Consider the following 128,165-nt stretch of genomic DNA (forward strand, 5'->3'; position numbering starts at 1 on the left):
TACCTTTGCTTACAAGGGAAGCCCTCTCAAAGAGAGTGCAATGACTTTCTGGTGAGACGTCCGTTTCACAGTTCCTGAATCAACAAAGTCTCCTTTTCTCTTCGATTTGTTGAGTCTCGGATCACTTTTCTTCCTCAACAATGGCGAAACGGAACTAGAAATCGAGAAAGAAGAGATCGGCATCACCACCAGTTTCACCTGAGCATACTCCTCGTTAGAGAAGAGGATGAAGCTGACCATACCTACCAAACTATTTTGAAAGATATATATTTTTTTTAATGCTTCTTTGCTCACTGTTGGTTCTAATTAATGATTTTGTTGATTAACACAACATACTATGATACACACATTAACAAGGAACCTCGTTTAAAACAAAAATAAAAATCATTAACCCCTTCCCCAAGCAACTGCAGGCATGTCCTTCAGGCACGGACGGATGTCTACTTTTGGTTTTTCCCACTTTTTTCCCATAAACCTTCTCCTATAAAAATTCCAACCAAACCCATAACTCAAATTCAAACCGGACGATATATAGGGATGGTTTTTGCTTTTTGTCTTCCTTTTTGTAAATCGAATTTTTATCACTTGATTGGTTTCTGCATTTTGTCTTCTTTTTAAGTTAGCCGTAGAGCCATTTCTTGAAGCAGAGCTCGTTTCTGTGAAGCGTTTATCACTTGATTGGTTTCTGCATTCTCTAGAACATCTGTGATTATAGCGGCTGCGTGACCCAATGGCTCCTCTGCGGCTCTCTTTAACATGAAAGCCTATTCCAAGTGAAAGTAAATGAGAAAAAAAAAAAGATCAGTCTACCTTAAGAGGAGTCAAGAAAAAGCAAAAAACCACAAGCTTTTTTACAATCTAGAGCAACTTTTAGTATAAAACTCGGTTTGAATCTAGAGGGAAGTGGAGTGAAAGACCTGGCCATGGTGCGATATGGTTAGGGTACATGGTTGTTGAAACCAAGGTTCTCCATCGATTTGCACAGGCAACGGCGCACAAAGTTGTATCTTGACAGATTGCCCCTGAGCTAACCTTCTGGCTCGAGATAACCCAACCTGAATATGTGGAAATAAACATTTGATGTTACGTTGACAAGTAAGATAGAATGCAAATAGAACCTGTAAGATGATAATAATTATACCTGAAGTTTCCCAAGGTGCCATGTTCCAGATATACTCACGACTTCTACTATCTTATCGTGCATAGATTGCGGGTCAAAGTTTTCATATGTTTCATCTTCATTCTGCCATAAATCCACACCTCCCATGTAACTCCCAATGTTTGCAACAAGTACTCCTTCCGCATCCTTCAGAGATTTAGTATAGAGACGTTATAGCAGTAATTATCATGCGCTATTGTGTAAGGTAGTATTCTGTGACTCACCTCAGGAACCTCGATGTCAACACCATCCACTTCAACTCTAACTTGCCACGGAAAATCTTCGAATGTTCTGTCCATTATACTCCTTGCACCTTCTCTAGCATAGAGGACTTTGTTCATAAACTGCATATCGAGAGCATACTAATGTCAGTTTCGCGGACTAAGTATAACAGTACACAGCTGATCTACAATGATGACAGTTGAACCATGATTCTGAAAGGTAGAAATACAGTCCTCCTGAGGTTATATTAAAATTTCATTGATTTAGTTACCTGGCTATAAAATCTCTCTGGGTTTTCCTCCCGTAAATTGTGAATATCAAGGGCGACCTTCGCATCACACCCAACTCCTGTTAAGATTCACAAAGTTCGCAAAAGTTTACAGGCTATGGGTTTCAGGACAGCAGTCAAAACATTTACAAGGATCAATACACAATGGGAGTGGTTCAACTAAACCTCAAGCATGACGTTATTAAAAGAGCCTATATCCTTACAAGTTTTGAGGATATAAATTTAAAGCAAAGCTTTGAAAATTTGCACCTAGAGCTTTCGAATTTAACTGACCTATATAATTGTTCATATATTTCGGCGACTGAAGTTGCTTTCCTTGTTGATTCAGAATCGATACTTTCCAACGATCAAGGACAGTGACTGCAGCATGCTCTATGTTCTGTAATACTGTACATAAGCCTCCTTGTCTCTCAACAGAACCCAAACCACCACCCCAATTCAATACTCGGGCTAGATCATTCCCGGTTCCAGCAGGCAGGATAGCAACCGCAGGAGGAGAGACAAAATTCTGTTTGTCTATGGCATCCAATACCCAACCAGCAGTGCCATCTCCACCACAAACAAGAACTCTAAAGTGAGGAACCTTCCTGAAGAGAAAGAGTCCCACTTCTGGTCCCTGCACTGAACTCAATTCACACACCTACACGAAATAGCTCCATCAATAAGCTTAAAGACTAACAATTAAAAAATCATTGAAAAAGTCCAAAGATAAGCCTGTGACAAGTTTTCAAGGCAGCATACTCTACCTGCACGGGATTGAGAAGAAGATGAAGGCGCTGACGAAGGGAATCACCTCGTTGAGCACCACTCTTTTTATTAATGAAAACCAACAATGGTCTTGCATCTGAAGGCAAATCCGCTAGCTCATACTTAAGTTTCGACCTTAGTGCTTGATATTCATCCTTCTGACCAAAAGACTCGCTTCTCTTCACACTAGGCTTCTTTTCCAGCCTGCCATTGCTGTCGCTGTCCCCGTGAGAGGATCCCCCATTCATAAGGCTGCTAGAATTTTCCAGCATGGCATGGGTGCCATTAAGCGCTGGACTTGTATCAGCTGTGCTTTCCGTTGATTCATCGCAATTGCTACCACTATTACCTGAGTCAACTGAAGTTTCATTGGCTTGCTTGTATTTTTTGCTTTTACTCCTGATACTGGCACGGACGGTTGATGCAAGTTCGTTTGCACCATGCGTGATTGTGCTCAAAAATCCTCCAGAGGGATTTCGTGTCAATTCCTTAACGTAAAGTGGGCACAAAATTAACCTTCTAAGCGGGCCTAGGTCACAAATGTCACCTGTTTCATTTGATAAACTACTGTGACAATCAACATGCACAAGACGTTGGCACCACAAGCAGCACCATATAGGAGAACCCCCAAGAAAGGAGCTACTACATGGCTCGTCACAGTAGCTACAAAATGAGGACTCATCAGGCTGATCAGCACCTTCTGTCCACCGCACTGCCCACTGGTGCACCACATGCTCATATCCAGTCATGGAGACACACTTGCAATCTTTAGGCGCACTTGAAGAACAACTAAAATGGGCTGCTGCTCCACAGATCGTGCACTTGTGGATAACACTGTCTGAAGCCACAATTGTCTGAGATGGTGACATCGACTTCAAGCATACACAACAGTTCAAGTTCTTCGAACGAGATATAGATTCGAGGTCCCAGCTATGTGGGGCAACAGGAATCTTATGCCGTGCCTTTGGATTTTTCTTTGACCTGGCTATGGCTTTTGTCCAACTTAAGTTGATATTTCTTCGCCATTGAAAAGCAGTGTAGGCTATGGTCAGAATACCAACAAGGGCAGCAACAAAACAAGAGAACATTAAACCGCGAGACTCAACCGTTTCGACTGGATTCTTGCTGTTCCAACTAGGAAAGAACATCCCCAGTTCTCCATCGTCCTCCATTTATTAATGTTGCAACTCCACACGTGTGGCAATCCCTGAAGTTCGAGCCAATGAGAAGCCCCACAAGATTCTTGGCTTCGTCAGGTCCAGACACAGGAAATCAAATATACTTCCTCAAAGTCCATATCCCCATCATCCATCGATCCTGGATAGGCTATGAACAACTTATGTCGAAGACTACAATCACACTTCAGCTATAGAAGACTAAATTTTCTGCCCTGTCCAGAAAAAGTACCTGTCACCAAACCAACACAATCGTTTTCGTAAGAGAGCAAAATAAAACATGGCATCACAGACTTCCACAAATAAGGTTCTGAACAATATAAAAAGAAGGAAAAAAAATAGACTACTCGAAATATGAATGTTTGGTCATTCAAATTTTGCTCAGATTCAAACTTTATTAATTGTAATTGACTCAGATTCAGACTTCAATCGAACAGAAAGACTTTCCACGCTTTAACTATTTATTAATCTTAATCATGCTAAGACAACACCTTCCGAAAATCAGCTCAAGTTCGTAAAAATTATTCATGTTTGATACATATTCTGCTCCTCATTCCGCATACTATAAAGAGGGGAGACAAAAAAAAAAAAAAAACTTTGAGCTTGCATTTAGAAAACAAAAAAATCGAACTCAAGTTAAAAACAAACTCGGATCACAACAATCCAAAATCTCGCATAAAGAAAAAAGGGAAGGCATAAACTACTGATTTCTATTAATCCAATGGAAATCAAACAGAGATTTTAATCTAGAATAAGAAGAACACGAGGCCAAAAGGGGGAAAAACGTCAGGAAACCCTAACCTCCAGAAGCGAGAAAGGAGAAGAGGTGATGATCAGATGAAAACCGTAGAGAACGAGCAAGCAACGCGAAAAGCGAAGGGAGAGGAAACCACAATCGACGCACCAAGCACGAAGCTTTTACTCCAACAAAATTCCCAAATCCAAAATTTTTTGAAAAGCAGAGATGCTCTCGAGTTTTTATATTTTAATCTTCCTTTGATTTATTCGCTCGGACTAATATATATTTTCTCCTGATTTTTCTTTAAAAAAGGGAAAAAAAGGAATTGAAAGAGAAAGATTCTGGGCGAAAAAGAGGGTTAATCTATCGTATCCGAATTACACGGCTGGGCCACGTAGGATAGATGCATCTCGAATTTAGGGTGGCCACGTGTCGGAGAACAGGTTTCCGTCGGCAAAGGGGTCGGCCCATTTATTGTCATGACACGATTTGAAAATTAGTTCAGTATGTATTGACATTGACCCACTCCACACAGAAAGGAAACAAGATTGATTGATGTCGTTTTCGTTTCTACTACATTAAGTTGGATTATTTTTATATCATGTGTTTTTTTCTTGGGTAAAATTTCATATCTTGTGTTGTTTCATAATATTCTTATATGTCTGTTTTTGTAACGTTATGACATGAGTTGCTAATTTTCAACAGCACAAAGATAGTACTAGATACTTGCACTTGTTTAGGTTGACGTTATAACTTGAGTCAAAAAATTTCTAAACAGAATAAAGATAGTACTAGATACTTGCAACTTGCAAGTTGCACTTGTCTTTAGATTGACGTGGTATATGTAGTTTTATTTATATTATAGCACATCTCAACTGTTTTTAGAATGAGTAGAAAGTAAATTTACTATAAAATTTTGTTTCACATTTTAGGTGGTTATAATATAGAAAAATACTATAAAAGTATATCTATCAATAGACAATACATTATGTGGATAATTAACGTAACTTTAAACTAAATAGTTGAAAAGAGAAATCTATACTATATAAAAGGAGCTATTTGAGGCTCTTTAACCTAACCACATCAGCTTTTTAAAACTTTCATGAAAAAACGCCACGTCATCTGCTTCTCCTCTCGTGAAAATGATTTTCATCAACCAATTGATAGAAACTCTACGTTATTCTATTACAATTAATCTCACCTCTTCCCCTTCTCATCCTCAGTACTCATATGAAACGTACTACTTTAGAACCAGTATCCTCCCCACTACCTCTTCAGTTTCAACCTCTTCTCATCTCCCATGCCTTCCCGATCACTCATTTTTAACACCCATCAACTCAACTTAATCTCTAGATTGATCCAATTTGTTTATCACACTTTATCTCTAAATACGATTGTCACTTCCAAAATCTGTGTCTAATCTATGTAATGAAATCCTTTTTTCTCATGTACAGGGATCACTACAATTTGAGGAGCATCATCACGCAACAAGGCCTTATATAGATACTGACCAAATCAGAAGCAGAGCTGAACGCAAGAGATCTTTCGGTAAGGGTCACTGCATAAGCGAGAGACAGAAACGAGACAACAAGACATGTTCTCAAGCGAGTGTTTAGCATCTATGAGGAAAAGCAAAAGAAAAATGCAGGTCATACTCTTCTTTTGATTTTGATGGGTACTTAATATGTTCCGAGTGATCTATACACATACTGGAATTACAGGTCAAAAGTATTATTGGCAGGGCACCAACTTGTAGATAGTTGAGCACAAAACATGTTTATTTTACTCCTTATTTAATAGTTACGCATGCCAGCTATGTAATCAGAGGATGAAAAAAAATATCATGTGTTGAGAGATGAGATAGTCACCTATTTGGCTCAGCTGTTAGATACCCCTCATGCTATAGAGGTAGAAGAATAAGAGGAACCCAACTCTCTTTTATATGCCACTGCCTATAAGACAATATTTTCTAATTGATAAACAGCTATTTTTTGTGGCAAATGTAAGGACATTTCTTTTACTTGAACAAGCTTTCATTAATTTTCTCTCCAGGTATGGTTCTTTTCTATGTGAATTTACGCATGTAAATATGAATATGTGAGTCTCTGTATATTTTGCCTGCCATATTCAGCCTCTCATGAATCATTTCCATTTTTTTAAGGCAGCACTCTTGAGTCTTCAACAAACATATGGAGAAGCAAGAATGTCTCATTTACTCGCCATAGCTCCTATGTGATAACCTAGGTACTATTAAGATATTTAGATTACCACGAGCTTATATATCAAGATATCATTTCATTTATGGTTTGTTGTTGTCTCAATTTATAACATTAATGTACTATTCAACTTCTCATTACATATAAAACTCTTTTCTCGAATTTCTTTGATCTGTTTCTGTTGAATCTCACAAGTGTTCAAAAACGGCTGCAATGAATGAGGAAATTTATTGTCGACGTGGTGGACTCATCAAGGATAAAGTAAGAGTAATTATTGATTCTTCTTGCTCATTATATGTCTTAAGAGAATATTCATTTTCATTATGATCAATGTTCTCAAAGACATAAAGTTGGAATAAAAATGAATTTTAAGCGGGATTTAGGAGCACTACCTTCTTTTTAAAATTAAGGATCTTCAAGTTCAATGCTTATAATTCTACCAAAATTCAACAATGAATGAAAAATCATCGGTGAGAGTACGCAAGTTGTTGCACATGTTTCTCAAAAGAATTCTGGAATTAGAGAGATGAGGTCGATGGCTTCTTTTGATATTCAATATCTCAGGTTTGAGTGTGATGATATTTCCTTGCTGCCTAAACATAGGATTTTGGGGGCAGATAGTGCCAGAAATTGAGCAGAGAAGAAGCTGTTTAAGACTGTCTTGAAGAAAGAAACCAATCTCTGCTTAGCCGCTGATGTTGGAACTGTCGCTCAATTGCTTAATATCGTCGATAAGGGTTGAAACATTAATATTCGATTCTTGGTATTAAAATTTGAAGACTTTCATTTGATTTCTATTTTTGTGACGTCTTCCAAATGTTTGTGTTGATGAAGGTGAGACCAGAGGTTTGTCTCTTGAAGACTCAAGTTGATATTCCTCCTGATTTCACCTCTGACTTTAGCTCCAAAATCCGTGTGGTAATTACTTCTATTAATATGCTCACTCGCATCACCGCAAATCTGTTTCTTTGAATGATTTTATGTGGTCTGTTTGTGATATATTAATATGCTCACTTCTATTAATTGTTCTGTTTATGATATACTTAAGATGGAATGAACGAAAGATTGAGGAACCATTACCACAATCAGGCATTAAAAAATGTGGCGAGAAGACAGTGAAAAATCAAGTGGTTGAGTTGGTGGTAGATCGAGATGATGGTTGTAGAAACACTCAACTGAACGACTTGAGGTTTGGGGCTCTCAGTTATCAAGCAACCAGAACATCTAATCTTTTGAATGAATTTTTGTGCATTTATATCTTCTTAGACTTAGGCTTTTACATACAAACCCTAGCGATATGTTCTTGCTTGCTAATTGACCTACTAATGTAAAATTAGGCGTTTGATTCCTCAGTATATATACTGCATGCCTCTGATTCGGTTTGGATAGAAGACCATTGTCTGATAGAATATTCTCACAAATATAGTCGAATTATATTGGTTTTTAGTTCTGTTCTATATTGAACGAAATGCAATTAGGATTTAGATATTGTTTTAACTATTGTTCGTTGCTGGCTGAACGACTATAAGACTGAGGTAGTGCAACATGAGTCTTCCTTTTAAAACGTATATACAAAATGTATGCAACAATTTAATAAAATTACCCCTATATCTACAAAATAATACCATTTAGAATAATATAAATAAAATTATTGACAAAAGCAAAATTACCAACAAAAAATAATACAATAACCAAACTAAAGACAGACATTACATATAAAAAACACTAAATACCAAACACGTATTGAACCAAAAAAAAATTAATTCTACTTTAAAACATACAAAAAAAAATATACCAAACAAAAACATAAATAAAAAAATCTCAACAACATTTATGTATAGAATTTTACTAAAAAAAAACAAACATAGTAGTTTCATACATATATTTTTAAATTATAAAAATATAGAACAAATCCGCGCGTAGCGCGGACAATCTCTAGTAAAGATAAAATCATAAAAACTTACACATCGAGAAATTATAAGGATAAAAGAGATAATTAGAACTAAAACGAGGCATTGAAATAAAGAAAAAAAAAAAGGAATTGACGTTCACTTAACTTATACACAGCTTTCGAAGCTATAAAGCATTTGTCGTCACTCTCAAATCATTTCATTTCTTCCTTCTTCCGCATCTTCTCGTATGTCTCGGTTTTTAACGTCAAACATTTCGATGTTAGGCCATCTCCAACGCGGTATCATTCACGGTACGTCAGTTGGTCCGAAGGGCTAGAATGCAATTAAAAAATACTTTGGACCGAATTATTTGGACGTACTATCTCTTCCGGATGAGACCGACGAGCCCGTCTCAAGCCAGTATCGTTGATGATGTGGCGGAAGGTGAGTGGCTGGAATGGAAAGGAAAGTGGTGCGTATTTTCATTATTTTTTTGTCCGTCTCGTTTTGTTTTCGAGAGAGAAAACGAGTGGTTTTCCCTGAGTATTTTTCTGTCACCGATGAATCGGTTTACCGGCGATTTTGACTGGTGAGACGACGAAGCTGATTCATCGGAACGTCGCGACGAACAAGGTAAAGATTCCCGATCTCGTAGAACATTTGGCATAAATTTGGAGGAACCACTCTTTGAAATTAAGTTTGTATGTTTTTAAAAATTTTAAAAAGTTGTATTTCAATATATCATGTATTCCTATATTAATCACATTTTATGTCATGTATTTATGTAATTTTATTTTCGTATTTTTAAAAATATTAAAAAAATAATCAAAATAATAATATTTTAATCAAAACAACCTTTAAATTAGATATCAGAGTTGGAGGGGTACAAAACATGGAGTCCTTCCTAACTAAAAAATAAATGTTAAACAAAATTAAAAATTGATAAGATATCCAAATTGGGTATGAGCATTGGTGATGCTCTTAGAAAAGAGTGGGAGAAAAACCGATATAGATGAAATGCACTTTTTTATAACTTTTTTCTGTTTACTGTCTTTTCGACGTAGTTTTATTAATATTATGCTGTTTACTATAGAAATAAAAATAAAATAAAAACGTATAAATAACAAGAAATCACTTTACCAAGGTAACTACAAGAAGATTGGTATTACGAAAAATGGGTCTAACATAATTACATAAGTAAGCGGCCTTGCTTGTTTCATTGTCACTAGTACAACAGTGACCATAACGGACAACAGTGTCGCGTACTCGCGCAGTATACAATTATGTTAATTTTATCAAAAAATTTAAATCACTAAAATATAAATAATAGTATAAACGGATAAAAAAATGTATCAAAATAAAAAGTATAGAATTAAAAGAATTTTTTTCTTTTCTTTTTGAGGAAAAAAACTTTAGTTTATGTAATTGTTTACTATTCCTGTAAAAACAACATCGTTAATAAACATACGGAAAGGATAAATGTAGTATATATCTTAAAAGTATGTCCCTTAAAATACAGTAATGTATTACAAAGATTTGCCAAATCTAGTATCTACTATCTAGTAATATAGAGATCGTATACGTCAGCTTTCCCGTAAATTACTAAGCTCATGTAGATCAAGGCATGTAAGTAGTGAGCCACGGATCTCGAGGTTCGGAAAAAAACAATCGGACGGTTCTAAACTCAACTGACATAAACGAAATGATGACGAAGAAAAAGATTTAGACATTTCGCCGTCGGCTTTTGATATCAAATCTGTTTTCCCTACGAAAATAATATATATAATCAACAAAGAACCATCAAAAAACAAACATTCCTTCTCTCCACTCCACAGAGAACCTCTCCAATGGCTTCTCCAAACTCTCCCGACCATCTTTCACCGGCGAGAAACGACGGCGCTTCTGACGTCATCGTTAGACGAACCCTAAACCCAACCGCACCTTTCTTTTTTCCTAGAAACCTTTCCCTTCATCGTTTCTACTTCTCGCCACCGCCGATTTATTTCATATCGGAAACTAATCTCCCTCCTCCTCCTTCGATCTTTTTGTATTATCCTCTTAACATAAACCCTAATCCGTTTGTGTATGTGCAAGAAATGCCTCATCTTTACCTTGAAAATCCCAGCCAAGAGCTGTCTTCTTCTCCGACCACTAGAAAAGGGGTTTTTGGCCGGAGAGGAGGTAACGGACATTGTAAGAAGGTGACGTGGAAGAGAAAGATCCATCATCAAGTTGAATCTATCGGCGATCACCTCACAACTGTCATGCTTCGTAATATACCAAACAAATACACGTACGCACATTTTACATGGTTTCATACCAGCCTAAGTTGATTTTTAGGCTGCAGCAAAGTTATGATGGTGGATGTATAGCGATGCTTCTAATTACTGTATTTGCAGGAGAGATATGATGATTGAGTTCTTGGATGAGCATTGTGAAGTAGAAAACAAAAAGAAGAAAGATGAAGAGTTTCCAGTCTCTGCCTATGATTTCCTATATCTTCCCATCGATTTCATGTAAGTCTTTTTAATCATTATTAACTTTGTTATTATCCGTTAGTTATTTAATTTCTTTGATTTATGTAGATATATACATCTACTACATATATATATATATATATATATGTGTGTGTATGTGTGTGTTTGTGTTCGTATATGCAAGAAGACAACGAAATGATGCTCCAAATCTCGGAAATTGATATTATTAACTCTTTAACTTTTAGATATAACAATGTGACAACTCATTTTATTAGCAACTTTAAACTAAATAACTGGTACGAAATTGAACAGGAGTAAAATGAACAAAGGGTATGCTTTTGTGAACTTCACAAATGCTGAAGCAGTGTCCAAGTTTAAGGCTGCTTGCAACCACAAGGCATGGTGTCATTTCGGCTCAAAAAAAGTACTTGAAGTTGCTCATGCTAGGCTTCAGGCTAGTTCTCTACTCATTCCTCTCCATATATTCACTATAATGTGTATTATTTTATATCGATCTAATTATAACAAATGTGTGTAGGGAAAAGATGAGCTGGTAAAACATTTTGAACAAATGACATATCCAGTTGAGGCATACAGTGCGGTGTGTTTCAGCCCAGCTCGTAGCGGACCGAAGAATACAGTTGAAACCATCATGGTCGGTAAATGCACCGAGCCAATGATACGGGTTTAATTGTTTCGTATATCACGTTTATATATGTAGGATTTTGAATGTGTGTGTGATGGGAGAACATCGAACTAGGAGTAGTAGGTGAAGTAAAGGGAAAAGAAAAGACTCAGACACCGAACCAAATCCAAGTAAAACGCTGAAATGTTTAGTTTTGGATTTGGTTTTTGATGTGTGTGAGTTTTGACTTTTTCTTTAGTGTTTAGATGGAGTGTCTGCATGTTTCTCTTTAGCCTATGTATGTCGTTGAACTGTCGATGTTTAATTTTATATAATGTTGTTTTTCTCTTGCGTGTTGATGATTATTCTAAAATTCAGAAAATTGGTTGAATTTGTTAGTGCAAAATCAAGCTATGAGAGAAGAAAAATAGGTCTTGTTTACAACGGAATCTTATTTGCATCGATTAACATTCTAAATAAATCTTAAGCCACGAGCTCTTAACTTGGAGGGTGATCGCATGAAAAAAAAATATTTAAGAGGAAACAGAAAAATGACCTCACTGATATTGGCGGTTGATATTAAGACTATCCTTTTCTTTTGTCAACGGTCGATACTTAAGATATTAGAGCATCATTATCCTTTCGTTTCTTACTGCAGTTTCCTACCCAATTAATTAAAAAAATAAATTAGTAGAAAAATCGGTTCTTATTTGGGATCAAGAGGAACTGTTTCTTGTTGTTACGTGTCATGTTCGCATTGGTTAAAAAAAAATAGAGGAAATGAAATCTTCTCTTTCTTCTCTTCGACTAGATTTCTTTGGACAAACCCATTTTCACACTAATTAAAGCCAGTGCTTCTCTTCTTCTTCTTCTTCTTCTTTGTTTCTGCTTCTGATTTGCGTCTTCTTCTTTTTGCTTCTCATCTGCTTCTTCTTCTTCGTTTCTGCTTCTTCTTCTTTCTGATTCTCATCTGCTTCTTCTTCTCTTCTTTCTTACCATCCGATCACACCATTTCGTCTACTCTGCTTCTTCTACTTCTAAACGTTGGCTCTTCTCCTTCTTTCTGCTTCTTTTCTTTGTTTCTGCTCTTTCTCTACACATCTGTTTCTTCATCTTAGCTTTCTTCTTTCTTTCATCTTTATTAAGAAAAAAAACAATTCTTAAAAAATTTATTAAGGGTTTTACCAATGTACAAGTAAAAACAATAGATTTTTTAAGCAGGTTTTTTAATCTATGTTTAATAATAAAAAACACTTAAGAAACTCATTAGAAGTTTCAGTGATAATAATGCTCTTAGGACTTTTGGGAACCAACGGAAAAAGTTGAATTATTTGAACTCATCCCACTTTCTGGTATAAGTTGTATTAAACACATACTACAGAATCTTGCACAGGAATCTACTTTTTGTGAGGGAGTTTGCAGTTTGGACATTCTTTGTTTATTTGTTTTTTTTTTTTTGTTTGGTATTGTACATGACAGTTTTTCAATAGGTTTAGATTGACAAAAATCTTCGCTTATAGGAGAATGGACTGAGAAGAAGTGACTAAAAGGTAGTTTTCTTTTTCTATTTCTTTTTTCTTTTCTCTCAACCTCTATCTTTTCTTTCAATTCTATTTATTTTCCATGAACAATTTTCTTTGTTCACATTCTTTTTTCTTTTCTCCTTTTCCAATCCTTTTTTTGTTCTTATTTCTTACTATTTTTTTGAGAGAATATGTAGTAGATAACTAAATTTTGTATCAAAATTGGCAAAAATGCCTGAATTATTCAGAGAACATACGAAATTGGTATTCATTTATCGGGCACCAAGAAAAGAGGAGCAGAAGAGATATATCGTTAAAGACCAAAACAAACCAAAAATTAGAGTGACAAGTGATCTGTTCAAGCCATTTGTTCTGTCTGGTCACGTGCTTCTAGAGAGCGGCTGTGATCCTTCCAGCCACTTGGTCAAGATCCCTCTGTCCACTAGAAGTGATTTTCCTCCCCCTGGTTACATAACAAACCCATTATTTTATACATCAGCATTACCGGAAGAAAGAAAATTAGTCGATGGACTTGATTTGTATGTCTAAACACATCGCAAACGGGCTAGTGCTGCACCTAAAATGATTCTTTGTATTTAAACTGTAAGAAATGTGGATCAGATTGCCGAATCTATCTATCTAAAACTTGCTTATCACTTGCAACTTTACACAACATTACACGAGAAAGAAAATCTATGTGTACCAACTTCGCAGGTTTGTGCATATTCCTTATACAGGAAAAGTAGATGACAGGGGTTTTCTTTCTACAACAATTTTTTCCCTTTTTTTACAACATTGTTTTAAATCAACCTTTACGCCATGAATGATGATAATCTGTCTATATATTAAAGAAAGGAAACTACTGATACTAACCCTTTAGTGTCGAGGTCGACAATGTTCATAGTCTGGAGTTGTTGAAGAATGTGACGAGCAACACCGCCACTGCTTTTGCAGAAATGAGGCGGGCGGCTTCCGTTCCTCTTACTTCCTCCATATATTCTCCGGAATGCACCAACTCCAAGACCGCCTCTCAAGTATATTTTTCTTGCCATTGAAGCTAAAATAAAAATGGTATTCATCTCAGAAAAGATACACTACAAAGCCTTACAAAAAAATTCGACTGTATAAAGTCACTATGGGCATCCACATATATCGAAGATTTGATCGTAAACATTACCGGCTCTAATGTAGTACCAGTCAGGATCATATGGGGCAAGCTCTTTCAAAACACCAGTCTTGACGATGTCTGTCCATGGAGGCAACTCAATCTACATGAATGGAACCATATTTAGGGGCTAGTAGTCACAAAATGGAGTAAACCAGCAAATAGCTTCAGTGTTAGCCAATATTCTGTGCTGACCTAACATGACCCATTTACTTACTTATTGTCTCAGTTACGAAAAAAAAAAAAGCGATCACTAAAATTTTCTTGCACAATACTACAAAAGGAGTCATCTAATCGAAGTTTCGTTCAAAATTGGAAATCAATCTCAGCCAAATAACGCGAATTCAATGGAGATCATCAAATTCAGATTGAAGCAGCATTCTAATCCTTAACATCAACGAATTGCATAGACTATAGTGTACACTGACGAATTTCGTATACGAATCTACGAATGCGTGGTTGATGCATAGAATCACTCATTGTGAGTATTACCTTGCCGGAGCGCTTAAGGTGGGCGGCGTAAGCCTTGACGAACTCGTGTGGCGAGACATCCTTCACCGTTCTTCCTGTCGCCATTTGTTTCCTCCTCCTGCTATGGCGTCGGCGAGATTTTGACTGAGAGAGGAATTGAGAAGATGGACACAATTAGGTTTTTCAGAAGTTTTACTGGCCCAAATTTACTAGCCCATGTTCTGGCCTGCTATTTGTAACTTAACTTTTTCCGAATTTACCGTTAAATAATTCGTATCAGTAATAAAACTCAGTAAAAATCTTATGAGCTAATTGTAAAAAGAAGCTTATTCTTGTGGCTTATGAGATGAATAGGTAAAGGTCTTAGCAAAAATCAGTGAAAGTCGTAAGAGATAAAGCAGTAAAACTCTCATGATACAATGTTAATAGAAGTCTTATGAGATAATTATTTCTCTTATTATCATTCGAAATGAACTAGTATATATTGCAATTTAATAATGTTGAAACGTGCCGATACGGTGTCGTGTTGATGTTTAGGTGGGTTTGGTATATAATGGTCCTCCGTCCTGGCCCCCACTACAACAACTATAGTCTAACCTTCTTCCTGGAGAAGAGAGTTCTGTTCTACGAGCCATCTGCTTCGGATCCGAGCCTCGCGTTGGCTCCCGGACCCGAGCCTCGGATTTGCTCCTGCGTCCGCCGTTGAAAATTTTCGCACTGCTTTCGATCACTTTATCTCTCTCTTCTCTCTCTCTTGCCCTGCTTTCGTTAACCCTTGAATTCGAAAACCCAGACGCAGTCTTAGAAATTGAGGCTGGAGAAGAAAGGCTCCCATCTGCTACACGGCTAGACGTGATACAAGTGTAAGTTCACATCTCTTTTTTCCTTTTTAGAAACCCTAGTGTGTTTTTTTTTTTTGTTTTTGTTGTTTTAATGTCCTCAATGGAAATGATACTTACCTAATTCTACGAGTAAATTCCTCGTTTGAGGTTGAACTCCTCGTTGTGGTAGTGCTTATGCTAACCAAAGCTTCGATTTGGTGTGAAATTGTGTTGAGGAATCTCGAGTGGATTCGCGAGATTTCTAAGAAATTCTGTACATTTTTCAAAATTAGCTTTGATTTTCAGCTGTCATGAAAGCTTTGTTTTTGTATAAAGATCTTGTTGACATGTACTGAAAATGAGCACTCTAGTTTAGTGGAGTAGGAGCACATTGAGTGTGTTATAGTTTCAGAATTTGATCGGAGCTTGGGCTTTGGTTAAGTGGTCCTTAGACGTCAGTGTACTATTTCATTTATCTCTTTAAGGAAACAATGCTGATTCAAGTTTCTTGTAACCTGAGGGCGTTGCATCAATAATCGAGTTTTAAAGTCTCACATTCTGGTCTGAGGATTCTCCTGCGTGAAGATTTATTAAACTTGCCCAATAGTTTTCATTTGAAAGGGCATTTATTTTAGCTTTCTTGTCAACCGATGGTATCTTCTGATTTTTTATCTGTTTTTTTTTTTTGTTTTGTTTAACAGGACATCTTGAGGATTCCGAGCATGTTAGTTGGAGGTAGCTCATGACTTCTCGGGTGAAAAGGTGTTGAAAATGTTCCTTTTTACATTTCGAACTTTATATCAATGGAAACACAGTCTTGAACTCTTTCCCGTTTCTTTTCTAGGTCCAGATATTTTAGGATAATTTATAGGAGCTGAATCTATGCCTGGAAACGAATTTGGAGAGAGAATCCACAATTTCTTTGGACAGGAAGGCCTATCTCAAGACCAGCATCAGTCTCAGGTTGTTGACGGAAGCTGGTCCAGTTTTAGTAATGGTTTAGTTGGAAACCAGAGGCAGATAGACCCATCCCATATCACCAATCTGAAGAGTTATAGCACACAACAATCTGGTATGGATTTTGTTTCCTTATAACGTGGAATTCTGCAACTTATCCTGTATATGTCTGTTCATTCATAGCTTCTAGCTAATTATATTGGATGTTGCTCTAGTTTTAAACGTAGATTCCTTGCTTATTCCAGTTGATCCTGAGAGAGGGCAATCTTCAAATTCACAGCAGGGTTTGACTTTTACGCAGCAGCCTATAAGGTCTGAGTACTCCAGAAGTCTATTGCAAGATAACCAGCAACTCACAAATGGTTACATGCATGGTCAGGCAATGCCGAATGGGGCAAATGTTTTGGGAGTGGATGTAGAATCTAGTAGGGATAAGTTATCAGCGAAAGGATATTCTCCAGACCTTCATAAAATTCCTATGAGGTTTGAGATGGGAGAATCTCCGGTTAATTATGATTTCTTTGGTGGTCAACAACAGTTAAACAGCCAGCTCCCTGGCATGCTCCAGCCTTTTCCAAGGCAGCAGATGACATTCAATGATATGCAACTGCTAAAACAGCAAGTTACGGTTAAGCAAATGCATGAATATCGAATGCAACAACAGCTTGAGTCCCGGCAGCTCAATTCTTTGCATTCAAATGCAGTCAATGGAAGTCGCTCAAGTGATAATCAATCACATCCGTTGATCAATGGCATCCCTATTCAGGATGCGTCTAGTGCTTGTTGGCAGCCTGATCTTATGACAGGAAATACAAACTGGATGCACGGGCAGGTGAACTTATTGGCACAACAATTTGAACCTTCCTTATACGGTATGCCTGTTGGTGGGGCAAATGCACCTCAAAATGCCTTTTCTTCCGTTCAGATGAACATGTTAGCTGCACAGCATGGTTCTGCAAACAGGAGTTCCTCTCTCACCAATCAGTCAACTTCATTTCTTAATCAAGGCGATGTACATGATAGTCATATGCTCCCTAGATCCACATACCAGGAGAAAGTGTTGTTCTCCCATTCATCAGTTCCAGGTGCAAATAATAGGCCCAACTTTGGAAGTTTCCAGGATGATGATTCCCGTGAGAGGAACATGTCAGTGCAGGAGAAATTTGGTAAGATTGAGGGTTCTGGTCCATCAGAGAAGTCATTTATGAGCGTGCCTGATAATGTAACTGCATTACAGAATTCAACAGCATTAGATCCAACAGAAGAAAAGATTTTGTTTGGTTCGGATGACAATTTGTGGGAGGCATTTGGAAACAGTACGGATATGAGCTTGACTGGAAATCTGATCTCCAGCAGTTCTGACCTTTATGATGCTTGCCCCTCTTTGCAAAGTGGGAGTTGGAGTGCTCTTATGCAGTCTGCTGTAGCAGAATCATCCAGTGATAACGCAGCCTTTGGTAGTAGGGGCCAGGATTTGGGTGTCAAGGCTTCAAATGCACAGAGCGAGAGAATCCACAGTGATTCCACTCGGACATCTGCTCAACATTCAATGTCTCAATGTAGTCAGATGGCTGGAAATATTTTTCATTCTTCAAGTTCTGGGATCGATAGAAAGAATAATTCGTGTGCTATTCAAAAAAATGAGGGCCTTGAAGATAGATTTGGTATTTGGAAGGCTGCTTCTAATCCAAATTTAGCTGCTATGACTGAACAGAAGAATCATTTTACACAAAATCTACAAATGAAAAAGGCAAGCTATGGACTTGGCATTCCCGGTACAGTAAATAATTCTAGTGCTTCTAGGGATGTCCCGGGAAATATTCAACAACACTTGAATAATAAGTCTGTGGAGAAAGCTATCCCTCAACTGAATTCTAGAGATGGCAGTCAAATTCTTGAGTCATATGCGAGTAATAATGCTGGTAAAGCCATGGCTGAATCGAACGAAATGGAGAATTCTGGAAAGGAGAACTCAAAAGACAGTTTTCGATTGAAAATCTCACAACAGTCTTTTACACGTGGGTTAAAAGATGATACTCAGGTAAATGCCCGTGATTCGTCTATGTTGCCTGGTGGGAAAGAAACACAATCTGTTCATGTTGGTAGTAGGCCGTCGATAAGTCGTAAATTTCAGTATCATCCCATGGGTAATATTGGTGTCACTGATGAGCCTCGTCGAGAAAACGTTTCTCATCTGTCTACCACATTGGAGCAGGTTTCTGCAGGGTATTTCGGGCAGTCAAAGTCTCTTGGTCAGCCACCTATGAACATGCGAAATGACAGGGTACTTTTTTATCTGTTGCTTAATGATTATGCGGTGTTTTAGAAATCTGAATAATTCTTCTTGGCTCCATTATGGTAGGGACATGTTTCACAAAACGACTTGAATTGCACAAATGAGAGTTTCAAAGGCATGGGCTCAGGGAATTCACCTAGTACATCTGCTTCAGCAGACAGGAGTGTTGATAATCAAGTGAAAAGTGCTTCGTCAAGGTATTCGTTCGTTGGGTTGATAAGGTTTTGTTAATAATTCACCCTTTGATCGCGTTTGTGAAGTTATATAGTTAGTATGATTTTTTATAGATAGTTTGTCAAGCAACTGACATAGTTACCTAATCATGTCACCTTAAACTCAATGTTCTCATTAAGTTTCATTCCCTTATTGCTTGCAATTCGTGCTAGTAATTGCTTTTCTGAAATATATTTCCCTGTGCAGGCAGACTATGCTTGAGCTTCTTCACAAGGTGGACCAGTCGCAGGAGCATTCCTTGGAAGCAAATGTTTCTGGGATTCCTGAAACAAAGATTTCTGCAGACTATGGTGGTCAATTTCGTCATAGTCAGTCATCTGCTTCTCAGGGGTTTAGTCTACAGCTGGCTCCGCCATCTCAACCAGTCCTATCACCTGATAACGTGCAGTTTTCTATGAATTCTATGCAGCCATTGAATTCACTTCATACCGTCCCTGAAAAGGGAGGAACAAGTCAATCAAGGTTTGCTCCATGGGCAAAACAATCTTTTCCGCAACAATCCACTTATCCAGGAGAATCCAACATGACTTCTGGTTTTCCATATGCCAGAGGGTATCACCAAAATCAACTGATGCCTGGTGCTACCCGACAATCAGCTTCCAACCAATTAGTCAGTTCATCTTCTGAGTTGTCTACCCCTCAAGTGAAAGAAAGAGAGGAAAGCAGTGACTTTGGTCAACGTGGACATTCATCACAAACACCTTCCCTGCCAAATCCTACAACCCACAACAACAAAGGAGATTCAGCTGAAGGATTTCCTATGCTGTCTGCTTCTCAGCTTCCAGTTGCATCCAGCTCGCCTCAGCAGAGTTCCTCTTTTGGCATGATGTCTGGCTCGCAAATGGGTATTTCAGCTCCGCAACATCGGTTTTGGAACCAGCCATCGAAACCCCAGCCTGATATTTCACGGCCGCATCCATTTCCCAACAACCACGTAGAAGGGAGCTTCTCAAGGCAGGAGAAGAAAAATCAATTATCCTCCCAAAATGGAGGAGACATGTCATTAAGTGGGAGGGGCATGGTGAATATGCCTGGTTTACAGAGTAAAGATATGGGTGCCAAACAAACATCTGATATTGATTCGGTGTTCTCCAAAATGGTGCAGAGCAACCATGAAACCTTTGATCGCTCTCTTCCTTCAAACAACCTTCCAAAAGATAACTGCGTCACGGTGAGCATATGGCTGCTAGTGGGGACGGTGACGCACCCAAGATGACTGTGAAGAGAGTTGAAGAGAGTGCTGTTCATCTTCAGAAGGTAGCTTCCAAAGGGGAGCAACAGTCACCTTCACGATCTGATGGCTTAGTTGGAGATAAATTGAATGAGAAGGAACCAGCGAACCACATGCTGCATTTTGTCCAAAATGTTTCTCAGGGTTTCTCCTATAAGAATCATTCAGCCTCGGCTGGAGCAGATCATCAACAAATCAGTCCTCAGATGGCTCCATCCTGGTATAGTCAGTATGGGACTTTCAAGAATGGACTGGTGCAACCCGTGAATGATACAGGGAGATTCACCCCCTTGAAGAAAGGAGAACAATCTTCTAATGCTGGGACTTCGGTTGATGGTACACATTCTGTTCAATCGTCGAAGCAATTTAAAATGCAGCAGATGCCAGGCTCCGCACCAGGAGCGGAAACTCGCTTATCTGAGTCATTGCCTCTTGGTGCTACTGACAAACTTCTTGTGAAATCGAAGAAGCGCAAAACCCCCACATCAGAACTTCTATCTTGGAATAAAGAAGTCGTGCAGGAATCTCAGAGGCTTAAGACTCTCAGGTGTGTAGCTTATAAGCACTGATATTCCTAAACCTGCTCATATCGATTACCGTATTAAACTTTCTATATTCATTACAGTGAGGCCGAGGTTGATTGGGTTAGAGCGACTAATCGATTTGCTGAAAAAGTGAGTATCCTCACTACATGTTTTCTCGCCGGTTTTTTTTGTACAATGTTGTTAAATACGTTGATGGCTTATGTTCTTACAGGTGGAATTTGAGACTTTACTTGAGGATGGCCCACCAATCAGAACAAAGAGAAGGCTTATATATACAAGACAGCTCATGCAACAACTATTTCGTCCGCCTCCTGGGAGGGTGATATCTTTGGTTGCTAGCTCAAATTATGAGTTGGTTGCATATACTGCCGCAAGAGCTGCACTAGGAGATGCATGTAGCTCCACTTCTACCGACAGGAGTGAGCGCTTTATGCCCCTGACCAAATCAAACCCGTAAGGATATGTTCTGTTTATCCCTAAAATACTGGAGACTTTCTAGAGTTCGAGGTTGTGTATTGACACAAACTGACCCACTCTTGTGTAGGCTGTCTGAGAGAACGAAAACAGAAACAATCAGTGACCAGTACATCTCCAAAGCTGCTGAAAATTTCATTAGTAGAACACGAAAGCTAGAGACTGACTTTGCGGGGTAAAAAACCATAGCTCTCTTGTAATTGATTCTAGTTCTAAATGGGTACTCGTTTTGGTGGCTTGATCTCATTAACATCTGGTTTTTCTTGCAGACTAGAAAATGGAACTACAATTGCCGACTTGAGCGTCGAAGTCCAGGATCTAGAGAAGTTTGCAGTGATCAATCGTTTTGCGAAGTTTCACCCAACATCCTCGTCTATGGACCGGACCGGGAGTTCATTTAGGTTAAACCCACAAAGATATGTTACCATAGCTCCAATGCCTCAGAATATACCAGACAGGGTACAATGTCTCTCCCTCTAACTATTGATTGATGAATCCATATAATTCTGTTTTTGGCCAATCTTCCCCATTCATTGTTTTATGCATCTCGTGCCCCAAATCTTTCTATATTCTTTTCTATTTTTGGGTGGGGTATGAGTGAGTTGGTCAGAATCCTGAGAACAGTGAAGGCTTCTATTGTCAAGAAGCCGGAGAGTTCCTACTCGACATGTAGCGTTAATGTATGCATCATCACGAATATTGTAAGTCAAATCCATATGTATACTTAGTAAAGAAGAATTACCCATGACAAGTCCCAGAAGGTAATTCCTCCAACAAACAAAGCATAGCAGTAATAGGTGTCAGTTTTCTGTTTTCACACAGCTAAGATTCTAATGATCTCTCTCTCTCTTTCTCTCTCTCAAGTCGTTGAGTGCTTTGTAGAACCAGTCATGCTTTAAACTCACTGAAACTTGACCAGAAGCTGCACTGAGGAATAGTAATCAAACTTTAGAAGGTGACTCTAATTTCTTCCCCGACCATCGCTAATATCTCATCCATCCTGTAACATATATGCAACACGGGCTCATCAGAACTCATTCTTTGCCCAGAAGATTGGAACTCGGGAATGACAATGGTTAAATTGTTAACATTTACCTATGTGTGTCAATGTTTACCTCTGCAAGCCAAGTTGTCAAGTACATCTGTATAGCAAAGAAACCTAAGTCTTATAAGATTATGTTAACAAAAGCTTTTTCCTGTGACGAATCAAATCCCACATACCTGCAAAATTTCTGCGGTTGGCTGGTTGGTCTGTGATACAAAAGAAATAACGAGATTATCTTCTTTCAGTCTAGGGAGAATTGGCTCAGCTACTTCTATGGAATATAACGAACAGTTGGAGAGATCATCAAATTCCCCGTTGTAAAGTTCAGCTGACCAACTGAGCTTGACCGGTTGAGGAACTTCTTCACAGCTTAAAGAGGCCAGTTCCATTATGAGTAATCTCTGTTAATAGTTTTGTAGATCAGAATTGCAAATATAATCAGAGGCTAATCTAGAGCCTAAGATATATGCAGAATGAATGCCTACCTTTAGCATTATTTCGCGTTTGAACATATCCACAAGCTCCTCGGCCATCGCCTCTGTGATCATATCAACATTGCAAGTACCAAACTTTACAACCACAACAAACATAATAGGAGAATCAAGTAGTCAATCACTATAGAAGTTTTGTTTTTGATCTTACCAAATGCAGAGACATTCCAAAAATTAAACACATGGATCCCACCGCAATCTCCAGCATCATTTGAATCTTCGTTAGAGCCGGAAAACTGAATAAGTGACCCGCTACTCGTCTTCATATAACATCTCAGAGATCTACTTGCATTTACCATCTCAACAACAACAGCTACCTGCATTATTCTAAAGATTTGTTTATAGATTCCAAATCACAACAGGCTAAACATTCCAATCCTAGATGATCAGAATAGGACCACACTCACCATTTCCTTGTACGACGACAAAAGCTTGATTCGATAAGAACTCTGGACATAGAAAGAGAGACATTGGTAAGAATGAGAATGAATAGAAGACCAAAAGAGTTTTGAAATAAAAAATTTCACCTGTTGCATAAACAGCTTCTTCAATGCTTTCTTTTTGATATCAAACATGTCACATAACACACCAAATTCCATCATTGGGATATACCTATTGCCATGAAACACACAAAATAGTATGAATCAAGCACCACTCGAATTGAAACCAAATTCCAAAAAGATTGATTTAACACATTCTAAAGCAGGAAGGAGACAACACAAAACAGAGTCATAGACAAAATAAAAATTAAGTTTCCACACTTTTGGGACAGATATGAATTGACGAGCGAAGTAGCGTGAGCTCTTCCTCCAGAACAAGCGGCGACCCATTGTTGCCGACAAGTTGATAGTTTTGACCACTGGTTCCTAAGATTCCGCTGAGCAGCCGGTCTCCATAGCCTCATCGACGATGATGAACTCGCCGGAGATGGAGATGGAGATGAAGAAGCCAGCAATCGCGAAGAAGACGCCGGAGATGGAGAGGCAGATGGAGGAAACTGTGAGATGCTCATCGTAATCCAAAAAGGCGACACGAATCGAGCTTCTTGAGCTAAAGCTATATTCAGAAAACTACTCAGAGCTGCACGACGGGTACGATGCCGGAAGTTGAACGGCGTAAAGACGCCGGCGACACCTTCTTTTGTATTCCCAACTTATAGGGCTTGTGAAGAAGAAGGATGCACAGGTTACAATTGTAATTTGAAAGCTCGATTATTTAAAATTAACTGCTGTAATAATTATTTATTTACTTGTTAGTTATATAGAAATCCCTCGAGAACAATTACAGTAGATCACATTTTCACCATCGGAAGTTTAGAGAGAGAGAGAGAGAGGATGTCTCACAGTCATGGGAACGCATCGTCGGCGAACGATCCACGGCAACCTTTGGCGGCGAAACCTTACACTCCGCGGCCTGTTGCGCCGGAGGATCTTCCCGTTGACTACTCCGGATTCATCGCCGTGATCCTCGGCGTCTCTGGCGTTATGTTCAGGGTAAATTACATCAAATCTTATCTCTCTTGATCCTTGGTCGCCAGTAGAAAATCGTAGAAACTCTCACTCCGGGTGTTAATTCTTAAGATTTGGCGAGTTAGATCGTCGGATTTCATAGTTTAAGTCTCTGATTCATCAACAGAAATCTGTAACTCGTGTTTTTTCTGGTTTTTGACAATTGGATCTTTTCAAACTCACTAGTAATTGTGGAGTGTTGATTTGGCTGCTTAGTTTCGCAATTGGGCAGATTCCAACTCCTCAAAGTCTAATTGGACCATAAAAAACTGTGATTGTATCAATATTATAGTCTATAGATAAATTAGATCTTAAAGAGATAATGAGCTCGAGATGGCCATTTGTTACTTGGAGTCTAATGGTTGAAAATGAAAGAAAACTGTGGATTATTGTTGCATCAATCACACTCATTTTTCTTTGTTTGTGTCTCAGTACAAGATTTGCTCGTGGCTTGCAATAATTTTCTGTGCTCAGTCTCTGGCCAATATGAGGAACTTGGAGAATGATTTGAAGCAGGTCTCCATGGCTATGATGTATGTTCCATCTCACTCATTAAGATTTCTTGTCTTGTCTTTTCATCAACTAAGAGAGGTGACCATTGCGAAATACTAGTTTCTGTTAAAATCCCTGAAGTTCGAAGAAGATGGATCAGCAATCTTTTATGGAACCATGGAAGATAGATTTGAGTTGATTAGATGATATGCTTGTGGCAAAAAGATGATTACTCCCAGAGATTGTTTATACTTGTCATGGTGTGGATTGTTGATGTTGACTCCAGTTTTCTTGTATTGAAACAGGTTTGCTATAATGGGATTGGTCACAAACTACTTAGGTCCTAATAGACCGGCGGCAAAGAAATAATCCTGCTTTTTTATGACAACTTGTTTTGGTTCTTGTTTCCAGACCTTCAAGTTATAATTTTTATCAAGAGATTGCGCCATTGGAGCTAGTGTTTTTTAATTTTGGTGAAACTTTTGTGTTCCTACTCTCCAAGTTCATGTTCAGAAGAGATTCTCATTTCAGATACAAAGAATCTGAATTCCGACTTTTCTGTTTGATCTCCATTAATTTTGACCCCAGTTAAGAAACCGAATGACTGGACTAGGATCATAGTTGATAGGATCAGACGGAAGATTAAAATAAAATTTGATGTTGAAATTCTTGCAACAAATAAAATGGCTGATTCTACAGAGTACTCAATGACTTGAGAGAGAAGAATCGTAGCTTTGTCAAAACATAATTATTGCCATTTACTGTTTTTGTACCTGGTCAGATTTCTTCTTCTTTACTAGGTAGTATACAGATGGATCTGACTTACAATGTTCGTGATGATAATGCATACATTAATGTACATGTCTACTAGAAAATCTCCAGTTTCTTGACAATGGAGGCATTCACTATATAAGCCTTCTCTTTGATCTGATTGGTGGATCCAAACCAGATGGCTCGTAAAGAACCATCTTTGAACGGCGGACGCAGGAGCAAACACGAGGCTAGGGTCCGGGAGCGAGGCTCGGATCCGAAGCAGATGATGGCTCGTTAAACAGAACTCTCTTCTGCAGAAAGAAGGTTAGACTTGAGTTGGTGTGGTATTTTAGAAAATAAAAAAGAATTTTAGGGGTTTTATGGTCACTTTACTTTCTTATAGGAAAAAAGAAAGTTACAAATTTTAAGCAACTCGTATATAAGTTTAGGGCATAAATTCGAGCTGAGCTACTCAGTCTGTCTTATACATCTCTTTGATATCTTTGTTTCTGATCATTCCAAGAGGCCGAGAGATGGAGAAGCCGGAATTGAAGTTGCACAATACGATGACCCAAATGAAGGAAGTTTTAAAGCCAATCAATCCCGGCAAGATCGGAATGTATGTCTGCGGTATTACCGCGTACGATTTCAGCCATCTCGGCCACGCTCGTGCCTCGGTCTCCTTTGACATCCTTTATAGGTCTCTTTCTTTCCTCTAACAAAGATTTCAAATTTTGTCGGTTTCGCGCTAGGATTGTCGCCGAATAGAATTTCTTAAGACCGCCTGGGTAGAAATTGGGTGACTTCTGTCTCAAGTACGATATTTGAAACCATTTAATCTTTCTAGTATTGTACTGGTTATGCAGATACCTGAGGCACTTGGGTTATGAAGTTACTTATGTCCGAAATTTTACAGATGTTGATGACAAGGTTCAGTGATTTGCAGATTGTGCTATTCTCTTTTCTCTTTTTCTGCTCATCTCTCTGTTGGCATTTTTTCCCCGTGTTGGTTCAAAACACTCTAAAATCTGAATACTGGACCTGTGCAGGTAATCAAAAAAGCTCGCAAGGATGGGGTGGACCCGTTAGATTTGAGTAATCGTTTTTGCGAGGAGTATCTTGTAGATATGGGTGCTCTTCAGTGCCTCCTTCCTACCCACCAGCCTCGTGTCAGTGACCATATGGATCACATAATAAAGATGATACAAAAGGTCTGCTGTCTTCTCTCTTCTTCTTTGGTTTCCTTCAATACTCTTGGTTACAAGATGTGATATGAAGATGAAGCTATAGTTCTCAGTAAGGTCTATGATCCATGTGCTCCCTTGTTGCAGATCATTGAGAAAGATTGTGGGTATCCAGTGGGTGGTGGTGATGTGTTCTTCTCGGTCGATAAGTCACCAAACTACGGTCAACTATCTGGCCAGCTCTTGGATCATACTCGAGCTGGTGAGCGTATTGCTGTTGATCCAAGGAAGCGTAATCCTGCTGACTTTGCTCTATGGAAGGTTTCACCATTACAATCTCTCTTTCTTTCTTTTTTTTGAACTTTTCTCTCTGCCTGTGGAGTTGATGCTGATATGTGTAAGCAGGCTGCTAAACCCGGTGAACCAAGTTGGGAGAGCCCTTGGGGTCCAGGAAGACCAGGATGGCACATCGAGTGCAGCGCAATGAGTGCCCGTTACCTGTCTCCAAGATTTGACATCCATGGTGGTGGCGCAGATCTGAAATTCCCTCACCATGAAAATGAGATCGCCCAGACTTGTGCTGCTTGCGAAGATGGTCGTGTGAACTACTGGCTGCACAATGGGCATGTCACTAACAACAACGTGAAGATGGGGAAATCACTGGATAACTTTTTTACTATTAGAGAAGTATGTTTCTTATTTGTTCTAATATCATAAATTGAGTCCTCTTTGGGTGTGTGTGTTTTCTCATGGGTAATTCAGAATTGTTGGATCTGTGTAGATCACGGCCAAGTATCATCCACTGGCCCTGAGATACTTCTTGATGAGTGCACACTACCGCTCTCCCCTGAACTATTCCAGGCCACAGCTAGAGAGGTCGTCTGACTCTTTATATTATGTGTATCAGGTACTGTGCTCCACAAACTTTTATTACCCTTCTTGGTTGCAATGTTTCTAATTCTATAACTCCTGTTAAACTTTGTTTTATTTTAGACATTACAAGAGCTTGTTGAAGCTCTTTCTCCATATCAGGAAGAACTAAAAGATGACAATGGAAAGGCTGAAGAGACCGCAGAAGCCAAAGACACGATCGAGAAAGTAAAGACCGAGTTTGAAACGAAAATGTCAGACGACTTGAACACATCTGCTATACTCACTGGCGCGTTGCAAGACGCGATGAAATTCATTAACGTTTCAATCATCAAGCTCAAGAAAATGCAGAAGAAGCAGCGGATGTCGGTGCTTGTGTCACTTGTGGAGGTCGAGAAAGCAGTTAGGAAAATTCTTGATGTGCTGGGTTTGCTCACTGCTCTGAGCTATGCAGAGTTTTTGAAAGAAATGAAAGAAAAGGCATTGGTAAGGGCAGGAATAGGAGAAGAAGAGGTCTTGCAGAGGATTGAAGAAAGGAGAATTGCAAGAAAGAACAAAGACTTTCAAAGAAGCGACCAGATTAGAGAGGAGTTGGCAGTTAAAGGAGTCTCCCTCATGGATATTCCTGGGAAAGACACTGTCTGGAGGCCCTGCCTCCCTTGTAGCTCTCAGCCTAAATCCGACGCCTAACATTGGTTATGACACCAAAACGAATATAACATAGCATCGTTTTTTTTTTTAACATTCGTAACATAGCATTTTCCATAATTCTCTTCATTAGACCAGCTAATGTTCCAAAACTTCAAAGTCAAAACAGAATTAAAATATTCCATTCCATCGATTCTAGCCAGCGATCTCTGCGTATATGTGCATACATATACATTAATTAGCACATAATTGTTTCACAAAAAAAAAGCCTAAAAAAACAAAGCATAACGTGGCAGACATGGTGGTACGTAATGGTTTTGGCTACTCTCAGAGGCAGAACAGTTATAATACATTGTTTATGGATGAAATGTGGGAATTTCCGTTTCGGTTCCCATGTAAACCGAAATATTATATTATATGGGAATGCATTCCAGTTACGGAACGAAAATTCGAGATGGTGATAGGGTGGTGAATTGTGCCAATCCTGCTAAAAGTATACAGTGACTTTAACACCAAATAAATAAATAACAGGCCCAAAAGGCCCAAGAAGCCAACAATTCAAAAGTCCGGGTTCTGTTACAAGTGTCAATACGACAGTCCAGACTCGAGACCGAAAGAGTGATTTCCAAGTTTCTGGAGAGAGAATTAAATTCTAAGTTCAGAAAGCTTTTTCCAAGAGAGAAAATCGTGGCTAGAGAGATAGAGATGGAGAAGCCAGAATTGATATTAAACAACACGATGACTCAAATCGTATTGTGCAAAACCAGATATCAAAGAGATGTATAAGGTAGACTAAGCAGCTCAGCTCGAATTGTGCCCTAAACTATATATGAGTTGCTTAACATTTGTAACTTTCTTTTTTCCTATAAGAAAGTGACCACAAACTCAAGTCTAACCTTCTTTCTGCAGAAGAGAGTTCTGTTCAACGAGCCATCATCTGCTTCGGATCCGAGCCTCACATTTACTCCCGGACCCGAGCGTTGTTGACTTGTTGTCATGTGGCCCAGTGACAGACCAATAACCAACTACATGTCTACACGACACCGTACGAGTGCGTTTAAATCGCTATCGCTCATCAATCATTTATTTAGATATATGTCGGATAGTATGTCCAAAAATATAAAAAAATATATCTTTATGTTATAGTCAGAAAATATCTTCTTTGGCAAACTCTGGAATCTTTCCTTGGATTACAGTAAACTGTGGATTATCTTTTATATCATACTAGCGGCTGATTTTTATATTGTATTTATTGACAGACAAAACTCTACAATATCAATTTTTTTCATTAGATTTTGTATTTCAATTTTTTATATATTTATAATTTTTAATAATTTTATATTAAATATTTAAAAAATAATCAAATAATATATCAATTAAAAATTCAAATCAAATTTAATTTATAGATATCTTTATATTTATGCATGTTTATGATTTTAAAACATATACAATTCTTGATTGTTGCATTCAGGAAAAAAAATATATGTAATAGGCAATTAATTATTTAGAATTATCTCAATTCCCTAACATATTTTCAAAATATATTCATAATTTCTTTTTTTTCTACACCCATTTCCCTTTCCATCTCTCTCTCTCCTTCACCATCTCCCTCTCCCTCTCCTTCTCCATCTCCCTCTCACTATCTTTTTACCTCTCACTCTCATTTTTCCTCTCAAGTTCCCTCTCTCATCAATGCAACATGTTGAACCACACACAACATATTGGACCGGTTGAAATTTATATCTTTCTCAGGTTTTTCTTTTTTCTAATCACTCTCAATGTCACATCTCTAACCTGAGCTCTGTATAATTTTTTAAGGGAAACTTCACCCATTTTATGTTTCAAAGATTAGGTTGAACATGATAACATTTTGTGATACCACAATTTGTTTCACAAATATGCATTCTCACGTCTCTATATTATTATTTAAGTAGTCATTTTATTTTGTAAATTATTATATAATATTCTATTACAAATAACAAAAATAATTAAAAAAGAAAAAAATATAATTGTCACTTAAGTTTTTTGAAACTCGTGCAAATATTCCTAACCCGTCTATATGCATTTTAATTTTATAATATATTATTCTAATTTTCTTTAAATTTATGTCTTTTGTTATATTCTAGTGTTTTATATCGGTTTTAAAACGAATTTAGATTAAAAAAAACGAATTTAGATATTTTTAGATATTAAAAAAATTGGATCCGAGAATTTGTTTTTCTAATTTTGACAAAACTGGATCCAAATCTGGTTATCTTAAAATTTTATGTTTTACTATACATATCTATTGAATCATATAAATAAAGTAAATAATTTAAAATAATAATGATTAAGTGCATTAATATATAAACTATTATTTATAAAGACTGTCTTTTCATATTCTTGATATATTAATGGATGATAGTTACTATGAGTATTAAAATATAATAACACAAAATATAATAAATTATAAATTAATATGAATTGATTATGTGTCAAAATTTTAGAGTTTGAAAAAAATGATGTAGCATCGAGAAGAGAAAACATTTTAGATATTAGATCACTGTGACATTTCTTTAAGTTATGATTGCAGATAGTTTATATTTTCAGTGCTTCCCTGTTAGCGCCACGGGAGTTAACTTACTTAAGAAGAGAGTCTAGTGTGGATTTTTGTACTGAGCAATTTCCCTTAACTGAAGTATACAAATGGATTTACTTTTGACTTACAATATTTGTGATAATGCATACAGTAATGCTACATATTTAGTAGGAAATCTCCGACCTTTTAACAACGGAGGTCTTTCAACTGTTCTAAGGATTCCGGCCAACTAAACTCCTAGTCCAACCCACCCAAAAATAGATAAAGATTTGGGGCAAGATATATATATATGAAAGCAATGATGGGGTAAGATTGGCCAAAAAACTGAATCATATGGATTCATCAATTAATAGTTAGAGGGAGAGACATTGTACCCTGTCTGGAATATTCCGAGGCATTGGAGCTATGGTAACATATCTTTGTGAGTTTAACCTAAGTGAACTCACGGCCCGGTCCGTAGATGTAGATGATGGGTGGAACCTCGCAAAACGATTGATCACTGCAAATTTCTCTAGATCCTCGACTTCGACTCTCAGGTCTGCAATTTTAGTTCCATTTTCTAGCCTGCAAGAAGGACCAGATACTCATGAGATCAACACAGCCCAGATAAGCACCCATTTAAAGCTAAAAAAATCATATGAAAGAGCTAATGGTCTTTGGTCTTTACCCTGCAAAGTCCGTCTCTAGCTTCCGTGTTCTACTAATGAAATCTTCAGCAGCTTTGGAAATGTACTGGTCACTGATTTTTTCAGTTTTCGTTCTCTCAGACAGCCTACACAAGAGTGGAAAGATTTGTGTCAATACAAAACCTAGGCTCCAGCATTTCGGGGATAAACAGAAAACATTCTTACGGGGTTGAATTGTTTGGGGGCGAAATGTGTTCACTCCTGTCGGTAGAAGTGGAGCTACATGCAACTCCTATTGCAGCCCTTGCAGTAGTATACGCAACGAACTCATAATTCGAGCTAGCAACCAAAGATATCACCCTCGCAGGAGGGGGCCGAAATAGTTGTTCCATAAGTTGTGTCGTATATATAAGCCTTCTCTTTGATCTGATTGGTGGGCCATCCTCAAGTAAAGTCTCAAATTCCACCTGTGAGAACATAAGCCATCAACGTTTTCAACAACAATGTACAAAGAGACAGGCATGAAAACATGTAATGAGGAAACTCACCTTTTCAGCAAATCGATTAGTTGCTCTTGCCCAATCAACCTCGGCCTCACTATAAAGAATATAGATAGTTAACAACGGTAATGATTATAAAAGAGAAAAAGAAGAAAAAAAAAAAGAGAGTAATATTATCGCTCAAGAGGCACACACCCAAAAGTCTTAAGCCTCTGAGGACCTTGCATAACTTCTCTATTCCAAGATAGAAGTCCTGATGTGGCGGTTTTGCGCTTCTTTGGTTTATCAACCATCAGAAGTTTGTCATTTTCACCATGAGGCAATGACTCAGATGAGGGAGTCTCTGCTCCTGGTTTGGTGCCTGACATTTTCTGCATATCAGATTGCTTCGAAGATTGAACAGAATGTGTACCATCAACCAAACTCCCAACATTAGAAGATTGTTCAACTATCTTCAAGGGGGTGAATCTCCCTGTATCATTAACGGGTTGGACCAGTGCATTCTTGAAAGTCCCATATTGACTATACCAGGATGGAGCCATCTGAGGACTGATTTGTTGATTATCTGCTCCAGCCGAGGCTAAAGGATTCTTCTTGGAGAAACTCTGAGAAACTGTTTGGCCAAAATGCAGCATGTGGTTCACTGGTTCCTTGTGATTTAATCCATCTCTAACTAAACCATCAGATCTCGAAGGTGATTGCTGCTCCCCTTTGGAAGGTACCTTTTGAAGATCAACACTATCCTCAACTCTTTTCACAGTCATCTTGGGAGCATCACACTCCCCACTTGCAGCCTTATGCTCATCGTGACGCAAGTTATCCTTGGGAAGGTTATTTGAAGGAAGAGAACGACCAAAGGTTTGATGATTGCTCTGAACCATTTTGGAGAACATCGAAGTAACACCAATTGTTTGCTTTTCACCCATATCTTTACCCTGTGACTCATGCATATTCACCTTGTCCCTCCCATTGAATACCACGTCTCCTCCATTATGGGAGGATAATTGATTTGTCTTCTCCTGCCTTGAGATGCTCCCTTCTACGTGGTTGTTGGGAAATGGATGCGGACGTAAAATATCAGGCTGAGGTTTCGATGGCTGGTTCCAAAATCGATGTTGCGGAGCTGAAATACCGGTTTGCGAGTCAGACATCATACCAAAAGAGGAACTGTGCTGAGGCGAGCTGGCTGCAACTGGAGGGTGAGAACCAGACAGAGAAGGAAATCCTTTATCGTTGTGGGTTGTTTGATTTAGCATGGAAGGTGCTTGTACTGAATGTCCACGTTGATCAATGTCACTGCATTCATCTCTTTCTTTCACTTGAGGGGTAGAAAACTCCGAAGATGAACTGACTAAATTGTTAGAAGATGAACTGACTAAATGGTTAGAAGCGGAATTTCGGGTTGCAACAGGCAACAGTTGATTTTGATGATGGCCTCCGAAATAAGGGAAACCAGAAGTAATGTTGCTTTCCTCTGGGATACCAGGAGATGATCGTTGATAAGTGGAATGCGGAAGAAAAGACTGATTAGATGCCCATGGAGCAAACCTTGATTGACTTGTTCCTCCTTTTTCAGGGGCAGTATAAAGTGAATTCAATGGATGCAAAGAATTCCGAGAAAACTGCACATTATCAGGAGAGGGAGCTAGTTGAGATGGGGGTGCCAGCTGTAGACTAAACCCCTGAGAAGCAGATGAAGGACTCTTCCGAAATTGACCACCATACTCTGCAGAGGTCCTCGCTTCAGGAATCCTAGAAACATTTGTTTCCATTGAGTGCTGCTGCGACTGGTCCACTTTGTGAAGAAGCTCAAGCCTGCACAGATTTTTTTTTTTTTTTCAGAAACGCAATTGCAAGGAATTAGGGAATACTAGCTAGTTGACAAATTAATGAGAAGATTGAGTTTATGGTGACATAGTTAGGCAACTCTGTCAATTATTTGACAAATTATCTATAAAAGGGTCACACTAACTAAATAACTTAACAAACATGTTCAAAGAGTGAATAGTTTAATCAACAATAATTGAAAAAACCTTTCAACCCAAGGAATAAGTACCTTGACGAAGCACTCTTCACTTGATTGTCAGCTGAAGCAGATGTACTAGGCGAGTTTGCTGAACCCGTGTTTTTAAAAGCCTCATTTGTACAATTCAAGTCATTTTGTGAAACATGTCCCTACCATAATGAAACCAAAAAGAATGTTGAGAAGAATTCAGATTCCTAAACCACCACATAATCAAAAAATTAAAGGATAAAATTTTACCTTGTCAATTCCAATGTTCATAGCTGGCTGACCAAGAGACGTTGACTGCCCAAAATGAGAAACTTTTTCCCGACGAGGCTCATCAGTGACATCAATATTACCCATGGGATGATACTGAAATTTGCGAGGTATGGACGGCCTAACACCAACATGACCAGATTGTGTTTCTTTCCCACCAGGTAACATAGACATATCACGAGCGTTTACCATTCCATTTGATCCAGCATTATTACTCGCATATGACTCAAGAATCTGACTGCCGTCTCTAGATTTCAGTTGAGGGATAGCCTTCTCCACGGAGTTATTATTCAAACGCTGTTGGATATTTTCCTTGACATCCCTAGAAACGTTAGAAACATTTTCTGCACCAGTAATGCCAAATCCATAGCTTGCCCTTTGCATTGGTAGATTTTGTGTGAAATGATTATTCTGTTCCTTCAGAGCAGCTCGATTTGGATTAGAAGCAACTTTCCATATACCAAGTCTATCTTCAATGCCCTCACTCGTTCGAATAGAACTCGAATACCCATCAATACCAGAACTTGAAGAATGAAACATATTTCCAGCCATTTGACTGCGTTGAGCCATCGCCTTCTCCAACAGGTCATGATCTGAACCTTTATGTCCTCTGTTGTGCAAATGTTGAACAGCTGTCTGAGTGGAATCACTGTGGACTCTCTCACTTAGTGTATTTGAAACCTCGACACCCGACTCCTGGGCCTTATTACCGATATGAGAATTTGCATGTGGGGCAGTATTGTTGTTAGCCCATCCAGATTGTTGTTTACTACCCCATTCATGTACGCCTGCGTCATCGCTGGAAGTTTCTGCTACCGCAGATTGCATAAGAGCACTCCAACTCCCACTTTGCAAAGAGGGGCATGCATCATAAAGGTCAGAATTGCTGGACATAAGATTTCCTGTCAAGCTCATATCAGTGCTGTTTCCAAACGCCTCCCACAAATGGTCATCCGAACCAAACAAAATCTTTTCTTCTGTTGGATCTAATGTAGTCGACTTCTGCAACGCAGTTGTATTTTCAGGCACTTTAAAATATGACTTTTCTGATGGACCAGAACCCTCCATATGACCAAATTTCTCCTGCACTGAAATGTTCCTCTTGCGGGAATCATCTTGCTGGAAACTTTCAAAATTGGGCCTATTATTTGAGCCTGGAACTGATGTTTGGGAGAACAACAGTTTCTCCTGGTACGTGGATCTAGGGAGCATATGACTATCCTGTACATCACCTTGATTCACAAATGAATTTGGCTGATTGGTGAGAGAGGATCCATCTTGCGCAGGTAATCTGTTCATCTGAACGGAAGAAAAAGCATGCTGAGGTACATTTGCCCCACCAAGAGGCATACCGTATAAGGAAGGTTCAAATTGTTGTGCCAATAAGTTCGCCTGCCCGTGCTCAGGGGTAATCATGAGCCCACTTGATGAACCTTGAACAACTGGCGAAATACCGAGATGCATCCAGTTTGTATTTCCTGTCATAAGGTCAGGCTGCCAACAATTATTAGACCCATCCTGGAGAGGGATCCCATTAATCAAAGGATGTGATTGATTATCACTTGAGCGACTTCCACTAACAGCATTTGAATTCAAAGAACTGAGCTGCCGGGCCTCTAGCTGTTGCTTTTGCAGCTGTTGTTGCATTTGATACTCATGCATTTGCTTGACCATAACTTGCTGCTTTAGTAGTTGCATATCATTGAACGTCATCTGCTGCCTTGGAAAAGGCTGGAGGATGCCAGGGAGCTGGCTGTTTAATTGTTGTTGACCACCAAAGAAATCATAATTAACCGGAGATTGTCCCATCTCAAACCTCATAGGGCTTTTATGAAGGTCTGGAGTGAATTCTCTCGCTGATAATTTATCCCTACTAGATCCCGCATCCATTCCCAAAAAATTTGCCTCATTTGGCATTCCCTGCCCATGCATGTAACCATTTGTGGGGTTCTGTTGCAAAGAACTTCTTGAGTACTCCGGCCTTATAGGCTGCTGATGCTTTGAATTTGAAGATTGCCCTCTCTCAGGATCGCCTGGAGTAAGCAAGAAAGCTACGTTTAAAACTAGAGCAACATCCAATTTAATCAGATAAAAGCTATGAATGAAACATACATATAGAGCAAAAGCTGCTGAATTCCCCACTATAAAAAAATAAAATCCATACCAGATTGTTGTGTGCTATAACTCTTCAGATTGGTGATAAGGGATGGGTCTATCTGCCTCTGGTTTCCAACTAAACCATTACTAAAACTGGACCAGCTTCCGTCAACAACCTGAGACTGATGCTGGTCTTGAGATAGGCCGTCCTGTCCAAAGAAATTGTGGATCCTCTCTCCAAATTCGTTTCCAGGCATAGCTTCAGCTCCTATGAATAATTTTTAAATATCTGGGCCCCGAAAAGAAACAGAAAAGAGTTCAAGATTGCATCCCCATTGATCTAAAACAATTGTTGTTTCTGCAAACAGGAAACAAAAGCGCGTCAAATGGAAGCGAGACTTTAAACTCGAAGATTGATGCGACGTCCTCAGGTTACAACGAAACCTGAGTCAACATTGCTTCCTTAGATAGAAACCCGCACACCGGCGTCTAAGGACCAGTAAGCCGAACCTTTAAGCTCCAATCAACATCTGAAACTATGACACACTCAATGTGCTCCTAATCCAGTAAACTCAAGAGCTCATTTTCAGTAACTGTCATCAAGATCTTAAGACAAAAGCCAGCAGAAGTCGCATTTCATCGCCATAGACCCTTTATACCGCTATAAATTAAGCTAATGTTGAAAATCTAAAGGATTTCTAGGAAATCTCGCGAGCCCACTCGAGATCAAAACTGCCGCAATACAATTTCACACCAAATCGAAGCTCTGCTTAGCATGAACATAACCATAACCGAGAATTTAACCTCAAACGAGAGCCTCCCAGACTTTAATCCTACCGACGCGCTCCAAAAATTGGTTCTATATCATTTTTCTCATACTAAGCAGAATTAGGGTTTCCACAACGAGAGAGAGATGGTAAACTTACACACTTCTGGCACGTCTACAGCAAATTGAAGCCCTGAAAAAAACTTTCTTCTCCGACCTCAATATCTAAGAATACGTTAGGGTTTTCGAATCCAAGAATTAACAATACCAGGAGAGAGGGAGAGAGAGATAAGTGATCGAAAGCAGTAGGAAATTTTTCAACGGCGGACGCAGGAGCAAATCCGAGGCTCGGGTCCAAAGCAGTTGGCTCGTGTTATCAAACACTCTTTTGCAGACAGAAGGTTAGACTTGAGTTGTTGTAGTGTGTGCCAGTTATGGCGGACCATTATAGTAAACGTTAAAACGGCACCGTGTGATGCGTTGCCGCTTAATTAAATCAAAAAATAAAGCACACTTTATGAACCGTTTCGTGAATTATGTAATTGAACGTTTTGACATTTTCGATAATTTATTGCCATTATTAACAAACAGTTTTGAATAGTTTTTTTTTTTGAAATAAAACAGTTTTGGATAGTTAATGGGAAAAAAAGGTCTTTCTTGGAACACTAATAAACCGAATGTTCTTTTTTTTAATATATACTCTCTCTGTTCAGAATTATTTGATGTTTAAGGTTTTTGCACACAGTTTAAGGATTCATTTAATTTTTATTTTTTCTATATTAAAAATATTATTTATAATTCATTTAAATATCATTCAGCCAATAAGAATACAATCTGCAGAATATAAAAGGTCAAAAACTATAAAAATTCATTAAATTTTGCATTGAAAAGTGAGAACATCAAATAATTCTAAAAAAAAAACATTCTAAAACATCAAATAATTCTGAACAGAGAGAGTATTGTTCTTTATTTATTTCAATTTTATATACTCTTAGCATTTTACAATAAAGATAAATCTTTCTATAATCTATTTTTTAATTTGAAAATCAGCTTATATATATAATATATATATATTATATATATATATAATTCGTTTATATCAAATATATAATATAACTATTCAAAGCATTAATATAATTTTTAACATGTATGGTATAATTATATAACAAATTGTTTATTGTTTCATACTTGTAATCTCTTTTTAATGTATGAAATAATTTGTTAAATTGTTTTTAGCCGTAATATATGGCCTAGTATGGAAATTAAGTTAAAAATTATAACTCTAGGCATAGGAAGATAAACTAAAATGGACATAATTGAACCTGACACTGAAATCAATCAAGAAAATTTAACAACGATTGCCGCCATGCATTGAACTGTAAGTGCTTTAACAAACCATATAAGGTACGATGGCCAAGACGGTTAGAAAAGTTGCCCACATCATAAAAATTGTTGCCAAAACTTGGCCTATATGATACTAATTAAAATTGCTTAATTATTAGTATCTAATATTGTTTAATTAGAACTGAAGCAGCGTCCAAACCGAACAAAACTTAAAATTTTAAATTGAATTGAAATAAAATCTCGTTAAGCATTTTTTTCCCCAAAAAATAAATTTCTGGAATCCATATAATAACCAAGCCGAGCCGGATCGATCAAAACAAAAGGAGAAACAGATATTTCCATGCCTAGGGTCCATACTCGTAGTGTGATGGTCATAAATAGATCTTTCTCTGTAGTCGAGTACGTAGTAGTAGTTGTTTTTGTTGGGACCAAAAAGAAATATAGTTACTATTTCTTAAAGAGTTTAATTGACTACGAATTGATATGCATATTTATTGTTTTTGTGGGTTTGTTAAATGTGAAGGGAGTACCTTTTTTGTTCTGTTTTCGTTGCACAAAAAATAAAAATATTGTCAAAGAGTTCTTTAGGAAATCAAATGCGGTCTATATTCCAGGAACGTGGCCTTGGGATTAACCCAAAAAAATCATCCGTCTCCGTCACTTGCTTGGGATTTGGAACAGCGACGCGAATTCTGCGGTTGCGTTTGGCAAATGGCAATTAAAAAATAATACTAAAATGTTCTGTCAAACGGACACCAATGCAAGGAGGCAAAAACGTACCGTATGCACAAAAATATTGTTGAATTTACATACATATATATATATATTTGTTTAATAATTTAAAGAAAAAAAGTAAATATGGGAAATATTTTGATCTAAGCAATGTTATAAAATATAAATTGAACTTATTTGATTGATATAACGAATATGCTAGGTTGGTTGATTATGAACACATTGCATGATGTAGTAAATTAATTCTCATGAAAACCTCGAGCCCCCATCTCAAGGAAAAAACAAAACTCCTAAAGACAAAATAAATAAAGGAAGTGCTATAAAGAGAAGAATTCTGAACTACTAACGAAAATTGATCTCCTAGCTAGTGGCCATAACATATATCATCACCCAACATTATGAACCACATAACTTACCTACCATTCACGTACGAGTACTCCCCAGCTACCACGATAGACGAGTAATATATGGTCTAGAGTTTGTTTTTGTTAAAACATCAATATACGGTCCAGACTTAATTTCCGAATGATTAGCTAGTATTCAAAATCACTAAGCACAGAAGTGACTTTTGCGTTCTAAAGGATTATAAGTATACTGTAATAATTAACTCACTTATTTATCATCTCTAATTTCGTTGAATCTTGTTGAAATCTTGTGGTTAGGAACGTCCGTACTTAAGGGATCTTCTCAGTTCATACCCTGCATTCATGACATAAATGACATCAAACATAAAAATAAAAAAATAACACTGAAAAAAGTTTATGTACACTTTAACGTGTTACCGTTTATGTATCATAAAAAAAACAAAAATAAATTGTTAACGTGTCGGTTAGAGTGTCTTAGGATTAACGAAAAAAAAATATTTGTTCTAAATACGAAGAAAATGTGTTTTAGGACTATATTTTTAGTGTCAATTTCGTAAATGAATATTACGTTTAACCAACTCATATATAATGTCACACATTTATTAGTTTTGCTTAGTTTTCTCATTCTTATTTGTTTCTGTATATTCCCAAAAGGCCAAAACCATACGTATAGCTACTTCAGGAAAAAAAAAATAGTTTGACTCAAAGGTAAAGTAAAAAATTAGAAATCTCTATATCAATAACAAGGGTTCGTGTACGATGTAATCTATATATATTTAATCTAATTACTTTGCCAATTATAACGAGAGTAAAATATCAGTATAGAATCCCAGCAATTGTTACTTTACACGCGCTCATGTAACGCATGAGCATTTTGTTGATTATTTAATTTGAAATTTCACCCAAAAAAAAAAGAAAAAAAAAACAAATCAGTAGACTGTAGTTTTCGGAAAGTATCGCCCACGCCCCTTTTCGTAAGGGAATATACTATTTTTAATCGAGCCCATGGTCAAATATTAGGCCAGGAGTATAATTTAGTATATACAGTATTTATAATTGATATGTTCTAACTTATATATATTAGTGGTTTTCTTAACAAAAAAAAAAGTGTTCTTATTTGTATTTTCAGCTTACGTTTTACAAACGACTCTAGGAGATATTTAGCTACCTTTCAGAGTTTATCAATCAAATCTTACGAACCAGAAAGCTCACCTACCATTCGAGCCACGTCCAACTTTTTCTACATAAATAAATGCAATGATAAATTATCTCTGCATATTCGTATGTTTTTTAATTTTGAGGTCGTGGTGGGGATCCATTTACGTGGGCCAGTATATAGTCTTAGTACATTGGTACTTTGTCTCTATGTCACAGGGGTTCGACCCCGTTCCTTTTGTGTGAGATGAAAGAAAAAAAGAGTACAATAATCTGTGTAATATTACCCTATAACAAATAAAGGTATTACTTTATTATAACCGTAACTCGTAAGCCACGTAAATGGATTATCTAGATAAAGAAGAACAATCATTTCTTGGCTTTGATGGTGTGATCTTCAATATTTAGATAGTATTAGCTTTTTTCTTTCAACGTATATATTTCGATTGTGTAACTATTTTTTTTTATAAGTTAATATTACGTTTTTTTCAATATAATTAAGTATTTTCCTAGCTGAATAGGCCAATAATATGAAGGCTTGGTGGTTAGATGATAACCTAGATTTTAAGACGTACGTAAATTTAGAGAAGTTTGGTTCGATTTCCGCTTATAATTTGCTTCTTTATTAATAAGGTCTCTGCATTGTACCTATTGGAGGATTTTTATTTTACCAAAAAAAACAAGTCTGCACTTTTTTAGATGAAACAGGATTACGGGATGAGGGATCACCGCTAATATGGTGTTTAATCTCTTCCAGTATAAATATTTAACATGATATGTTGCATACCCACAAAATTTGGTCATTTATCCCAACTACGCATGAAATTAAAAAAATACATATATAAAGGTTTTAGTACTACTATCTGCATAGACTTGTATCTAAGAAGAAACAACCTTCTTTTCAGGGATAAATGACCAAATTTTGTGGTTTTTGTTACAAAAAAAACAACCTTCTTTTCATATAAAACAAAACACTGAAAGAAGTTTTTGCTCACGTCATATGTGTTAATGTGTACATATGTACGTGTATGCTTATGTAATTGTATATATATACAATACATATGCATATATATAAATAAGATATATATACCTTGCTAATCAAGACTAACCAATTCTATCTGAATTAAAAACTAAAATCAGTAACTTTGGGTATCTAGTTTTGATTATTCGAAACATATTTAATTAGCCTGAACTAGAAGCCTAGAAGTTAAAAACCCTGCTTCGAACCAAAAACTGTTCCATATATATATATACTAGTGTGTGATCCGCGCTACGCGCAGACGTTTACCATTGTTTTTATATTACGATTCTTCTCTATTATATTATACACATGTTTTTTCCTTTTTTATAGTTTTATATATGGGAGACTTATGTCTCTTATAAAAGGTGTTATTCGGATGTTTTTTTTTAATAATTTTTTGGTTAATGTTATGGAAGTGCTATATTTATTCTTGTTAATTTATTTTTGTTTATGAAGTATTTGTTTTTTTCGTTTTTTTAATTTGTAATTGTGAAAGCACTTTCTCCGTTAGTATATTTTGTATAAAACCTTGAGTCAAAAGAATTACAAAATGTCTATATTGAAATCGGGTTTGGATGGTTAGTATGAAAGTTTTTTTTTAGTCTGTAATTTTTTTATTATTTTATATTGGCTCATTTTCCAGCTATATTTATTTGTTCGTTCGATGTTTATGAAATCTCATTTTGATTATACAAAGCTGTGTCCGTTTCTAGCCCTTCATAATTGTAGGTATTAATCGATAGCTCTCTCAAATGTTGGCAAAACTCTTCTATTGTTGATAGAGGGTGCTTCAATTGAAAGAGGGTGATTGAAATTTTGGTCGGACCAACCTTTTGTTCATACCCATTCCTTTGGTCTCTAATTGAGTCATTTTTTTCATCCTCCTTCTCTTTCTTCCTTGGGTGATTCAGTGACGTTTATTTCGGTATTGTCCACTCTTGCAGTGCTTTTTTCCAGAATCGGTGCCGGTCTAACCCCTTCCCATGATTTCTTAGATATACCTCTATTCGTCATCATATTGGGGAGCTGATCAGTTTCTCAGCTTTGGAATGGGTTTTTTGGGTGTGCCGTTGGTGACTCCAATTTGGCGTGGATTTCATGGATCCTTTTTGGGATTGGTAGAAAAGTCCAGCGTTTATGGTTAAGCTGAGCTGAGTTTTTTTCTGGAAAATATTACTTCTGTCGAAAAATCTGTTTATGCAATTCTCTTTTGATGGTGATTCCGTGATTGTTGTCGTTCATATGGTTTGTTTAATTTTAGTTTCTGGTAGTGTGATATTTGATTTATTTAAAGTGTCTCATCATTTGCCGTAACTGAAGAAACCGGACAAACTAAAAGTTTTTTAAAAAAATAATTGCATAGATGGCTGCTGAGGTGGCTGTTGAGGTGGCAGCACCAGAAGAGAGAAAAGCTATCTTTATATATATAGATATATTTTTCTAAAACCAAATTATTAAACCAGATATTACTGTATATGAGAATTAGTAGTCTTTGATCAGTAAATATTTTTCTAAAACCAAATTATACCTAACCGAGACATGCATAGATTTGAGAAAAAAAAAGCACCTTTATTTATAGCTTATGTTTGTTATTTCTCATTTCTCAATTACCATTCATTCAAACCAATTACTAGTCTTAGAAAAAAAGCACCTTTATATACATATATATGAGACGAATTACTAGTCTTAGAACTATTTTTTAAAAACCAATTTATACCTAACCGACTACCGAGACATGCATGGAACTGAGAAAAAAAAAAAAAACCCTTTATTTATAGCTTATGTTTGTTATTCCTCATTTCTCACTTACCATTCAAACCCAACACTATGACCACTCTATTCATCACAATCCTTCTCGCTACTTTCATCTTTCTCCTTGTCCTCCTCTTCTCTCTCCGCCGCAACCACCGTCTCCCACCAGGCCCAAACCCATGGCCCATCATCGGAAACCTCCCTCACATGGGACATAAACCCCATCAAACCCTAGCCGCCATGGTAACCACATACGGCCCAATCCTCTACCTGCGCTTAGGGTTCGCCGACGTCGTGGTCGCTGCCTCTAAATCCGTGGCCGAACAGTTCTTGAAAATCCACGATGCCAATTTCGCTAGCCGACCACCTAACTCCGGAGCCAAACACATGGCGTATAACTATCAAGATCTTGTCTTTGCGCCTTACGGACAACGATGGAGAATGTTGAGGAAGATTAGTTCTGTTCATCTATTTTCTGCTAAAGCCCTTGAAGATTTCAAACATGTTCGACAGGTAAAATTAGTTATAAACGTTATTCTCATTTCCTAACGCTCTAGCTCACCTGTGGATTTTTAATCATGTCGTTAATTTCTATATTTATAGTAAATTTATTTATATAATTATAAATAACTATGGTACTAACTTTGGTATTTAAGAAAAAATCTTCGTAGAGAAGTATAAAGTTTCTTTTTGATTTGATTTTAATAAAATCAATGTAAACGAATAAGTATTAAAGTATGCATATAAAATCAATGTTTAGCAAAAACAAAGAAAAAAAAACGAGTAAGTACGCATATATTATATACGGGAAAAATAGGCATAAGTGCAACTGTGCAATAGTGTCATTGACGTATATGTATTGTACGATGTAACTCTGATGACATCCATGTAAACTTGAAAATTTATAAACTGCAAGGAAAACTTACTTTAGTAAATCATGTATGGACCACATTTTTTCTTAAATAAGGTGTATCACAAGTTTTCCAAATTTAGAATATGTGGGGCTTATTATGGGAAATTTTTGTTTTTCTTCTGCATTTCGTTCTAAAATATGCTGAGTAAAATACACGATGGTAGTGTGTTAAAATCATGTTCTGTTCGTTTTAATAATTTTGATAGAATTTTAATAGTAATTTTATTTCTTATTGGATTTTAACATATTTGAAACTGCTTTTCAGCTAAAAATAAAATAAAAAACTAAAATATGAATTAAACCATGTTATTTTAGTTCCACTTGAATATTTTTAACTTAGTGGTTATTTCCAATCATATTTTTTTAAAAGTGTCCAATTATATTTGGATCTAGATCAATTAAAATCTATAAACTAATAACTAATAACTGCACAAGGTGTAACTAACAAAAAATATATGATATAATATATTTTATAACTCTTGATACGAGTTTTAGATTGATTTCATTTCAGTGATAACTATGTTGAAGGACAAAAAAGATTTATAATTGTGTTTAAAGAAGTAAAACTGAATTTTACCAGGAAGAGGTTGGAACGCTCATGCGCGAGCTATCGCGTGCTGGCACGAAGCCCGTGAACTTAGGCCAGTTGGTGAACATGTGTGTAATCAACGCGCTTGGAAGAGAGATGATCGGACGGCGATTGTTCGGTGCCGGAGCCGATCACAAAGCTGAGGAGTTTCGATCGATGGTGACGGAGATGATGTCTCTCGCCGGAGTATTCAACATCGGAGATTTCGTGCCGGCACTTGATTGTTTAGATTTACAAGGCGTCGCTGGTAAAATGAAACGGCTACACAAGAGATTCGACGCTTTTCTATCGTCGATTTTGGAAGAGCACGAGATGATGAACGGTCAAGATCAAAAGCACACAGATATGCTTAGCACTTTAATCTCGCTTAAAGGAACTGATTTTGACGGTGACGGAGGAAGCCTAACGGATATCGAAATTAAAGCCTTGCTATTGGTTCGTATTTATTAATTTCTTAATATCGTTCATGTAGTGGCGAAACATTTTATTTGATCTTTTTGTTTCCTTAAATACAGAACATGTTTTCGGCTGGAACTGACACGTCAGCAAGTACTGTCGACTGGGCCATAGCTGAGCTGATCCGACACCCGGATATAATGACCCGTGCCCAAGAAGAACTTGATACCGTTGTGGGGCGTGAGAGGCCCATTAACGAGTCGGACCTTTCTCAGCTTCCTTACCTTCAGGTACCGTTCAATCAAACCGGGAATTCGAAATGGTTTGGTTAATGATCAATAGAGCTAATCTTGTTGAAACCGGTTTTGGTTTTAAACAGGCGGTTGTCAAAGAGAATTTCAGGCTGCATCCACCAACACCACTCTCGTTACCACACATCGCATCAGAGAGCTGTGAGATCAACGGCTATCATATCCCGAAAGGATCGACTCTTTTGACAAATATATGGGCCATAGCCCGTGACCCGGATCAATGGTCCGACCCGTTATCGTTTCGACCCGAGAGATTTTTACCCGGTGGAGAAAAATTCGGCGTCGATGTGAAAGGAAGCGATTTCGAGCTTATACCGTTCGGAGCCGGGAGGAGGATTTGTGCCGGTCTGAGTTTAGGGTTACGGACGATTCAGTTACTGACGGCGACGCTGGTTCACGGATTCGATTGGGAATTGGCCGGAGGAATTACTCCGGAGAAGCTGAATATGGAGGAGGCTTATGGGATTACTCTGCAAAGAGCGGTTCCTTTAGTGGTGCATCCTAAGCCAAGGTTGGCCCCGGGTATTTACGGACTCGGGTCGGGTTAAATTCAAGTTTGCTTGCCGGACAATGTAGGTCTTGCACAGAGGAAGTTAAAATGTTTTTTTCTTTTTTTTTTTTGTTAAAATGGAAAGTTAAAAGCTTGCCATAAAATAAAGTTTCAAATGGCGTAATTTGGTCCGGAGTAAGCTTAATATAAGAAGGTGTAGCACCAAATTTTGTAGATTAAAAGGTTGTGATTTGTTGTATACCCTAGATAAGGCGATGTTGTCTGCGTCGTCGATCCGATTCCGAGGAAGAAGACGATGGCTCTCGAAACCCAATCCGCAGACCCGACCCGTGATTGCTGTATTTTCCATACGACGACGTTTCGTCCATATAATATGATAATTTGTCATTTTGATCGTGTGTATTTTTCATTTTTTACTGTACAGCATGTTGTATTAAGAGTGTAATAAAAACCTTTTCCTTACAATACCGTATGCATTTAAGCCTCTACATTTTTTCTGCAAGCAAAATCAGACTTTTCCATCTTTAATATTTAAGGTGGAACACCACCACAGCCTGCAATTCTGCAACACATGTTACATGACACATTCACTTTGGCATTTTCCAATAAGTTATAAATAGTAAGTTTTTGTAGACAATTGAAAATTATAAATAGTAATTGTTGTCTCCCTTTGTTATTAAATAATGAAGACCGTTGCTCTAAAGGTCTACAAATATGTATATTCATGTATATACTGTACAGTTGGCTATATCTCTTTACTTATTATTATTTTATTTTTTTTGTCGAAATTTCTCATTGATTCCCATTCCTTTTTGTTTTAGTAGAGATCATAAAGGTTTGTTATAATTTTAAATTTCAAAAATATGTACTTACAAGTTCACACAGAGAGCTACAATAATGAAAAAGCTGACTCAAGAAGGGCTAGAGAAGAAAACAAGAGTCACGGAACAAAGTAGTCACTCTCAATCTCAATACAGTACACACTTGTGTCTGCTTGCATCACTCTCTCTCACTCTCTCTCTCTTTTCTTCTTCCTCTCTACAATATCAGAATAGAAAATATCTCTCTATCTTTCCCTTTTTCCATCTATCTATCTCTCTTTGACATTTGTGTTTCTGAACTCCATCCATGGCTGCTCTGGTTCTCTATCTTCTGAGTCTCCTCATGGCTGGCCATTGTAGTAAGAATTACTCTCGCTCTTCACTTACATCCCTTATCTCTTATTTTTAAATGTGTCTATTGATGGGAACTCAATTTCAATCAAACCCTTTCGGTTCCTAGCTCATCACTGTCCTCTTGTTTATATAATTGGTCTCTCTCTTTCTCTCTCCCTCTTAGCTTTCATGTTCTTTCTGGCTCTCCAGTTTAAAACTAATATTAGAACTTATCCTAAAAGTCGGTAATGTCCTTGAACTCATATCACATTTGCCAGAAATCTTGCCTGACGAAGAAACTATCTTACTTGACTCTCTTTTGCAAATCTTGTTGGTGACTAGCAAAGTTTGAAACCCCTCAAAACAAGATTTTCTAAAATCTTCTTGGCTTCACTTACAGTTTTCTTTTGGTAGGTGCCACATGGTGTGTGTGCAAAACAGGACTGAGTGACTCAGTGCTACAAAAGACACTAGACTATGCTTGTGGGAATGGAGCGGACTGTAACCCAACTCACCCAAAGGGTTCTTGCTTCAACCCTGACAATGTTAGGGCTCACTGTAACTATGCTGTCAATAGCTTCTTTCAAAAGAAAGGTCAGGCTTCTGAGTCTTGTAATTTCACTGGTACTGCAACTCCTACCACCACTGATCCCAGTAAGTTCTCGAGATCTGATACTTTTTATATTTTTTTAGTCAAAGAACGTTAAAGGTCTTTTTTGGTTACTCATTAATATTAAAAATTAGAGAGTATACGAAAGAATCAAGTAGAGACTAGATTTTAGTAAAGTCTGAAGGTTTGATTTGATTACAGTAGATTAAGATCGTTTCTTTCTTGACAATTTTTCGTGTGTGAACTTTTTTGTCACAGGTTATTCAGGGTGTCCATTCCCTTCTAGTGCAAGGTAAGGTTCCTTGCTTTCTACATATATATTCTCTTGCTGACTTTATCTAGAAATTGAAGAAGAGCCAAACAAATTATATCTCCTGTGTTTACTACTACGCTTTGAAGTTGGATTAAATTATAATTCTTATTTTTTGCAAAGAGAAAAAGTAAACGCACTGGTTGATCAGGGTCAAAAAGTGCACAGTTACTTTTTGTATTCTTTTAAGGTAACCTAGCTTTAGATCACATCCATAATCAATTCAATTGCTTATAAAGTTTCTAGGGTGATTATAAATTTTTGACCCATACTTAGTGTTTTGACTTGTGTCTCTTTGCAGGAATTTTATTGTGTTGCTTAAATATGGTCAACTCACCTTTATTTGAGGCACTTTTTAATAATTTTCCCTCTTTCAAAACCGCATTAATGATGAAGATAAACAATAACAAGTTTACTAATTTAGTACTAAATTAGTGTTTCAAACGCTAAATAGCCTTCTGTATGCATTTGCATAACAATTTAAAATTAATTTTTGTTTCAAATCGTAACCGATGTGTGTTCGCTTGAATAGAAAAAAAAAATGCATATGAAATGTAAATGCAAACAAAAGAATCGAGGCCTAACAGTTAAAGATTTTTGATTAAACAGTGGCTCTGGAGGAAGCAGCACCACCGTGACGCCAGGCAAAAGCAGTCCAAAAGGAAGCAACACTATCACCACATTTCCTGGCGGAAACAGTCCATACACTGGCACACCAACCACCGGATTATTAGGAGGCAATGTCACTGATGCTACCGGAACCGGGTTTAACCCGGATTACTCAACCGAAAACAGCGGTTTTGCGCTCCTTAAGTCCAACACCTTCTTCCTCTTCTTGTCTTCTGTCTTGATGATGATGCTCTGAAGATGATGGATGTCTTTCCCTAGTTTACTGTTTTAAAGCCAAAAGTTATGTACTTCTAGTTCAATTCGGATTTCGGTTCATGCTTTTTAATTTTTCGGTTTGTAGGAAAACAATTAACAATGTAAAACCAAATCGCCTTGGTACGAATTCGGTTTCGGTTCAATATCTTTGATCTTTAGCAACAAATTAAATTTAAGTATGAAACTTTATTATTTTGGTTTTGGTTGTAATTCGGTTTTAAGTAATTGAAAACCCGTTTATATACTAAACTATATTGGTTTAATTCGAGCTTGTCTGGTTTAGTACGGTTTGGTTTGTGGAGTACTTGGTGGAACAGAACACTCTTGGTCGTTTAGAGTGTCCCCTCTGTGGAAAATCTAAAGAATCGGAAGAGGATTTTATTTTATATACGAGAGTTGGACTTGGGGAGAAAACTGCTTCAAGAAGACGATCTCCTTCTTCTCCTTTTTCCGCTCTTCTAATATCTAAATTTCTTTTCGACGCCATTTGAAGATCCTTTTTTTTATGTAAAGAATCGATGAAGAGCAGAGACAATAATCCATCAGTAAGATCTGATTTCTTTTATCTCCAAGATTCGAGAACTGGGACAAAATTAAGTCTTGCGGTAAAAGGGAATTATAAGAAAAAACACACACAAGAAACTATCGTTAGGTCTTCTCTAAATGATTTCTCCTCTGATCGTCTTTAAGAATCCATTAATTAGCATTTGGAACTGTTTGATTGTTTCACCAAAGATCTCTGCCTAGAAGAATCTGGAACTGTTTTATTGTTTTAGTAAAGAAGAATCATATTTGATTAGCTCATCATATCATTTTTTTCTTGTTTTAATCATTGATTCACGAGATTCTAAAGGTTTTTGCTGGTCAGATAATTCTTGATCATCATCTTTTCTATATTAAAATTAATTGATTGGTTTGTGATCTGCTGATTTTATTCAATCTTGTTACCTAGGAGCCTTGTCACATATGTGGGGATATCGGCGTTGAGAAATTTATAATGACTTGTTTCAATTGCAGAGAAGTCAGAGAGCATATGTACGTAAGATAACTCTCATTTCTTGTATTTGTGTAGAGTAAACTTTTATACATAAAAAGATATGTAATATTCTGGTTCCATTTTTTTCAACGGATCGTTCGCTTATGTAAATTCAGTTATTGCGCAAAGATCTCTTTACGATCTGTCCCAGACATGTGGCTATGTCAAGTGTGCAGATCCCCAAGTCGTGCATTACACATATCGAATCTTGTTGACAACGATATCAAGGATTTAGCAACCGATTATTTGATGTCGAATGATGTATCACCAAGAAAGAAACGCAAACCGCAGTTTCTGGCTTTTCCTTCTCCAAAGAGAAAACCACGGACTCCTCGGTTTCCGGGTAAAATCACAAAATTTGGTTCAATCTGGTTATGATCTTGTGCCTGTGTTCCATATTGTAATTTTTATTTTTTTTTTGTTAGTAGAGGATATTGAAGATATTAACCGTCGTTAAGGACCTCAAAGCTCATACCCTTGTGTATTTCGTCGGATTGATTGAGACATTGTTAACTTCTCCTGAGCTTCTTTGTTTCAGTATTTAGGGTTCTTAGAGTTTCATTTTCCTTGGGTTTCAAGTTACTTACCGGCTTATTAAGGTTGGGCTTCATTGTCTTGTGACAGTCCTCTCATTGACATTCTTTCTTTCTTACTCTGCGTCCCACTTGGAACTCACTCTTTTGAGTAATTGAGTTGGTTTTCTTGTTTTATTCTTATCATATTTAAATGTTTAAAATATACTCAAATTTTGTATTTTTTGGTTGGTTAAACTCGAAATTTGTATCTGGTTCAACATTTCTTTTGTGAGCTCCCATAATGATATTGCAGAAAATGTTGATTTACTCTTGAATGCTGGTTTTACATTGCTCATCAAAATGCTGATTTATTTTGTCATGAAAAATTCCGGCGCAATTACATTTTGCGGGTTTTATAATTTGAATGATGAGATTTAATGAAAAATGCATACGGCTGAAAATATGATAGGTTGATTAGATCTATTATAATGTACTTAAAAAGTTTAGTTGGCAGTTTTGCGATAATTTTATAGTAATAATGGATTTTGCAATCACAATTTTTTTCTCTAAAAAAAGATAAACTAACTTCTTATTTAGATTTAAAAATTTTATATATAAGAGCTTAATAACCTTCCATATTTTTCTCTCTATATATATATATAACAGTTTAACTTTTTTTTTGGCTAAGTAACATTTTAATACATTTTTAGTTAATGTTAAAATAAATATCTAAAATGATTTAATAATTTTTTGCTTAATTAATGCATTTTTAGTTTTTATTAACCCAGCAATTATGTACACATAATTTGTATGCTGTCAATAAGTAGTTCTTTGAATCTCGTCTAAAAAACAATCCATTACTTGTTTCATAATTTACTGCATAGTTTAATGCTAATGACACATGCCATAAATGTAAGAATCCTATTATGGGGTTCATCTGATTAAAATAATATATAATTTTTTTTTTCGTTTTTGTAATAAATTTAGTTTATGGTTGAAGTTCCAATAGTAAATTCGTTTATGGGATTCATCCGTAATATTATATTAATAATTATTTTTTTTGGAATTTTTTTATAAATAAAATAAAACATCACTTATTTAAAAAAAGAATACAATATATTACAAACTATAAAAAAAACTGATGAATTTTTGGGCAAAAATTTTGTTCCTTCCCCAAAATTGACGCGAAAATTCCTCCTCTCACGCTTCGCCACATGTCTGGGATGCGGGTTCATCAACCTCTTCTGGACGGACCGATCCATCGACTTTGAGCCTTTTTTCTTTTTTTTTAAATCTATTTCGTCTGTGAACTTGAGCCAAATCCGTCCAACGGACCATTATTGGACCTGGTCTAAGACATGTGTCGATCCGCTGCCATTTACTTAATTCACTTATGAACCCTTTTTTTCTTGGCACACTTGTTATATAAACCTATGATTGGCGTAGAGCTGGTCAATATATTTGTTACATCCTGTTCTGGTCAAACTTGTATATGCTATGGTGATTTCAATACGCCATATATATACTGTTGTTCATTGACTTTTTTTTTTTTGTAATTTATTGCGTAAACTAACGACATCTGAATCAATTTTTGCGAATATGTCATAGTGTCTTCGTCGCATCACATAGATGCCCTAATGTCATGATTATCGGAGAAAAAAACACTTGAGCCATGATAAAAGATATGATCATTTTATTTCTTGTATCTTTGTTTCAGTGGATCATTCTCTTGTATGTGCCTCAGCTATCGCAACAAGGATTGGTTGACAATACATTTCAGACATGTGTTTATGTCGCGTAAAAAACCTTCGTTGGTTCTTTAGTGTCGAATGATACATCTCCAAGCAAGAAACAAAGAACCACATATTATTTTTGTTTGGCTTCTTTGCAGTAGTTGTTTCTTGCTTGGTGATGCATCATTCGACACTAAATAACCAACGAATTTACTTCTCTTACATTCCCAACAACAAAATTAGACACCTCATGTAGATTAATTCATGACTAATTTTGGCTCACAACCACATTTTTTTGGCTTTTGATTGAGACATTAGTGTTAACTTCTCCTAAGTTTCTTTGCTTCAGTGAATAATTGAAGCTTTTCTCCTCATTCCATCATACAGCATAGACGAATGAATTTATTCTTCATCGTTTTCATTCTTATTTATCATTCTAAGAGAGTTATACATATTTTTTATTTTTATTTCTTACATTATGAATTATCTGTTATCTTATTATATAATTTATTAATCGGAAGTACTAGTTCTAGTAGTAACCCTTGGCAGCTCGTAAGGCTTCTTCACTGACTTGCCGGCCTATCGCCATTTTCGAAACAAAGAAGACAATTTTCTTTCTTGGAAGTTTAATCCTCCAGATTATCCATTGCTGTACTCTCAAAGCTCCAAATTCTTTTTTTCATTCTCGGTTTCTTTTGATCAATGCCCATCACCTTGTCTTTGACGGAAAATCGAAGCCTTTTTCTGGGCTTCTCCGATGTGTATTGCTCAGTACTTCGATTTTCGGCATGAAATGGTAAATTAGGGTTTTTGGCCATTGCCTTCAAACGGGATCGAATTAACCGAGACCCGTTTGCAACAGTCTCGGGTTTCTGAGGTTGAGAATTAAACCTCGCTCTTGAATTGGATTTTTCGCCTTCGGGACTGTTCTGTGATATTAAACCTATGTGTGTAGCTTTTATGCTTAGTTCTAGCTTCGTTCTTCGGGTTGGTACTGAAAAATCGAAAGCCTGAGTCTTTGTTTCTAAAGCTTGGAGTGAGTTCGTTCGATTTTTGATTTGATGGAAATATTTTCGATGAGGTCTAATGTCTGTGGAGTTGGATTGGAGAGAAACCAAGTGCTCTCATGATTGTTGAGGACAAAGAGAGAAGAAAATGGATCTATGGTTAATCGCAGCCACTGCTGCTACAGGATACATAACCAAGCATCTGCAAAATGTATCAAGAGGCAAAAGAAACTTCCCCGAGTCTTCTTCTGAAGATTTGACTAACGTGAAGCCAGAGTCTCCCAGATGCTCGGCTAGTAAATTGGAAAGAGCCAAGAAACGAAACGAAGAAAACATTGGGGATTGCCTAAATGTGGGAAATTTATATGTATCCGAATGTGGAAATGTATATGGAGTGGAAGCAGCTTCGGGTAATGAGGAAATTTGTTCAGATTCTTTTGGGAACAGAGCATTTCTTAGGAGAAAGCAGCGGTATACAAGTCTGATCAAACCTTTTTCTATGGAGAAGAACAGTGTAATGTCTCGGTCACATAGAGAGAAAATCTTCATGGAGATGCGTAGCCCGTTTCCATCACCTTGTGGTTCACTTTCGAGGCCATTGGTTGTTACTGATGGTACAAAAGTAATTAGCAAGAACTCAGGAGATTGTATTTGCCAGCGAGTCCCGAATTGTGGAATTCCTCAGCTAAGGAAGTTGGAATCTTCGGGTCTTTATGCTAAGAGGAGAGTTGGGAATGCGAGTAGAAGATCTGATAGTGGGATTGGTAAACTTCATGCTACCTTTTTATAGATTTGTTTATACTGACTAAAGAGAAGACTTCACATGTTAAGCTGGATTTCTGTTTTTTTTTTCAGGATCAAATGATGCAGCATTGCTGCTATGCGTTGGGATTTCGATTGGGATAATGTCATCGTTTGTAGCAAACCAAACGGAAGTAAACAACGCCAAAGCAGAGTTAAAGCAGACAGAGAATTTGGTAAAGGGTTTAGAAGATGAGCTGAAGGCGAATGACTCATTGACAGTGAAAGTTGATTTACACAATGGTGAGAAACAGTGTGATGAAAAGGCAGCAGAGAAATCGGAATCTATTAGTAAAATTGAAGCAGAGCTTGAAGCTGAACTTGAAAGGCTGGAGATGAACATGAAGTCCTCCAACATTGAGACAAGACTCTCAGATGTCTTTGAGGTGAGTTCTGTACTTTTACTTATTCTATTTGCGTTGCTTTCACTCAATCATTTGTCTCATTTTAGTCGATCATGTTCATTCATTCTATAAGTTGTCCCACGTTAGTAAAGAACCAGGTTTCTTCATTTATGAAAATTGAGCATTGCATTTACTTGTGATATCAAAATCCGGTAAGCAATTACTTGAAGCTGATATTTGATCAGTTGGTAAACTGTTTCTCAATTCTGCAGCTGGAACCGGATTTTGAAGTAGAATTTGCGCAGGGCGAGCTGAGAGATGATCGGGTTGAAAGGCAGCATAATGACACCGAATCCAACCAGGAACTTAGTGGAAATGCGACACCTGAGTCAGGAAACTATACAGTCTCACCTCGTGAGTTAAGCTTGCGTCTGCACGGAGTTATCAACTCACGTTACGAGAAACGGATAAAAGAACTTGAGGTCGCCTTACAAGAGAGCCAGAGGAAATTGGAGCAGTTAGTCATGGAATCAGAGGATAATAAGAAACCATCGTCAAGGATTTGGAAAAGCCATGAAGTGATGAATCACAAGAGAGACTCAAACCGTCCAGTTACTGTAGCTCATATAGCGAAGAAGCATCATCCTGCAGAGATCCAACCTCTGGTTATGAATTTAGCAGGGGAAGCACTTGATGCATTCAATGACTCATACGAGGAACTGATGGATATAAACGATTATTCGGAAGAAGACGATTTACCATATGAGATGCAGGAGACTGAGCGGCAAGAAGAGTTGTCTTTCACAAGCAAAAGCTCACCTTGGAGCCATAAAGATTACATAAAGGGTTCCTCAAGAACTTCAGAGGACGTGAATTTCTTCAGGCTGCAAGATCTTCTTGGTCTGAGCGACGACGAAGAAGAAGAAGATAGAGAGTTTGAGTTTGAGATGGAGCAGCAACTGATAAAGCAAATTGTTGAGAAAACAAAACAAGGGTCTTCTGCTGTGTTTAATGCCCAGAAGATGCTATATCTCATGGAAGAAATAGAAAAGAATCCATAAAAAAAAGCATCAGCTCAAGTTCTCATTGTTTCTGAGACTTGTTTTGTCAGCTCCAAACAAGCTGAACACAAAAGAAAAACTGTTTTGTCAAACTCAATGTATATACCTCAATTTGCCAGAGTAATTGTATTGTATATCTGCGTAATTAAGCTAAACTTTAAGTACAAATTTTTGCAAACAAGCACTTGTGGTAAAAGAAGTGAAACCTTCTAGCTGCTTCAGAGGTTTTAAAAAGAAGGCGCCAAAAAAATAGGAAACAGGAGGCGAGACGAGAAGAAGCGGTGAAGTTTTGAAAATAAGAGAAGAAAAACCGGCGGGAATAATCAACCAAAATATCTAATAGATCCCGCGCAAGGCGTTCCGTATACAAAACCATTTTGCTTCCTTAATCATTCCTGTATTCTTCTCACACAGATTAGGTTTTCTTCGAGAGAAATAGAGATTAGATGGAGAACTCAGTGACCCAAAATGGTATTGCGACGGTATTGTCGAATCAATCCACTGATTCGTCCTCGGTTCGACCTGAGATCGTCGTTCAAGTCGTGGATCTTAAACCTGTTGGAAATCGATATACGTAAGTTTCTTACCTTGCTTTAGGGATCGGTCTCGGTTTTACTTTGATTATTGTCGTCTATCAATTCATCACCCGAGTTTGAGATCGATTTGCTGATTTTTGTTTCCTTGATATATTTTTGATATGCTCAGAATTAGAGTTCCGATTCTGGTTATAGATTAGGGTTTCCCTGTTTGAGATCTGGGTTTTTGTTAGCGTCTTGCCAAGTCTTAATTTTCTGTAGATTTGAATATAATACAGAGTTTTGTTCAGGGCGCGTGATTTGTGCGTTATATCGAATTTATTAGTTCAATGAAATGTCTTGATATGTGATGTTGTCAATTTGTTGCTCAGGTTTAATGCTAATGACGGAAAGATGAAGATTAAAGCAATGCTACCTGCGACTTTTAGATCTGATATAATCTCTGGAAAGATCCAGAATCTGGGTCTGATTCGTCTCCTTGATTATACCGCCAACGATATTCCAGGCAAATCAGAAGAAAAGTAATAGTCTCTTCTGCTTCTTTGATGATCAGAGCCTTGTTATGAATACATAATTAATCTTTTGTCTTGTCCATCTCTTTCCTTCAGATATTTGCTTGTAACAAAATGCGAGGCTGTTGCTCCTCCACTTGACGCTGAGATTAAGGCGGAGATTAAAGCATCCACCGGCATAATGTTGAAATCGAAGCAGGAGTTTGTTGCGAAATCAGCTTCACAGATAATCAATGAGCAGAGGGCAAAGTAGGCAAATCTTTCTTTAACATCTTTGATTCACATTCTTTGTTCAAGTTGTTATGAATTTTGCTTAAACAACCTCTATGGTTTTTCTAGTGCTGCGCCAGCTGCAAGAATGGCTATAACCAGGAGGGTTCATCCGCTTGTTTCCTTAAATCCTTACCAAGGAAGCTGGACCATTAAAGTCCGCGTCACGAACAAAGCAGTCATGAGAACTTACAAAAATGCTAGAGGAGAAGGATGCGTCTTTAATGTAGAACTAACTGATGAGGAAGTAAGGCTGCTTTGACAAACTCTATAGCTCTCATTACTGTCTTACACTCTATGTGGTGATTGATTTTCTTTATCGATTGAAAATCCAGGGAACACAGATTCAGGCAACGATGTTTAACGCAGCTGCAAGGAAGTTTTATGACACATTCCAGATGGGAAAGGTCTATTATATATCGAGGGGATCACTTAAGCTTGCCAATAAGCAGTTCAAGACGGTTCAGAATGATTATGAGATGACTCTCAATGAAAATTCAGAGGTTGAAGAAGCTAGGAGCGAAGAAATGTTTATCCCTGAAACAAAATTCAACTTTGTACCTATTGATGAGTTGGGTGCATACGTGAATCAGAAGGAGCTTATTGGTAAGAGTCAGTTCGTCTATAGTACTCTTCTTGTTTGTAAATACTGGTTTAGGATTATAATTAGCCACATGAATGTTATTTCATATTCAGATGTTATTGGCGTTGTCCAAAGTGTTTCTCCGACGATGAGCATTAGGAGGAAGAATGACAATGAGATGATCCCAAAGAGGGATATCACTTTAGCTGATGAGACGAAGAAAACTGTTGTGGTGTCCCTCTGGAACGACCTAGCAACTGGCTTAGGGCAAGAACTGCTAGATATGGCTGATAACTATCCTATTATCGCAATTAAGTCTCTCAAAGTTGGAGATTTTCAAGGTAAATCTTAAATGTTATTTTAAGTGAAAATAGACACTTTTGTCAAATTGGGTGCTGATAGAAACCGATTTTTCTAGGTGTGTCATTGTCCACTGTCAGCAGGAGTAATGTGGTGATAAATCCTGATTCTCCAGAAGCTGCAAAGTTGAAATCTTGGTATGATTCTGAAGGTAAAGAGACATCTATGTCTACTATTGGCTCTGGTATTAGCTCTTCTGCCAATAATGGATCAAGATCCATGTACTCGGACAGAGTCTGTCTTTCTCACTTCACAAGCAATCCGTCTTTAGGCGAGGAAAAGGTACTTAACAAACACTTGCAAAATTTAAGAACTGCGAGAAAGGAAAGTTGGTTTATGTGGTCTTGTATTTGTATCGCAGCCTGTATTTTTCAGTACTAGAGCTTACATAAGCTTCATCAAGCCAGACCAGACAATGTGGTACCGTGCGTGCAAGACCTGTAACAAGAAAGTGACTGAAGCAATGGACTCTGGTTATTGGTGTGAAGGTTGTCAGAAAAAGGATGAAGAGTGCAGTTTAAGGTGAGATGATACTGAGATTCATAAAATTTTCATTCAAGAATAGAGATTGGATCTCGTCTGGTTTAATTGTGTACTTAATGGTGTTGATTAGGTATATAATGGCGGTGAAAGCCTCTGATTCAACCGGTGAAGCCTGGTGTTTTGCATTCAACGACGAAGCAGAAAAGATTATTGGATGTACAGCTGATGAACTCAATAAACTAAAATCATCAGAGGTAAGAAAACTAAAACCATTTAGAAGACTTAGATCATTCCTAACTCTTAAATTGTATAATGTTTTTTTTTTTTTTGGTTTCTCCAGGAAGGTGAAGCGAATGAGTTTCAGACAAAACTGAAAGAAGCTACTTGGTCATCTCATCTCTTCCGCGTTAGTGTTTCTAAACAAGAGTATAACAGCGAGAAGAGACAGCGGATAACTGTAAAAGGTGTTTCTCCGATTGATTTTGCTGCTGAAACAAGATTATTGCTCCAAGACATTTCCAAGAACAAGACATCTCAGTAATTCTAACCTTAACATGTTTTGTAGAAGCTTTTGCTAAAACCTAAAAGTCCCAAGCTTTGTATCATAAGTATTTCTACGGCCAGCTAAACTAGTGTCTTTGGGAACAAAATAGTAGCATTTTTTTTAATTATTAAAATGAAGAAAATGAAAAGTTCCAAGGATTCTACAAAACTTTCTAAGAGAAGAAATAAACTAGCTAAAGAAGGCAAAGAAAAAGAGCCAATTCCATTGGAGAATCACTGAAGCTTAGGCAAAGGAGAGCTCAATTCCTGGAAATTGTGTAGACTGCCAGTAAAATCAGTGAACAAGCCATCAACACCAATCTTGTTGATCCAATAATCATACTCCAAATACGCATCTTGATAAAACCCGAAATGCAGAAACTGGTTCTCGTTACGGTATGTGTAAGGATGGACCTAGCAAGTAGCAACAACATTATTCAAAGTGAAGCTTAGAGAAACAAATCAATGATTATTAGCTAGAGACATTAAGTTTGAGTCCTCCTATCCACAAACCTGAAGATTACGAGAATGCGCTCTTGCAACCAAATCCGTTGGTGTCATGAGACGGTTATTGTTCACAGGAACAATTGTGTCTTTCCATGGACCAATTCCAACCACATATGGTTTGATGTAATCCAAATATTCGTCTGATGTAATCTCCGCGTATGTCTGCATTCACACTCATTAATCTTAAGATATTAAGCAATTTTGATTGATTTAGAAAACGTAAACAAGAAACGAAGATAGTAATGTAAAAAGACCTTATTAGTGTCTTGGGTTAGAATAGTGACATCATCGATCAAGAACACTTTTGGTGAGTCTATCAAGTTTGAAATGTAAACTAGCGAAGTTGCAGCAAAAGACTGAATAAATATTGGCTGTTTTAGCCAATCTTCAGACATATATGAGCCTTTGTATCCGTATTTCTCCAAAGTTTCCACAATTTTATCCTCGAATTTCTTTCCATTAGCCCATTTCACCTTGCAGAAGTTTTCAAAAAAACCAATTCAACAACCTCTCCAATTGTTATCATCAATGACTTGAAAGTTAAAGTTTTGATATGGTTTTTTGGAATTGGATTACGATTTGCTTACTTGCTGGTTGATGAAAACCGGGTTCTTGATCTCTGGATATATCCCAACAACTCTAGGTGCATCCAGTGCTATCGAAATATACTCGTCGAAAGTAATAATCGGGAATTTACCTGATTATATCAAAATTGTCTTTTATAATTCAATTGCACATAAGAAGATTTCAAAGTATATACAGAAGAGAAAATATGTTACCATTGTACTGTTGATCCCTGAAAGGATACCTCTGCTTAGCCCCAAGTGTTTTCAGCTCGTCGAGAGTAAAATCAACTATTCAAGGAATGTTCATCAATCTCATTGTTAATCTCATCAATCTCTCTTTTTTTTTTTTTTGTAGTGTATTTAAAGTTACCAGTGAAGAAGCCGGTTAAGTTCATCCCTTGGACTTCATAAGTTCTCTTACGGTCTGCAAACTCCTTGTGGTCCGCAACATCGGTTGTATCATCGAGATTAACGTCGTGATGACATATAAGAACACCGTCTTTTGAAGATAGAATATCTGCTTCTATGAAATCTGCGCCCTCTTCAATGGCCCTCTGCAAGAAATCAAAAAATCCAAGATATAAGAATCTTGATGAAACCGGACCGAATTAGTGTAAAGGTAGAAAATTTTATATAACTCCAATACCATATATGAAGGAGCAGTTTCTTCAGGGAACTCTCCGTTTGATCCTCTGTGTGCAACGTTGAATGGACGAGAAGTCTGAAGCGGTTTCTTGGTTCCATCTTTTGCTTCACTTGGGAGACGATACAATGGCCTTGAGGCACAATCAGCAATCAACAATGACAGTAAAAGCAATGGTAGAAGACCTGACAAAAAAACATATCAAGATTGCTTAAACGAAGAATCAGACTTTAGAATCTTTAAACATAGAAGCAATCCGAGCTTAACCAAAAAGGTGAGAACTTTGAATTCTAATCTGGCAAATCTTACTCAAAAGAGACAAAAAAAAAAAAAAAAAAAAAACAGAAACAATGAAAGCAACAACAAAAATACTCAAAAGGTTTTCTGTCTTAATTATGATGATGGAGATTTGAGACTTACACTTCAAACCCATGACTGAATTGTGCTTAAGAGTTCCTCCAAATACCATCAACTGTCTAACTCTCTCGATGTATAACGAGCACTGTGTATATATACGACTCGTAAAAGATTATCTAAAGAACAAATAAAAGATATTGCCAGAAAAAAACGTAACAAACCCATCAGCAATATAAGAATATTCCACTGAGAGATATGCATAATTTATCAGTATGCCAATTTGGAGATAAACTCTTCTTTCGTTTGCAGCTTATCGTCGTTTGAGAGAATATTCTATTCACTTGGAATTTACATTATAAATCCTGGTTGAATCAATAGTTTGACGTAGTTTTTATTTCCATTTACATTTTAATGTGAACAAAGATATCATTAAACAGATATCAGAATCTTGATGATAAGATGACAACCAAAACTGGTTGTGAATGAAAAAATAAAATTCTTTAGCATATCAGAAAATCCCAGTCACTGAATAGTTGTATCACATTGGTGAATCAGAAACAAGACCATCAATTTTTGAGAGTGAGAGAAGAGACACTGAAGAAATACATCAATTGAGAAAGTGTAATAAACTAAAGAGAGGCTTTCTCCATTTTTATCAGATTTCTTCAGACTGCCATGAGATCACCATAGCTACGCATGAGGAACACTCCTCCTGCAAACACCCCAAGTGCTCGCAAAAGTTTCTGCACCAGCCAAAAACAAAAGTATTCGTGTTAGAGTGAGACAGATTTCGATGGTATGACTCAATCAGAAAGTTATGTAAAAACAACAAAGTCAAGCATCAGAAGAACGAGAACCAAACATTTCAAGGAATGGACTTCTGATTGATAAATCCTAATTTCTCTGAGAGACGATTCCTTGAAATGTTTGGTTCTCGTTCTTCTGATGCTTGACTTTGTTATTTTTACATAACTACGTCAAACTATTGATTCAAGCAGCGGGAAACTTTGATTTGGCGAAACATACAAAGAATCAAATTCTACACTCAACTGATTCCATTCAGGCTAAAACGAAGCAGAGAAAAAACTAAACCGAGATTCACAATCGCTGTAAGAGAATCGCGAATAGAGAAAGCCCATGATCTCGAAGACATACAAGAGAATCGACTCGGATACTCAATTCAGAACCAATCCGTAATCAAGCGAAGGATAGACCGATAGAGAGAGAGAGAAAAGAGAAATTACCATGTTAGCGGCCCATTTTTGTTCATCGTGGACCTCAGAGTGCCACAAAGCTTTCAGCTTGTCGAATGAAACAGCATTGCTCACCATTGTTGCGTGCTAAAATCGGAACTTTGATCGTAAGCAAGAAAAAAATGAGCTAGGGTTTTAAGGATCGAAAATTAGTCGGTCATTTCAAAGCATCTCTATTAACCGGAAGGGAATAGGGTTTAGTAAATTACGGAAGTAACCTTGACTAATACTAACTCTCTCTTTTTGGTAAAAAATGGTGTGATTTGGAGTGATTTCATCCAAACAAAACCCCGAGAAAATAAAACCATCCATGGACGAACACGTGTACAACACAATCCTAGCAATATCAAAACTTGTCATCTACACTCTCGATCTCATTCCTCCACTGAAGAAAAAAAACTAAAGCTTCGACAAAACCAGAGAAAGAGATAGAGAGAGAGGAGAGAGAGAATTACAAAATGGCGGCTAAATCAATCTGTTCATCTTTATCAGTGCATTCCATGGTAAACAAGAAGCCTTCTCGTTCTCCAACAAGAACAATAACCTCAAAGAAGGTAAAACACAACTGAAATTTTGATTTCATCTCTTTATATATATATATATATATATTTCCTGAAGCTAATTGAAAATTCTGCTTCACAGGGCACATCGACTCCACGGGTTAAGCTACTGACAAGAGTTGAGCAGCTCAAGCTTTTGACCAAAGCCGAAAAAGCCGGACTTTTGTCCTTGGCTGACAAATCAGGTTTCTCTCTGGCGACCATTGAGCGTCTTGGATTACTCACTAAAGCAGAGGAATTCGGCGTTTTGTCTGCCGCCACCAACCCCGAAACGCCTGGGACGTTATTCACCCTGAGCCTCGGTTTGCTCCTTCTTGGACCAGTTTTTGTCTACTTGGTTCCTGAAGATTATCCTTGGGAAGTGGTGGTTCAGCTCGTGGTGGCTCTGGTCTCTGTTCTTGGTGGCTCTGCTGCTTTTGCTGCTTCTGGTTTTGTCTCCAATTTGCAGAAATCTGATTAGTCCGCTTTTTGTTGGTATTGATAAACCGGTCGGTTTTTGTATCAGATTTACTCGTGTATGTACGACCTAGCAAGAGACTTTTCTGCTTTCAAGATATAACTTTATAATGAAATTCTCATGTGTATTTGATCTTATAGATCGTTTCAACTCATTTCACTATTTCTATGTAAATGGTTTCATATACACAATCCAAGAGAAACGTTTTGCATTCAATAAGTTCACCATTAATGAATCCCTTTTCTCATTACTCATTAGGCTCCAATGAAATAAGTAACATTTGTTTGGATCACATAATTGTCGAGATATCATAGATTTACAGAAAGACAGTGATAATGTAGTGGATCACTAATTCAAACCTGTAGTCGACAAAAAGGAGTAATTTAAATGGATTTAGCAAATAACTTTTTGGGCCTATTTTTCAATTCGGTTCGTAGTCTCAAAACCGGTAATCATTTATCCATGAGGATGGAGTTTCGGTTAAGAATTGAACCAAACCAGTATCCGAATCGAATTCGAAACCACTCAGACCGGTTTTATAATCCTTCGGTTTTGGAGTTCCGCTTCCGCATTTCCTTGGCCAAATCTATCTTTCTCGAAGCGAAGGTCTCTCATCAATGGCGAAATCAGTGGCGACGGCGACTTCCTCGCTTGTGCAAAACCTTAGGAAATACATAAAGAAACCATGGGAGATCACCGGACCTTGCGCTCACCCGGAGTACCTGGAAGCTGTTCCGAAGGCGACGGAGTATCGTATCCGATGCCCCGCCACGGTTGATGAAGAGGCGATCGTGCCGTGCTCGGATCCAGAGACGGTGTACAACATCGTATACCACGGCAGAGATCAGCGCCGAAACCGCCCGCAGATCCGGCGTTATGTGTTGAAGAAGGACGACGTGGTTCAGATGATGAATGAGAAGAAGACGTTCGAGGAGTCGGACTTCCCTAGAGTTTACTTGACAACCACTGTCGAGGAGGATGAGAACGCGCGTGGCGGAGGCTACGAGTAACAATCAGGTGACGAATTTCGATTTCTGGTTCTAGGGTCAACGAGATTATGAAAAATTTGATGTTTATGTTGTTCGGATTCGTTTGATTTATCGAAGAATGAGCTGGATATAGTCCAGTTTATGTTCTAAGATTGGACCTTGAGGGTTCGTGTATAAATATAAGCCTGCCAAAGATAAGTATTCGTTAAGGAATTCTAGATTATAGATGGTTCGAGTTATATTTTCTCGATTAGCAATTGAATGTTTAATTAGCTTGTGTTATATGGCCAAGTGCAGCATTGGCTTCTCGTTGCTTTCTAAAGTTGTACACTTTCTTACCAAGTTCTTCCCCAGTGACTGTATGACTTTCCGAAATTACCCGAGTGAAAATCGTGGCCATAATAAGTTAGTGGACTCGTCCATTTATTTGGATTATTGGGAGATCATATTTATCTAAAATGGTCAAGATTAGGATGATTTTGATTGATCAGTTGAAAACTAGATCACTGAAATCTGCGAGGAGATGTTTGGATCCTGCGCAATTAGCTGGAATAGATTTAGAGGTTGAGCTGGGTTGAACATGTTTTTTTTTTGGTTGATATAGTGCATTGCGGCATTAGTGGTATGGTTTTTGTAGGTTTTCATCTAGTTATCACCGCTGCTTCAGTTTTTCAGAGAGCCTACTAGATGAATTTTGTGATGCTCAATTAGTTTAGTTGCGAGTTGCGACAGTGCAGATGGTTTCTGGAATATTTTTGTAGCAGTATCAAGAGATGAGTAGTTTGGAATTGTGAGTTACCTGTTGTAATAGATTTGACCAGTTAGATCATGTCTCTCGGTTTGTGCTTTAGCCTACAATATAATACTGCTGCAACAGTTTAGTAATCCAAATATCTATGTTTGGAATCATCTTGTATCAACTTCACTGCCGAAACACAAGGAATTCCATTTAAATGACTACTATTTATCTGGGTTAATTTCCATTTCTCCAGACTGAATACTTTTTTTTTTCCTTCTTTGTAGGTTTTTTCGAATCCCTGTCTTTCTCCAGTAATCTGCTGATGGGCAAAGGACTGCGTTTGATATTTCTCTACCGACAAAAGATTCTCCTTGGTTTGCATTATCTAATAAGATCTCTAGTAGCTTAATGTACTACAAAACACTTTATTTTCCTTCACAAGAACCAGATTGCTGTTCAATCACATTTCCCTATGTTTACGCATATAACAAGATATACATATTATATGATGAACTCATGATTGTTTCAAGTCTGTAGTTTTATTAGAAATGGTTGCCAGTGTAACACAGAGAGAAACAAGTCTGTGTACTTGAGGACCCACCGTAATGTATCAGTTATTAAAATTTTAAAAAGAAAAAGGGGAAGAAGAAGCAGAAACTGTGAAAAGCCATTATGCCACCAAACTCTCTGTCTCCAAGAATGCATGTATGTGTGTGTTTGTGATTTTTTATGAATTTACCCCAAACTACTGTGACTTTCACCTCTTTTGTTTCTGTCTCTTGCAAGGAAATGTCACTATCTCTCTCTCTCGGCATGTGCCTTTTGCATTCACTGCCGTACAGACAGAGAACGACGGCTCAGGATTAAAGAAAAAGAGTACTGCGTTTTGCAATTTTGGTCCAAAATGTGTCTCTGTGAGATGCATTATTCATTAGATATCAGAGATAATGATCCGGTTTAAAATGGTAAAGATAAAGACGGTTTAGTTGAAGTGGGTTGTGCTTTTGATAGAAGTGAAATCAAGGCGTTATAGTGGAGATCATTAGTGATGATTACTTGGAGTTTTGTATCAAAAAAAAAATGTCAAGATTCAAAAGAAACATATAAAATATTGGAATCGTTCGTTCTCAATTTTAGGAAAAAAGAGAGGCTAAAATGGATTTCTTATATATACTCGATCGCCTTAAATTATATCCACACGGATGTACTCTAAAGTAAATTAATTCATTAATTGATACATTAGCCTACCGTCATTCTTCTGACCAGTATATCAATATTCGTCCGGAGTTCTTATGAAATTAGCTAAAAATCTCACTGCCATGCATTGCACATAGTGGACCAGTATATATACTCTTTAATTTGGTCCATCCTCTATCTAAGATCACCCTTTCTAGCTGTCAATCTAAATGACTATTATTACATCTACAAGCATATATATCATGCATTATAGAATTAGTTGGGATAATCAAAAGCAAACCCTGATTTCTACAAGTTTATGGTCTTAACATCAAACTACGTTATATCTTAACTATGACTTCAAATGAAAACAAGAAATAAAGAAAATGAAGAGATAATTAACGTGTAATGAAAATTTAATTTTCTAATCAAGTATTTTATCAACTACTCCATGTATCTATTAGGAGTAAAGGTGAAACCATAGCATCTTTGATTCCGTCAACACATTTCGATAAGAGTGTCTATACAATACATACATAAATTGCTCCTTTTTGAATCCTTGTCTATAAATTCTTTTCATATCCAACTAAAACCCTAGAGATTGGAGTATATATAAATATATATTATATATTATTTCATTTCTTGCTCAGCCTCGACCATATATTATACACGTTTACTTTTGTAGAAAACGAGAGAAATAACTTTCAATTTGTTCATCACCAAGATTCTCTTATCCTTCTCTCCAGCTGATTTGAAGGAGAATTCATTCCATCTGTTTAAATCCGGCGAATTCAAGCTTACGGTTTTTTCGGTGTAAGGTGTATATCATCTTCTTAGTTTTTCTTTGCAATAATTTAATTTGAAATCTTTAATACCTCTTTTGAATCCTAAAATATTTGGATCGTTTCAGTTGTATATATATCTATCTTGATTTGGATCGATCACTTGAGAACTTTTTATATCATACAAAATATGTAGCAAATGAAATTTATGTGAAAGTCGAATAATCTACTAAAAGCTTTTTCATACTTTCTTGATCTAATGATCTTAACCAGTTATTGGCTGCTTACTTTTGAAGGTTCTTTCATTTCATGTGATTAAGATCTCACAGTTGTTTCTTTCTGTTGTTTTTGTTAACAGATCGAACATATACTAAATATAATCAACGAAGATGAGCTTGACCTCGAGAGAGGACATGGGAATAAAACAAGAAGACAATGATCATACTCAAGCGACTTCTTTGTCATGGTTGAGGCAAAACCCGAGGATCGTGCGAGTCTCGAGAAAATTTGGAGGGAAAGACAGACACAGCAAAGTGTGCACAGTTCGTGGTCTTCGAGACAGGAGAATAAGATTGTCGGCGATGACAGCGATCCAGGTCTACGACCTTCAAGATCGGTTAGGGCTAAGTCAGCCTAGCAAAGTCATTGATTGGCTCTTAGAAGCTGCCAAACACGACGTCGATTTGCTTCCTCCTTTGCAATTCATACCTAGTCTCTCCGCCGGCGCCGGAAAATCTTTTCCCGGGATATTCGAAAGTTTCGATCTTGGAAGCTCCTCTTTGAGAACTGATACGACCCAGAGAGAAAGTTTGGATCTTGAGAGAAGTAAATTGGTTAAATTCGATGAGAGCAGTAATCTTGATCATCGTTTTTTCTCCAACTCAAGGCAAAGCAACAAGCTTTGTTTCCCTACTTTGTCGGCGTATAACAGCAGCAGCAGCTCTTATCACTACAACAACCTCGGACATATCCAACAGTACTCGCTACTTGACCAATCTGGTAACGTTACTGTCACATTGTCCAATAATAATGATCTGAATCCACAGGGGATGGAAACTATGAGCTCTATAATTCCGAGGTACCCTTCGTTTCTCGGTGGTGATCAACTTCAACTCTTTAGTTCAAACTCGAACTCGTCGAAGCAAATAGATTAATCATGTCGAGTAATTCCAGCTTGGTTTCATAAGTTTATATGATATATGAGTTTGAATCTTGAGACGGACGTAGAGAGATTTCTATGGTTTAGTGGTTATAATTGTTGGATCGAGTGTATTTGTAATAAGATAGATAGTGTTTTCTTTTTGTTCTAAGCATTATCGACGTCCGATCCGATTCGTGGAATGATATACTCTACATGCGATCGAAGTTGGTGGAATATCTACTTGTAATTTTGTATTTTTGGTATTGTTTGGGAAATATGAAATGCTTTGTGTGAGAGAGAACAACTGCGTTTATTGTAGCGATAATAGATGTTAGAGATATGTCTGATCGAAGTGCACACCTATACATGTTTGACAAAACAAAAACATCACACATGACCTCGTTGCATGCCAAACCCTAGCTTGTTCATGTGTCCACAAGGACCACAACCAGTCAACCACATATGCATGTGTATATACACACTATGGAGTTAACAAATTTTAGAAAGAAAAAACTATAATGCATGTTTTATGTATATGACGAATGAGCATATAAAGCCAACCGAATCGAACATATATACTTTTTGTTGTTCCTGTTCACTTCAGTTCAACATATATATCACGTAACCAAATCCACTGCAAATTAATTTTCAAGATTACACGACAGTTAAAATACTTTTATCCCGATAGAAATATCTTGCTACAAATCCCGATAGAAATATTAGAGTTGTCAATGACTTGTTGTGGTATTTAACCGGTTGGATTAATCTATTGGGACTTGTTGGGATTGAAGAATGAAAATGAGAAAAAGATGAAGCAGTTTATATGCAGCAACTGAATTTGCAGTCAAGCACTGATCCCTATTTATCTTCTTTTAAGTGTATATCGCTCTTTTTTCTTTTCTCTTTTGTCTCCTCTCTCTCTCTCTCTCTCTCTCTCTCAAACTTTGGTTCCCTTTGGTTTTAGTACAATTTCATCTTACAAGTTTGTAAATTTCATATCTTACAAATTTGACTACGAACAGCAAATTGAATATAAATGGTCCATACGACTATAAACTTTACTTTCCTCACCGGCATGCTTCAAACTTAGGAGAGGAAAAAAAAAAGAAACAAAAAAAGTCACACATTTTTCATTTTCACATTATTCACTCACTCACTAGGCATGCAAATTCTTCTTCTTTTTCTTCCTTTCCCCCCCCCCCCCCCAACCTATCTTATCTTTCTTGATTTTGCTTTCCACAAAATCAAAACAATTTTAAATTTATCAAATATAGTTGAATATTTTGAAGATTAAAAAAAACCAGTTGTAAATACATATGTAGAAAATGCACGCACTCACTTGTTCAAGTACCCTCAGAAGACTTGATGAATGAATTACTTCGATTTTAACATATTTTACTAAATACTGTACTAAATTTCATGCTACCAATTACCCATTAATCCTGTTTATATTAGAACCAAAAGATTATATTATCCTAACCGTATTTATTAATATTTTCATTTCAATATGTTTTGGTAAGAAATCGGACGCAAAAAAAAAGCATATGGCTCAAGATGTTTCATTACAGGATGTCATATAATTGGTGAACTTTAATTAATTTAAAACAGACAGCAATTAATCAATATTAAATTATGTCAAAAATAATGGAGATGCGGGGAATCGAACCCCGTGCCTCTCGCATGCGAAGCGAGCGCTCTACCATATGAGCTACATCCCCTTTTTGTGAGTTAATGTTGCTAATGTTTTCTTGATTATAATTCTAGAACGAGAATATCCGCCGTTGGTTCACATGGGCCACATATACGTACGAATGTCTCATATATTCCAATCAACTTTTATATTCCTTAGGTGTATCGGCGTCAGTGCACATGCGCCGCACAGGATAACTTTCTGATGTTAAAAGACGTAGGTACCCTTATATTTTGTTTACAATATTTAATTATTTATTCTGGCAGCTAAAGGAGTTGTCTTTAGCTGGACAAGGACGGCATGTCGGAAAATTCCGTGTGTGTTCATACATCATACCAAACTGAACGGGGTCAAACATTTAGTTTCGGTTTACAGATAAAAACTGTTTGCAAATACTACGATTCTCGGTTCAATTCAGTTCTGAATATTAAACCGACCGGGTTGGAAAAATTAAAATCCCTAGATTTAGATTACCTGATTACCACTCTCCTCTTCTCTCCTCACATTGTCGTCGAGCCCGAGCCAGATCCGTTTATCCTCCACTTCCTCTCGATTCTGTCTCACTCAGTTTCTCGCTTGCCCCTCGAGAATCGAATCTCCGTCTTCTCAAGTCTTCTTCTCGCTTTCTCAGAATCGAAGTCGTGTTCTTCTTCGTCCGTGGTCTAAACCGAAGCCAAACTTAGTGTATATCGCACTATACGATGAACGATCTTCTTAAGGTGAGATTCTTCTTTTGCAACTGTTTCTTCTTTTTCCCCTTTCAGACATTTAGGGTTTTGTTGAGTTTGAATTTGGTTGATCATCGAATGTGGGTGCTTTGAGAATTTTTACTCATGAGGTCTCAATCTTATTTGCTTATGTAATGTATTATAAATGCCGTGCAGTCCATTTTCATTGTCATTGAAATTCAATTCGTATAGTTTGACCATCCTATAATTTCACATTGAGCAGAACCTGAATGCTGTATGGATCTTTTTTTTTCTTTATGTGAATATTTGAATACATTAGATTATTTGATCTAAATTTAGCATATCCTGCTCTTCATCATGTAAACTCGAAGGGTATGCTTGTGATGGTTTATGGTAATCGATTATTGTGTCGAATTTTGTTGAATTGTAGGGTTCGTTTGAGCTTCCTCGAGGCCAATCTTCTAGAGAAGGGGATGTCGAACTAGGGGAACAAGGAGGAGATCAAGGATTAGAAGAGTTCTTCAAAAAGGTAATCTTGAAAGAAAAGTAAAAAAGAGTGTTGTTATTGCCCTACCAATTACTCTAGCTAACTGTTGCCTCTTTGTCCTCTTAGGTTCAAGAGATTGACAAACAATATGAAAAGCTCAATAAGCTTCTAAAGAAACTTCAGGTATAACCTGATTACTATTTTTCTAACCTTACGCTATCAGCTGTCTGCTAATCTCTTTTGATATGTGGTACTATATATAGCATTAATGTGAACACTGCATCAGATTAAGAGCAAGAACTTTTGGTTACAAAGATTGTTCGCTTTCCCTTTAAAGGTTTATGATTCTGTGGCTTCTCATTTGTATTACCGTTGTAAACCCTATAGGCTGCCCATGAGGAGTCGAAGGCTGTGACCAAAGCTCCTGCCATGAAGGGTAAATTTGTTTTTTTTTGTTCATCTTATGGTCATGCATGTTCATGTTCATGCAGAACTATTTCACGCCAGTGAAAGTAATCTCTGATATCTTTTAGGGTTTATTGATAAAAACACTAAGGTTCGATGATTATCAGGGTTTGCTTGCACTAGTAGTGGATAGAATGAACTTTAACAAAAGCTTGTCTTCCGCTGGAACTAAGAACCAAGCACTAGATGAATTAAAGCATTCAGTCTGAGAATTTGAGTTAGACAGTTTTATATTTCGCAAAAAGTCTGGATATTTCTTAGACGACAACGATAGAGCATAACTTAGATGAACTTCAAGCAGCCACGATTCTTGGTTTTCATGCGCATGAAACTTAACCGTTATGATCGGTGTTAATGGATTGCCATAACCTTATTTATAGTTTGCTCCTTATGTTATGGACAGCAATAAAGAAGAAAATGGAAAAGGACGTTGATGAAGTTGGAAGTATTGCCCGTTTCATAAAGGGGAAACTAGAGGAGTTGGACAGAGAGGTAGAATCACTAGCTCTTTGTCTTGTAATCTTACAGTTGTTGATTTGATCTCTTTCTTTTATATGAATATTTATTTCAAATATTGTAGAACTTGGCCAATAGACAAAAACCTGGGTGTGCGAAAGGATCTGGTGTGGATAGATCAAGAACAGCAACGACTCTGTGAGTATTAATACATTTCAATCAGACACCTATATTTCTGGGGTAGGGTTGAGTTGTATCTAGTGACAGATGCTGTTAATATTATCAAAGGTTTTGTTTCGGTTTTATTTCCTTAAATTCATCTTGTTCATTCTAAAGATTTTCCACGGCCATACTACTCTGGAAACTTTAATAATGGACATTCATCTTGAACACGTTAGTATCAGGCTTTGCTTCTCCATCCTCTTGCGTCGAGGTTTATCTGCTAAAGAAGAAAATATTTGACCTGAAATGTTTAGAATTTGGTTTCTATTGCAAACAGGGTGGTGTTTTTTCAGTCATCAGTTTTTAATGTAAACTTTCTTTAGTATGACCTTTATTCTTTTTGTGCAACAGTTCTTTAAAGAAGAAGTTGAAAGACAAGATGGCTGAGTTTCAGGTGCGTTAGGAAGAAATAATGATGACTCTTCAAATAATATGGAAACTGTTATTTTCTCAAATTAAGATTGTGTGACTTGTTCTAGGTTCTACGAGAGAACATCCAACAAGAGTATCGCGAGGTTGTTGAGAGGCGTGTTTTTACTGGTATGTAAGTTGATGCTATGTGATTGCTTTGGATTTTCCTTTCTCAATTATCTTTTGTCTTATTATTTTTGTGTGTTTTAAATGAACTAGTAACTGGACAGCGAGCGGACGAAGATGTAAGTAAAGTAGACTCTTTGTTTTATTGTGGTCTCAGAAGTTTGAATAAAACTCATGCCTTACCGTTTGTTGATTTTCAGACAATTGATGAATTAATTGAAACTGGAGACAGCGAACAGATCTTCCAGAAAGCAATTCAGGAGCAAGGAAGAGGACAGGTTTGAGCTTTTCCATTTATTTGAGAAACACTTGCGCTGGACATTTTGATATTATATAGTGTGTTAAAATGTATTCAAAACATTCCAAGATTTGAACATGCAATTTATTTCTCTCCCAGGTAATGGATACCTTAGCAGAAATTCAAGAACGTCATGATGCTGTCAGAGACTTAGAAAAGAAACTTCTTGACTTGCAACAGGTAATGTATGTTTGATTTCATATTCTCTTAAATAATGAATATCGTTGAACCCAGCTTCAGGCAATCTCTTAAACGATGGATATTCTCTTTTTGTTTGTTTGATGATTGATATTTTATTGGACCCTTTTTTGCAGATTTTCTTGGATATGGCAGTTTTGGTTGATGCACAAGGAGAAATGCTTGACAACATAGAATCTCAGGTATATATATATATTTTTTTTTGGTTGTGTGCTTCAATTGGATTACATATGAAGCTGTTGGCAGATTTAAATTAAAAAGAGTAACAACCTCACAAAAGTTTGGATTGACCTTAAAGTTCATACACTCCTAGGGCATTGAAATAGTAAATGATGATTGACTTGTTTGGCAATTTTAGGTTTCAAGTGCAGTAGATCACGTGCAATCAGGAAACACGGCTCTTCAAAGAGCAAAGAGCTTGCAGAAGAACTCAAGAAAATGGATGTGTATTGCAATCATCATCCTCCTCATTGTTGTTGCAGTGATCGTTGTTGGTGTTCTCAAGCCTTGGCAAAACAAGAATGCTTGAAGAAACGAAGAAGAATGTGTAAAAAAATACATCCGTCCATATGTACGGCTTTGATTGAGTGAGTGTTTTGTTTACGAAATGTGTGAAGTTTGTGTTTTTACCAAGGGACGGGAAAAAACAAAAACAGAAACAAAAGTCTATATTCTTTTAATTGGATCAAACAAACCAATTTCTCTATTGCATACTTGTTTAATTTCAAGTGGACTCGCGAAGGAAGGAATAAATTTCATAAAATAGCACTAAAATAGCATTAATTTTATGGTCGTCGCATTACTAAAAATAGCACTAAAATAGCATAACAATCGCCACAATACTAAAATAACACTAAAGTATCACTTAAATAGCATTAAATTTTATGGTCATCACATTACAAAAATAGCACTAAAATATCACTAAAGTAGCACTAAATTTTATGGTCGTCACATTACAAAAATAGCACACAAATATCACTAAAATAGCATTAAAATATAAGGTCGTCACATCACAAAAATAGCACTAAGTATCACTAAAGTAGCACTAAATTTTACGGTCGTCACATTACAAAAATAGCACTAAAATATCACTAAAATAGCACTGAAATATAAGGTCGTCACATTACAAAAATAGCACTAAATTTTATGGTCGTCATCGTCACATTACTAGAAATAGCACTATTGACCGAGTAAGATACTTTGTTCTCTTGCATCTTAAGTATTGAATTATATCTGACTGAAAATGACGAAAAGAAAGCCAAAGCTTTTTTGATAGGCATAATTAATAAAGGAAGCACCTGTGAAAAACATGTTTCAAACCGATATATACAGTACTAAGATTTACATTCACTTTGTTTATTTTTCTTTAAAATCGAAAATTAAACTAGAAAACACTAATAATTTTCACATTCAGTTCCAAAGGTCCGTCAAGTGATTTCAGTTCTTTGGCCAGATTGCGATCTCAGTGTAACCATCTTCCATGGCACAAGCCCTGAACATACCGGTGGTGTTAAACGGCATTGCGACTTCACCATTGGCCGAGACAGCAACGAGTCCACAGGTTCCTCTGGGTCCGGATTGGTCAACGGCATAAGCTGCAGCCTCGGTCAAAGACAAGCCTTTATACTCCATGAGTGCAGCAACGTCTCTAGCCACGGTTCCACGGATAATCTCTTCTCCTTTACCCGTGGCTGAGACGGCACAAAGGTGGTTAGCGTATGTTCCTGCACCAATCACCGGTGTATCCCCGATTCTGCCAACCATTTTGTTGACATAACCGCCCGTTGATGTAGCTGAAGCCAGATTTCCGGAGCTGTCCACGGCTACACATCCGACCGTTCCTATTTGACTGTCACCACAATTTTCCGCTTCTTTCGTGGTGGGGTTTGTGTAATCCAACTGTATTTTGAAGAATCCAAAGCGTTTTTACAAACACAACACGGAAAAAAGGGAGCTTGAATAGGTCTCTCAAGAAGACAAACACAAACCTCAAATAACATATTTTTACCTGGACTCGATTAAACTCTTTGGCCTGTTTTAGCCTTGCAATGTTTTGAGGAGTTATGAAATGGCTCGATTCGACCGTCTCAATGCCCTAGAAAACCAAAACAATCTAGAGAAAGCTTTAGCAGAAAACATGAGTAGAAATCAAAGAAGGGAAAAAAAGTAGGATCACTTGACACTGACGTGAGCTCTAGCGAAAGCTTCTGCAGCATCGAAGGCAAGATAGATGTGAGGAGTTTTTTCCATGACGAGTCGAGCTAAGGAGATGGGATTGAGGACAGTGGTCAAGCCTGAGACCGCTCCACATCTTTTCGTTTTCCCGTCCATAATGGAAGCTTCCATTTCAACAGTGCCTTGCGTTGTTAACACTGATCCTTTACCCGCATTGAAGTCTGGGTGGTTCTCTAATTCACGAACCTGAACAACAACATAGGTATAATTAACCAAAAGAGTGATAACTCAGAAATCAAAATTTCATAAGAGTGATCAATCATTCATAGAAGCAAAAATCCTAAAAAATTGATAACTCAGAAATCAGAATTTTCAAGCTTGAGTGTAGTGATGACTCGAAACGCATACCCATTGGTTTCTTTGAGACTATTTCCATATAAAAATAGATAATTAAATGGATTATTCTAGAAATTGTGATCGTCTTGATTTTGAAAATTTGGGATTACTTTTAGAAATTTTCCTAAGATGGATTGTTACAAACGAAATGATGAAATGAATCACAAAGAATCCGATCGATCGAGAGAGAAAGAGAGAGAGGCGTACGACGAGTTCGGCGACGTCCAAGGGAGGCTTGCCGGATTTGAGGGCGGAAACGCCGAGATCGAGACAGTAACGAAGAGCGTTCTCGCGAGGGATACGCCGCTCGTCCGGAAGGTCAATCGGAATATCTCCGGCTCCGCCGTGTAGCGCTATCGCCCACCCAACCATCGCTAGTCGCCGGAGAATCTCTTAAAATGGTTTACTCGCCACATCCAAACAGATGATTAGAATCTTTTATCTTCTTTTTCTTTCTCCGTTTTTTCACTGTAGAATCTTTTCAGATGTAAATAAAATGAAAAGATAACTTATTTTTAGGGCTATTTTGAGAAAATTATTGAAACATTTCTAGATAACTTATTTCGTTTCTGAGAAAATTTAGTTTTAGGGCTATTTTGAGAAAATTTCGTTTTTAGGACTATTTTTGAGAAAATATTTAATTTTCAGGGCTATTTTCGAGAAATTTCGTTTTTAGGGCTATTTTTGAGAAATGTTTTTCAGGGCTATTTTTGAGAAATTTTCGTTTTAGGGCTATTTTTAAGAAATTTTAATTTTTTAAGGCTATTTTTGAGAAAAATTAATTTCTAGGGCTATTTTTGAGAAAATATATTTTTTTCAGGGCTATTTTTGAGAAAAAGTTTCGTTTTAGGGCTAGTTTTAAGAAATTTTAATTTTTTAAGGCTATTTTTGAGAAAAATTAATTTCTAGGGCTATTTTTGAGAAAATTAAAACCAAACTTTTTTTTATTGGCATAATTAATAAAGAACACCTAAGAAAAATCTGTTTCAAACAGATATATACGAAGATTTACTTTCACTTCGTTTAGTTTTCTTTTAAATCGAAAATCAAACCAGAACACTAATAATTTTTACATTCAGTTCCAAAGGTCCGTCTAGTGATTTCAGTTCTTTGGCCAGATTGCGATCTCAGTATAACCATATTACATGGCACAAGCCCAGAACATACCGGTGGTGTTAAACGGTATTAAAGAGATAGCAACGTTAATTCAATTAAGTAACGTCTTCTGCTTTTTCTGCAAGTAGCAGTTTCTCTATCAAATCTATTTAACCTTGAAGTAAAAAATCAGCTACATTTCTTTTGTAGTAAGAATGAAAAAAGTTTAGCTACTCAACAAGTCCACTCACGTTTACAGTGTTTGAGAAGGTCTCATCATTGTAAAGCTTTGCTTCAAGTTCCATCTTGAAAATGTGATTTTTCCGCTTCCAAAACGCCCTAAAATCATCATATTTAATATATGATCACTCTTTTATGTATTAAAATAACCAAAAGTTGGTAATCAATAATAAATATTAAAAAAAAGTGAGAAAGTTATGTAGTTTTTTTTTAACCTTAATGATCATGATTGCTGCATCCTTATGTATGAGCTCGTTGTGGCAAGCAAAACTCTGAGCGCAACTTGGGCAACCGGTTTCAGCCGAGCAGCAGCAAGACGTTAAGAGATCAAGGGAACTTTCTAAAAGCTCAGTGAAGAAAGGACGGATCTGCGTGCCAACAAATAATTTAGTATTCAGAAATTACTATGATGTATTATCCAAAATTCAACACACAGAAAACAACTCTCACATTTTTCAAAATGGAGTTTCTTTCCATTTACCTGCGCGGATATGCCGGTTCCTCCAGGATGACGATCGTATAGTAAGATTCTTGCCGGAAAATAGCTTGTTTCATTCGGATTTGCACATTCCGGAGCTAAGTCTGAATAGTTACAACGCACGTATCTAGCCAGAGAAAGCACCATCAAGAAAATAACCAAAAAAAAACAATGTTTAAAGAAGTTTTACAATCTGCAACGTCGAGGAAGAAAGAAAAAAAGATAGAAAATGCATAGTAGTACGTACAGTGGAACAACATGGAGAAGAGCGTGACAGGCGGCGTGTAAACCAGCGTGGAAGTTATCTTTCTCCACTGCTGATTTTACCGACTCTGGGACTTGAATCCACACAGCCTATGACAGCGGAAACAGAAAACGTGTAAGTGTGTGTGTGTATGTGTACAAGTTCCCAATCCGGCTTAACCGATTCAGAAACCAAATCAATTTCATAAACCGTAAAGTCCAAAAACAGGAAACCGGATAGGGAACCCCTTTTTATGTGTGTGAGGCTGCAGGTTGAAGAGAAACCTGTGATTGGTAAGAGTAACTTGGGAGTGAGAGATCAACGACATCAGATGCTACATTTGTTTTTTTCCGGATACGGTAAAATCCAAACCATTTTGTTGTCACCGTACAGGTATGAGCTTGTGCTGTTGTCTTATCAAGTTGATTCTTAGCAGCCTTGAAAGCATAAGCCTGAAACATGAACACGGTAATGAAATAAGAACTATAAACCACAAGAGAAGGGAACCACAGTTAAGGTTAAGCCCAAGAGTACTTACAGTTTTACCACCAGTTACATGGATATTAGTGAAATCCCGAGGCCGCGTGTAGTAATCCACGTTTGCTAATTTACACAAAGCTATCTTTTCTTTTGTATCCAAACTCGTGACCAGATAGGTCCTTCCTTGGTTCATGTAAATAGCTCCTTCATAGACCTGGAAAAAGGCTTTGCTTTCCTCTATTTCTTCGAGGACATCCTTACTTCTTTCTTCCATGACTCTGTATCTTTCTGTCTCTATCGCCCGGATAGAGACTCTCTGCGTAGGCTTTTTCTGAGGAAAAAGTCGTCAAGCAAAGGTTTTTTAAGGCAAGGAAAAACTTGGTTTTCGGGTTGTAAATTTGAGTATAATGCCGGATATACCTCTCGACCAATATAGTTCCATATTCTAGCAGAAGAATCACGGGAAGGATCAAAACTTAAGACTCCTCTCTTCTTGAGCAATTCGACAGTGTTGCTTAGGCCAGAACCAAAGTGTTTTCCATCGTACTGCAAACTCAATGGGTGCTCAAGAGCAGCGCAGGCCAAATGCTGCTCAAGTACCTGCAAGAAGCAAAGTAGCAAAGTACGTCAGTATTGGTCACAGTGCTAGAGTCTAAACAAGAATAGAATTTTACGATCACAGATTAATAACCTGTTGATTTTGAGAATCAGTATGGCAACACTCAATTGGGCTACGGAAGAGCTTGTTGGGGAATTTCATGAAGTATTGGTCAAGAGGACCGTCAAAGGCAACATATACGGCAAGAGAGGGCCTTTCTCGTCTTCCAGACCGACCCGCTTGCTGCCAAAGACTGAAACTCAGAAGAGATCAGAGTCATTGAAAGCTATGCTATAACTTATTATAGAATCTTCAGTTTTAAAAGGGAAAAGTACAAAAGACTGATTTACCTGGCAATACTTCCTGGAAAACCTAAATGCAAAGTTACGTCTATGTGACCGACGTCAATCCCCAACTCAAGTGCGTTTGTTGCAGCAATACCACAAAGCTTTCCACCGAATAAGTCACTCTCTATTTTCCTCCGATCCTGTAAATTATTAATCTGGTTTAAAAAATATCCATCTACAACCATTAAAGTTCAGACACATAAAAAGGATATTTACCTCGGCAATGTAACCTCCACGATATGAAGATATGGCTTCAACAAGGTGAGGAGCAGTCTTAGCGAGAATTTCACGCCTACAGCATATTTGGCAAATCTTTAACTACATCAACATTTTTCTAGTCAAAGAACTAAATTGTAGATTGAAAATTCGTCCGATTGAAAAATCAGGGCTCTTTTTGGAAAAAAAATTAGTTTTAGTGCTATTTTTGAGAAAATTTAGTTTTAGTGCTATTTTGAGAAAAAATAGTTTTAGTGCTATTTTTGAGAAATATTAGTTTTTAAGGGCTATTTTTGAGAAAATTTAGTTTTTTAGAGGCTATTTTTGAAAACTTGTGAAAATTTTCTCAACATTTTTATAGTCAAAGAATCAAAGCCTAGAGTGAAAATTTAATCAGCGAGTTAAAAGAGGACGTACGTAAAACACAAAACAAGTTCGCAAAATTTGCGAGACCGACAGAAAGCAATGCAACGTAAGCCATGCTGAACCATCTCTGCAAAAAGGTGTGAGACTTCAGAAGCTGGGCTGAGAAGAAATGAAATATATATCTAATGTTAGCTATGACCATAAAATTTTGATTTCTAGCAAAACACAAAAAAAAAAAAAAAGCAAATGGCCAGAAATACCTTGATGTATCCGCAGCATCTCCATTACCACTCATCACTTTCGAACTATCTTCAGATTTCTGTAATACAACAGATAAAAAACAAACAAGAAGTAATTAAAGTCTCAGAATTAGTTCAAATAAATCTAGAATACTGAACCATACACTTCTTGGGTAGATTGTGGGATTCCACAGGACGAAAAGCTTTTGAGAGGAAGGACTTCCATCATTTTCTATCAGCTCGAGCTCAGATAGGTTTGCAAGCTCCTGCATCATCACCAAGCCATGTGTTGATCCCGTAGCATGGATTTAAATAAGCGGATATATATCCAGATAATCATGAGTACTCTAGGCCTACCATGCAATGTTCTCGAGGATTTGCAGAAGTTGCAGTACAAAATATGAATGATGGATTGGCGCCATATACTGGAAATTAAGATGTGCTTGGTCAACTAAAAGTCTATATATACAAAATATGTAACGGAGACTACTGTTTTGACCATGGGATCATCCGTATTGTTACCGTGAGAGCACAGGCGGCGTAGTCTTCTCAGTATAAGGGCCGTGTGGCAGCCAAATGCTCCCTTGTAAGTATGGGCTTCATCGATTACAATGTACTTAAGGTTTGATAAAATCCGGCTGAATTGTCCATGGGGAGGCAAGATTGACATATGTAACATATCAGGATTTGTGATCAGCTACAGTCATATAGTTCAATAACTCTAGTTAGTGAAATATGTACTTTAGGGCTATTTTTAGAAAATTTAATTTTAGGGCTATTTTTGAGAAAAATTAGGTGTTAGGGCTATTTGTGATAAAATTTAATTTTTAAGGCTATTTTTGAGAAAATTTAGTTTTAGGGCTATTTTTTAGAAAATTGAAGCCAACCTTTTTTTGATAGGCATATTTAAAAAAACCACCAGTCTACCGTTATTCCTCAGCCTTGTTATATCCTTATTAGATTTAAGTTAAAAATCACTAATTCTGTTGGAAAAGAAAGAAAGTACGAAATTACCAGTCTCCCGTTATTCCTCAGCCTTGTTCTCTCCTTTTGAGGAGTATCACCATCATACACCCCTATATGTATGCTAGCTTCATATCCTTTTATTAAATCAGACAACGCTCTAAATTGATCCTGCGCTAAGGCCTGTACAAGCAAAAAGTAAATCTCTTTCTATTCTAGGAATATCCAAAATTATTGAAATTCAAAACAGAAAAAGTTTTAGAAAAGAGACAAGCTGAGTAAACCTTGGTTGGAAATAAGTACAAGGCACACGCATCCGTATCTTTGGTCAATTCCTCAAAGACTGGCACGTTATAGCAAAGAGATTTTCCACTGGAAGTCATAGTTGCAACCACAACATTCTTCCCAGACAAGGCTGCTGAAATCGATGAAGCCTGATTATAAAAAAAAAAGGGTTTAAGGTATCAAGCCAAAGATTGAAATTCATCGACACAGACATACATTACAAGACAAGGTACCTGATGGCTGTATAATGTATTGATTCCAATTCGTTTCAAGGCAGACTTCGTGAATTCTGAGAGCTCGTCTGGTATTTCGACGTAGACAGCTTTTCTAGCATTGATATCTTCAACGTGAACTATCTGCAACAGAACAGAAAAGAATTAAAGTTCTTTAACGAAAGGAGAGCAAAGTAAAAGAGTGAGACGGAGACTAAAGTACCTGTCCTTTAGATCCAAAACCATTCCTGAGATGTTCAACCATCTCCGCTGGTAGCAACGAATTTTTGTCCTGTTAATTAAATAAAAACATTTAAAAACTATACGAATGCTAAAACACTGAATGTTGTTGCATATGATGCAGTAAGAAGATGTCCAAAAGGGACAAAACCAAAATCATACATAAAAAGGTATTCATTCAGGAACTATAAATCTAGAACAGGTGTATTTCGAAAAGTCTATTTCAATTGAAACTAGAGCATAACGGAATAATTACAGCGTCAACATTGGAACATACGCTTACATGACACAAAGTCCGGGATGAATGAGAGCCAGAGTGAGGAAAACTGTCTTTTCCAGCCTGTCTAGCTTCGTTTCCACCAACACCTTTACCTTCCCTGGCGAATATAAGCATGTCCTCCAAGGAAACAGAAATTCCCTTCTTACATCGACTTTTTACCTACACAGAAATATACTTCAGACAAACATAATACTACAGCCAAAGTAATGGAATACCGCCTAAGCTGTGACTTTGATAGGTTTGGAGTAATAAACATACCAGTAGCGATTTGATGGACCCCCACAATTCAGCCTTAAAAGAAGTCTCCCGCTTTTTCATAAAGCTAAAGACCTTTGCAAGTGGAGTTTTTTTCAGACCTATTTAACCATTATTTGAAACAAAAGCTAACAGTTATTAGTCGTAACAGATAACTCACAAGTCACAACCGCTCGGATAAAGAAAGTAAGTATATTCATCTGAAACTGTACCTGGTTTTCCGTATTTTTCACCTCCATCTTTCTCCAGAAAATCAGCTATAACTATAGCATTGTCATAGTTCAAAGACTCAAAGTCATCAGCGATAACCTTTACTACCTACAAAATCCACTGTGGTTACACTACATACCAAAAAAAAAAATATATATCACTGAATAAGTAGGAGTATCTAGATATATCGAAAAATCACCTTGGGGCATATAATTGAGAGATTCTTTACGTCCTCTATACTGACACGAACTCCAGACATTGCTAACCGGGCAAGCGATTCCTCCAAGCGGGTAAAGTATAATCTTTCACCAAGTGATTCAATAAGAGATGAAAAAAGATTCAGAAAAACGAATGTCTCCATTGACAATTTCAACCAATCTGGACAAGAACAGGAATAGCTACTTGTTTCCCTTGACATCAAACACTTTGCAAAACCTGGGGATGTCAAGCAATTCCTAGACTTTAAAACCTCAGCAAGCTTTTCTTTGTTCTGTCCCTTAAATCCATCACAATCAGACTCCAAAACACCCTTTAAGAATTCAACTGGACACGTTCCTTGATCCCGTTTCCGTTTCACCCCAACAGATTGATTCTCAGGTCGATTCAAGGTTGAAGATTCTCGAATCATTGCAGAATACAAGGAATTTGAGTAGCTTGAACTCAAGGAAGGCTCTGATAAATCAGGTTTTGAGGTCTGTGGACGTTCCTTCTTAACAAAAGGAACCAAAACCAAGAATTCGCCGCCATTAATGGCAGTGGTAGCCACTCTACTGTTCAAACTCAATTTGGTACCCTAACCAAAACAAAAATCGTTAGATGGTAAGGATAAGAGAGCACAATTCGTCCCGTGAAGTGCTAATTTTAAAAAACGAAACTCGAAATCGGTGAATGAGAAACAAGAAATTCGAAATTTCAAAAGATGAATGTGAAATCGTTTTAAAACAAAGACACGGCCTGAGACATGTAGAAATACAAAAAGCCCAACAGAAAAGCTATAACGAGTCGAGCGTAGAGCATAAGCATTACCTTGAAATAAAGATGGAAATTGGGAGAGGAAGAAGCGGGAGGGAAAGAGGATTGTAAGGCAATCTTGAGTTCGTGAATCGTCGCGTCCGAGGAAATCGGAACGATAGTCGATTCCCCGGAGAGTGTACGGACGGATATCGCAACAGTGTCTCCGCCGCAGCGACTCATGTCCGTCATCGTCGTCGAATTTAGTTTTGTTGTCGAAGAAAAGGGTTTTATAAGTCGATTTTAAACTTTCGATATGAGATGACACGACGTCGTACTGATTCGCTTTGGCGCGGAATTTGACACGGATGATTTCTTCGGCACGTGCGAATTATATACGAAATACGAAATACGAATACGATTTGAGTTTATAACAAAAGTTGGTTAAACATGAATATTAAGGATGTCACTTGACCCTTAGGCATGATCAATATGATTAGTATTTAAAGGCTAGTGATTGCAAGTAGGCTCGAGCTTTAGCAGCAATGGCCAGAGATTCCTCATCTTCTCGTTCCTTTGCGGTAGTCACAGCTGCAACATATGCTAATCTTGCTTCTTCCATTTTCCGTAGTTCACTTTCATCTACATCGTCCTGTTTATAACGTATTTGCAAAAGGCATTAGATATGACCCCTAAATTAAAATGAAGAAAGAGAGGAGATGATTGTCGTGGTTTCTTGACTTACGAGATATGGAAGATGATCAAATTCATATGGGGTTGCGTCATAATCCCTGTCGAGTTTCTTGGACTCTGTTTTCGCCAAAGTTTCAAATACCCGTGCGAATGAAGAGATTTCTCCTTCAACAGCATTTAGCTGTTCTTGAAGCTTGATTGCCCTCGTTCCTGTTGTCTTTGCTTCCCATTGAGTCTTCTCAAGAGCGGCTTGCTTATCTGCAAGTTTGATCTAGTGAAGATAGCGAAAAGAAGCTATTAACATCTGAAGATGGTATATTAAAAAAAAGGGAATCTTTAAATATGTATGCCTCCACGAATTGGTGTCAAAGCATTAGCATCTCCTAAAACCGACCTATTTGCAGAAGTGTATTATCTATTTTCTTCTAAACCAGATTTACAATAAACCATCGGCCTTTGAAACACACAGACACAGGGGGATCAACTGAAGACGCATAAGAGGAAAAGGTTTACCTTTGTGTCTGATAATTGTAACTGCATAGACTTGATCAACATCTCCTTTTCAGCAACCAAGCGTTTTGTTTCTTCAAGCTTTTCCTGTATCTCGTTTACATGAATCTTTGATATTTCCATGGACTTTAAAACCTCGTCTTTCTCTGATAATTTTGTCTGCAAGTCATTCACTTGCTCTCTAAGTTTGGTTAGTTCTTCCTTTTCTGCGCCAGCCAAACCCTTGGCGTTTTCACCATCTTCCCTAGTATCGTTCACAACATCGTTATTTCCTTCTGCATCTCTCTTCTTTCTTCCTGGTACTGTTTGAGAAGCATTTCTTCCCTTTACACCGAGAAAATGCAAAAACAAGTTAACAATTGATACAGCAGAACCCAAAACAAACAAGTCCACTTGAGATAGATCTGATAAATGAGGGAAATTAAAACCCAACCCACCCATTGAAGTTCTTTAACCAAGTCTGAAGACAAAAAGGAACCTATTATTACAACAACATTTACTACATATAATAATTAAAGACAACTATAACCTTTACAAAATGTTATCAAGCCATGAGGCCAAGCTGATATCAGCTCATACCCAAAAAGGAAAAGAGAAGAAACACTAGCCCCATTCCATCTAAAGTAATTACCAGTGAAATTCCAAGTTGCAACCTAACTAGAAAATACCACAATGAGATGATAGATCGAAACAAACAACTCACCCTTCTGGACAATGATTCTCGGGAAGGCATCTTAGTGTAGATCATGGAACCACGCCGCTTAAACGAACTCTTTTCTTTGTGTTCCTAATTGCGTTCAATGAGAAGAAAAATATTAAATTCCAACCTGCAATCTTATCTTTCAGAAATTTCAATTCTATTAAGTCCAAACTACCATCGATTTCTCTAACATTTAGTTATATCTAAAATTTCCCAAATCTATCGAAAGTTCATAAATTCCTGCAAGTTTCTCCACCCAGTCGATTGAAAACACCAACAAAATTTCGAAATTCCGTGCAATCTATCACCGCATCTCAAATCCCCTCGAGCTCCAAACATAGTCTGCTCTGATAACTCGACAAAAAGGCCTGGAGAGTTGGGGTAAGTAGAGAAAATTACCATGAATTGCTCGATGAGGGGAACCATCTCAACGAGATCTTTCAAAAGACGCCGATCGAGATTCTCGTTGCCGGAGTTCGTAGCGGCGACAGATTGGTGAGGAGATAATCGGAGATCGTCATCACCGGCGAGCCACGAGCTATCATCCCCGAATCCAGAATCGCTTTGCAAATCCACGAAATGCTGTTGCTGCTCATACATCTCTCCTTTTTCTGAATAGATCTGCTTCAGTTATTAGTCTTCGAGACCAGAGTCTGATAAGCGAGAGAGAGAAACACACACAGAAGACTTAGATTTTTTTCCTTTCAAATCGTTCTTCTTCGAGTGCGAGCTTTTGGATCTCAATTTTTTTTCCAACGTTCATCTGAAACCACCAACATAAAATGACCAATATACCCTCACTTTTCTCACTGTTGTCTTCACTGACCCAAGATTTTTGAATTATTTCCTTTACAGTATATATCCTTCTTTCTGTTCCCTTTTAAGTTTTTGTTGACGAATGTTCCCTTAAGTTTACAAAATGCTGTTTCTTTAAGCTTGGAGGATGAGAAATTAGAACCATGTATAAGTCGCCGAATGGATTTTCCTGATCATGGAATCACCATTGGGTAAAATTCTTATCGAAAATGAAATACAGGCACCCATAGTTTACAAATTTATATAATACAAGGTCCTAACGTGAATTTCTTCCGTCGTTGGCAATGTGCGGTCGTTTTAATAAACGTGTTATCTCAGTCGTTCATTCAATAATCGATACAAAAGATAACGCTTAGATAAATATCACTTTTGAAACCAATATCCAAAAAAAAAAAAGAGGTAAGATACAAAAATTGCTAAAAAATGTGAGATGATGACTTTATAATAGAGTGAAGAGTGACTTCACTAATCAGAGGAAGCGTCCAGAAAACATGGATAAGCCTTCCCCTTAATGATATTCCTCAAAAGCAAAAACAAAATCCCACAGAAGATTTGTGATTACAGTCTAAAATGCGGTTAGCAGAACCGTGTGTCTCACTAGTCTTGGGTCTCAAAATATTAACTTCTATTGTTCGTCTTGAGCCGTTTTGGTTTCCGAGTTTGCCTTACGTCGTCGTTTCCGGATCGAGAAATCGGTTCACGAACTTCATGATCCTATCAGTAGTAACCAAAACTAAAAACTATCAGGGACAACACTCACTATATATTTTACCCAAAAAAAAAAAACACACACTATATATATAAATTTAATTCGATGTGTTTAAATTTATATCAAATCGTAAAGAAAAGAAAAAAGAACCTTGAAGGAAGAGGATTGTTTAGCAAGCTCGATTTCAACGGAGATGCTTGCTTTCGTCAAGTCCACTCCTGAATTCTCCAGTGCTTCTCTTAGTGTTTTCACTAACCTGCTCCGCAAAGCAAAACAAAAAGTTTTTTACTTTTTTAATTTGAACTGTTACAAGATCAAAAAAAAAACTGTTACAAGATCAAAAGAGCGGAAATGTTTTGGTTTTACCCTTGTGAGTAAACACTTGATATACTGATGTTACCCTCATGAACTTCCTCATCTTCTTCTTCTCCTTCTTCTTTCAATGGCTGAGTCAGACTCCGAGAACTCGGGCTAGGCTCTACGGTTTCAGATGATGCGACTCTTGTGTGGAACTGAGTTACGGGGTTACCCGCAATTACAGGAGAGAATAAACTGTTGCTTTGAACTGACATAGGAAATGGAGTGGTCGTTGGCATTGCTCGGTTCAATGTTTCTGATTGATCAATAGTTCCGCCTTGTGCTGTTGCAAGGGCTGAAACCGGAATGTTGCTCTTCTCTTCTTCCAACTTAGGAGCAAAAGCAACGGTTCCTTCAGGTACTAGCTGTTGATTGTTTCTCTGCTGTAATGTAAATTGATCACACACGGATTAACATTACAAGATTTGTCTTTTTTTTTTATCAGTTTCAAACCAGGAAGAAAAAGAACCAAGTATGGATGGAAAATGTGAGTCGTGAGATTATATATACCCAGTTCAATAGCTTCGCAGGTTCGTGATTCCATCCCTGGTAAGGGGTCTCATACTTATTTGCTTTCTCCTGTAAGAATTGAATATACTCGATAACCTGAAATGTGGTTCAAGAAGAATATTTTGGATGTTAGGAAAAGATGGGACTGAATCTACCGCTACAGGAAATTTGGCAAAAAAATAATAGTTAGACCTCTAGTAAGAAGGAGGCCTTGTCCCGCTTTTGGTCGCTGTTAGGTATCAGTTGTCTCAACATTTGAAATCTGCAGAGAGATCCATTAACAATGTTTGATCAGCCTCTCCTCCCGGATATACTTTATAACCAATATAGGCTTTTGCTACATTTCATATCTATAAATACGTACATTACATATTCACGACTTACCTATCATTGATCTTGCTCCTCCTTCGTTGCTCTGTAGCAGAATGTTTGGACCTAGGCGTGTTCAGCTTTTGATCGTTACCAGAGCCTCTCACGTCTGCTTTTACTCTCAAATCCACTGTAAGGAACCAATCAATCAGATCTGAAGCTGTAACGGTTTAGTAAACGCAAAGCTGACATCTCCGAAAACACAAACCTCTCTGGCTCTGGCTAGTGGATGAGCTTTCTTTCTTCATGATGAAATCTTCTTCATCATCTAGATCATCGTCCTGTGAACTTCCTTTCGCTGATCTTATCATGTCCATGAAGCTCTGGCTCTTTAGTCCAGACCCTCTGCAACCAAAGTAAGACCTTATATCAGCCTTTTGAAGTCCATAAACCGATTATCAGGGAAAAGAAGAGAGAAGAGACTGACTGAGAGGAAGAGCGAGAACTGAAACCGCTCAAATGGTTATTTGTCAAAGATTGGGACTGTCGTTCCACTACTGGCCACTGTCCCATAGTTGTTGCAACATCAGCTATACATTCAAAAAACGTATTTCCATCATTTCATGCGGTTTCTATGCAAGCTAGTCTAATTAAGATCAAGATTCAACTTTTCTTGTTACCTCTGATGTTTGCTCTCTCCCCAACATTATTCTCCTTCCTTGTCTGTCCCTTCTTCCCAGAACGAGATTCATCCCACAGAGTAAACCCGCTTGCTGCAGCAGCGTACGAGCTACAATTAGAGTTTGAATTCTCGTCCACAACGTTTCTCTCGTTACCACCACTCCCTTGCGCACCAGCAGTGAACATCATCGGTGGTGACAACTCCGGCTTAGGAATTCTCTGATGATGATGATGATGATGAAAGTAAGGAATGGGGCTGATTGTGTAAGTCCCTATACCACCGGGAAGCACATGCTGCAGTGGTGCAGGCGGCGGTGGTTTCTCGGACGCTGTAGTTGTAGTGTTGATCCTACTTGCCTCTTCTTTAGCACCAACACATTCTAACGGTTGAAGAAAATCATGGGTTTTCAAGTAGCTACCTGCTCCACATTTCATCAAAATTTCTGTAAACCATAAGTATATATCATACTCATTAGTCTCATTTACTGTACGTATACACACACTCGTTCTCTAATTATATAAAGTTGTACGAGTTTAGTAAATTACAAAACGTTTTGATTAATAATTTCGTATCTTGTCAGGTTCTAAAGCAAACAACAATAAAGTATATTAAAATCCCATCTTCTTATACATATTGAGCTATCGAGAAATGATATGTATGTGGATTGTGAACCGTCATCATGAGCGTTGAAAGATATTTATAAAATTATTCGAAGGCAGCAAGCTTTTCGACATGTGTATCCCCATGAACGGTCCCGTATTTTCCTGGGCTTTAAACAGAGTTGGGACCATTAGGGCCCAATCAGATGGCAACATTTTGATCCATGATTCCTCTTAAAGGTCAGATCAGATGCACGCGCGGAAAAAACGTGACGCCTTTAAGAGAATCTTTTAATGAAAAAATAATAATAATAATGTGAAAGGGGGTAAAAGGGTAAATACCTTGAGAAGAAGGTGTTGGCTTTGGATCTGGCTGGACGGTTGAATGACTGCAGAGCGATAAAAAATCATGTGTTGGTTTTCTCCCTGTGGAAATTCTTCTAAAAATCAAAATTAAAAACGAAAATAAAAAAAGTAAAAAATAAAAATAAAAAATCGTCCTTTTTAATTCAAGTCTTGAAGAAAATTAACAAAATCTTTTGGTATAGGAAAATTGGTAATATCTGATAATAGTGTTACCTTCGGTTTTGAAGGGACGAGGTTGAGGAAGTTCCATCAACAGAAGCTTCGACAGTTCTTGATTTTGAATTATCCTCTGCGCGCGGGAATTATCACGATTCTGCGTCTTTCTCGGATACTTCTTCGCAAAATTTTGGCTTGATTCCTCTGGAATTCGACGGAATTCTGTAGCTACCAACTCAGATCTGTATGCTAATTCACGAGATTCGCCTTCTCCGATCCTTGTAGAAGAGGAATTGAGCTCGAAAGTCGCTGAATTATGCTTTCTCAGTCGCTTTTTCACGAGAAAACTCCTAGAATTTCGATAAAATCCTGGTCGATTTAGCCAAAACCAGCCTCCGCTGCAAGTTTTCCTCGCCAATTCTCCAGAATTCGACGTGAAACTCGTGTAATCAGCAAATTCTGGGATTCGATAGATCTGTCATCAAATTTGCAGAGAAATTCAAAAGTTAAACCATATCATAATTCAGCAGAATTCTAGCTCAAACCAACCGAATTACGCATAATTCAAGTCAACACGTGAGCATGGAGATCCAAAAACTAGAATCCAAGTTAAATCTAAATTAACGAAATTTACCTTTACGAGAATGAATCAACGACAATTGTGTGAAGCTTGGATCTCTTGGTCAGAGCAACCACACAGAAAGTTCGAATTTCGAGATAAAACTCTTCGATCTGATCGGGTAAAAAAAGATCAGCCAGAGAGCTCTCTCACTCCCTCTATCTCTCTCTCTTCTCTCTCTCTTTCTCTCTCGGTTTTGAGAGGAAATGAGAAGGCGGAAATCTTTTATACAGTCATTATAACGCTCCCCGTTTTAACAGCGATACACTCCGTTTAAACGACGTTAACTCTTAACGGAGTCACGTGGTGGATGTCTAGTTTGCTGCTTTGTAGTCTAACGTAACAGAGGTTTATCCGTTTAGCGGCGCTAAAAAAAAAAAAAAGTAACAAAAAAAAATACACCACACGCAGTCACGCACATATATTATAATTTATTCGTTTTGTTTTTGGTTTAATCGATGTACGCTTTTGTTTTTATCGTGTTCGACGATCCCCATTAAATTGTTTAGTGTTTTATCCTACTCCATATTTATAACTCACTGCGTAATCGATTAAATGTAAGTTTCCTACTTAGCAGTGTATACAGATACTATAACTTTTGCTTAAATGTTTTACCAATAAACTTTTGCTTAAATGTAAAATTCCTATTTCATTTATTTGTTTTGACTTTTGAGGTATTTTTTTCCTTTCAAATTATAGGTTTACTAGATTTTTTTTTTAACTTAGTTTTGACTTTTGGAGTATATTTTATTTAATTTAATATTTATGTCTGCGTACGTATATCATTACATATTTACACAAATACACCGGCCACTCTAATTACATTATGATTAATTAGGAAATAAATCACATATCGTCCTGAATTAACAACTCTATAAAATTCCTTTCTCTAAAAAGCGACTATTTATAATCATCAAAGCTATCAATTTTGCAGAATAAAGTTGAGAACAAAATTCCATCGTCGATATATATGGGAATGTAAGGAAAATTTCTTTGCTAATTTAATTTCTCCTTATATAATTATATGCTACCATTTATTTTCATCCACTCTACCAACTGATGGCCATTTTTCAATATTCGTTGTCGGCAAATGAAATTCACATGCAGCTACTGATTTAGCTATTTATAGGCATACATATGCAAACATATGTTTCATAAATCATAATATGCCACAATCATGGCGATGCCGGACACTAAAACTTCACGGATTCGTAGTTTCATATTCCAATCAAACAGCTCGTGACATTTTCTTTACATTTTCAATTCGATATATGCTTTTGGCGTGTCAATGCACTCATATTTGACTATATATTGTGGAAAGTACCCCGACTATTATCGTGGAAGCAAAATGCAACCAAATAAAAATCAGTAAAGTAAGAAGTCCATGTGTTTGATATTGAAGTCTTCGTATATTCTCATATTTCATTAATTTGATAAACCAAAACTTAAACGAAAAGGGAAACAATATCATGAAGAGAAACAAAATCACTGAGTATTTTTGTGATACACGATCTGCCTAAACTAAGCTTGCTATATATTGTGATAAGTGAGTGATTCGCTGAATCTAACTTTGATTCGTCATTTCACAAACTCATATATATGCATGTGTCCATTTCATACACATGCAATTCAAATGATTACGCATTTGCTTCTTCTTCTATATATCCTCCTTTTGGAGAAGTTTGATGCTAAACTTTGGAACTGGTAGAATGCTAGTTGAGTCAGCTGAAAATGGTTATCAAATTAAGAATTAGTTAGTAAACGGTGTAATATGATGGTATGCAGGGGAACAAGAATAATCGTTTACGTGTATGCGTCTATGTGTTTGTGTGAGTGGGGATCTATGAATGTGACATTAGGTGGAACAAAGACAGCTCTTCCTTTGTGCAATGCCATTAATAATTATCTAAAACCCATAATCAAGACCCTAATCATATGATTTAGTTGAACCCATTTTAAATTTAGTTGAATGCCACTTGTTAAGATAACAGCTAACTTTTATTCGAAATTTGTATATATAAGTAAACCAAATAGACGACTTACACTACGTATATATAAAAAATGTTTAATTAGCATCTACCAAACTAACAATATCTAATATGGGCAAGTTTGAGTTACGTATTCGGAAAACTCAAATATTTAGATTCCAATTGTATTTGAACGAATAGTACATTTTAATATTCCTGTGGCGGAGTATGTTAAGTTTTAAGGTTTTGAATTATTAAAACCTGAAACATCAAAAAATCATGATGGATCGAAATATATAAGAACAGAGTTTAAATTACCGTCCCATCGATGCGTGCGAGCTAGAAATGAATTTATGCCCAACACTTTTTTTTCTATGATTGGAAATAGAAAATAATAAATTGAAGAGGTGAGGAATTGTAGCTAAATAGTGTTGGATCACATGAAGAGGGAAATGATACAAAATAGGGAAAGAGCAAAAACAATAACACATCCCCACATGCTCTCCACTTTGTCTCGTGAGTTGTTAGGTTGTGTCTAAACACGCTTTTTCTTTCTTTACTTTTTTTCTATGTATGACACATGAATTGTTATATTACTCGCAATCTCATGGTTATTTGATGAATTGTTTTAGGCTTTTAGCTTGAGTTAAAGAATTAATGTATTATATTTGAGATTCGGTTTCTCTCTAAATAACAAGAAATTGATTGGGCCAAACGAATGAAATTATTTAAATATGCTATGGTGTCTAATAAAAATTTTACACGTAGAATGAAAAATTAATAAAAGGATTAAGGAAAAGGTCAAAAACAGAAGAGAAAAAGAAATGGTCAATTCAAAAGTGAAAGACGGGAAGAAGACGATGTTAGTGTGGTGTCATTTTCGTGGTCTAGTGGGGCCGCGTGAATTGACTCTGCAACTCACGTGAGAAAAATACTGTAGAATCTCAAGAGTCAGGACATAAATTGATTTTCGAACACAACTAACAGGGATAATTTAGTATTAACTCATCTTCACTCGGTACTGTTTGCTGATGGGCCACAAAACCGACCTATCCACTTCTCCTTAACCATTCGTGGTTCGGTTGGTACTTTGTTCTTTGTTTTGAGAAGTGGTTGGTACTTCGTTCTTCTTTCACATATTTAGTAAAATAACTACAATTAAATAATCACTATTTAACGTTTTTTTGGGGTAACTTGTGTCACGAACAACACAAATCTGTATATTAATATTACGATCAAATGTGTGTCACTGCAGTTTTGCACATAAAACAACGGCAGAGACACTCAATATTCGAAACTTTTCGTGAGATACATACAACAATTATAATTAAAAAAATTAAGCTTTATATGTATTATTTAGCCTTTGTAAAAAGCATCGTAGACTAATAATAAATGGTACTTAAGAGATAAAGGGTACAAATGATTGTATAAATAGAAATATAAAATGGTGGAAATTAAGATTTAGCTTAAAAAATGTTTGAACTTTGAAGTGAAAGTTAGTAAAAACTAATTATATTGATTATGTTGCAAACAATCAGAATTTATTTGAAGAGAGTAAACAATTTGCTCCTCTACTAAAATAGATAATGATAATACATGACTTTAACAACAAAAATAGACATAATACATAATCTTTGCTACATTATTGAATCATTAATTACCAAATCTGATCCAATTCGAAATAAAATCAATGTGAGATCTCATATCACGACTCACCAGGTTCATGCACACGCTAACAATTTTTTTCTCTTAACAATGATTTTTATATAATCAAATACAATTTATCAAACTTTTGCTTTCTTCATAATGTTAATAAAATTTAAAACAATTTATGAAACTTTTACATACACAAAAGAGTGTATGGGAGAGCATCTCATCCGAATTAGCTGGCTTCATTTCTTCTTTGTTTCCTTGTAAAGAGGACTATTAGTTGTCTCTAATCATTGTTTTTTTCTTAATAATATAGTATAAATTTAATAAATGAAAAAGAGGAATAAGAAGCTGGATATAAAAAAAAAAACAAATGTATTTGCATTACGGACATTCCTCTGTACATTGCACAGGAATCCTCTTAGGGATCAGTTAACAAATAGTTTATGTATCATGTGTCCCATGGTAAAACAGGAGATTAAAATAACTATCTCAAATAACTAATGGTGCATTAAATAAAATTAGGTTAACCTACGAGCTTGGATCTAATGGGTGGACAGAGAAGGACACGTGGCAGTTGCGCCGCGTAAATCGCGCCGTATCACGTGATAAGAAACCTTTTGGCTGCCTACCTCAGCCTCCCATCCATCACGTGGCCAACTCACACCTCTCGATTATTGCTGGTCCCACATTTATTTTTTACGCTATCCCGTTTTCACTCTTTTTTTTTTTTAATAGTATATATTTCATAATTAAAAAGTCTCTCAGAACAAACCTGTTTAAAAAACAAAAGATTTGTAATCAAGGGAAACAAAGAGAATGTACTCTGAAAATTACGTGTCGTTAAACTGTGATATTATAAAGAGAAACTTTAAGTAGTAAAAGCTTTTTTCAAGATCACTTGGCATCAGAAACCGGCTAAACATCTACCTTTTTTTCCAGCATATCACATCTTTGATCAAAAAGATTACCATTTTCCCCAAAAAAATATTCCTTTATATGTGAAAGAAAGAACGATGACTTTACTTTGGTATGAGGGGATCAATTCCAGACGTTTACCATGTTATTAGATTCATACATAAGTATATTACGATTGTTAATGTTAAATATTTTTATACATAAACATTAGTTGTAAAAAAATGGTGATGTCGTCCAAATAAGATTTTAATGTTGAGTGTTATACTTATGAAATAAGAGATCCAAACGATTGTTAAGAATATAATAATATACTCCATATACTCCATATTATTAAAGGATTAGTGGTTTGCGAGTCGCAGCTAAAGGATTAGGACACAAAACTAAGTTCTTGTTAAAATGATGTTGTTCTGTTTTTTATTTCTTTCGTCTCTTTAAAGATCATGTAAAGAAAACAGGTTTTTGAAATATAATTTAATATATTTAAAAAAAATAAAATAATATACTTCATAAAACAAGTTATAGTTTTACTGTTGTTAAAAAAGGAAACAAAAGAAGGAAGGTGAAAGGGAGACGAGAGGAGCAGCATGGTCACGTGTGCCCATTCCCTGCCGTTAATCAGCCACACTGCCTTCCGTCTCGCGTGCGGTGGGACCCACTCTTTCTACCTCTCCATATAGTCGCCGCACTATTGAAACTCGTGACGCCGTTTAATTCCAACCGTTGTCGTTAACTTTCCAGATTCTGTTTTTTTTTTTCTTTTCTATTCATGAAGTAATTCTATTAAAACTCCGTTGAAAATAATCAATTTAGATATAATCTATAGAAGACTGAGTAAACTTGAGTTGAGACTAAGAAACACACTGTCATAGTAAAACATTTAAAGACAATATCACAAAATTGATCAATATAGATTAGTTATATATATATATATATATGAAAAATCGTTTTGAATGAAGGTATGGGAATAGGACTGGGAAAAGGAAGTGAGATATTTTGTACGGGCAAATGAGAGGAGAGGAGAGACGTGAGGGCACGTGCTTGTAAGAGAGAGAAGCGGTGGCGACCGGTCACTTTCTCGTGATGGTATCACGTGAGTGAAATTTACTCATATTGGGTCCCACGTTTTCACTCTGACAAACAATATCAGGGGTTAGGAATTCGATGTAAAGTAATCTTGTAGGTCCTATTCTTGAATGTATTATTACTATTTTATTAGTCCTTTAGTGAATAAATAGCACACACTTGCGAATATGTGCTTGCTCTCTCTCGAGTAAAATTTAAAATATATGATGTTTTCAACACTTTCCACTTTCACAAAATAGCATCCGTTTTACTGAAGATAAGAAAACAAAAAAGTCTATCGTATAGTCAATGTTGACGATGATTTTATTAGAAAAAAGAGTGTAGGTGGAGAAAATTAGAATGTGCAAATGGAAAGGCTCTAATTAATTACTCCACTTTTTATGTAATGAGGTCAATAAGAGATAATGAAGATAAGATAAATTATGTTGGGAATAGAAGGAGAGGGCATGTGCTGTCCTTTCTTGAGTGACCTGTCGGTTTATGGGTCATTGATAATACGTGAATGCGAAAGCTGTGGAGTTATTAATACTATATGCCATGAGAGAGAGAGAGAGAGAGAGAGAGAGAGAGAGAGAGAGAGAGAGAGAGAGAGAGAGAGAGAGAGAGAGAGAGAGAGAGAGAGAGAGAGAGAGAGAGAGAGAGAGAGAGAGAGAGAGAGAGAGAGAGAGAGAGAAAGAGAGAGAGAGAAGATGTGTTCTCTTTTGTTCTGTTCCCACTCTGTTTTCGCTGACGTGCTTCTCTCACGTGCCTGGTCTTAGGCTTCTCTTCTTTTTTTTCTTTCTTTTTCTAAAAAAGATTAGTATAGTATCATTCTTATTTGATGGCGATCTCGATTAAGACGCGGCCCATTGAGTGCTCGACAAGTGTCGTATAATACTCCTTTTTGGTTGGTCCAAAAGTATCTCGCTAAAAAAATAAATTCCTTTTTCTAGTCATAATATAATAAAAGCATGATACATGTTGACAAGAAAGAATTAAAATAAATAACGCATGGTATATTTTGGGCCGTCCACTGGGCCAAGATGGTGCTGCCACTCCCCGTCCGTACAAAGAGTACAAACCTCAGTTTTCTGTTTTTTTTTTCCACTTCTGTTTATTTGGTTTGGGTGATCTATTTTAAACCAAGTCCTGCTAGGTTAACCCAATTATTTTTTCAAAAAACCAACCGAAATTTAAATTTCAGTTTTTAATCGGATAGCAAGCCATCGTTAGAATGAAAAAGAAGCTAATGGTTTATCTCTTTAACAAATCTACTAGACAGATCTAGGACAAAAGCTAGTAGCCGTCTGTTTGTTGTATAATAATATTAAGGACCAATTAAAACAGAAGAAATTTTCATTGTTTTTTAAATGGGGTTTCGAATTGGTTTGGGCTTGTACCGGCCCATATCGGTAAAATTCATTGAAAACTAAACAAAATTTATTTGAAAAACAGAATGTCATTGCCGAATAGAAACTGAAATTTAAATGAGTGACATTCATGTAAATTAAATTTAATACAGAAAAGGAGTAAAAAAAAAATATCAAAAACTGAAGGCGGAGATTTTCATGTTTTCACACCATCGCATGAGACATATTGGTAATCTCAGATCCTCGATTCAATTTCTCGCAACTTCTCCGATACCGATTACTCTTCCTCCGCCGTTGCCTCAGGCGACGAATTTGGTCTCCGATTCAGTCTTTGATCTTCTTCTCTACAGGCGTAAGCTAAGCTTTGTTCATGGATCTGTCACACCAGCGTGTTGAGCAGTCTCAGGTAACTCTGTCTCATGACGATATCGATGATGATCATAACGAAAGTACGGAATCTCGGGGTGTTATAGAGGGAAATTGCGACGTCGTTATGGAATTAGGGTTGGAATCCGGAAGCGGTTTTGCTGAGAATATAGGTCATGATAGTGATATTGATGTTGACAACCTTGATGAATTTGATGAACCTGATGACGACGCTTTCTTTGTGGAGAGGAGGGATTCTGGGCCTGAGTTTCGCGATTTCACATCGGCGGGGAGTGATATCAGGTCAATCACAGTCGAATCAGGTTCTGATGATGATGATAATGATTATGGCCCAGAGATTGAGAGGGAGATATGGGGGATTGATTTGAATGAAGAAGATGAATATGATGAAGAAGATGATGTTAGTGTGACTATCCCTCTTTGTTGGGATTCACTCCAGTTAGAAGATCGTGGAGTTACTGCTGAGGAATTCGATTGGGAACAAGTCGATGGTGGTGATGATAGGGAGATACTAACCGGTTTTGCAGAAGCTGATATCGATGATAGTAACTCGGTTTCGATCTCCATCTCACCGATGATCTCTTTAGAAGATTTAGCTACAGGGGAAAGAACAGAAGGCTCGGGAAATCTCGGGTGGGAAGTTTTGCTGAACTCTCATACTCTAGAGATCAACTTTGATGTAGAAAACAGAGAGCTTTATATCGTTGGTGATCATGAAGATTACATTCATACAACCGAGTATGAAACGTTGTTTGAACAGTTTGCTGAAGCTGGTATCACCGATCTCCGTTTACCTCCAACTTCCAAATCTTTCATCAAGGATCTTCCCATTGTTGAGCTCGATGTTGAGAACGATGAAGGTGCGGTTTGTGCGGTTTGCAAAGATGAGATGAGTGTCGGGAGCAAAGCCGTTCGATTGCCTTGTAATCATAAGTACCATAGCGAATGCATTGTACCGTGGCTGAGAACGAGGAACACGTGTCCTGTTTGTCGTTATGAGTTGCCTACAGATGATGCAGAGTATGAGCAAAGGAAGAGCCAGAGAACAACAAGTAGTCATGACATATGGTAAATGGTAAAACATCCTCTATATAGATATATGATTTTGTCTTTTGAATATTGAAGAATGTGTATATTCTATCTTTGGATTGAGTCAAGCTTTTTCTTAGTTTTGTATTTTATCTTGTATTTCGCCTTCACTGTGTGAGCCATGTGATGGTCCAGGCTTTAGAAGGCTAGCTTTACATAGAGGAGCATATGTGTATGTATATTTTTGTTTGCTTTATCTCATTTTTTTTAAAAAGCTTGGAGAAGGTTTATTGTACATGTTGCTATAGGGTTTATATACAGTTGGTTTGTGCTTGTTTAAAAAGACAAATACTCCCCTATAGTATTCAATCATGAATGTTTCAAAGTTTTACTTTTGATTTATCTTTTCATCCAATCACAACCTAGTTTGGGAGTTTAATATATCCATAATCTTGGCAATTAACTTTGTGCCTTACTTGATGTATCGAATAGTGGAACTATACGGTAGTTAATTCGGCCATCTGATCACATGAAATTCTACCAATGGACACCGAAAACTATGATTTTTTTTTCCTGGTAGATAAAGCTCTGTTTTAGCCTTTTAGGTATGAACTCACCAACAAGAAAAGATATACAAAGTATTTTCGCCCCTTGCCCTTATCATACTTAGTATATTGCGCATTCCCAACCCTATTCGTATTCGGATCTGATCTACCAAAATTTTCGAGTTAAGGTAATCGAAATTATCAGAAAAATTGATTTTAGCGAATAAGACAATTATCATCTATACAGACTACAAAAAAAAACAAGGCATTTTAACTAGTGACTTTTTTTACTTCTTTGGCATAAGAATTCACTTAAACTTTAAGAAACCATGCGGAACCCATAGACCTTTTTTTTTTCCTTTTAAAACACTCTCTGTGGATCAAATCCTAAATATATCGAATAAGTTGGGAAACAAATATTGAAAAGTTTCATATATAACTGATTCGAATTGAGTATCAAACTATCAGTTTGTAGTCGTGTAAGCTAATTACTGCAGGAGGGTGCATGTGAACAATTGTCAAAGTTTTGGGGTAAAATGACAAAAAAAAACTAAAAAGAATTGCAGAGACATACACGTGCAGAAGAGATATGTCCCCTATGGTCACAAAACATATGTTTCCCTGTCTGTACTAAAGATACAACCAAAGATGATGGGTTCTTATTTTATGTCTCGATTTCTCAATTATATACAACTCACACTGTGTGCACGTGTGTGTGCGTATGTGACTATAGTTACGAACCAAATCTATGCAACATTATTTTACAATTTATTCTAGATGTTCATATTTCTAGTAGAAATTTAAACATTTGTTCATTTAATTCGTGTAGTGTGTTTTTTTTTTACAAAAAGATGTCAAGACTTCTGTAGTTTCTTCCTTTGTTTGGCGAAAATTAAATTATATACACATTTATTTGTTGTAGTTGATGATTACATACATATTTATCGTTTCTTGTAGACTTTACTTCCTTGTTTATGTTGTAAGCTTGAATTTTATTGTCTTTAAAAATGAATTTCCAGTAGATGTTTTTCGTGCTAGTTTTATTCGCTACTTTTGAATTATACATAATATAGCTAATCATTACAATGTCAACACCGAGGCAATGTAAAATTGAAGAATTATCTACTAAACACCAATTAATACTACACCATATATATGATCTAAGCAAACTAAAATATAAATTGCAAGTTTGGTGAAAATAAATGTAGTATAATTTGAAGAGAAATTACGTCGGACTTGTAACTTATGAAGAAAGTTTATTATCAAAATTGACTGTTGTGTTATTTTAAGAGTTTTCAGTGTCATTCAACAAGAGTCATCATTCATCCTTTATACATAGGATTATGACACTATTAGGTGTGGAATTCAAACTCTTGTAATATACCATTTATTTGGCAAGTTGTTAGGGCAACATTTACAGAGGCTTCAACATGTTGCAGACTAACTCGTCGGTTCTGGTTCAGTGTATATTAATGCATATCGAATTGTTCATTATAAAACAGATAAAACAATTGATCAATTATTCGTTATAGGTCATACATTTTTGTCTCCATAATGTTAAAATTTCCTCATGAATGCGACGATATGCAGTAAACAAAAATATCCTAAATTGCGATTATGAGTGTAAATAATATACTCTTTATGAATTGTGAATACACTTGCTAAAATAATTAGCTTACGAGCTTATCTGATTTTACTTATTCCGTAACAACAACAACACAATTTCAGTGGGAAGATCTTGTTATGTCATAGTATGTTTTGTATATTTAATTTCAATTAGTACTGTAGTAGTATGAAAAAATGAATATAAACATAATATAGAAATAAGTAGTAAGATGGCATATATATGTATTTCCATAATGGGGCAGGGGTACTATGGTGGTTATGACCATAACGAAACCCATGATGGAATGCATTGATGTACATCTCAATAGACCCAAGCTATCATCATCCATCATCCTCATCATCATAGTCACTATCGTCATGATCACCTTAATTAGCTTCATCGCTGTATCACTACTATGATCTCGTTGTAAATTTTAACACTTCTCTAAATAGAATAACATAGTGAGTAATGAGTATTAAGTAAATAGGTTACTTAATGCTTAATAAATTATTAACAACTTATCAGGTAGAAATAAATAACAGTTTTCCATCAATAAAACAACAAAACGTAGCGAGCGACACAAAGGCCATAACATTCGATCATGTGAAACGAAAACACTGGAACATTATATATTAAATAATCAAACATAAACATAAAGTCAATAAAAATCAAACTAACCCTTCATGTCTAACCGAACCAACGTAACTATGAACTGCACTGTAGCTATCATTACAATCATCATGATCATAATCATGATTATCACCATCACCATCATCATCATCATCATCATCACCATCATTGTTGCTGTGAACCCTAGTCTCCACCAAAACCATCTCTTCATTAGTCTTCATCTTCTTCTTCTTTAAGGAGTTTTGCTCCTCAATCTCTCGAGGAAGCTTGAGACATGATGTGGCTTCCATTGGACCAGAAGATGCATCGGAATCCATTGAATCACCACCATCGCTATCTTCTTCATCTTCATTATCATCATCATAGTAACAGTCGTCGTCATGATAGTGAGAGGGTGAGGCTAAATACATTGTCCATCCAGATTCACAGCTGCGAGAATCCTCATCGGATCCAAAGACCTTTCCTGACTCCATTTTAAATATGATTTTATTTCTTTTGTTTTAGTGTCCTATCTATATAGTAAATAAACAGAAGAATAAACAAAGAGACCCAACAAAAGAGACCGACAAAAGAAAACCCTAAAGTGAGACAGTAACAACAAGAAGTTGAGATGTTAAGAAAACAATCCTACAAGCATATGTATATATATGGACATATATGTAAGCGTGTATATATAAGATGTAAGCGTGTGTGTGTCTGTATGTATGTATATTCATTTGATTATAAAAGACAAGATAAGAGGTTTTCTTCAAAATTGATTTTTATTTAGAAAATAATTTAATTAAGAGTTATTCACTTTGAAAAAAAAGGGAATATTCTGTCCAAAAAAAGAGAGAAGAAAAGTGGAATGTTTATTTTTTTGGGGGTGGGAGAGAATTAAAAGATAATTAGAGGCTGACTTTTAAAAAGATAAGGGGAGGAGTTGGGTGGAAGAGATAGAGATGGAGAAGAGGTTGTATTTAAAACACCTGAGAATTGCTATTTATCTCTCATCCTCTTTCTGACCAAATAACAGCTCACGACCCTAAATTTATATATACAAATTAAATAATACAAGACAAGTGACAAACATACCCATCCGATATTTAAATAAAATAAAATTAGACAATCTTTGCAAAAAAAAAAACAAATCAAACTTTTTTTTACAGCTCAAAAACAATCGAATTAGAGCTTGAATTAATATTAAATTATTTGTTAAAGCAAATAATTGTAAGTGAAATTGAAATATTTATCGTGTTCTTAATTACAGATTAAAAAGGTCAATCCATATATAATTTCTAATTAATTAGACGACTAACAAAAAAGTTTCTAGGTTGATAAAAAAAAAGTTTCTAAGTATTGCGAAACACACATGGGTTAGGTTTTAGAAAACATAGAGCAATATTCACTACAAAGTGACGTGTTCGGGTATTTGAAAACCATTGTTCAACTAATCGAAAACTATTTTACTTAAACTAGTCAATTTCTCATTTGCATAATCATAAGGCTCTTACATTCATGTGTACTTTGGTAGTTTAAGCCTTAACAAGAATTTTACCACAAAAAATAAGAAAAACTCAGTAAAAATTGAATGTTAAGAAAACAAAATGAGAGAGAGAGAGACATAAATGGAGAGAGTTGATGAGAACAGCAAGAGTCCAGCTAGAAGCCGTGAAGGAGAGAAAGTGAAATCTCTCATCTCGCAGAGGTAGCATCTTTTTAAATGCAATAACTTTAAACGTCATATCTTTTTTTTTTAAAAAATAACAAGTATTACTTACAAATGTAGTTTTAGTTGTCATTGAGTTGGCCTATTGCACATTAGACTTTCACATTAGGATAGAAGATATTATAAAGAGTGCCTAGTGAAACGATATTGTCTTTTTTTTTTTTTTGACAACAATGAAACATTATTGTCTAAATTTGCGAGAAAGTTGTAAAAAATTATGATGTACATAAGGAGTGCCAAATTTATATCAATGCTTTACGAGAGTGTATTCAAAACGAGAATGTAGTATGTACATATACAATGTACCAATACTAATCGATGTTATATTTTAATATGAAAGAATATAGAGGACAACACTTATAACGAACGAAAGTGCAAAGGAAGAATGTTTCCAACCTTTTTATTACTATGTTTCTGTTTTTGCGAATTGATCTCTCCAATTGAATCAATATGGTTGGGAAAGAATGATTTTAATCTGGTGAGAAAATGTTGGAAAATGTGTAATGAACATTAAATAAGGAGTACCAAAGATTATATCCCTGTGACTTGCGCTGTTCTGTCTTCCTTTAATTTACTACTGTTAAGTCCTTTCTCTTCCTCAAAAAGTTCAAACATCTCTCGCTTACTTTGTCACAGCAGCAAAATAAATATATATATTTTTTAAAAATACAGAAAATGCACCTCTATTAGGTTTCATTTAACTTCGTTTTCTTCACGCGTATTTTTGGATTAAATGTTACCTTTTTTTTTTGTTACAGGCTATCACTTGAATTCCAGTTCAAGATCAAGCAGCGATGTAGAATAATTATAAACTTAATACGATCTGATAAAAAACGATGTTGAATGATTCATGACGATAAAAGGATAGTTTTCTAGTTCAGTTAGATAGATGACTAGTATAACTTTACAAATAGTATGAATGATCATTGGAAATCTACAATAGGTACTATTTACTAATATTGCTAAATAATTGTGGAATGTTTTCTTACAACATAATTGTGGTTTGTTAACACTGCTTTATAACGTAACGAGTCATTTTCATTATTCAAAAGAGAAAGTTACTATTCGTTATTGTAGTCGTAACGTAAGAATTTTATGTCTAATAACTGTATGAATATATATATATATATATATATATATATGTATATCGCAGAAATTAAAATTTTCAGTTATGTTATTACATCAAAAATGATGAACTTGGTATATTTTGAAAAAGGCATGTTATATCCAAATGTTTGAAATTCCCTGTTATTATTTTTGTCAACCTAAATTCTTTATTATTTGTAACTATTATTAGATAAAATTGGTTTTATTGGTTTATGAAAATGGAAATATAGAGGTATAGCCGTATAGGTATGAGGTATGATCATAATTTGGGTGGTGGGGGAAGTGGGGAACTGTAGATATTCTTACTTTTAGAGTTACAGAAGACAGAAGTGTACACTTAAATAATAATTTTACTGAGAGTGAAATAAATAGTGATCAGACATTTATCTTCCAGAAATTGACTAACGTAATTTATTTATTTTGTTTCTTTGAAGTGACTCAAATCCGTAAAAGTAAAAGGTCGTACGCATATGTATGTGGAATTTTGTCCTTTTCTCTCTATATATAAGGGGGAAAAAACAACTTCATCCAAAAAAATAATAATAACTCCTTCAACAACATATTATGGGTATCTACGGCAACGTATTTATGTGTACCACTGTACCTAGTGAACAATCCTTTATACATATCTTTTTTTTCTCTCTCTCTTTATACATATCTTAAAACATACTCCACTATAGCTTAGACGAGTTTTATATGATACATATTTTCTATCAAGTTGTAGTAGTTGACAACAAAGATAAAGTAGTGATTCTCCTAAATTGGTTGAGATTTTGAGACTGGTGAATAAAAATATATGATATTGGGAAAATGATTTATACCTAAGCAAAATGGTAACAAAAGTTATAGAACTACACAGACTAATATAATTCTTCCACAGCTTTATGATTTTGGACAATCGGATTAATTTTATAATTTAACTGTTGAGATTAAAATATAAAATGAGGTTGATTTTAGAATTGATACATAAAATTCAAGATCCTCTAATCGATTAACAACATTTTGGCCAGTAATCATCAAAATCAATTAAAACCAGTACTTAATAATCTACAAATTCTTATAACTTTAAAATATGATATCAGTAAATTCATTCATTTTAAAAACAATCGCATAAATTCATCCAGTTTTAAACGACTACATAAGTTTATATAGCTATAATGCAAAATAAAAGCTATAATTTTACTGCAAATTGTGTCATTTTTCAAAAATTCTGTTTCACTCTTATTAGTTCAGTTGGGAAAAGAGCACAATAATGTGACACTGATATTGAGTTAATCGACAGAGGAAAGTAAGTCATGTCTTTAGTGTTAATTAAACACATGATGAAAGTAAACATGTAAGAAACCTGTCTGATCATAATCTAAATAAAAATCTTCAAAAAAATTTCGTTACAGCTAAAATAACCAATATTTCAGCATTTTCGGTGCACATTTATAACCAATATCTGTACCATCCGGTCATAGTCTGATCTCAACATTCAACCAAGGAAAACTTAAACAGAAAGTAAATAATATCCTTCGTAACGAGACAGAAAGAAATCATTGTAACAGTATTAAGACAAGTACTGTATACTAGTATATATATTGTCCTTCAGAAATTTTTATTGCTTCCCAAAGTTAAAAAAAAAAGAAACAAAGCACCCCCGGCACGAATCCTAATAGTTTCAAAATACATTACGAAGACGTCGAAGAGAGCGACGTAATGCAGACTGTTAAATATGTATCTAAATTGAGATTTTTAAGAATAGCTAAACATATATATATATATATATATAAAAAGAAAAAGCCAAAGCAATGTATAGGAATCCTTTTCTTTTCTTTCACCATTTTAGAAAACGATCAGAATTAGGAATCATTTGGTGAATTTTGCGATCAATTTGTCGACATGGATGATGATATCGTCAATGCGCGGTCGGACCGCAGCCTGCGGTTGCAGCATCCAAGTCACGAACTGGTGAAGAGCTTCAGGATAAGAAGCCTTTGGTCCAGCGTTTGGCCATTTTATCTGAGCGTTCACGATTGCAAGCTGAAGACTTCCACCAGATTCTCCAAGTGCGTATTCGAATGGAGACACACCGTACCTGCACACACCCAAAAAAACAAAATGAATATCCACAAAACTCCATCTTCAATTAACTACGACTTGTTTAATCTTAGAGGGATGACTGTATTACATTATTGCGTATAATGTGCAACCTAGTGACCAAATATCTGTTCTCTCATCGATATCTGCATGGCTTGGGCAATCCCAGAGCTCGGGAGCTCGAAAGGGTGCTGAACAATGTTCAGATGTCCATTCCTACAAAAGTCCAGAAAAACTTGAGGAGTTTGCAAGACAACAACTTTAAGAAATATATACAAACATGAACATAGGATGGATACAGAACCTGTAACTGTAAGGCCTCTTGACGGGAGCGGATTTGCTTCCGTGATGGACGAGCACTCCCAAAGTCCATCAATATCGCAAGAGGAGGCTGTCCTTTTCTACGCGTTAAGAGCACGTTTCCAGGTTTGACATCGTTGTGAGCATATGGTGGCTCCAGAGAGTGCATGTGTTTGAGTCCATCACAAAGCTGCAGTGGAATAAGAAACTCTTTTGCCGATCAAAAGACTTGCAATTTATGACTAATCATACAGTGACTAAACGAAACAGGCATATATATAACATAATCGTTAGTTGCAAACGAAGAAGAAAACTGCAGAAAACCAAAGTTAAAAACTAACAAGCTAGACCATAGAAACCAAAGATGGATTTATATTGTTACCTGACGGAATATATGCAAAACATCAGTTGTTGAGAATGTTTCCTTTTTAGCCTTCATCGATGTGGAATTATCCAGCAAGGTACCATCCAAGTGTACAGGAAATAGCAAGAATGCCTCGTGTTTCCAAGCACCCTCTTGGCCGTCCTAACCAAATCAAAAGCACCACACTTTCTAAACCAGACTTTACATGAGAAACCTAAAGAAACAAATAGCACATAAAAAGCATCAACCATGAAAGTTCCAGACCCAGTGCTTATCTACCTTAACAGAAATAATAGCATGATCAAGGAGAGGAAGCAAATTAGGGTGGTTGAACAATGACGAAACACGGATCTCCTCCCGCACCAATTCCAGTTGCTCCTTGTTCTGAATCAGAACTTTCTTCATAGCATAGGTTCCATCAGCTACAAGGAAATCAGGGATAAATTGAGCTTAGTCAAGGGAAAAATATGAAAGATGTTAAAGCACCAAGCCAGCTCAACCAGTCAATATCTAGTGCCAATGAACCTATGACAAACCAAGCTCAGGAATACCATAATTTCAGATGCATTATGGATCAAACAGCTATAAAATGTACATTCAAAGCCAAAACTGGATTTACCCACCGTGATCACAATGTTTTGTCTATCATCCTAATTCAACTAGATGATTAATGATTAATTCGACAGCAAGACCTTACAAACGAAGATCAGGAAGACCAAAATTTCAGATCAATACAGCTATACAAGATCAAAATTTCCTGGCCTACAGTCAAACTGTGGAGCAAGATTAGCAGATTTCGAGCTAAAAACAATCATACGATTCCTACATTGATAAAAGGTAGATTAGATTCCTGAAACAATTTCTCATTGTTCCTGCAGATACAAACTCTCAATCTTCAAACCCCACTGCCCGATCTAAATATCACAAGCGGATAGCAAACGAAAAGGAAAACAAATCTAATCAGAAACAGGAGATCAGATTCAATCGAGATAAAAAAAAACGCAGATCAAGGACTACCAGATCAGCGATCACGACCGAGAAACATCCAGAGAAATGATCAATACTAACCGGAGAGATGAGCTGGATCCTTGACTTTCTTCGCCAGACCGCCACCGGATGCGGCGGAGGAAGCGTCGGCGACAATCTCCTTAACCAAAAAGACGAATGCGAAACCGCCTTCGCCGAGCTGCCTAACGACCCTGAACCGATTTTCATTGATCCAGACGTCGCCTCCACCGTTGACGGCGTCGTAAAGCGCATTCAACCCCGAAAACGAACAGCCCATGCTCACGAATTAAAAACGCACCTCCTTCCTCAGTCTCTCTCTCTCTCTCTTGACCTTTCGATCTGAAGATTGCACAATTCGAAGATCCTTCAGATTCGCATTTTCCAGATCCCAAGTTTTTCTTCGCTTTCTTATTCTGTATGTTTAATTATATGGAGGAAGAGAAGAGATTTGGAGCTGAAGCATTCATGTCAGGTCAGCTTATACGAGACGGGCACAGCATTCCGTGTTTTTTTTATTAATCAAATACACTCTTAGTCAATTTACGGTTGACTCAATTGGTTTGGGTGAATAACCATTACGCTAATAGTCGTACCAAAAGACAACAAATCAGCTTTCTTAGCTACTCTCATTTCGTAATGACATAACAAAATCCATCATGGGGTATGAATTATGAACTAATATAACAAATTACAAATAATAACGATATAATAGGTTCATTATGTGTTGTAATTTGTAAAAAAAAAGGTTCATTATGCAAGATTTATTTGATCCCTAAAACCGACAGATTGGGTTTTCTATGATTAATAGGACAAACCGATCCGAACTTAAAACCGATACATCGAATTTCTTAGTCAACGAACTATAAATACATTTACGTCTGGAACGATCGTACGGTTCTTGTTCTCTCTCGCGAATCAAATTAATGTTCAAACCAAATTAACGGCTAGGATTCATAAAAACGAACGATCTTCAATCCTTGGCGGCGCGTGGAGAACACCGTCAGTGGCCGTTTTCGATTACGGAGTTAGGCTCCGCAGGCTGCTGCTGCGTAATGCAATGTATGTTTCCTCCAGCTAGAACAATCTCTCTTGCATTCTCGATTCCCACAACCTTCCAGAAAACCCCATAACACGAAGGAATAAGAACCAAAATCAAAACGGTTAAAAATTTACTCTCTTTATATGAATCGGAGATAGTTAAATACCGAGTGATGAGGATATGTCTCTGAGAGGACACGAATCGCTTCTTTATCGCGTTCTGCGTCACCGAATTGCGGTGCGATTATTCCTCCGTTAGCTATATAGAAATTCACATACGATGCTGCGAGTCTTGTCCCTGCAAGCCTTGGTTTAGCTTCACCTTCCTGCAACATTGTGATCCACATTTTCAACTCGATTCAAAAAAAAAAAAAAAACAGCTCCAAGTTGTTTTGTTTTTTCCAGTTAGAATTCGTTGCCTGAATGATTCCACAAGCTTCTTCTTCGGTCATATAAAGCGGTCCAGGGACGTGAAGTTTGACGACTTGAATGTTCCTGCCACGAGCATCAATGGAGTTTGAGATTACCGAAAGAGCTTCTACGGATCTTTCGTATTGAGGATCAGTTTCATCGTCTGTCCAAGATAATAGCACAACTCCCGGTTTAGCAAAGCAGCACATGTTATCAATGTGGCCGTTTGTGTCATCATCACCTGTAACATCGATATACCAAAAGCAAATTTTGGATAAGATTGAAAACTTCTGTCGAATTCGTATGAGAGTCATGTCGAGTATGGTAGATAGAGCGAAGTGGAGTTACCATAGAGACCACGAGGAAGCCAGATAAATGTTTGTACTCCGAGATACTTTCTGAGTTCTTCCTCTATTTGCTCTTTACTCATATGAGGGTTCCGGTTTTTGTTCAAAAGACATTCTTCTGTGACAAGGCAGGTTCCTGAAAGAATGTAGAAACAGGAGGCGGAATAAGCAAAGCGACAAAAGAATTGTGAACAATAATAAACTCAAATAGTCTGGTTTTCTCGTTATTCAGTTTTGAAGTTGCAATGAAATGTATTTACAAACCTTCCCCGTCGACATGGATGCTGCCTCCTTCAAGAATCATCGAGTGTTGAAATCTTGGAATTCGTTCAACAGCGAGAATCTGGTGGATTGGTGAAGAAAAGAGCAAATCAATATTTGAAACAAGCCAAGGAGAGTAATATGAATACCAATTATGAGTGGGTTTTATTTCCCGGAAAAACAACCTTTTTTGAAACTAGAAGGTCATGACTCCAATCACTGTAACAACCTTCATCAGCTCCTGCAAAAGTCCAAAATGTGTCAAGCAGTCACTACAGATGCTAGAGAATGGAAAAAGGATTCCTTACCTCCCCAGGCATTGAAATTCCAGTCAATTCCAGCGATGTTACGGTTAAGAGAACTGAGTTTTAAAGGTCTTTTCCGCACAACAAACTGTAAAATAGAGAGCGAGAAACAAACAAAGTTCAGTGAGATAAAGGGTTGTAACAAGAGATGTTAGAAGGTGTTTTGTAACAGTAAAAAAAAAAGGGAAGAGATTAAGAACTCACAGTTGGTCCAGAGTCACGGAACCAAGAATCATTCATGCTCATCTCAACAACTCTTACATCCTCTGGAAGCTGTTTCCTTGCATTTTCCCACTAAAGACAAACACATTCATGGAAGCAAAGACTGATTAGTACATTTGTTTATAGAAACCCGAAGATGTTTTTTCTGTTTCCGGTATGATTCTGCACAAACCTGAGCCGAGCTTGCACAAACTGTCACAGGTTCGAACTTTGAGATCGCCTTGGCAACATCTGCAAAAACTCGTTGTGCCGGTATAGCGTTGTGCCGCCAGTTATCTTGCCGTTCCTGCAGCCATTTATGTCAGCTTAAAACCCAGATCAAGAATCACAAATCGGTTTGGAGTTAGAAATAACACTGTTTGATTCATGTTAACAGCGATCACACGAATCTAACATAATCATTTGGTCAGATATCATATGTAGTATTCTAGATAGAATGGGCAAAAGAACATGGATAAAACCTAAACTAAAAATACTATAAATTCTGCTTTGTTTGCAGAATCTGTAACAAAGAGCTTGTATACAGATTCAATGTTACAGATCTCAACGCATAACATATCAATGTGCTAACTTGAATTGAAACGTTTCACAAACATTCTTAGGGGAAAAATAGACAAGTGTTTAGAAGCTAAACCTCGTCGAAACATAGAACAATTACGAGCATGATTCAGAAAAAAAAGCATGAAATTGAAGGTTACATGCAGAAGTTTGAGCAGCGAGATTCAGTTCTCGAGAATCGCCGTCGAATTTCTTTTAATTTCGCTTATCAAGGAACAAACATTCTCTATTGATAAAGGAAAAACGAAAAAGAGAAAGAGAGAGAATTACAGGCCAGCCGATCCAAGTTTGGGCATGAGTTTCCCACTCCGCCGGCATATAAAAGCCGTGATCCGCCGGCGATTCTCGTGCCTCCTCCATCCTCAAGTAATAATCTCTGTGTGGAGAAGTGAATGAAGTCAAATATTTTAACTGAGATAATAAAGCATTTTGATTCTTATTACTTTTCAAGTTGTTCGCAGGAGACCCACATAACTTATGTTATTTACAGTTGGACCCAGTTACTTTACTATTCTACTCTAACATTCCAATTCCCGAGTGGAATCAGAATCAGAATCTTAAACCAGGTGGCGAAACAGGACAAAAGTTATTAAAGACATTTTCTTCATCTGTTTAACTTACAACAGTATACATTTATTATTCAATATGATCATAAAAACATTGGGAAAATAAAATACTTCTACTCAACAGACTTCAAGAAAACGATCCTAAGATATATACGCAATATAATTTGGGTCCAACAGAAAATTAAAACAGGTCATCGATGAAGAAATCGATTAGTACTCCACTACATTTCAATAAATATTACTTTCACCTGAAGCTTTCTCATTCACTTTTCATACCACATTTATAATTTACTAATCTTAACAGTCGTAAATTTTCAGAACTTTTCTTTATATTTCCAAACTACTACCACAAAAGACAAAACTAAAACTATAAATCGTCCGTAAAATTGAATAATTGTGCAAAGCAACTTCAAGGCCTCAAAATCACATCATATTCATTAACCAACCCTCAAGGCACAACAGAAACACATGTTAGTGTGTCTTTTTGTTCTTCATTCTAGTTTCTAATCAGATTACAGAAGATGAAAGCTCTTTAACATCGTCAGCAACTTGCTCGTAGTCTGTCTTTAACTTCTGAAGATCTTCAGCACTTAGTTCTCCTTTTGCCGGTTTAAGCATGACCAAAACACAACAAGTTGGTCTTTTTGTAGCCCCAGCTTGCGCAAGATCCTGATACATTAATTGACTGTCTTAGACGCGAGAGACCAATCCATAAGAAGAAAGATTTGAATAAAGGAAGAACAGTTGGGCTTACTTCTTTGGATGGTACGTATACGTAGGGAACACTGTTTTCCTCGCACAAGATTGGAAGATGGGTAATCACATCAATAGGAGATATGTTTCCAGCTATAACACATAATCTGCACAAGAACGATCGGTTAGAAAACACAAATTCGAGTAATAAATAGTTGAAGTAATCATTTTTATGCCAAAATCAAACAAGAGAATGTGAGTTTAAACCAGGCCCGCAAATCAAAGAACCAATGAGGCGCTCAAAGAGGGCACAGACATTTCAAACACATGATTCAGTTTCCGTGCACAGTACCATGCTACATTCATACTGGTTAATCCAGAGCATCGGCTTAATTGTACACGGATTTCACATTGAAAAGGAAATTGCCAACATGACAATGGCCATTGTCGAACATGAAAACATACTTACAAACATAATCACAAACAAAAACGTATAATGTGGATCTCAACCAGGCCCTCAAATCAAAGAAACTCAAAGAGGGCAGACATGTCAATCCGCTTTAGCTCAGTTTACGTGCACAGTACCATGCTAACTTCATTCTATGGTTAATCCAGAGCATCGGCTTAGTTGTACACGAATATAAACAAGACAAATCGTAGCTGTTTATCAAACATTGCAACTATGGATTTCAACTAATGACCTCAGACACTAAGCAAAAGCAAAGACAAAGAATGTAGATCTAAACCAGGCCCTCTCATCACAAAATTCAGAGATGGCAGACATGTCGATCCGCTTAAGCTCAGTTTCCGTGCACAGTACCATGCTACATTCATTCTTAATCCAGAGCATCGGCTTAATTGTACACGGATAATAGATGCAACTACAATGAATGTTCAGACAGAAGAAACCTAACCAGTATGCATACTAAAGATGATCAACAAATAACAAAGACAATGTGGATCTAAACCAGGCCGTCTCATCATCAAATGATCTCAGAGATGGCAGACATGTCGATCCATAGATTAATTTTCGTGCACAGTACCATGCTACATTCATTATGTTTAATCCAGAGCATCGGCTTAATTGTACACGGACTTTACCAAAAAACTATAACTAGAAGAAATGGCAACACAATCAATCATATGCCACATTCAAGACGCAAAAACTCACATGAAAGCGAAAAGAAAAACTAACCCTTTTTGGCCACGTCTGATACTCTTCACCACTTCCTTTACGCCTCTCTTCAAACATTTCTGTCCAGCAGCTGACAAAAATTATAAACCAATACATATTAGAGAGGAAATTTTGTTAAAGAAACCTTACAAAGGAAACTAACATGAACACTATTAAATAGAGATAAATTTCCGATTCGTACCTTTTTGAATGAGTTTAAAAGTCCTCTTCTGAAGCTTTTTTCCGGCAAGAGGTTTAGCGATAGGCGCAAGAGAAATAACCCTCTTCTTTTCCTTTTGAATCGACTTCTCTGCTTCGGTATCGCTTCCCATGTTTTTTTAGCTAGCTCAAGTAAAAAGTGGCGCAAGAGTGGCGGCAACAAAGTAGGGTTTATGAAGATCGTTCCCAAACCATGAGACGTTAGGGCTTTATAGAACTGCTTCACCAGAAAAGAATGTAGGAAACCCTAACTCCATGTAATGGGCTTGTAAAGTGGGTAAGGTGATTACGTATAACGGGCCGTAATACAACTTCGAATTAACATTGTTTTTTTTTTACTTTTGCTACGAACTTCGACTCAACATCATTGATTAGTTTATTCCTTATTGAAAGGAAAATCATAATTTTGTTTAAAGAATTGAAAATAATTTTTTGGCACTTTGCGTTTATGTTGAAAGGAATTGAAAGGTGTATTTGATCGAGTACAAGCCGTAAGTCCTCATTAGCCATCAATTTTATAGGTGTTTTTTTTAAAAAAAAAAAGATAAATATTATGTTCAAACACACAAGCAAAAAAGTAAGGGACTTCATTACTTTGGCCGATATATGATAAATGTTGGCGTTTACATTTTGATGTAGCAACCAATAACTAGAACCATCTTAAAGCATGGCGGCGCTAATTTTTTTTTTGGAATACTGATTCTTGGTGATGAATATTTTAACACCAAATCATCTTTCATACAGTAGCAATGCTTCAGTAACAAGAAGTAGCGTTGCATATTCCAAAGGGGAATTTCACTGGAAAAATAATTAACGAAAAAAGAAGACAAGAGAGAAAACAAGATTTAGAAGGCAAAAAGTAAGGAATTGACCAAAAAGGAAGGCAAAAGTAAGGGATCTCAATGTGGTAAAACTTGTATACATTTATGAAACCAAGAGATTACATCAAACACAGTCATTGAGAAACCGGTTCTAAAGGAGCAAAACTGGAAGATAATAGTAAAAAGAAAATAAACAGATTCTATTGCATCAGCTAAACCGGAGAATCCATGGAGTTCAAACACATTCCTAGACGAAGAATGTCTACAATGAAGCTTAGACTCTTTGATACATGAAACCAAAACAGAAATCATTCAAGACACATTATTGGGTCAGACCAAGAAAGCAACCTATAATATTCTTTTCTCTCAAAAGAATCTGAAGTCTTTTTTTTTTTAATATATCTGACTCAAAATCCACTGGATAACATTAAGTCAGAGCAAAAGGCATATCAGTCAACTATGAACATATATTGAATTCTCGCCAGAAACAGTCACATATGTATCTGCTCTCAAATTCCATTATCTTCAGTTGAATTTACCAGAAAATACTCTGACTGGACTCTGTTTTCCCTCACTTTCTCAAAAACAAACGAATGGGGAATTATTAAATTCCAATTTTTTTTTTTTTTTTTGTAGCTAAACGAGAGAATCAGTGAGCGGAAGAAGTGCTTGTAAATTCGCAAGTCAATAACAAAAAAAAAAAAACTATTCTTAAAACGGATTGAAAAATGATGGTTGACAAAGAGGCAAACGCTGGATGCAGAGGTTTATCGATCTGTTCATGCTTTTGAATTTCTTTCCAGCAACCAAAAAAACAAAAAATCCCAGGAAGAGATCGATGAACCGCTGCCTCCAGCGACTTTCACTCTTTTTTTTCTTTCTATAGTTTCCTCAAACTGATGTCCATTGAAATAGAATGGAAAAAGAAAGCGGAATAAATTTTCCGAGTTGGAGCAAACAATAAATCTCAGATCTGAAAAAATCAAATGGTCAAAACAAGAACCAGAACTAGTAATAGCTGGATCTTCACTACCTTAGTAATCGAGACAAACGCAAATGGACCAAAACCTACTCTATATAAATACACATGCATGATGAATCTACAGAAAAAACTGGGACAAAGAGGAATCTGAGATTTTGGAGTAGATGTAAACTATATGAATTCACACCAAATTAGTAAAAAAATAAAATAAGGAAACAGAGTGATGAAGTTTGAAACAGTCAACCAGAATCTGATGAGATACCATTTGTGATTTGCCTATTTCTCTCTCTCTCTCTAGCTCTCTCTCTCTCTCTCTCACACGATTTTGTTGACAATGTGGATCAGGTTACGAGTTTAACAGAACAACACATTTAAAGATCCTATAGCGATTTTTTTATTTATTAATTGATGACCCATATGATCCGGATCATGGCAGCCGATGATCAGAGCTAGCGAGCTCACCAGACACTGACTTTGTATTTTAGTAGTTTTGTGTGCTAGTGCCGACACTGATTTCTAAACTCGTATCATATATACTCTATAGTAGGTATACCCCCAAACAAAAAATAAATAAATATAATGTTATGACCGAATCAAATATGATGTACATGATTCATGAATATGTACGCTAGTCGGATTTATGCTATAATAGAATTTATACATGCATATACAATAATGAAAGGTTGAAAGATTCTAAAACCGATCTTGGCATGTCTTGGCTAGTCTGTGCATGGTGGGACACGTTTTTTTTTTATATAAATTCTGGCTTCGTTGAACCGTCCGTATTGGGTATTCCATAGATACATTGTCGAGACAAAGAGCAAAGAGTATCTGGAATAGCTCACTCAAAATCAATGATTATATAACTTATAATTTTCTGCTTCACTTTTCCATATAATATCTAGTTAAATTACTGAAGTCACTATCCACATCACTAACAATAGATTAAGTTTTCCTTCACTACTTCATCATCACAACCTAGTTAGTCTTTTGAACTGGATGATTTTCCAAAATCAAAAACAGAAGAAAATAAAGAGAGCGCTGAGACGGGTCGGGTAAGCTTCAATTTGGGTCAGACTGTGGCCTATATATATGTAAATTTAGTAAAAGGCCCATTTTGTTTTAAAAGAAAATACAGTACTAATCTTACGCGCCGTCAACCACCTTGGGAGTAAGAGTGGAATTCACGCGCTTGTTTTTGGTTTTTCTGTTTTGCCCTAATCGACTTCTGCGTAGAGAAAGGCGAGAAGGAGAGAGAAAATCCGCCGATAAGATTCCGTACAATCCGTCCGACTTCCCGTCTCTCGCCGGATCTCCGTCGTTGTCTCCGATTTTGATTCGTGTTTTATACTAGGTTAGTCGGTACTCGACATCTCTCTCTTTTTATATGCACATGTACAAGTAATGTTCCGTGATATCTGATTTTCGCTTTAAATTTGCGATCTTGTAGTGTTAAACGATGGATCCGATGGATATAGTTGGAAAATCTAAGGAAGATGCTTCGCTACCGAAAGGTTCGGCCTCTTGTCCTTCTTTTCGATCGATCTTCATGCTAATAATCTATGGAGATTTTTTCCGTCAATTGAACCGTATCGCTAGTTTGATTCCACTCTCTAGAATTAGCAGTTGAAGATTTTCTGGTGGGTAAATTGATTAGATTTTTGTAAAGCGTAGCTCTATCCATGTCTTCAGGTTACTCAATCCCATGATGTGAAAAGAAAGCATCATAAGCTTCTTTGGGAGTATGGAATCGTTGACATTGTTTCCTCTAATTCTTAATATTTGTCTGCTAAAACAGTGTTTGTTCTTGTCAATTTCAGCTACCATGACTAAAATTATAAAGGAGATGTTACCAGCAGATGTTCGTGTTGCTAGAGATGCTCAAGATCTTCTGATCGAGTGCTGTGTAGGTAAGATTAGTCTTTTGATTTCTCAAGAGATCCCCTTTATCATTGAGCTATATGAAGCTTATCATCGTTTCAACCTCCTAACGTTATACAAACATTGTGGCAGAGTTTATCAATCTTATATCCTCAGAGTCTAATGAAGTCTGTAACAAAGAGGATAAAAGAACAATTGCACCTGAGCATGTACTCAAAGCACTACAGGTTCGGTTTTACATACCCATCAGAACTATAGATATGTTTTTTTTTTTCGTGATCGTGGGTTGGTTCATTTAACTTGTACATGAAACAGGTTCTCGGCTTTGGGGAATACGTCGAAGAAGTCTACGCCGCTTATGAGCAACATAAATATGAAACCATGGTAAACCCATTTCACCATTTACTTAAATGCCAGACGTGGAAATAAAACACTAAAAAGTTCTAAATTATTTTCCTGCGTTTTTGCAAATTCTGCAGCAAGATTCACAGAGAAGTGTGAAAATGAACAGCGGAGCAGAGATGACGGAGGAGGAAGCAGCAGCGGAACAACAGAGAATGTTTGCAGAAGCTCGAGCAAGAATGAATGGAGGTGTTTCAGTTCCTCAACCAGAGCAACTAGAAGAAACCCAACAGACAAATCTACAAAGCTAATCAAGAAATACCGTAAGAGGGCAAATTTTTCTTTTTTTTAACATTATCCTTTTGACTTTTTCCTTTTCTAGCATCTCTCTGTAAAGTGCAAAAATTCCTCGTCTTGGTGTTGATATGCTCTTTACATTTTAACTTAGATTTGTTTTTTTTTTATCTTCTTTTGAATCCAAAATCACTTGGTGATTCAGATGTAATTAGTAAGCATTGTCATGTTTCAGATCCAGATCCTTATTTCATATGTTTATGAATTAATTGTTCTAATTTCTAAATGCTAGATTCGGTTTCAAAATTAATCTGAAGATTGACTTCCAAATGAAATCTGGCGTGAATCTACATAAGCACGATCACCATTTTTTTAGTTTCTAAAAATATTTTTGTCGACAGCCCAATACATACGTGCAAAGCACAAAGTACAAAAGGTTGGGCTGCCGTAGTTATTATTATATTCAGGCCCCAAAATGTACCTGTAATGAAGTCCGGTTATGGTCGAGTCCAAAAATGTGGATAAAAATGGAGATGCGGGCTATCGATCCCCGTACCTCTCGCATGCTAAGCGAGCGCTCTACCATCTGAGCTACATCCCCATTGTTGATGATATTTTGTTTTTGAATAAAAAGATATCATTTGTTTTGGTCCTATGGTTTTTATACTATACAGAACCTTTCGGTAATTCGAAAGTTTCATATATTCTTACAGAGATAATAATAATTTTTCTTTTTCCATAATATGATCATAGTTTTATGCCGTTTTGAAATGGTCTTGCACAACAATCTCCGGTGGTTTAGAGTACTATAATGTAAATAGGCTCTAGTCTTTTACTCCTGAATGGAGTTCTTCTTTTGTTTTCTTCTGTTTCAACTAAACCTTTGAGTGAGGATTTTCATGTGATGTGAGACTCTGAATTCTCAAACAACTCGAAACTGTATCCTTATATTCTTGATTTCTTTCTAACCAAGCAGTTAAACCGCAGAGCCAGAGGAGGAGTTGGACCACTATCAGAGCGAGATTAAGTAAAGCTGTATACGTCTCTAATAAATTGTTCTATTTATTGATTAGCTGTGTAATTTTGTTTAGGCAAAGAACAGTGGGCTTGTTTAAAACTCTCATGTCCTCGCCGACATTATACCGACTTTTTTTTGTCAAACATACAGACTTGTTTTCTTGACTTTAAAAAGTTCTTATTTTATCCACTAGAAGCAAGCTGGTATTTACTTAGATTATTTTTTGTGTCCCAATCAGAATCTTCAATTAACCAACCTTTTTTCTTAAGTATTCAAAAACTTTATTATTAAAAAAGCTGGTTACTTAATTTTGAAAATACAATTCAATTAAAAACAATTGATTTATTTATTTATTTATTTTGTCAACAAAAACAATTTATTTTTAATATTTTGTTTGGTCGTTAAAAACAATTTCTGAAAGCTACTGATATTAATGCTTTTAACAAAAATTGATAATATAAAAATATAAAAATATTTATGTAGTAACTTGAAGTATTTTTTTTGTTTGGTCTCGTTTTTTTGGGTTAATTTAGCATACATAATAAATACTTTTTTGCTGTTTCAGTTCAATTATTTACTGTACATGTTTTTTTTTTTGGTTTTGTTGTTGTAAAGCGTTTTATTTTTTTAAAGCACACTCTTAGATTCTTAATAATGCAATAATTTCCATCCGATATTGTTTTTCTTCTATTTTTAAGGTCATATTAAATACAATTTGGTATAATTCCACCGCTGCGACGAGAGAGGAGCACAGAGATCTCTCGTTCGTTTTTCCCGGAAAATCTGGGAAAAAGAAGAAAATTTCCCATCGGATCCTCGGAGAAAATTCGACTCTCTAGTCCACGAATTTTTTTTTTCACCTCTCTTTCGTTAATCGCTTGACGCCTAATTCGTCATTCTCTTCCCCCTTTTTCATTGTTAATCATCTCTCCCTCACCGTTTTTCGATTTTCTCTAGCTGATGATGAAATTCTGATCAGATCTAGTTTTAGAATAGGTAGGATTCTTCGAGAGTTAATGTTTATGGATCGAGAGAGAAGGCTTTCTGGTCGCAATGGGACTCCAGAATATAGCAACGGGAAATTCCGCGATGACAATGGTTACGGATTCTTAGATCGATCTGAGAATTGCCGCGAGAGGAGTCCTTCTAGATCTTCTCCGTCGAAGATCCTCCGGATCCCGTCGCCGACCTCTTCTCCTCCACCTTCCAGTTCTTCCCCGCCATTTCCTGGTCCAAACTCTCCCGACCGTGGCTATATCGAGCACCGCGTCTCCAAGTTCGATACACTCGCCGGCATTGCCATTAAATACGGCGTTGAGGTAAAATTCTGCGATTTTGGCGATGAGATTAGGTTTGATTGTAGCAATTGCTAATTCCAGCTCGAGAATATTTGACTTTGACTGACATACAACCGTATTTTAATCAGAGATAAAGGTAGAAATTGAATTAATGGTACTAGTATAAAAAAGGCACTAATACATTTTTTTATCTTCTTTTTTATTTTTGGGAATGAACGCATGATGAAGAACACATGAGGGAAAAGTTATGCTTTTGATGATAAATTGTTCCAGTTGTTGTTTTAAATTCTAATATCCCTTTTTCTTTTGTTATTTTATGAAATTTATCTACCTCAGGTCGCAGATGTCAAAAAGATGAATGGCCTTGTTACTGATCTTCAAATGTTTGCTCTCAAGTCTCTCCAGATCCCGTTACCTGGAAGACATCCTCCTTCTCCATGTTTATCTAATGGCTCCTTAAACCATGGGTACTTATAATAATTTCTGAAAAAAATTTTCATTTTATGCCCATCTTTACCTATGCGAGGTCGGTTTTAAGTTTCTAGTCACGGATTCTTATTGCAGAGCAGTTTACGTTAAATAAGCTTTTTTTTTAAGAGCAGATCCTGTTTTATTCATGTTACTGCAGAACTCGAAATTCTACAGGAAACATCTTATGTTGTTGCTCTGATAATTGAGACAAAAAAAGTAGAGTCTTTGGCTGTGTGTGTTGGGGTTCAGCTGCATATTCACTATCAAGTAATCCTCTTTTCATGGCTCTAATACATGGATTTTTGTTTTCAGAGAGGGATGTTCATGCCACGAACTGGAATCACCAAACCATAGCAACAACGACGTGTTTGACTCATTCCAGTCCCTGAGATTGAAACCTTCGGAAAAGAAAGTTTCTCCAGCCATGTACTCACTGCAAGGTTATTATGGGCTAAAGCCAGCAAACAGAACAGTTTCTGAAGGAGGGTGCTTCGAAATGGGACATTACAAGATAGAAACTTCTCATCGTCTCTCGATCAACGGTGACAATCAGTATCTCAGACCTTTCCCATCCACAAACACTCCCTTGAACCATCACAGGAAATCAAGAAGCTTGGTCAATGCACTTCTCGAAGAGGTCAACCAATCACCCGATAACAATACCCACCAAGAGCAGAATTCGGATAAGTTTATAAGAAGACGTCAAAAATCTGAAGCCGATTTTACATCCCGGACTCCAGAACTTCTATTGAAAGAAGAGAACAGTAGCAGCAATGGCGGGTTTTTATCAATAGCCGGAAAAGGATTAGCTTTGAGATCGAAAGCCTCAAGCAGAACCAATCTATCAGCAGAATCTGAGACCGGTAATTTCAATCCGGTACCAATCAACTTGATGGATGCTCCAGTTTCAGACAGCTTCAGCAGTGTAAGAAAATCGTCGAGTGCATCGAGTCTACAAGATCCAGACGGTAACAGCAGTAACGGTTCATTGTCTCTGTGGCCAACTTCTAAATGGAGCTTAAAACCTGATTTGCTTACACCTGCGGCTATTACAAGCTCTATTTTTGATGGATTACCAAAGCCTTTAACGGGTCGGAAAAACAAAACGGCTATGGACTAAACAAAAAGGTCAGTTTCTCGTTATTTAACTGCCCCATTCTTTTTGAAATTATACAAATCAAAAGCAGAAGAAGCTATTTAGGCTTAATGCGGAGTAAATAGAAGTAAGAAAGATATTAGAGAAAATTTCAAGGAAGAAAGAAAACCTTCCAAATTGAAAATTATGAAGAAGGAAGAAAGATTGTGATAGTGATGTAATATGGTTCCTTTTTTTTTGTAAGTTATCAAATATCTTGTAACATTTTCTGGCTCTGGGTGAAGGTTTTATCGGCGAAATCTGTAGCGTAGTCAATTTTTTCTTTTTTTTAAATGAACATTGCCACACATTTCTAAAATGTATTTTCAATGCATTTATCTAAGAATATTGTTTTGTCTAAAATAAAAAAAGGCTCTTGGTAGGTTGCTGCATCAGTTAGTATTCAACCGCAACTCGATTTGAACTACATTGTAAGTTTGTACTGTCCGTTTGTGCTTATTAATTTGTTTTATTATCAAATACAATTTGTACTTTAAAAAAATACAATTTGTAGAACAGTGGCAACTGTTTTTTCTTTTATTTTTGGGGGAAAAGAAGAAGAAAAAAATATATAATGCTTTCCAGAACGCAAGTGTTGTGTTGTCGGATCGTGGACTAAATACCAAACGCACCGTGTCAACGTGTTAGCTCTACCGTTTTGAGTATCCCGGAATCAATAAGTACGAGCGCGTCTAAGTAAATAAAATGTAAATATACTTTATCAACAACAAAATATAATTTTTACCAAAAAAACAAAAATAACAAAATAGAAACCATAATAATCCACCTTTTTAGATAAATGTTCTTCAAAAAATACATAAAAATTTGATAGTGGTTAAATAACAAGACCACACTAGAATTTTGGAGAACCCGTATACATCTAAAAGGCATGATACAAAAATCCACACCGTGGATAATTAGACGAGTAGTTGTAAAAAAAAAAAGAGACGAGTAGTTATTTTACATTCTCCAATAACGACTTAACCAGTGGAACCACATGCTCTTTTTTTTGTTGGCAACATGGAATGATATACGCTAGAGCCGAAACAATTATACATTCAAAATGATGATATATTAACTAAAGGGGTAGAAAACACTAGTTATTTCTGATCAAAGTTCCATATTCTTTCTATGACTCTGGATTGAGCTATTCTTTTTTCTTTGAAATAAAATATATTTTCTATTCTAGAATTTTCTTATCGTTTTCACATGATGAAAAAAATATATGCTTTAAGAATAACAGGGCTTGACTTGCTCTAGCTCGCAGCAACATCTCTATTCTCAGATGAGCCCGGTTTTCAAATTCAAACTTTGTCTTCAGAATTGAACAGTCAAAGACTAGTCTCTAGAATCTTTAGTCTTTACCTCGAGATTAAATTTGGTCCAAGGACGCTCATCTTCACCACTCCGTTTTCAAACGTGTAGACCTGGCAAGAGACAATGCAGCTGAGTGTTTATGTACTCGAAATGGAAGTCAACATAAAAATCAGAAAGCCAAATAGATAGACTAAAGAGATCTGTAGACAGCATAGAGACCATTTATAGACTGAATCATTCATAGAGAAAAAAATTCCAAGTCACTATCAGAAATCCACACAAATGCACGATGCTCGTTAAGTTGGTCTATTCTAATGAAAGTAATGAGTACATAATCGCTCAGGTAACTAACATCCTAACCCAATCTGCCATCACAACCGATTTTGTTTCTTCTGGTATTTTAAATCCGTACATGCACAAAAGTGAAAACAGCAGGTTCTTCATAAACAACTAACTGTTGTTATAGAACAAAAAAATTCTCTATGTGTCACCAGCACATATATGACTTGAAAGGATATAAGTTTATGGGAGTCGGAAACGTTATAAATTGAACTACCAGCCATAAACAAGTTTGATGTGAAGTTAAATTTCTCAAGACACAAAGAGGAACCAATACCTCAAGTCCTCAACATACTTCAGATAAGCAGTGCGCAAGATTCAATATGGATATTCATGTAACACCGGCTGAATGGAGTTCCGATTGCTTATAATGGATGCTTCATGATCCTGCTAAGGCTTCCAGCCAGGACAACCTAGGTTCTGCAGAGAAGAGACATTTGTCAAGAGCAACAAAAAAGGAAATACAAGAGTAGCATCATCGCCTAACGATTCGTTGGAGAAAACAGTTATACAGAGGTTTAACAATACGAGTTCTCATACAATAATCTCGTCTAGGAGGAACTGAAGAGACTTCACCAAACAAATCCAAAGTGACTTTTACCCACAAACAACAAGAAACAAACAAGCAGGACTCCATTTTGGGAGCCAGTACTAAAGAGCAAACTAACTTTCTCACTGCATCACTACTGAAACTACCTTGAAACTTAGTTACTTCTCTGCGCAGAAACTACACTTGTCGGGTGTGTATTTTAAGGTCGTGTCTCAAATACCAGTAAAGATAGGTTTAAGTTAAGTAGTTCTTATCAGACAGGATTTGACCCGATATATTAGGACTTGAAAGCTTGAAATTAAGCTGTGTCAAGTTATTGACATAGTTATCTCAGGAACGGAAGTACTAACCAAATTAGAAACAAGGGCATATACTGTGAAGAACATGATCCGGTGATAAATTTGTCAGGAAAAATTACAATAGAGCAGTATCCTGACAATAGTCTGCAGAGTTTTGATGCCCCTGGAAGTGAATATACCGCCCAAAAAGTCCTTCATGGAAGGGAAGGCAGTCTATTTCGAACTGTCTGATAACAATCCAGAAATAAGAAATCAGTGACAAAGAAGGTGTAACATGTTAATGAGACACTAGCAGCTTGCTAATCGAAGTGTAAAGGAACAATCAAAAGGTAGTCTACCTTAACTTCAAGATGGCCTCCAACGAGCCGCAGAAGGTATGTCTGGCCGAGATGGTAACATCTGCGTAGCAGTATGACCTTAAATGGCAGATTAAAATGTTATATATTGCAGGAAAAGGATCCCACAATTTCATCTCTGAGCGGCTATTCAGATTGAATTGATTTAGATCATCTCACCTGAAATTGTAGGGCCAGCTTGCAAGTTATTAGCAGCAAGTTGATAGCTCATTGTCTCTGTTGGTGGTCTTTCTGGAGGTGGCTGAAAGAAACCTGTCGTTGCAAATAAGATCAGCAATATCAGCTAAAGGAGAATCATAACCAACTGATGCAGCATAATCCTACAGGCAGACATGTATATGAACAAACTGACATACAAAGGTTTGAAGAGTTTCTCGCATATGCATACCATCTGTAACTGTATGAGGGCCTGGAAGTGGGTTTCTTCCACTTATCCAAGCTCCATGTTGAGTATCTGCACTACGTCCACTGAAAGGCCTCCGGCATGGGTCCTCGTTCATATGCCGTCGCCCATCAACTAGCTGAGAAGAAAAAGGGCAAGGATGAGGAAAGGAGGACCGCTGAGGTTGTGAATGAACAATCCGGCTTGGAAGCGAAAAATGGCTGGATGGTGCTGGGGCGTGATTCCTAATCATTGGACTCTGTATAAAAGAGGTATTGCTCGATTGAAGACGTTGGTTCTGTAAAGAAGCTTCATGTTTTAAAAACACGTCGCCATCAGCATGCCTTCCATGTGCAGCGTTTACGAGCACTTGGGCAATTTGATTACTCTGCATACAAATTAAAATTACAGGCCAATGAAGCTTGAGAAATTACAAGTATACTGAATCAGAAAACGAGAGAAATCAGAGGGCTTACAGTGGCAATGCTAGACCGCTGCATAGATGTCTGGTATTCATGTTGCAATAATGGACATGCTGGGGGAACGAATTCTGGTTGAAGTGGTACTGACGGATGGCTAGGCTTGGACGGTTGAGTTATTGATGATTCTGGTAGAGCTATAGATTGTGGAGGTGTAGGGGGTGGTCGAGGTGGCAATGGAGCTGGTGGTGGAGGTGAACATTGCTCGGAGAGAGGTGGTGGTGGTGGTGGCAATTGCGGTGGAGATGATTGGGGTGGAGGCGGAGATGGGGGTGGAGGAGAAGAAGGTAGAGGAGGGGGAGATGGAGGCGATTCATGAGGTAACGGAGGAGAACACTCTGGAAAAGGAGGCAGCTCAGTTGCAGTGGTAGCAGCCGGCGAGTCAACCTTTGCTTCAATCCCACAAACATAAGAAGGTTCTTCATCTCCCGGCTGGTAAGACACATCTTCCTTTTCAAGCACACCATTGACAGCCTCTAAAACACAAGGTTTATCACTCGAACCATCATGTGCCTCTAACTTGCCTAAAGCATCGACTGGTTCTTCGATATGTGTGTTAACAACTTCCGTTGATGTGATTAAAAGATCCTCGTCTTCCACATCATCTCCAAAAGTGTGAGAAGATAAAAATCCAGGCAGCTGAAAACACGCATTGCTGCAGAGAAAACTAGCTAACATATAATCATTCAGAACGCACTAGAACTTTCTTAAACAACCATTCAGTAATATAAATTTCCAACTATACTTCTACATGCCCTCAACAAAATATATCAAATCTAAAAAAGCAAACCATAGATCAATACAAGTGTGATGCATACCTCCCATACTCATCAACAAGCATCCCTTCCATTACCCTTATAGGATCATCTACAGAACGCTCAGATCTAGAAGGGCGTCGTAAGGTAAACCCAACAGTTGCATCACCACCAGAGGCACTAATATCAGCAATATAACGGCGCAGAAGAGAATCTGGGAAAATCTTCCTCTCAAGCCACAGCCTTAACACCTAGCAGAAGCAAGAGATCACTGACTCTGAACAACTAAAACATGAGAATGTCCTCGAAACAGCAAAAAAGCAAAAGAACCTTGCGACATTGATGACGATTTTCACGAGCACCAGTCCCTGGAGGAGCAGCAGCACCTAGAAGGCGTGGCAAGGCTGCCTGCACAGTAGGAATATACAAAGCGCCAGCTCTACCTAAAGAAGATTTCAATTTAATATTAGTAGTTATACACAAGACAAACAAAGGAAAATTGATTATTCAGGAAGAAGCCTTACCTTTTTGGCTATAAGAACATTGGGTGATCGAATCAACGAGAAAGAATAAGTCCACTTTACGGCGGAAATGCGGTTCAATTTCCAACTTTCGTATGAGTAATTCCACAACCTACAAAACACAATACAAAATTTTTCCATCAAAAGCTTCCCTGAGAATTTCACACATAACATGCTGTAGAAAGTTTTGTCAAAACATTTGACCAAGTTACACGAACAAGAGATTTGAGCCAGGAAAAGTACATTTCTAAATTGATTCTTCATTTTCAATAGATTCCTAAGTTTATCAAAGAAAATCCTGGCTGAGGACAACCAAAAAAGAGAAAAGAAAAATGTCGCCAAAACACAATTAACTTACCTCACTGGCCATCCCATACTTGGCACATTCAATTGCCTGGCGGGTTGCACGTCCAATACTTTCCTTCGTTCTGGATAAGGTCTCTATCATTCCCTCAAAAGCATCTCGAGAAATCGCAGCCTCAGTTCCAGCGTCCCCAACTGACATATGCCCTGAGCTAACTCTTCTCTCATCATTCTCTTCAGTCTCCGCTAAATTACTTGCTGGGGACTGGTGGACATGATTTGACGGAGTCGGATCTTCTTGATGTCCCTGAGCAATAATTAGCATGGCATCGCCGGCAGGAGATGAAACATTCTGAATCATTAAAGGGCTATGACTTCTCATCTGAGTTTCACCGATGCTTAAGATTGTATGGTCTAGATTCACAAACGGTGAAGTATGTGAGTGAGCTTGTTTTCTTTTTGCTTGGGCAGCTGCAATCAGGTTCTTCATAGATGAAGAAGAATCTGGCATCCCAGAACTGGTCAATGGGGCACTTCCATTTCCTTGATTGACATCAATCCTATAATAAGGAAAAACGCAAAGGCTATAACCTCCAAGCGAAATAAGAACATTTCAATGACATAGGAATATACGAAAACATACATTCCAGTGGACAAG

At 36.8% G+C, this 128,165-nt stretch overlaps 31 protein-coding genes and 6 non-coding genes across 51 annotated transcripts in view; 16 read left to right on the forward strand and 21 right to left on the reverse strand.

Moving 5' to 3' along the window:
- Positions 1-262: 262 nt before the first annotated feature.
- On the reverse strand, positions 263-4,561 carry LOC18016989 (diacylglycerol kinase 1). Its single transcript, XM_006399211.2, has 8 exons — positions 4,394-4,561; positions 2,417-3,824; positions 1,944-2,310; positions 1,653-1,729; positions 1,384-1,503; positions 1,142-1,306; positions 918-1,055; positions 263-764 (listed from the first exon to the last, which is right to left on the reverse strand). The coding sequence occupies exons 2-8, from the start codon at positions 3,587-3,589 to the stop codon at positions 615-617; spliced, it is 2,190 nt and encodes a 729-aa protein (XP_006399274.1). The 5' UTR covers positions 3,590-3,824; positions 4,394-4,561; the 3' UTR covers positions 263-614.
- A 5,725-nt stretch (positions 4,562-10,286) lies between these two features.
- On the forward strand, positions 10,287-11,607 carry LOC18016990 (protein terminal ear1). Its single transcript, XM_024156334.1, has 4 exons — positions 10,287-10,732; positions 10,839-10,955; positions 11,229-11,374; positions 11,462-11,607. The coding sequence occupies exons 1-4, from the start codon at positions 10,287-10,289 to the stop codon at positions 11,605-11,607; spliced, it is 855 nt and encodes a 284-aa protein (XP_024012102.1).
- A 1,659-nt stretch (positions 11,608-13,266) lies between these two features.
- LOC18016991 (40S ribosomal protein S19-3) lies at positions 13,267-14,902 on the reverse strand. The gene is made up of 4 exons (XM_024156473.1): positions 14,722-14,902; positions 14,242-14,332; positions 13,938-14,121; positions 13,267-13,527 (listed from the first exon to the last, which is right to left on the reverse strand). Exons 1-4 carry the CDS (start codon positions 14,803-14,805, stop codon positions 13,455-13,457), a joined length of 432 nt encoding a protein of 143 aa, XP_024012241.1. The 5' UTR covers positions 14,806-14,902; the 3' UTR covers positions 13,267-13,454.
- A 528-nt stretch (positions 14,903-15,430) lies between these two features.
- Positions 15,431-22,002, forward strand: LOC18016993. Its single transcript, XM_024156952.1, is given in 11 exon segments — positions 15,431-15,563; positions 16,223-16,283; positions 16,372-16,593; positions 16,724-18,762; positions 18,841-18,971; positions 19,195-20,165; positions 20,168-20,786; positions 20,865-20,913; positions 20,996-21,237; positions 21,329-21,433; positions 21,528-22,002. Coding segments are annotated over 9 exon segments (4,557 nt in total). The 5' UTR covers positions 15,431-15,563; positions 16,223-16,283; positions 16,372-16,403; the 3' UTR covers positions 21,739-22,002.
- On the reverse strand, positions 21,932-23,806 carry LOC18016994. The gene is made up of 8 exons (XM_006399217.2): positions 23,556-23,806; positions 23,322-23,406; positions 23,202-23,243; positions 22,946-23,111; positions 22,789-22,841; positions 22,480-22,704; positions 22,354-22,400; positions 21,932-22,258 (listed from the first exon to the last, which is right to left on the reverse strand). The coding sequence occupies exons 1-8, from the start codon at positions 23,804-23,806 to the stop codon at positions 22,207-22,209; spliced, it is 921 nt and encodes a 306-aa protein (XP_006399280.1). The 3' UTR covers positions 21,932-22,206.
- A 279-nt stretch (positions 23,807-24,085) lies between these two features.
- LOC18016995 (protein Asterix) lies at positions 24,086-25,360 on the forward strand. Its single transcript, XM_006399218.2, has 3 exons — positions 24,086-24,287; positions 24,735-24,835; positions 25,100-25,360. Exons 1-3 carry the CDS (start codon positions 24,129-24,131, stop codon positions 25,161-25,163), a joined length of 324 nt encoding a protein of 107 aa, XP_006399281.1. The 5' UTR covers positions 24,086-24,128; the 3' UTR covers positions 25,164-25,360.
- Positions 25,361-26,034: 674 nt separating this feature from the next.
- Positions 26,035-28,321, forward strand: LOC18016996 (cysteine--tRNA ligase 2, cytoplasmic). Its single transcript, XM_006399219.2, has 7 exons — positions 26,035-26,247; positions 26,414-26,477; positions 26,597-26,758; positions 26,879-27,052; positions 27,137-27,418; positions 27,513-27,638; positions 27,725-28,321. The coding sequence occupies exons 1-7, from the start codon at positions 26,081-26,083 to the stop codon at positions 28,289-28,291; spliced, it is 1,542 nt and encodes a 513-aa protein (XP_006399282.1). The 5' UTR covers positions 26,035-26,080; the 3' UTR covers positions 28,292-28,321.
- Positions 28,322-30,917: 2,596 nt separating this feature from the next.
- On the reverse strand, positions 30,918-37,384 carry LOC18016997. Of its 3 annotated transcripts, none has more exons than XM_006399220.2 (9): positions 36,776-37,384; positions 36,399-36,689; positions 34,217-36,267; positions 34,010-34,128; positions 32,149-33,768; positions 32,002-32,050; positions 31,679-31,920; positions 31,495-31,599; positions 30,918-31,391 (listed from the first exon to the last, which is right to left on the reverse strand). In XM_006399220.2, exons 2-9 carry the CDS (start codon positions 36,586-36,588, stop codon positions 31,181-31,183), a joined length of 4,587 nt encoding a protein of 1,528 aa, XP_006399283.1. In that variant the 5' UTR covers positions 36,589-36,689; positions 36,776-37,384; the 3' UTR covers positions 30,918-31,180. The 3 variants fall into 3 exon arrangements, with proteins under 3 accessions (XP_006399283.1, XP_024011434.1, XP_024011433.1); XM_024155666.1 differs by having other exon boundaries at positions 37,258-37,374; XM_024155665.1 differs by having other exon boundaries at positions 36,399-37,384.
- Positions 37,385-43,541: 6,157 nt separating this feature from the next.
- Positions 43,542-46,648, forward strand: LOC18016998 (flavonoid 3'-monooxygenase). The gene is made up of 4 exons (XM_006399222.2): positions 43,542-43,979; positions 44,960-45,403; positions 45,484-45,654; positions 45,744-46,648. The coding sequence occupies exons 1-4, from the start codon at positions 43,542-43,544 to the stop codon at positions 46,221-46,223; spliced, it is 1,533 nt and encodes a 510-aa protein (XP_006399285.1). The 3' UTR covers positions 46,224-46,648.
- Positions 46,649-47,136: 488 nt separating this feature from the next.
- LOC18016999 (PLASMODESMATA CALLOSE-BINDING PROTEIN 2) lies at positions 47,137-49,302 on the forward strand. Its single transcript, XM_006399223.2, has 4 exons — positions 47,137-47,366; positions 47,755-47,994; positions 48,209-48,242; positions 48,870-49,302. Exons 1-4 carry the CDS (start codon positions 47,315-47,317, stop codon positions 49,123-49,125), a joined length of 582 nt encoding a protein of 193 aa, XP_006399286.1. The 5' UTR covers positions 47,137-47,314; the 3' UTR covers positions 49,126-49,302.
- Positions 49,303-49,512: 210 nt separating this feature from the next.
- LOC18017000 lies at positions 49,513-50,988 on the forward strand. 4 transcript variants are annotated; one of them, XM_024156558.1, is made up of 4 exons: positions 49,554-49,690; positions 50,098-50,180; positions 50,298-50,524; positions 50,610-50,988. In XM_024156558.1, exons 1-4 carry the CDS (start codon positions 49,664-49,666, stop codon positions 50,636-50,638), a joined length of 366 nt encoding a protein of 121 aa, XP_024012326.1. In that variant the 5' UTR covers positions 49,554-49,663; the 3' UTR covers positions 50,639-50,988. The 4 variants fall into 4 exon arrangements, 1 of the variants encoding a protein (XP_024012326.1); XR_002899645.1 differs by having other exon boundaries at positions 49,513-49,690; positions 50,351-50,988; XR_002899644.1 differs by having other exon boundaries at positions 50,098-50,184; positions 50,298-50,988.
- A 1,993-nt stretch (positions 50,989-52,981) lies between these two features.
- Positions 52,982-55,757, forward strand: LOC18017001. Its single transcript, XM_006399225.2, has 3 exons — positions 52,982-54,200; positions 54,292-54,623; positions 54,854-55,757. Exons 1-3 carry the CDS (start codon positions 53,585-53,587, stop codon positions 55,640-55,642), a joined length of 1,737 nt encoding a protein of 578 aa, XP_006399288.1. The 5' UTR covers positions 52,982-53,584; the 3' UTR covers positions 55,643-55,757.
- A 305-nt stretch (positions 55,758-56,062) lies between these two features.
- LOC18017002 (replication protein A 70 kDa DNA-binding subunit B) lies at positions 56,063-59,151 on the forward strand. Its single transcript, XM_006399226.2, has 10 exons — positions 56,063-56,216; positions 56,550-56,699; positions 56,787-56,939; positions 57,030-57,207; positions 57,296-57,566; positions 57,657-57,884; positions 57,962-58,185; positions 58,265-58,425; positions 58,517-58,640; positions 58,727-59,151. Exons 1-10 carry the CDS (start codon positions 56,089-56,091, stop codon positions 58,925-58,927), a joined length of 1,818 nt encoding a protein of 605 aa, XP_006399289.1. The 5' UTR covers positions 56,063-56,088; the 3' UTR covers positions 58,928-59,151.
- LOC18017003 (glycerophosphodiester phosphodiesterase GDPD6) lies at positions 59,146-61,126 on the reverse strand. Its single transcript, XM_006399227.2, has 8 exons — positions 61,066-61,126; positions 60,649-60,830; positions 60,373-60,556; positions 60,216-60,290; positions 60,024-60,133; positions 59,691-59,909; positions 59,443-59,598; positions 59,146-59,343 (listed from the first exon to the last, which is right to left on the reverse strand). The coding sequence occupies exons 1-8, from the start codon at positions 61,112-61,114 to the stop codon at positions 59,164-59,166; spliced, it is 1,155 nt and encodes a 384-aa protein (XP_006399290.2). The 5' UTR covers positions 61,115-61,126; the 3' UTR covers positions 59,146-59,163.
- A 359-nt stretch (positions 61,127-61,485) lies between these two features.
- On the reverse strand, positions 61,486-62,423 carry LOC18017004 (mitochondrial import receptor subunit TOM5 homolog). Its single transcript, XM_006399228.2, has 2 exons — positions 62,247-62,423; positions 61,486-61,745 (listed from the first exon to the last, which is right to left on the reverse strand). Exons 1-2 carry the CDS (start codon positions 62,331-62,333, stop codon positions 61,668-61,670), a joined length of 165 nt encoding a protein of 54 aa, XP_006399291.1. The 5' UTR covers positions 62,334-62,423; the 3' UTR covers positions 61,486-61,667.
- Positions 62,424-62,583: 160 nt separating this feature from the next.
- Positions 62,584-63,488, forward strand: LOC18018297. The gene is made up of 2 exons (XM_006399229.2): positions 62,584-62,809; positions 62,898-63,488. Exons 1-2 carry the CDS (start codon positions 62,714-62,716, stop codon positions 63,273-63,275), a joined length of 474 nt encoding a protein of 157 aa, XP_006399292.1. The 5' UTR covers positions 62,584-62,713; the 3' UTR covers positions 63,276-63,488.
- A 355-nt stretch (positions 63,489-63,843) lies between these two features.
- On the forward strand, positions 63,844-65,650 carry LOC18018298. Its single transcript, XM_006399230.2, has 2 exons — positions 63,844-64,289; positions 65,285-65,650. Exon 1 carries the CDS (start codon positions 63,890-63,892, stop codon positions 64,280-64,282), a length of 393 nt encoding a protein of 130 aa, XP_006399293.1. The 5' UTR covers positions 63,844-63,889; the 3' UTR covers positions 64,283-64,289; positions 65,285-65,650.
- Positions 65,651-66,847: 1,197 nt separating this feature from the next.
- Positions 66,848-68,363, forward strand: LOC18018299 (transcription factor TCP17). 2 transcript variants are annotated; one of them, XM_006399231.2, is made up of 2 exons: positions 66,848-66,994; positions 67,317-68,363. In XM_006399231.2, the coding sequence occupies exon 2, from the start codon at positions 67,348-67,350 to the stop codon at positions 68,110-68,112; it is 765 nt and encodes a 254-aa protein (XP_006399294.1). In that variant the 5' UTR covers positions 66,848-66,994; positions 67,317-67,347; the 3' UTR covers positions 68,113-68,363. The 2 variants fall into 2 exon arrangements, with proteins under 2 accessions (XP_006399294.1, XP_024012319.1); XM_024156551.1 differs by having other exon boundaries at positions 66,977-66,989.
- Positions 68,364-69,744: 1,381 nt separating this feature from the next.
- Positions 69,745-69,817, reverse strand: TRNAA-CGC. The gene has a single exon. It is a non-coding gene; the product is annotated as a tRNA-Ala (tRNA).
- Positions 69,818-70,278: 461 nt separating this feature from the next.
- Positions 70,279-73,847, forward strand: LOC18018300 (syntaxin-132). The gene is made up of 13 exons (XM_006399232.2): positions 70,279-70,508; positions 70,909-71,007; positions 71,092-71,148; positions 71,353-71,401; positions 71,834-71,922; positions 72,011-72,084; positions 72,460-72,502; positions 72,588-72,648; positions 72,739-72,764; positions 72,846-72,923; positions 73,043-73,123; positions 73,258-73,323; positions 73,500-73,847. The coding sequence occupies exons 1-13, from the start codon at positions 70,491-70,493 to the stop codon at positions 73,668-73,670; spliced, it is 912 nt and encodes a 303-aa protein (XP_006399295.1). The 5' UTR covers positions 70,279-70,490; the 3' UTR covers positions 73,671-73,847.
- A 559-nt stretch (positions 73,848-74,406) lies between these two features.
- On the reverse strand, positions 74,407-76,199 carry LOC18018301 (isoaspartyl peptidase/L-asparaginase 1). The gene is made up of 4 exons (XM_006399233.2): positions 75,920-76,199; positions 75,329-75,562; positions 75,150-75,236; positions 74,407-75,040 (listed from the first exon to the last, which is right to left on the reverse strand). Exons 1-4 carry the CDS (start codon positions 76,082-76,084, stop codon positions 74,579-74,581), a joined length of 948 nt encoding a protein of 315 aa, XP_006399296.1. The 5' UTR covers positions 76,085-76,199; the 3' UTR covers positions 74,407-74,578.
- Positions 76,200-76,941: 742 nt separating this feature from the next.
- On the reverse strand, positions 76,942-83,663 carry LOC18018302 (uncharacterized ATP-dependent helicase YprA). The gene is made up of 24 exons (XM_024156337.1): positions 83,487-83,663; positions 82,660-83,253; positions 82,463-82,568; positions 82,254-82,351; positions 81,999-82,154; positions 81,699-81,767; positions 81,497-81,619; positions 81,263-81,412; positions 81,030-81,161; positions 80,538-80,712; positions 80,373-80,440; positions 80,180-80,281; positions 80,037-80,095; positions 79,828-79,935; positions 79,411-79,486; positions 79,198-79,334; positions 78,941-79,100; positions 78,670-78,849; positions 78,308-78,580; positions 78,054-78,221; positions 77,773-77,879; positions 77,529-77,652; positions 77,263-77,415; positions 76,942-77,146 (listed from the first exon to the last, which is right to left on the reverse strand). Exons 1-24 carry the CDS (start codon positions 83,661-83,663, stop codon positions 77,102-77,104), a joined length of 3,540 nt encoding a protein of 1,179 aa, XP_024012105.1. The 3' UTR covers positions 76,942-77,101.
- A 129-nt stretch (positions 83,664-83,792) lies between these two features.
- LOC18018303 (protein MICROTUBULE BINDING PROTEIN 2C) lies at positions 83,793-86,071 on the reverse strand. Its single transcript, XM_006399235.2, has 5 exons — positions 85,714-86,071; positions 85,318-85,401; positions 84,618-84,938; positions 84,157-84,375; positions 83,793-84,063 (listed from the first exon to the last, which is right to left on the reverse strand). Exons 1-5 carry the CDS (start codon positions 85,912-85,914, stop codon positions 83,908-83,910), a joined length of 981 nt encoding a protein of 326 aa, XP_006399298.1. The 5' UTR covers positions 85,915-86,071; the 3' UTR covers positions 83,793-83,907.
- A 415-nt stretch (positions 86,072-86,486) lies between these two features.
- On the reverse strand, positions 86,487-90,649 carry LOC18018304 (transcription factor BIM1). 4 transcript variants are annotated; one of them, XM_024156231.1, is made up of 12 exons: positions 90,453-90,649; positions 89,876-90,293; positions 89,639-89,722; positions 88,696-89,115; positions 88,503-88,605; positions 88,284-88,420; positions 88,091-88,205; positions 87,899-87,968; positions 87,707-87,802; positions 87,206-87,576; positions 86,990-87,095; positions 86,487-86,844 (listed from the first exon to the last, which is right to left on the reverse strand). In XM_024156231.1, exons 2-12 carry the CDS (start codon positions 89,910-89,912, stop codon positions 86,749-86,751), a joined length of 1,635 nt encoding a protein of 544 aa, XP_024011999.1. In that variant the 5' UTR covers positions 89,913-90,293; positions 90,453-90,649; the 3' UTR covers positions 86,487-86,748. The 4 variants fall into 4 exon arrangements, with proteins under 4 accessions (XP_024011999.1, XP_006399300.1, XP_024012000.1 ...); XM_006399237.2 differs by having other exon boundaries at positions 87,206-87,579; XM_024156232.1 differs by having other exon boundaries at positions 87,206-87,579; positions 89,639-89,685; positions 90,453-90,619.
- A 6,917-nt stretch (positions 90,650-97,566) lies between these two features.
- Positions 97,567-99,115, forward strand: LOC18018305 (E3 ubiquitin-protein ligase CIP8). The gene has a single exon (XM_006399238.2). It carries the CDS (start codon positions 97,775-97,777, stop codon positions 98,861-98,863), a length of 1,089 nt encoding a protein of 362 aa, XP_006399301.1. The 5' UTR covers positions 97,567-97,774; the 3' UTR covers positions 98,864-99,115.
- A 2,524-nt stretch (positions 99,116-101,639) lies between these two features.
- On the reverse strand, positions 101,640-102,074 carry LOC112086858 (FK506-binding protein 3). Its single transcript, XM_024156939.1, has one exon. The coding sequence runs from the start codon at positions 102,072-102,074 to the stop codon at positions 101,640-101,642; it is 435 nt and encodes a 144-aa protein (XP_024012707.1).
- Positions 102,075-105,985: 3,911 nt separating this feature from the next.
- Positions 105,986-108,657, reverse strand: LOC18018306 (probable serine/threonine-protein kinase DDB_G0291350). The gene is made up of 6 exons (XM_006399239.2): positions 108,231-108,657; positions 107,442-107,584; positions 107,181-107,324; positions 106,803-106,988; positions 106,590-106,714; positions 105,986-106,496 (listed from the first exon to the last, which is right to left on the reverse strand). Exons 1-6 carry the CDS (start codon positions 108,445-108,447, stop codon positions 106,268-106,270), a joined length of 1,044 nt encoding a protein of 347 aa, XP_006399302.1. The 5' UTR covers positions 108,448-108,657; the 3' UTR covers positions 105,986-106,267.
- Positions 108,658-108,904: 247 nt separating this feature from the next.
- Positions 108,905-111,724, reverse strand: LOC18018307 (agmatine deiminase). Its single transcript, XM_006399240.2, has 10 exons — positions 111,583-111,724; positions 110,927-111,040; positions 110,737-110,826; positions 110,536-110,620; positions 110,413-110,468; positions 110,231-110,309; positions 109,968-110,102; positions 109,628-109,860; positions 109,376-109,534; positions 108,905-109,281 (listed from the first exon to the last, which is right to left on the reverse strand). Exons 1-10 carry the CDS (start codon positions 111,670-111,672, stop codon positions 109,171-109,173), a joined length of 1,152 nt encoding a protein of 383 aa, XP_006399303.1. The 5' UTR covers positions 111,673-111,724; the 3' UTR covers positions 108,905-109,170.
- Positions 111,725-112,194: 470 nt separating this feature from the next.
- Positions 112,195-114,150, reverse strand: LOC18018308 (H/ACA ribonucleoprotein complex subunit 2-like protein). Its single transcript, XM_006399241.2, has 4 exons — positions 113,948-114,150; positions 113,767-113,836; positions 112,633-112,738; positions 112,195-112,547 (listed from the first exon to the last, which is right to left on the reverse strand). The coding sequence occupies exons 1-4, from the start codon at positions 114,075-114,077 to the stop codon at positions 112,386-112,388; spliced, it is 468 nt and encodes a 155-aa protein (XP_006399304.1). The 5' UTR covers positions 114,078-114,150; the 3' UTR covers positions 112,195-112,385.
- LOC112086992 lies at positions 112,823-112,939 on the reverse strand. Its single transcript, XR_002899841.1, has one exon. It is a non-coding gene; the product is annotated as a small nucleolar RNA snoR100 (small nucleolar RNA).
- LOC112086993 lies at positions 113,066-113,172 on the reverse strand. The gene has a single exon (XR_002899842.1). It is a non-coding gene; the product is annotated as a small nucleolar RNA snoR100 (small nucleolar RNA).
- On the reverse strand, positions 113,302-113,407 carry LOC112086995. The gene has a single exon (XR_002899844.1). It is a non-coding gene; the product is annotated as a small nucleolar RNA snoR100 (small nucleolar RNA).
- On the reverse strand, positions 113,524-113,630 carry LOC112086994. Its single transcript, XR_002899843.1, has one exon. It is a non-coding gene; the product is annotated as a small nucleolar RNA snoR100 (small nucleolar RNA).
- Positions 114,151-116,921: 2,771 nt separating the features above from the next.
- LOC18018310 (protein Dr1 homolog) lies at positions 116,922-118,520 on the forward strand. Its single transcript, XM_006399243.2, has 6 exons — positions 116,922-117,121; positions 117,218-117,281; positions 117,588-117,677; positions 117,781-117,875; positions 117,964-118,032; positions 118,128-118,520. The coding sequence occupies exons 2-6, from the start codon at positions 117,227-117,229 to the stop codon at positions 118,299-118,301; spliced, it is 483 nt and encodes a 160-aa protein (XP_006399306.1). The 5' UTR covers positions 116,922-117,121; positions 117,218-117,226; the 3' UTR covers positions 118,302-118,520.
- A 292-nt stretch (positions 118,521-118,812) lies between these two features.
- On the reverse strand, positions 118,813-118,885 carry TRNAA-AGC. The gene has a single exon. It is a non-coding gene; the product is annotated as a tRNA-Ala (tRNA).
- Positions 118,886-120,028: 1,143 nt separating this feature from the next.
- Positions 120,029-122,743, forward strand: LOC18018311. 3 transcript variants are annotated; one of them, XM_024156774.1, is made up of 4 exons: positions 120,029-120,621; positions 120,937-121,067; positions 121,384-122,199; positions 122,590-122,743. In XM_024156774.1, the coding sequence occupies exons 1-3, from the start codon at positions 120,319-120,321 to the stop codon at positions 122,189-122,191; spliced, it is 1,242 nt and encodes a 413-aa protein (XP_024012542.1). In that variant the 5' UTR covers positions 120,029-120,318; the 3' UTR covers positions 122,192-122,199; positions 122,590-122,743. The 3 variants fall into 3 exon arrangements, with proteins under 3 accessions (XP_024012542.1, XP_024012543.1, XP_006399307.1); XM_024156775.1 differs by having other exon boundaries at positions 122,579-122,739; XM_006399244.2 differs by lacking the exon at positions 122,590-122,743 and having other exon boundaries at positions 121,384-122,458.
- Positions 122,744-123,146: 403 nt separating this feature from the next.
- LOC18018312 (protein HUA2-LIKE 1) overlaps positions 123,147-128,165 on the reverse strand; it is an 8,140-nt gene continuing 3,121 nt past the window's right edge. Inside the window, exons 3-14 of one of the 4 annotated variants that reach the window (XM_024155769.1) lie at positions 128,151-128,165; positions 127,563-128,067; positions 127,208-127,316; positions 127,014-127,126; positions 126,747-126,934; positions 125,926-126,595; positions 125,456-125,837; positions 125,227-125,319; positions 125,050-125,110; positions 124,763-124,938; positions 124,140-124,282; positions 123,147-123,633 (exon numbers count right to left, since the gene is read on the reverse strand). The exon at positions 128,151-128,165 is cut by the window's right edge and continues 1,929 nt beyond it. In XM_024155769.1, coding sequence (XP_024011537.1) covers positions 124,827-124,938; positions 125,050-125,110; positions 125,227-125,319; positions 125,456-125,837; positions 125,926-126,595; positions 126,747-126,934; positions 127,014-127,126; positions 127,208-127,316; positions 127,563-128,067; positions 128,151-128,165 — 2,248 coding nt within the window. In that variant the 3' untranslated portion in view covers positions 123,147-123,633; positions 124,140-124,282; positions 124,763-124,826. Of the gene's footprint in view, positions 123,634-124,139; positions 124,283-124,762; positions 124,939-125,049; positions 125,128-125,226; positions 125,320-125,455; positions 125,838-125,925; positions 126,596-126,746; positions 126,935-127,013; positions 127,127-127,207; positions 127,317-127,562; positions 128,068-128,150 lie in introns of all 4 variants that reach the window. The other 3 variants (XM_024155771.1, XM_024155770.1, XM_024155772.1) reach the window with 3 other exon arrangements.

Source organism: Eutrema salsugineum, unplaced genomic scaffold, assembly GCF_000478725.1.
Source record: "Eutrema salsugineum unplaced genomic scaffold, Eutsalg1_0 scaffold_2, whole genome shotgun sequence".
NCBI classification, from domain to species: Eukaryota; Viridiplantae; Streptophyta; class Magnoliopsida; order Brassicales; family Brassicaceae; genus Eutrema; species Eutrema salsugineum.

What these genes read in the sequence shown, in the direction of transcription:
- LOC18018308 (XM_006399241.2), bottom strand. Translation starts at nt 114,077, where the DNA reads ATGGGAAGCGATACCGAAGCAGAGAAGTCGATTCAAAAGGAAAAGAAG. An exon ending in TTTTAAACTCATTCAAAAAG is followed by an intron (nt 113,837 to 113,947) that starts GTACGAATCGGA and finishes AATTTTTGTCAG; the next exon opens with CTGCTGGACAGAAATGTTTG. An exon ending in ATCAGACGTGGCCAAAAAGG is followed by an intron (nt 112,739 to 113,766) that starts GTTAGTTTTTCT and finishes GTTCTTGTGCAG; the next exon opens with ATTATGTGTTATAGCTGGAA.
- LOC18017003 (XM_006399227.2), bottom strand. Translation starts at nt 61,114, where the DNA reads ATGGTATTTGGAGGAACTCTTAAGCACAATTCAGTCATGGGTTTGAAG. An exon ending in CTTAACCGGCTTCTTCACTG is followed by an intron (nt 60,291 to 60,372) that starts GTAACTTTAAAT and finishes TTCCTTGAATAG; the next exon opens with TTGATTTTACTCTCGACGAG. An exon ending in CGGTTTTCATCAACCAGCAA is followed by an intron (nt 59,910 to 60,023) that starts GTAAGCAAATCG and finishes AACTTCTGCAAG; the next exon opens with GTGAAATGGGCTAATGGAAA.
- LOC18017004 (XM_006399228.2), bottom strand. Translation starts at nt 62,333, where the DNA reads ATGGTGAGCAATGCTGTTTCATTCGACAAGCTGAAAGCTTTGTGGCAC. An exon ending in AAAAATGGGCCGCTAACATG is followed by an intron (nt 61,746 to 62,246) that starts GTAATTTCTCTT and finishes TGGCTGGTGCAG; the next exon opens with AAACTTTTGCGAGCACTTGG.
- LOC18016996 (XM_006399219.2), top strand. Translation starts at nt 26,081, where the DNA reads ATGGAGAAGCCGGAATTGAAGTTGCACAATACGATGACCCAAATGAAG. An exon ending in TCCTTTGACATCCTTTATAG is followed by an intron (nt 26,248 to 26,413) that starts GTCTCTTTCTTT and finishes CTGGTTATGCAG; the next exon opens with ATACCTGAGGCACTTGGGTT. An exon ending in TAATAAAGATGATACAAAAG is followed by an intron (nt 26,759 to 26,878) that starts GTCTGCTGTCTT and finishes CCCTTGTTGCAG; the next exon opens with ATCATTGAGAAAGATTGTGG.
- LOC18016989 (XM_006399211.2), bottom strand. Translation starts at nt 3,589, where the DNA reads ATGGAGGACGATGGAGAACTGGGGATGTTCTTTCCTAGTTGGAACAGC. An exon ending in CAGAGAGATTTTATAGCCAG is followed by an intron (nt 1,504 to 1,652) that starts GTAACTAAATCA and finishes CTCGATATGCAG; the next exon opens with TTTATGAACAAAGTCCTCTA. An exon ending in TTGACATCGAGGTTCCTGAG is followed by an intron (nt 1,307 to 1,383) that starts GTGAGTCACAGA and finishes AAATCTCTGAAG; the next exon opens with GATGCGGAAGGAGTACTTGT.
- LOC18016991 (XM_024156473.1), bottom strand. Translation starts at nt 14,805, where the DNA reads ATGGCGACAGGAAGAACGGTGAAGGATGTCTCGCCACACGAGTTCGTC. An exon ending in CTGGTACTACATTAGAGCCG is followed by an intron (nt 14,122 to 14,241) that starts GTAATGTTTACG and finishes TTTTTATTTTAG; the next exon opens with CTTCAATGGCAAGAAAAATA. An exon ending in GTCGACCTCGACACTAAAGG is followed by an intron (nt 13,528 to 13,937) that starts GTTAGTATCAGT and finishes TTATGTAACCAG; the next exon opens with GGGGAGGAAAATCACTTCTA.
- LOC18018298 (XM_006399230.2), top strand. Translation starts at nt 63,890, where the DNA reads ATGGCGAAATCAGTGGCGACGGCGACTTCCTCGCTTGTGCAAAACCTT.
- LOC18017001 (XM_006399225.2), top strand. Translation starts at nt 53,585, where the DNA reads ATGGATCTATGGTTAATCGCAGCCACTGCTGCTACAGGATACATAACC. An exon ending in AAGATCTGATAGTGGGATTG is followed by an intron (nt 54,201 to 54,291) that starts GTAAACTTCATG and finishes TTTTTTTTTCAG; the next exon opens with GATCAAATGATGCAGCATTG. An exon ending in GACTCTCAGATGTCTTTGAG is followed by an intron (nt 54,624 to 54,853) that starts GTGAGTTCTGTA and finishes TCAATTCTGCAG; the next exon opens with CTGGAACCGGATTTTGAAGT.
- LOC18018302 (XM_024156337.1), bottom strand. Translation starts at nt 83,663, where the DNA reads ATGACGGACATGAGTCGCTGCGGCGGAGACACTGTTGCGATATCCGTC. An exon ending in TCTCAATTATATGCCCCAAG is followed by an intron (nt 82,569 to 82,659) that starts GTGATTTTTCGA and finishes TGGATTTTGTAG; the next exon opens with GTAGTAAAGGTTATCGCTGA. An exon ending in GTTACTCTTACCAATCACAG is followed by an intron (nt 77,880 to 78,053) that starts GTTTCTCTTCAA and finishes CCGCTGTCATAG; the next exon opens with GCTGTGTGGATTCAAGTCCC.
- LOC18018297 (XM_006399229.2), top strand. Translation starts at nt 62,714, where the DNA reads ATGGCGGCTAAATCAATCTGTTCATCTTTATCAGTGCATTCCATGGTA. An exon ending in GAACAATAACCTCAAAGAAG is followed by an intron (nt 62,810 to 62,897) that starts GTAAAACACAAC and finishes TCTGCTTCACAG; the next exon opens with GGCACATCGACTCCACGGGT.
- LOC18018306 (XM_006399239.2), bottom strand. Translation starts at nt 108,447, where the DNA reads ATGGGCTGTTCGTTTTCGGGGTTGAATGCGCTTTACGACGCCGTCAAC. An exon ending in ATGCTATTATTTCTGTTAAG is followed by an intron (nt 107,325 to 107,441) that starts GTAGATAAGCAC and finishes TGATTTGGTTAG; the next exon opens with GACGGCCAAGAGGGTGCTTG. An exon ending in TTTTGCATATATTCCGTCAG is followed by an intron (nt 106,989 to 107,180) that starts GTAACAATATAA and finishes ATTCCACTGCAG; the next exon opens with CTTTGTGATGGACTCAAACA.
- LOC18018303 (XM_006399235.2), bottom strand. Translation starts at nt 85,914, where the DNA reads ATGTATGAGCAGCAACAGCATTTCGTGGATTTGCAAAGCGATTCTGGA. An exon ending in TACAATTATCAGACACAAAG is followed by an intron (nt 84,376 to 84,617) that starts GTAAACCTTTTC and finishes TATCTTCACTAG; the next exon opens with ATCAAACTTGCAGATAAGCA. An exon ending in TTGATCATCTTCCATATCTC is followed by an intron (nt 84,064 to 84,156) that starts GTAAGTCAAGAA and finishes CGTTATAAACAG; the next exon opens with GACGATGTAGATGAAAGTGA.
- LOC18016995 (XM_006399218.2), top strand. Translation starts at nt 24,129, where the DNA reads ATGTCTCACAGTCATGGGAACGCATCGTCGGCGAACGATCCACGGCAA. An exon ending in TCTCTGGCGTTATGTTCAGG is followed by an intron (nt 24,288 to 24,734) that starts GTAAATTACATC and finishes TTTGTGTCTCAG; the next exon opens with TACAAGATTTGCTCGTGGCT. An exon ending in CAGGTCTCCATGGCTATGAT is followed by an intron (nt 24,836 to 25,099) that starts GTATGTTCCATC and finishes GTATTGAAACAG; the next exon opens with GTTTGCTATAATGGGATTGG.
- LOC18018307 (XM_006399240.2), bottom strand. Translation starts at nt 111,672, where the DNA reads ATGGAGGAGGCACGAGAATCGCCGGCGGATCACGGCTTTTATATGCCG. An exon ending in TCCGTGACTCTGGACCAACT is followed by an intron (nt 110,621 to 110,736) that starts GTGAGTTCTTAA and finishes TCTATTTTACAG; the next exon opens with TTTGTTGTGCGGAAAAGACC. An exon ending in AAGCTTGTGGAATCATTCAG is followed by an intron (nt 109,535 to 109,627) that starts GCAACGAATTCT and finishes ACAATGTTGCAG; the next exon opens with GAAGGTGAAGCTAAACCAAG.
- LOC18018311 (XM_024156774.1), top strand. Translation starts at nt 120,319, where the DNA reads ATGTTTATGGATCGAGAGAGAAGGCTTTCTGGTCGCAATGGGACTCCA. An exon ending in CCATTAAATACGGCGTTGAG is followed by an intron (nt 120,622 to 120,936) that starts GTAAAATTCTGC and finishes TATCTACCTCAG; the next exon opens with GTCGCAGATGTCAAAAAGAT. An exon ending in AATGGCTCCTTAAACCATGG is followed by an intron (nt 121,068 to 121,383) that starts GTACTTATAATA and finishes TTTTGTTTTCAG; the next exon opens with AGAGGGATGTTCATGCCACG.
- LOC18016999 (XM_006399223.2), top strand. Translation starts at nt 47,315, where the DNA reads ATGGCTGCTCTGGTTCTCTATCTTCTGAGTCTCCTCATGGCTGGCCAT. An exon ending in TCCTACCACCACTGATCCCA is followed by an intron (nt 47,995 to 48,208) that starts GTAAGTTCTCGA and finishes TTTTTGTCACAG; the next exon opens with GTTATTCAGGGTGTCCATTC. An exon ending in CCATTCCCTTCTAGTGCAAG is followed by an intron (nt 48,243 to 48,869) that starts GTAAGGTTCCTT and finishes TTGATTAAACAG; the next exon opens with TGGCTCTGGAGGAAGCAGCA.
- LOC18018305 (XM_006399238.2), top strand. Translation starts at nt 97,775, where the DNA reads ATGGATCTGTCACACCAGCGTGTTGAGCAGTCTCAGGTAACTCTGTCT.
- LOC18016998 (XM_006399222.2), top strand. Translation starts at nt 43,542, where the DNA reads ATGACCACTCTATTCATCACAATCCTTCTCGCTACTTTCATCTTTCTC. An exon ending in ATTTCAAACATGTTCGACAG is followed by an intron (nt 43,980 to 44,959) that starts GTAAAATTAGTT and finishes GAATTTTACCAG; the next exon opens with GAAGAGGTTGGAACGCTCAT. An exon ending in AAATTAAAGCCTTGCTATTG is followed by an intron (nt 45,404 to 45,483) that starts GTTCGTATTTAT and finishes CCTTAAATACAG; the next exon opens with AACATGTTTTCGGCTGGAAC.
- LOC18016994 (XM_006399217.2), bottom strand. Translation starts at nt 23,806, where the DNA reads ATGAGCATCTCACAGTTTCCTCCATCTGCCTCTCCATCTCCGGCGTCT. An exon ending in AGAAGCTGTTTATGCAACAG is followed by an intron (nt 23,244 to 23,321) that starts GTGAAATTTTTT and finishes TTCTATGTCCAG; the next exon opens with AGTTCTTATCGAATCAAGCT. An exon ending in TTGGAATGTCTCTGCATTTG is followed by an intron (nt 22,842 to 22,945) that starts GTAAGATCAAAA and finishes ATATGATCACAG; the next exon opens with AGGCGATGGCCGAGGAGCTT.
- LOC18018310 (XM_006399243.2), top strand. Translation starts at nt 117,227, where the DNA reads ATGGATCCGATGGATATAGTTGGAAAATCTAAGGAAGATGCTTCGCTA. An exon ending in ATGTACTCAAAGCACTACAG is followed by an intron (nt 117,876 to 117,963) that starts GTTCGGTTTTAC and finishes TACATGAAACAG; the next exon opens with GTTCTCGGCTTTGGGGAATA. An exon ending in AACATAAATATGAAACCATG is followed by an intron (nt 118,033 to 118,127) that starts GTAAACCCATTT and finishes CAAATTCTGCAG; the next exon opens with CAAGATTCACAGAGAAGTGT.
- LOC18017002 (XM_006399226.2), top strand. Translation starts at nt 56,089, where the DNA reads ATGGAGAACTCAGTGACCCAAAATGGTATTGCGACGGTATTGTCGAAT. An exon ending in GAATCAGAAGGAGCTTATTG is followed by an intron (nt 57,567 to 57,656) that starts GTAAGAGTCAGT and finishes TTTCATATTCAG; the next exon opens with ATGTTATTGGCGTTGTCCAA. An exon ending in CAAAGTTGGAGATTTTCAAG is followed by an intron (nt 57,885 to 57,961) that starts GTAAATCTTAAA and finishes CGATTTTTCTAG; the next exon opens with GTGTGTCATTGTCCACTGTC.
- LOC18018300 (XM_006399232.2), top strand. An exon ending in TAGAAGAGTTCTTCAAAAAG is followed by an intron (nt 71,008 to 71,091) that starts GTAATCTTGAAA and finishes TTGTCCTCTTAG; the next exon opens with GTTCAAGAGATTGACAAACA. An exon ending in TGAGAGGCGTGTTTTTACTG is followed by an intron (nt 72,649 to 72,738) that starts GTATGTAAGTTG and finishes TAAATGAACTAG; the next exon opens with TAACTGGACAGCGAGCGGAC.
- LOC18016990 (XM_024156334.1), top strand. Translation starts at nt 10,287, where the DNA reads ATGGCTTCTCCAAACTCTCCCGACCATCTTTCACCGGCGAGAAACGAC. An exon ending in AATATACCAAACAAATACAC is followed by an intron (nt 10,733 to 10,838) that starts GTACGCACATTT and finishes CTGTATTTGCAG; the next exon opens with GAGAGATATGATGATTGAGT. An exon ending in TATCTTCCCATCGATTTCAT is followed by an intron (nt 10,956 to 11,228) that starts GTAAGTCTTTTT and finishes GAAATTGAACAG; the next exon opens with GAGTAAAATGAACAAAGGGT.
- LOC18017000 (XM_024156558.1), top strand. Translation starts at nt 49,664, where the DNA reads ATGAAGAGCAGAGACAATAATCCATCA. An exon ending in AGAGAAGTCAGAGAGCATAT is followed by an intron (nt 50,181 to 50,297) that starts GTACGTAAGATA and finishes ATGTAAATTCAG; the next exon opens with TTATTGCGCAAAGATCTCTT. An exon ending in ACGGACTCCTCGGTTTCCGG is followed by an intron (nt 50,525 to 50,609) that starts GTAAAATCACAA and finishes TTTTGTTAGTAG; the next exon opens with AGGATATTGAAGATATTAAC.
- LOC18016997 (XM_006399220.2), bottom strand. Translation starts at nt 36,588, where the DNA reads ATGCCTGGAAACGAATTTGGAGAGAGGATCCACAATTTCTTTGGACAG. An exon ending in GTGAAGAGTGCTTCGTCAAG is followed by an intron (nt 33,769 to 34,009) that starts GTACTTATTCCT and finishes AAATCTGTGCAG; the next exon opens with GCTTGAGCTTCTTCACAAAG. An exon ending in CAGAGGCTTAAGACTTTTGG is followed by an intron (nt 32,051 to 32,148) that starts GTGTGTGCCTCT and finishes TATTCTTTATAG; the next exon opens with TGAGGCCGAGGTTGATTGGG.
- LOC112086858 (XM_024156939.1), bottom strand. Translation starts at nt 102,074, where the DNA reads ATGGAGTCAGGAAAGGTCTTTGGATCCGATGAGGATTCTCGCAGCTGT.
- LOC18018299 (XM_006399231.2), top strand. Translation starts at nt 67,348, where the DNA reads ATGAGCTTGACCTCGAGAGAGGACATGGGAATAAAACAAGAAGACAAT.
- LOC18018301 (XM_006399233.2), bottom strand. Translation starts at nt 76,084, where the DNA reads ATGGTTGGGTGGGCGATAGCGCTACACGGCGGAGCCGGAGATATTCCG. An exon ending in TGGACGTCGCCGAACTCGTC is followed by an intron (nt 75,563 to 75,919) that starts GTACGCCTCTCT and finishes GTTGTTGTTCAG; the next exon opens with GTTCGTGAATTAGAGAACCA. An exon ending in AAGAGTTTAATCGAGTCCAG is followed by an intron (nt 75,041 to 75,149) that starts GTAAAAATATGT and finishes TTCAAAATACAG; the next exon opens with TTGGATTACACAAACCCCAC.
- LOC18018304 (XM_006399237.2), bottom strand. Translation starts at nt 89,912, where the DNA reads ATGGAACTTCCTCAACCTCGTCCCTTCAAAACCGAAG. An exon ending in GGAGAGAGCAAACATCAGAG is followed by an intron (nt 88,606 to 88,695) that starts GTAACAAGAAAA and finishes TTGAATGTATAG; the next exon opens with CTGATGTTGCAACAACTATG. An exon ending in AACAATCCTCTTCCTTCAAG is followed by an intron (nt 86,845 to 86,989) that starts GTTCTTTTTTCT and finishes TACTACTGATAG; the next exon opens with GATCATGAAGTTCGTGAACC.